Genomic DNA, 144179 nt, shown 5'->3' with positions numbered 1-144179 from the left:
ATTTACTACCAAGCTCTACCTGAGCTTAAGGCCGAGATTAAATAAGGGAGGTGAAAGCTACCAAACATAACCTGAGGCCCAGGACACCGGCCCTAGTATTAACTAGCTTTGTAAATGGACTTCCCATATTGCTAACATCTTCAAGAACAGTAACTCTGAGTTGCAAATAAAAGGCCTAGTTCTGGTCTGGGCATTCCAGAGAGTTTGAGTGGAGGCAATTGTAAAACTGTTATTAAGACGGGGGCAAAAGCAAACAAGTTAAAAATAAAAACTCCCACTCAGCGTAAGCATATAAATAATGCCTAGACAACTATAATAAAAATATATATATAGCTGATAAGTTTACTCCAGATAAAATGAAAATGATATGGCAATCTGAAAATATCTTTAAAATAAATATGTTTAGCATCCTCACAGAGCAAAAATAAGAGATCAAATCCATCAAAATAAAACAAGGAATTATGAAACAAAGAAATAATTCATGAATGAGTCAGTATAAAAGGGCAAATGATAAAATAGCTTCAGAAATGATAAAATTAATTTACTGAAATTGAAAACTTAAAAATGAGGCAAATTCCAATTTGAAGTACTGGGGAAAAAAATTAGTGAATATAAAGATGATGTAGAAAAATTCACCCAGAATGTAAACTAAAGTGATAACAAAATAGGAAACTTAAAAAGCTGGTCAAGGACAATAGCTTGACAGGCCCCAGCACACATCTAACAGGTCCAGAAAAGAAAGAATATAGGAAAAATATAAAATGGTGGATATAAATAAATCAGTAAATACGGCACACAAAATCTAGCTAGAAACTAATTTCTAATAAATAACACCTTAAAAATTATATTGAAAGTTTAACAATGAAAAGAGTGACAAAAGTATCCCAGGAATATAGTAACCAATAACTAATAGAATAAAAATAAAATAGAAGGTAAAGATTATTAGTAGAGATAAATAGAAGCTTCATATTTAAAAAAAAAAATCAAAGAACACCGGGAAGAGATAATAATCATGTACATGTTAGCACCTAAAAACATTGCAACAAAATATATCAAGTAAAAATTCCAGAATTATGAGAAATTGATAGAATTCACAAATATAATAAGAGGTTTAAATATACTTCTCCTAGAAAGTGATAGATTAAGAAGTCCAAAAAATTTACTAACAATAAAGATTTAAAGAGTGCAACTAAAACACTCAATTACATAGACATATAATTGAGAATCCTACACTCAACAAACCATCTTTTTTAGCTTGCAGAAAACATTTTCCATATTTAGCTGCACTATCAAAAGATTTTTTTTATCAAAAGATACTTTATATGCACTTATAAATTCTCAAAGGAAAGGCCCTTGCTTGATCTTTTCTTTCCTCAGCCCACACATAAAACAAAAACTGTGCAGGCATGTAACGCTGCTCTTTTCCATAGATGCCTGGAATTTTAAGTTTTCTCCATTAAAAAATGCTGACTGACTTTTGAACATTAACAAGAATCAGCTTCTATTTTCAAGGTCCAAAAAAACCCAAAACCCATTTCAAGATAGAGGAAAAAAATAAAAGAATATCCTGCAGGATGAAGAGTCTCCTTACAGACTAAATACTATTACAGTAAAATCCCTAGATGAAATATCAGTGTCTTAGTCATCTAGTGCTGCTATAACAGAAATACCACAAGTGGATGGCTTTAACAAAGAGAAATTTATTCTCCCACTCTTTAGTAGGCTACAAGTCCAAATTCAGGGCATCGGGTCCAGGGGAAGGCTTTCTCTCTCTGTCGGCTCTGGAGCAAAGTCCTTGTCATCAGTCTTTCCTTCGCCTGGGAGCACCTCAGCGCAAGAACCTCAGGTCCAAAGGACGCACTCTGCTCCTGGCGCTGCTTTCTTGATGGTATGAGGTCCTCTGTCTCTCCGTTCTCTTCTCTCTTTTATATTTTAAAAGAGATTGACTTAAGACACTGTCTAATCTTTTGGACGTCATCAGTATAACTGCCACTAATCCATCATATTACATCAGAGTGATAGGATTTACAGCCTACAGGGAAATCACATCAGAAACTAAAATGGTAGACAATCATACAAGGGAATCATGACCTAGCCAAGCTGACAGATATTTGGGGGGACACAATTCAATCCTTGACAATCAGTAACATTTCGTTTCCAATCTAAAAATAAAGTAACTTCTGATGATAGAAAATATCCAACCCTCCCTAGCCATCCATCCGCTTACCCCAATTCTCCAAAGTATACTTCTATTCTTCCCCATAGTCAACATATACTAACTGAATAAAAGAAAAGACATTGCCGAAATAACTGAGACTTCAGTATCAACTAAATATGTGTTAGCAGGTACCAATACCCGTCTTCTTTAGGAAACAACTCATTGTGATGAGCTACGATACCATTGACACTGGTTAGTTGGTTTTCCATAAAGACAGCTTAGACTGGGAACATAATTTGTCTGTAATTACACATTAGACTGGTACTAAAATAAATTTGCAGTACATCATTCAAGTACTGTGCCTTTCACAACCCATTCTTGGATAACCAAAAGATGCATAAATAGATGTAGTCTAATCACCCGCTGATGTTTATTTCCCCTTGCAGATATAATCACATTCTGAAATTAATTGACAATGTAGTAATATAAAAGAATCTTTCTGAAGTGACTTAATTTACTTTTTTCTTATTACTCTGGTACAGAGGGCCACACCTATTACCAAAACTAATTGTACTTATGCATTACAGTTTTATTAAAATATTTCACCAATTCAGTGTCTGCATATTTATTTCTAAATACTTTTTTATTTTTAATCATATTGAGGTCCCAATAAGTGATATAATAGATATTTAAAATCTGCTGAAAATTCTAAGCAGGCAATGGAACACTAGGCAATTATAGTACAATTAGCACAACAATATTGAGCAATTAATATATCCATAAGTATATTTTCATCTAAAGATATTTTTCTAGACTTTGACTTGCCTTGCTCCTTACACTACTTTTCTGTGTGCAAGAGTCTTGTGGCCAGCCCTCAGTTCCTGTGGCTTGGCTTCCTCTAAAGCAAAAATCGAAACTAAATCCATTGCCATCAAGTACTTTCTGATTCATACCAACCCTATAGGACAGTGTAGAACTGTCCCATAGAGCTTCCAAGGCTGTAATCTTTACAGATGGATACTGTCATATATTTCTCCCATGGAGCGGCTGGTGGGTTCGAACCATCCACCTTTCAGTTAGCAGCCCAGAGCTTACTTACTATGCCTCCAGGACTCTGTAACCAAAAAAACCAAACCTGTTACCACCCAGTCTATTCTGACTCATAGTTGTATAAATAGAGCAAAACTGCTCCATAGGGTATCCTAGGCTGTAATCTTTATGGAAGCAGACTGCCACATCTTTCTCCCATGGAGCAGCTGGTGGGTTGGAACCACCAATCTTTCATCTAGCATCCCAGCTCTTAACCATTGTGCCGACAGGGTTCCTTCTGGACTCTCTACCTACCTTTAAATTCCATTACTCCATACCTTGTTATAAGTCCTGGTGGTGCAGTGGTTAAGAGCCTGACTGCTAAACAAAAGGCTGGCAGTTTGAATCCACCCGCTGCTCCTTGGAAATTCTGTGAGGCAGTTCTGCTCTGTCCTATAGGGTCACTATGAGTCAGAACTGACTCAACAGCAATGGGTTTGTTTGTTTGTTTGTTTTATACCTTGTTAATATGTGCCTTACTCTGTACTTTGTTAACCTGTGGCCTATCATGTAGTGAACTTGGACCATGGCAAGCACCATTGACTGAATCACCTTTGGAAGCTGCTGAACAGGCCGATATTCCTCAGCAACCTGCAGTGCCCATTCCACCTCTTGTTGGCTACTACTAAAACCTGTCCTGGCCCTCTCACGTGCCATGGTAATCTGTCCACTGGCCCTGCCAAGCAACCAGCTGAGTCCCAGGGCAGACAGAAGTCTACTGCCCAAAAGGATGTGCCTTAGATGTGTCTAATCTGCGCTGGCAAGGAAAACAGTACAGGAGGGATTTTTTTTTTTTTTTTAAGAGCTGGTTTTTATTTTTAAGAACCTCTCATTGTGTTTTCCCAAAGAAAGGTGTATTCAATAAAGAAGAAGAAGAGGAAATGAGGCCGAAAAGGAGGTGGAGGAGGAGGAGGTGTAGAAAGAGGAGAAGGAGAAATTAAAAGGAGGAGTGATGTTAAAGGCTATTTGTCATCAGGGATCAGGGGTGAAACTATAGAGACAGAATCTTCTCTGAATAAAAAAATGTTAGATGCCAACTGTGAATTGGAACTTTCCTTTTGCACATTTAGAGAATGGTCTGGTTCTACTGGAGAAGCAGGAAATGAGATATCATAATTTGCCCCAGCAGTTCAAGAAGCTTGTATTGTCCTCACATGATTTATTAATGGAAGGATCAGTAGCACCTTCTCTGTTTCCAGCTAGTATTTCAGAAAGTAAAAGGATAAACTTGCTTGGACTCAGTACCTCAGACACAAAAGGAAACGCAATTCATCAGTCTACTTTTCATCAACATTGTGCCCCAAACAGGTCTTTTGCAGACAGATTGCCAAATCTGAGGTGCAGGATTGGTTCCCCACTATTCTTTTTGCTGGAATTTATTTCTATTGAATGTGACAATATTCAACTTCAGGCATTTAGCAAAAACTATAATCACTTTTTTTTTCAATTATGAAATCTATTGTTTTCATATAATTTATGCCATTTAGTTAAGGTTACATTGAGATATATGTATGTATGTATATAAGCTATATGAGCCCTGGTGGTGCAGTGGTAAAGCGCTCAACTACTAATCACAAGATCAGCAGTTCAAACCCACCAGTGGCTCTGTGGAAGAAAAGAACTGGTGATCTGCTCCTATAAAGATTACACTCTAGGAAACCCTATGGGGTGGTTCTACTCTGTCCTGTAGGGTTGCTATGAGTCAGAATCAACTTGAGGGTACACAACAACAGATATAGATATAATTTTTCAGATGATTTTGAGATTAATTGTTGATAAACAGTGATTTTTTAATTAATAAATAAATTGCATCTAATATTATCTTTACTCTATATAAGAACTTTGTCAATTTTCCCTTACTAAAAAAAAATTTTTTTTTTTAATCTCTAAATAGCTCCACTTGGCTACATTTAAAAAAAAAATTGTTTTCAATTTTATTGATACGCTCTATTTTCCTAAGTGGAAACCCTTGTGGCGTAGTGGTTAAAAGCTGCAGCTGCTAACCAAAAGGTCGGAGTTCGAATTCACCAGGCACTCCTTGGAAACTCTACAGGGCAGTTCTAATCCTACAGGGTCGTTATGAGTCAGAATGGACTCGAAGGCAACAGGTATTTTTCTAAATAACTGAACTGTTATGAATAATATATAGAGAATCATAAAGAAATGCAACAAGTCAATGAAAAAAATTGCAAAGCCGTTAAAAAATAATGAAAGATTTTTTTTTTACTATTCTTTTGCTATCCAACTATAGAGGAATGATGAAATGAATTATGGGACACCAACACAATGAAATACTTTTGCTAATATTTAAAACTTTATCTGTGAGAATTTATAATAATATAGGAAAAATATGTTGTGAACTTGAAAAAAAAAACAATTTGATATTGCATATATAAAACTATGAAAATCCTTAAAGTCAGGCATAGATAAAACACTGGAAGGAAATAAAATGACAGATAAAAGGCATTTCCTTTGGATAGTAAAATTTAGTTTTTTTGTTTGGTTTTATCTCTCTTTTCTCCTTTTTGTATTTTCCCAGTTGTCTATGATTAAAAGGCAAAATTTGTTTTAAAAATGAGAAATTGTACGGCTTTTCTCATTTTTTTTCAGTCAAATCTTCACAACATGGCTTTATTATTTCATATCAATGGTACTTCCTAATCTGAAAAATACAGGTAGTTCCCTATTTACAATGTGTTCGAGTTACAGTGAACGGCACTTAGGACTTTTTTTTTTTTGCTCCATCTTATTGTTTTATTGTTAGTCATATGTACTACACACAATGTTGCAGTGCATAATTCGCTGGTGTCATCGTTCTTAGATGCTCACTGGCTGATGTTCATAGGCAAATAAAGGTCGGAATTATAAAGATAGGATAATAAAAGGCAATAATGAAAACTTTAAGAAAGAGAAGAAGTATTCTACTTACATCAGAACAAACTTATGACAGAGTTGTTGGAACGAACCCCCTTAAAGGAAAAAACAAAAGAAAACTGACATTTACAAAAAATATATAAAATTCTTTCCTAAGAAAAGTCAGCATTGTCAGGATAATTCGGTCGGCTGGAGAAATGGAAAAGAAGAGGATATGAGTTTTAATTCAGCCTGCTAATGTGTATCTGACCCTGCTTCTGCCAAGAGTCACTGTACTCTGTGACCACCAAGACTTGAGCTATGTTTACCGCATATGTTGAAATGTAAAAGTCTCATGATCAAAGCATTCTAGCTTTTAATATTCAGTACGTGTCTCGCGCCCCCCCTCCCCCGCCCGGACCCCTGCTCTATTTCCAAATCGTCACGTAAGAGATATAGGTACTCATAGTTAATGGTTTAAAATGACATCTGGAATTATTTCTAAAGCGGGGAATTACGAATGAGAGCAAAAATTAGATGTGGTTCAAGGTTGCCTTTTCATTTTTAGAGCAGGGGCTATTGCTGTCATTGTGCTTGGTATTGTGGTTCCTGGCAAGATAAGATTTTCATAGCAGCCCTTTTATTTTTTTCCTCTTATTTGAACACTAAACTAGAATTTTTTCAAAGTAACCAAGCTGAATCATGTCAGTAGGACTTAAGAAATCCGGCATCCTTGATACTGCTTGCAAATATTCACACCCAGCTACGTTGTCAGTGTTTGGGCAATATCTTTTCTGGACTTACAAATTTTTCTGAATCACAACTCAATAGAACACATACTTCAGAAAAGACACTTTTTGTAAAAAAAAAAAAAAAAAAAAAGCTTTTATCTTTAATTTTTTTAAATAAGCATTAGAGAGTCCTCCATGAAGTTTCTGTATTAACAATGTCTCATTAAAACAAAAGTTTGTCCTGAACCAGATCGCCACGATGGAGTTTCTGTTTGTAGTCTATTTGTAGTTTCTAGTTCTGGTAGCTTGAGAAGCCAGGTGTTCTCTAATATCTGTCAGGTTGTGAAAATAAACTAGAAACAATGCTTTCATTCGTTTGTTTTTTTTACAGGCTAAGACAAATCAGTGGTTCCAGGTTTAAGTAGTAATCCCTCCACTTTCTCATTTTTTTTTCTTGCTTAAACTATAAACCTCTGTGCTGTTTCCATCTTAATCAGAAAGTTCAGAAGCTGTAAGGCCAGGTTTTAGTTCATTAATTTGTTTTTAATCTTTAGTAGCACAGAACATAGATACCCTTCAGAAGCTTATCCTTCCTAATTTACAAATTAGATGGCTACTCAATTTCCGATTACTGTTAAGCAGAACTTTATCTTTGGCATAAAGAAAGCACTTGTTTTTAAAAGAATGACAAATGTATCATAATGAAAAATTAGAAGCAACCTAGTATGTAGGAATGTGCCACACTGGTCGTGTAATTTATCTTGTATATACTTAATGGAACAATTTGCTGTTGTTGGATGCTGTTTAGTCGACTCTGACTCATAACGACCCCATGTGACAGAGTAGAACTTCCCCATAGGATTTCCTTGACTGTAATCTTTCCATTTAAAATGATGATGTTCATATCTATTAATGGATATTAATGAAGTGGAAAAAAAGAAAATTAGATCAGAGAGAGACAACAGGAAGAATATTTTCCAAATTAATAAGAGCGATTACCCTGAAGCTGTAGGATAATTATCTTTGAGCAATAGGATGAGCAGTAAACAATAGGATGATTCTTGATATCCATTTTAATTTTTTTATGGTACTTATTATTTTAACAAAAACAGCACAGATATTATCAAAAAGTAAGAAGAAACTGAGAAATCAAGTAAACGCCCATTGCTGTCCAAGTATACCCACTGCCGTTGAGTCGATTCCAACTCATAGTGACCCTAGAGGACAGAGTAGAACTGCCCCATAGAGTTTCCAAGGAGTGCCTGGAGGATTTGAACTGCCGACCCCTTGGTTAGCAGCCATAGCATTTAACTACTACCCCACCAGGGTTTCCAAGTCCAAGGACAGACTCCTGCAAATATAGAATAGATATTGTTGTTGCTGGGTGCCATTGAGTCAGCTCCAACTAGATAAAATAGATAGGCACAACAAATTTGAAAAAGAATAGGTATCTTGTCAGTACAGCTTATTTTCCACAGTATCGTCTTCTCATACCTTGCCTTATTTTAACTTGTCTTTACTGCAATTTCAATAAGCTATTTTATATTTATTAAGTCAGCTCCCCATGTTTACATCCATATAATTATGATGTTCTTTATTCTGAGGCTCTACATAAATTCTGTCTCTTGTTTCACTGTTCTTACATACTTGGCTCTCTTCAGGTAAAAATCAAGACAGGTAAAAGAAAACACAAACACAAGTCAGAGAATAAAACAGAGACTCCAGAAACCTGTTTTAGTTTACAGGTTGTCCCCAACTTAACGATGGGATTCCATTCTGACTACTCTATCCTAAGTCTCTTCTGACATAAGTTGAATAAATTTTTTTTTTTTTAATTTTCATTACTATTGCCTTCCATTATCAATATTTTTATAAATCTGGTCTTTATTTGTCCTTGGAGGTTGGAAACATTACATATAAACTTTCAGATACATTTTAACATATACATATATACATTAAAAAAATTCACAAATCATAAAAATTAACTCCAATGATGAAGAGTTGGACAAAGTTGGCATTTTGTCAGTTGTGGTAATAACGCCACTTGTGGAAGGTTCTGGATCATCTGAATTATCCCTGGGAATGAGGATGGCGCTTCTAGTCAGAAAATTAGTGAGAGTTGTCTGTGTGGTCCTTTTCTTATTTTGCAGTGACATCTCACTGCTTCCCAAAACTGCCCGTCAGCTTTATTTAGCAAAGTGATCAGCATTTGCGTCCGAGTTTTCGAGCAACTGCAGTCCCTGGCCATGTTTTGAACAGTAAATCATAAAATTGAACATCTGTGAGTGAAAATCTGAGAATGATAATATCAGCAAATTATGTGCTGCAACTAATGATGAGATATACAAAAAAAAAAAAAAGACCGTCATAAGTGTGTCATGGATTGAATTGTGTCCTCCAAAAATATCTGTCAACTCGGCTAGGTCAGGAGTCCCAGTATTGTACAATTGTCTACCATTTTGTCATCAGATGTGATTTCCTATGTGTTGTAAATCCTAGCACTATGATGTTAATGAGATGGATTAATGGCAAATATATTGATGAGATCTAAAAGATAGATAGTGTCTAAAGCCAAAGTCCTTTGAGATATAAGAGAGAAGGAGCAGAGAGACAGAGGGACCTCATACCACCAAGAAAGCAGAAGCAGGAGCAGAGTGCATCCTTTGGACCCTGGGTGCCTTCCCCTGGAGCTGACACCCTGAATTTGGACTTCTAACCCGCTAGACTGTAAAAGAATAAATTTCTGTTTGTTAAAGCCATCCACTTCTGGTATTTTTGTTACAGCAGCACTAGATGACTAAGACAGTAACTTGAATATGTGCAAAGTTGGAAATGACCTGTATATAGAACCACACCTTTAATGACGTTTTCTTTCAGCGAACATCATTTAACACAGAATTTTGAGCTTCCATACAACTTAGTCTCACATATTCTCCCCTCATTCTTCCATCTGCCCTAGATGGTAGGATTATACAATGAAATAGACAGTGTGTTTGTCTGTACAGGGTGTACAGTCAGGCATAGCTCCAGCTGGATTTCTGTGCTCCTTTATTCTATCATGACTTATTTGGGCAGACCTTTAGTACTAAGACTCTCCCCTATTCTGCCTCTTTTAGACTGACCACATGCCCCATCCCACCCAAAAACAGATGGCACAACCCACAAATCTAATTCTGGTTCTACAACTAGTTCTACGTAGCATTAAACCCTTCTTTAATATTTGAATTGTTATTAATTAATTCTGACTCCAGAGAGGAAATAAATATTTTGAGAGGAAGTAGCATTTGAGCTGGGACCTGAAAAAAAAATTGGGGGATTCATTTCCAATTGAGAAATGAGCATGAGAAAAGGCATAGAGTTCTGCTGTGATGAGACAAAGTAGAATTACATGGAGAATTTCTAGACACTACCATATTTTACCATATTTACCATGCCTGAGGCCCCAAAAGTTACAATAAAATATGATAAATAGTGACAACATTGATTTTAGTGGACCTTGTTACAATCGTATGTAAAATGGCTCCTTTTTATTGAGTCATACCGGCTTGGCATCACACACTGTACTACATAATACATTATTTCATTTAATCCTCACAGATTCGATGAATTTGGTACTATGATTGCTGTTGTTCTATTGAGTCAGTTCTGACTCATAGTGACCCTATGTACCTGTTGATCTATGTGCACATTCCTATGCGCACAATTAAGTGTTCTGAAATTCCCATTCTTCTCAATTTGCTATGATCCACACACTCAAATGTCTTTGCTTAGTCAATAAAACACAGGTAAACTTCTTTCCGGTATTCTCTGTTTTCAGCCAGGATCCATCTGACATCAGCAATGATATGCCTCGTTCCACATCCTCTTCTGAATCCTGCTTGAATTTCTGGGAGTTCCCTGTTGATGTACTGCTGCAACCGCTTTCGACAGATTTTCAGCAAAATTTTACTTGCATGTGATATCAATGATATTATTTGATAATTTCTGCATTTGATTGTATTACCTTTCTTTGGAATAGACACAAATATGGACCTCTTCTAACTGGTTGGCCAGGTAGCTGACTTTCAAATTTCTTGGTATAGGCAAGTGAGCACTTCCAGCACTGCATCTGTTTGTTGAAACATTTTAATTGGTATTCCATCAATTCCTGGAGCCTGTTTTTCACCAATGCCCTCGGTGCAGCTTGGACCTCTTCTTTCAGTACTATTATTCTTGATCATATTCTACCTCCTGAAATGGTTGAACATCGACGAATTCGTTTTGGTACAGTGACTCTGTATTCTTTCCATCCTCTTTTTATGCTTACTGTGTCGTTTAATATTTTCCCCATAGAATCCTTCAATATTGCAGCTCAAGGCTTGAATTTTTTCTTCAGTTCATTTAGCTTGTTCTTCCTTTTTAGTTTTCTACCTCCAGGCCTTTGCACATTTCATTATATTAGTCTTCTCTAGCTGCCCTTTGAAATCTTCTGTTCAGCTCTTTTATTTCATCATTTCTTCCTTCCTTTAGCTACTCTATGTTCAAGAGCAAATTTCAGAGTCTCTTCTGATATCCGTTTTGGTCTTTTCTTCCTTTCCTGTGTTTTTAATGACCTATTGCTTTCTTCATATACGATGTTCTTAATGTCATTCTACAACTTGTCCGGTCTTCCTTCATTAGAGTTCAGGGAGTCAAATCTATTCTTGAGATGGTCTCTAAATTCAGGTGGGATATACTCAAGGTCTTACATTGGCTCTCCTGGCCTTGTTCCAATTTTCTTCAACTCCAACTTCGACTTGCATATGAGCAATTGATGGTCTGTTCCACAATCAGCCCTTGGCCTTGTTCTGACTGATGATATTGAGCTTTTCCATCATCTCTTTCCACCGTTGTAGTCGATTTGATTACTGTGTAACCCATCTGGCAAGGTCCACGTGTATAGTCACCATTTATGTTGTAGAAAAAAAGGTGTTTGCAATGAAAAAGTACTATGATTAGCACCACTGTATAGAGAAGAAATTTAACCCTTAAAAAAAAAAAAACCATTAGAGAGCGAAAATTTGAACCCAGATCTTTCTTACTATAGAACACTAAATTTTACGTTAAATTTCTTGGACAAGCATGATACCTTCTGGCCACCTGAGAACCTAAGTTCCATTTCTTACACTGATTCCACAGGAAAATATGTTATCACTTCCAAAAAATTTACAAATGAATTTCTAGAACACAACCTATTTATAACTACAGGAAATTGCCTGTGTAGTTTAAAATGCCTTTTCTCCTCATGCAAGATGAAGTTTTCTAAAGAAATAGGAAAATTGTGAGATATGAGAAGTAGAAAAGGAAAACCATGCATCCTTGTAAAACTTGTTTTTTAATTCTAACCTGTTTGAAGAATGTACTTGAGCATGTTTATTTATCATTGTGTTTCTTTTCTGATTCAAAATGACCAATATGGGTCCATTTAAGCTCACTAAGGCCTAGGATATCGATCTTTATGAGTTCTATTTCATTTTTCACATTTTCCAATTTTCCTGGATTTATACTTTGTACATTCCAGGTTCCAGTTAGTAATGGATGTTTGCAGCTGTTTCTTCTCATTTTGAGTTGTGCCACATCAGCAAATGAAGGTCCTGAAAGCTTTACTCCATCTGTGTCATTAAGGTCAACTCTGCTTTGAGGAGGCAACTCTTCCCCAGTCGTATTTCGAATGCCTCCCAACCTGAGGGGCTCATTTTTTGGCACTGTATCAGACAATGTTCCACTGCTATTCCTAAGGTTTTCACTAGTTAATTCTTTTCAGAAGTAGACCTTTGGGTCCTTCTTCCTAGTCTGTTAGTCTGGAAGCTCAGCTGAAACCTGTCCACCATGGGTGACCCTGGCGATATTTGAATACCAGTGGCATAGCTTTCAGCATCATAGCAACACACAAGCCCTCACAGTAGAACAAACTGAAAGACCAATGGGGGTGTATGTGTTAATCTCTCTCATTTAATTAAAGCACACACGCATATATACAATCATATTTATAATATTTCCATTAAGTATCCAGACTTTATCCATTTGACAGATATTTAGTGAGACCCTTCTATGTGCTAGGAAATATGCTAAGTGCTAGGATTCAATGCTAGGTGCAGAACAGTGTGTATACAGTTCATATATGCCTGCAACTGAATTATATACTCTAAATGGAGCTAGTTCTAACCAAGTGGAACATCTTGTCTTCTCAGACACAGAACTTTACTTAGACACAGTCACATTACTTAAAATATGATAGCTGTCATGTTTCTCCTGTTTTACTATAGGTGTTTTACTTTGCTGATTTACATATATTCCCCCCCCTCCCCAATCTTCTTAACAGAAATGGTTTAGGATCCTAAGGTTTTGATACAATTAGAAATCTTGTCAAACATCATAGCAGGGCTATGCTGCAAATGAAGTGAAATAAGAGCAGTTACAGATATCCCCACAGAGATGCAAAATGGTGTGGTGGATAAGAATTGGGAAACTAGAACAAGACTGCTGTCATGGATTGAATTGTGTCCCCAAAAAAATATCTGTCAACTTAGCTGGACCATGATTCTCAGTATTGTGTGACTATCCACCATTTTATGTGATTTTCCTGTATGTTGTAAATCCTATCAGTATTATGTAATAAGATGGATTAGGGGTAGTTATATCGATGAGATATACAAGATTAGATAGTGTCTTAAGCCAATCTCTTTGAGATATAAAAGAGAGAAGCAAGTAGAGAGACAGGGGGACCTCATATTACCAAGAAAGCAGTGCCAGGAGCAGAGCGCGTCCTTTGGACCTGAGGTTACTATGCTGAGATGCTCTCAGACCAAGGGAAGACTGATGACAAAGACCTTCCTCCAAAGCTGACAGAGAAAAAAGTCTTCCCCTGGAGCTGATGCCCTGAATTTGGACTTGTAGCCTACTAGACGGTAAGAGAATAAATTTGTCTTTGTCAAAGTCATCCACTCCTGGTATTTTTGTTATAGCTGCGCTAGATGACTAAAACAACTGCCTAGGGTGAAATATTTTCATTACCGCTTACTAGCTATGTAGCCATGGACCCCACCCTCTTCAAAATGAGGGTAATAAAGTTTTCGAAATAATAAAAAGAGGTAATTCACATAAGGCACTTAGGCCAATGCCTGACAAAAATCAGTGTTCGATACGACCAACCGACCAACCACAAAATCAGTTGACATTGCTGGCAGTGTACTAAGTACTTTACATGGATAATCTCATTTAGTCTTCACAACAACAACTCCCCAAAGTTGGCCCTATTATTACTTCACTTTATGTAGCTGTTATTGTGTTGCAAACACTGGTGGTACAGTGGTTAAGGCTACCTCTGCTAACCAAAAGGTCTGCTGTTCAAATCCACGCAGTCTCCTTGGAAATTCTATGGAGAAGTTCTTTCTACTCCGTTCCATAGGGTCTCTATGAGTCAGAATCGACTGGATGGCAATGGTTTGTTTTGTTATTATGTTCATGTAAGAGAAAAAGAAGTTAATCCTTAAATGAAAAGATAATTCTGAGCATTTGTTTCAGCCTGATTAACAATTCTCAATGTTACAAAAAATACACAACAAATTAGCTGAATATTTATAACCAACTATATTTCATTTAAAACATTTCTCAATTATTCAGTGCCTAATTATGAAGTCTATCAATTATCTAAGCTCTGGTGGCACAGTAGTTAAAGCGCTCAGCTGCTAACGGAAGAGGCTGGTAGTTCAAACCTACCAGCTGCTCCGCAGGACAAAGATGTGGCAGTCTGCTTCCATAAAGATTTACAGCCTTGGAAACCAGCCCTATGGGGGAGTTCTACTCTGTCCTACAGGGTCACTATGAGTTGCAGTCGACTCAGTGGCAATGAGTTTTTGGTGATTAATTACCTGGGAATTTTATTGCTTCTTTTTTTATTTCATGGCACATGAACATACAGTTGCTGTCAGGCAAATAAAGCTGTCAGACTTTAGATCAAATGTGATGTATATACTGTATTTAGTGAATGCCTTCTACATGCGTGGTGCTATGAATGTCCCTGTTAAGAGTTGGGGAAGGGTTAAATCAAGGGTAATATTAAGGATGTGAGACAGACTAAACCAACAGAGCCTGATGGGGAAAACTAAACCAAGATATATGCCCCATTATTACAAATAATCAAGACAGATTTTTAAAAGGCATAATAAAACACTCAGGAATAGTTAAGGCTTCAAAGTAAAACTTCCATTTAAATAACCGTTGACAGATTAAGTAAATTTTTTTTATTATTATTAACATTTCCTTGGGCATTTTTCTTCCTTAGCACTGCTTTGACCTCCTTAAATTTCATCTTGCAACTTTGTTTCATAAAACTGCTCCTCAGGCAAATTTCATCTGCTACATCTCCAAAGACAAGTAGAGGTGAAGACTGTTCCCTAGCAAAATAATAATTTTCTAGCATTATTAATCTCAGCTCACAATGGCTGTATTTAACACTATAGATTGCTTTGGCTCATATACATGTATTTGACTTAATTATCAATGTAGTTCTAGAGAAGAATTTTGCGTTTGTGTAGTATACGCATTATTCTTTTGCTGTGTGGGTGGGCCTCATTTTGTTTCTTGCTCTTACAGCTGATTCCTATATATTTCTATCAAAACAACTCTGAAGCTCTGTAAGACTTTAGAAAAAGCAGCAGACTTATAACTAGAAATATCTGGGTTTGCACCCCAGGGTTCACTTTCACTAACTTTGTGATCTTAAGCAAACAATTTAATCACTCAGTTTCAGTTTCCTCTTCTCTGCAATGGCAGCAATAACCCCTGCCGTAATTATCCCATAAGACACCTGGTAGGACCAGAAATAGAATATGGGAAATGTTTCTTAAAGTCTGTAGTATATTACACTACCTATGGTTCTAGTGTAGTTTATTTCATCTTCGAATTTAGTCATAGAAATTAAAGATCTTTTCAAGTAGTTGAGTGAAATATGAGCTGAAGGACCATGCCATTAATGGAAGTCTCAGCTAGTTGAACATTTATTCCCGCTAAGTGCTTAGGTAATGATTGTGGTAACTGGAAGAGAGGTGTCCAATAGAGTAAGCACCATAATGCTCTTGCCTTATATATCCCTCTTCTCTTATATAATGAGTTGGACAACAATCTTAAAGGCATGCTTACATACTTGGGAAAAACTAAAAAGCTTGCAGAGATACAGTGCCTTGGTTATCTAGTGCTGCTGTAACAGAAATACCACAATGGATGGCTTTAACAAAGAGAAATTTATTTCCTCACAGTAAAATAGGCTAAAAGTCCAAATTCAAGGCGTCAGCTCCAGGGGAAGGCTTTCTCCCACTGTTGGCTCTGAAGGAAGGTCCTTTTCCTCATCTTCTCCTGGTCGAGGAGATTCTCAGGTACAGGGGCCTCAGGTCAAAAGGATGCGCTCTGCTTCTGGTGCTACTTTCTTGGTGCTACTTTCTTGGTATGAGGTCCTCAGCTTTCTGCTTGCTTCCCTTTCTTTTTATCTCTTGTAAGATAAAAGGTGGTGTAGGCCACATCCCAGGGAAACTCCCTTTACATTGGATCAAGAAAATGACCTTAGTAAAGGTGTTACAATCCCATCCTAATTCTATTTAACACAAAATTACAATCACAAAATGGAGGACAACCACACAATACTGCGAATCATGGCCCAGCCAAATTGATACACACATTTTCGGGGGGACATAATTCAATCTGTGACATACAATGAGCCAGCCCCTAGTCCCATGGACCCGTTATTTCAACAGTGTTTAGAAGCAGCAGGCCTGAGGATTCCTCTCTTTCAACCTGTGACCACCCTCCGGCCTCCTCTGCAGTCACAACCTCCAGGATTATTTTCTTGGCCATTGGCTGCTTCTGTTCTGCTAACATCATTTTTTATGATTAGATCCTTGTTACCAACCAACCATGAGCTCCCAGATCTTCCAGAATTATTCTACTGAGGTGGATACCAAAGTCCTCCTGCATCTATGGGCCCCCTATACCTATCTTTCTCTGGCCTTCTATTGCAACCACACAATGTGGTATTGGAGGGTGTGGGCCACTTCCATGAGTTGGTGGAGAAGTTTCAGGGCACAGAGCATCTCTAGAAAGCCTCTTCCAGGGCATGCAGAAGCCACCCCAAGACTAGCAAGCTAGAACCTTGGATTCTATGGAAGCCACAACGGCCCTGGAGAAGAACCTGAACCAAGCCCTTTTGGAGGTGTAGGCCCTGGGTTCTGGAGCTTGCACAGGATCCCATCTCTCTGATTCCCTGGAGAACCATGTCATATAACATCAGGTGAAACTCATCAAGAAGATTGGCAAACACTGACCAAACTCCAAAGGCTGGCCAACCCCCAGGCCAGGCTGGGCAAGTATCTCTTGGAAAGGCTCATTCTCAAAACATTCTCAAAACTGACTAGGAACCTCGAGCCTCTTGACCCTTCTTTCAAACCTTTCAACCTTCTGCCTTTGGGGCTTCTGCCTGAACCTCTCTCTCTAGCACCGAGGCAGCTTTTTAACCACCCTGACAGCTTGTTAACTATCCTGGATGGAGCCCTCTCCGAGACCATGGGCCAACGGGAAACAATAAAGCTTTTTTCTTTAAAAAAAAAAAGGAAATGATTAATTATTCATTCATTCATTCCAACTTGAAAAATTGCAGACTTCCCATAATCAGCAGCATTGAACTCTTCATTGCTTCCATGATAAATTTCAAACTTCTTGCCATGCCATTTAGAGAATTCACCACTTTTCCCAAATATATATCTTGAGTTATTTCCCATTACATCCTTTAATAAACCCTGTGCCCCAAAGTTATAAAGTTACTCAATTTTCTGCAAGCACAGTATATATTTTGATCTCTCTCTCTTTGCCTCTCTTATTTTATCATTCTATTCCTCTAGGCAAGAAATGTCTTTATTTTCCTTCTCCATTTACAGACATCCTACCCCACTTCTAAAACTCAGTTAAATATTTTTTCATGAAGAACCTTCCCCAGAACTGCTGATACCACCCCACCCCACCCTCTAGATTGAATTACGTCAATGGCTGTTGTCAAGACATATATTCATTAGGCTAAAAACTGCACAACAACTTTCGTGACAGTCTCAATAAAAATTTTCTACGCTTAGAGGATTAAATTGTCAGCATAAGACTCTCACACTGACCCAAAGGCACATCACAGCTAGAGTTCAGCCTATTCTGAAGTCAATATATTTTTCAAAGTTGGCAGTCTCTTTTCAGATCAGAACTAAAAGATTTCATTTCAGAATTTCCCAAAACAAAAAGTTCTTAAATTTTATTTAGAATTCTCTCTCTCTCTTTTTTTTTTTTTTTTGTTTGTTCTTTATTACTGTTCCATTTTAGTGGCCAAATGTGTTTTTCATAATTGTAACTTTCTATGTCCAGGGAGCTTAATAATCATAGTTCCATTTTCTTTTGTGTAAGCTGGAAAAATGTTTAATTTACTTGATGATTCCGAACTCTGTAAGGAGACATAATGGGCTGTCATCATTTCTTACTCTGATAGGGCAAGAAATGTTAATGAATGAATATCAAAGCTTCCTTGACTCCCCTCACCATTGTTTGGTTTCTGAATTCTTCACTGTATTGGTCAATAAAATGGTCAGGATTATGGTATATGTATCAGGTGGCTGAGAAAAAAAAAAAAAACTAGATTGCTTACATTAAGACAGACAAAGTCTATTCTTGGTAGAAAATAATAGATTTAGAAAAGGAGGAAAAGAAGAAAGAGACAGAGGAAACCAAATATGGTCTAAATTTTCAGAGTTTTTGGAGAAGTAGTGAAATTGAAAAAGGGACATATAAACCAAGAATAAGGTGTGAAGTGAAGAGAAGATGGGGGACAGTGGCCTTAGAGTGATGATCAATTTTAGGAGATGGTTGGATTTAGCATATTTTTCAGATATTTTTCCGTGCTTAATGCAATAATCGTTTTTCGGCAATTTTCAAGAAAACTAAAACCAAACCCTTTGCTGTCAAGTTGATTCCAACTCATAGTGATCCTTTAGGACTCTCCCAGGACAGAGTATTACTGCCCCATAGGATTTCTAAGGAGCGGCTGGTGGATTCAAATTGCTAAACTTTTGGTTAGAAGCTAAAGGCTTAACCACTTCAAAAAACACACACACTCCAATTTAATAAGTTGATTTTCAGCTTTTGTATTGAATTCCACATGCATGCTATGCCCTGTGGAATATCATTCTGTTGAGATGGTCCATATGGGGTAGTTCAAGCTTTATTCAAGTCACCTACTATGATACTTTTCGTTTCTGTAATTGTCTTTTTAGTGACCTTTCTTACTAGACTATAATCCCTATGAAGATAGGGATTTTGTATTATTTATTTTGAAATCCCAGCCTCTGGGACAATAATATCTGGCAATTATTAGGTGTTCAATAAACATTCATTAAATGGATTAATGAATGAACATAATGCTAGAAGCCTTCTAACAACTTCAGTTGCAATAGTGTGTGTGTGGAGGGGGGAGTCTTAAGATAGAAAACTTTTTCGAAGTGTTTGAGAGCAGTTATGTAATAATATTTTTCCCCTAAAGATAAGAAGAGACATTCCGTACATTTTTCTCTAGCTGTAATTTTATTTCTTTATGGGCAAATTACACATCAGAGCACCCACACACAGTGCCTTTCAAAAGAGAACAAATATGATATACAAAGCGTTCAGCTGATTGTAAGGGGGAAAGACACAAAATAGACAGCAGAGATAATAAACTTGTTGATGTCTATAATTTACTGCACCTATGTGATAATTCGCTACTGCAAACTGCATTTTCCCCAAAAGCTCGATATAGTCAACATGAATAGAGTTGCAATCTGAAAACATTCTGACCAATTATGAGTAGAATCCTCAATACGTTTCTAACTCCAAAGTTTGTAAGTCACATTTTTTTGCATAGTAAATTATATTTTAAATGCTCATGTTGAGTGTTCTAGTTAAGGCTATGCATTGTTTTACTAGCCAGATATTTACTGAGCATTACTATGCACCAGGCATTCTGTACCGTCCTAAGGGCTGAAAGAAGAACAAACACAATCCATACTTACAAGGAGCCCAGGAACAGTGAAATATAATACAGATATAATGGATTATGGGGTATATGGGAGAAGAGTTTCAATCAGTTTAGAGAGACAGGGTTCACAGATAAAAGATAAAGCTGGAGTTATCTTGAAGCAATTTTCAAGGCAGATGAAAACAAACATAAAGGCAAGGAGCTGAGAGCTAACTTGGTGCATTAAGTGGAAGGCAATTCCTGCAGTGTTGCTAAATCTTAGGATATAAATATGAAAGAACCTGAGACTAGAACGGAAACCAGGGGTCTTACATGCCTTGCTCAGAAGTATATATTTTATTTTGGGGAAAATATTTGTATGCCAGGAAGATCCTTCTGAATGTATTGTGAAGATTGATTACAGGGCAGTGATATTGGAGGCAAAGAACCTTGGAAAACACTTGGAGTTGTCCAGGAAAAAAGTGATGATGATATGAACTAAGGCAGTATTGATAATGGAAGAAATGAATAGTGAATAGGAAATATCTTTAGGAATTTTCAAAACTTGGTGACTCACTGGATAGAGGACGGAAGGAATGAAAGTCAGAAATGACTTCCGTGTTTCCAAATGGGAGTCTAGGTAAGGAGCAGTGCTGATCCTTGGGTTTGTAAATACTGAAAAGGAAAGGAGACTGTTAAGTCCAGTTTGGAGCATGGTGAATTTGGGCATACTGGGGACATCTAAGTGGCAATGTTTGGAGATGAGAGTCTGGCACTCAAGAGCAAACTCCTGGCTGAAGAAAGAGGCTTGAGAGTTCTTCAGGTACAAGAGGCCATTGAAGAATGAGGAGAACAAGTGAAATGTTTGGAATATCTTAGCACAGCTATTACCTCCAATTTGTCTATTGTCTAAATCTAGATTTTCACATAGATTTTCACTGTTTGTTGAAAACAGTGATTCACAAACCTTTTTTTCTGCTCCAAAATATCTGGGAAATATGAAATACTCTTATCTGGTACTAAAAGCAGTTAACAGTACACTAGAATTTCCAACTTTGGAAACAAGACGAGTGTAATTTCAAAAAGTTGGGGAGGCAGGAAGTATGAAAGGGGCCCCAGATAACTCTGACTTCTTTATCAGTGGATTATTACTGATTAGAAGCTAGTCATATCCCCAGGTGCATATCTACTTAAATAAGTATTTTGTTGTTATTGTTGTTGTTGGGTGCCATCGAGTTGGTTCCAACTCATAGCAACCCTATGTACAACAGAAGGAAACACTGCCCAGTCCTGTGCCATCCTCACAACTGTTGTGCTTGAGCCCATTGTTGCAGCCACTGTGTCAATCCATCTCTTTGAGGGTCTCCCTCTTTTTTGCTGACCCTCTGTTTTACCAAGCAAGATGTCCTTCTCCACGACCTGGAATATATTTGTAAGTATTTTAGCAAGAGCAAAATGCATACTCCCCTGCTGACGTGTTATTTTGTAATTTATTTCTTTAAAAAGCAAGAAATTGATAAGCTGTGGATTTTAACAGAACTTAAATAGTAATTAGATGATATGACAAAATTTTCATCAAAATTGCTAATTTACATTTCAGCAAAAGTAGGCACATGTAGAGAGGTTTATGGCACAGATCACAGAAAAAATAATCTCTCACCATAAAATATAGCCCTCCTTGACAACAAGATTTTGTGGTTTACTAAAAATATTTTAAGAATATTAGCTCTAAGACTGGAAAAATTTTGTGGCCTTTTTTCTATCATAGTAATTCTCACTTTATACATACACAAACATGCATATTTAGTTTGCATTAATTAAACATCTTCTTTTTTATATTTTAGTTCATATTTTATATCAAAAGCTAAAGTTATCAATTATAGCTCCCTGACTATAATTTGTTTTAAATTACTTTGCTGGAAGAAAGGTGTTTTTGATTTTTTTTAATGTGTGGTAGTAAAAATTTAGGTGTTAATGCGTGCCTTCTGCGTTTGCGAACTTTCCCTGCATGAGGTATTTTCATAGGTGCCATTATGTCAGTTTTTTTTTTCTTACATGTTGCTGTGAAGAAAAATGAGCAGGGGCAGGGAGGGAGTGGCAAACGAACACAGAAGGTGTGCTTTATTTGTGTAAAAATATGTAATACGATTGTATTTTTTATGTTTTAATTTGAAATGAATATGCTTCATATAAATAAGAAAATTTCAGAGATAAATGAGGAGTTGAACTCAAATTCTCAAAATTCATGTACATCTAAAACTATTTGACTTTTTCACTGTTATTTACTCTCCTATGAAAGAGCATTATGTCTGGGATTTTTTCCAAACACTCTCCACTGTCTTCACCAAATTTAATCGTCAGAATTTAAGACTGATCAAAGCAGCTCTTTATACTCCCTTACTACCATCCCTTTCCTCCCCTTTTCTTCCCTTCTCTTGCCCCCCCCACCCCCACCTTTCAAGCATAGAGACATAAAGAAACAAGGAACAGAGAGTACCACACAGAGTTTGAAGAAGCAGAATGGTGACTAGTATGAGGTGCTGGAGGGAGCAATTAGCATAGACATGCCACCTGGCCAAGGAAGAATCAAGGGATGGTGGTGGTGGCCAGCATGGAGGTGAAAAGGTAGAAGAGCAATAGGAATTGTTGAGGAAATTTTTTGGTTACATTGAGCAAATAAGATAATTTATTAAACAAATAAGTAAATATATTGAAAAGTATATTTCACCATCTGAGAAACAGAAAAGCCAGAATACTAGAGTAGGAAAAAATTTTGAAAGCCTTTGAAATGGACCGAAAAGATTACTGGATGTTTTCAGTGAAAAGTGAGGCACTGTCTAAGTAAGCTCTTCTGGGATATCTGATTCTAAGGAGCCCTGGTGGCACAATGGTTAAAGCATTTGGCTGCTAACTGAAAGATCATTGGCTTGAACCCACCAGCTGCTCTGAGGGAGAAATATTTGGCGTCTGTAAAGATCAACTCCATTGCCTTTGAATTGATTCCAATCCAAAGTGATCCTATAGGACAGAGTAGAACTGCCCCACAGGGTTTCTAAGGAGCCACTGGTAGATTCAAACTGCCAACCATTTGGTTAGTAGCCATACCTCTTCACCACTACACCACCAGGGTTTCTTTATGGGTTTTAGATATAGTCATAGACATACAGCTCCCATATATAGCTTATGGATAGTACTCTCTCGCCACACACAAACACATACACACACATACACATATTTCTTATGTATGTCTTAGCTCTGCCCATGAAGACAACTTAAAGCAAAAAAAGGAAAAGAAAACCAAACCCAATGCCATCCAGTGGATTCCAACACGTAGCTTTCTCCCACAGAGCAGGTGGTTTCAAACTACCGACCTTTCAGTTAGCAGGTGATCGCTTAACCATGGCACCACCAGGGCGCCTCATGGAGAAAGCTTAGAAACAATGAAATCATAGTAGCAATGAAGCCTCTGAGAACTCACGTCTTGGTTTCTAAATACCATTCTTCACTGAAAGAAAGAACCAGGGCTTCGTGGAGACATGGGTGATTCCAGGGAGAAAGAGGAAAAGCACAAAATAAGTCTGGGCATTATTTTGAGCAATAAAGTACAGGAATGCTCAAAGGAGGCAGATTGAAGAATCTCTCACAGGCAAAAACTTGAAAAATTTGAGCATCAGAATGAGTAGTGAGAGTATGCTGAATAAAACAGGATCCTATTATTCCTTATTTGTGTTAATTAATTAATGATACTAATAAACAGATGTATAAATGGGACATCTCTTCCTTACTTCTAACAAATAAAGAAGGAATGATGCAAATGAATAATCAGCATTTGGCAATCACTTTTTTTTTTTTTTTTAGTGGTAGTTGATAAGGATAGAAGCCACCAATAGATGCTAAGGCTATTGAATGAAGGTTTGATGAGGTGGTGTATTGGTGTAGTATCAGAATAACACACTGACATAATAAAAATCAAATTCAGAGGGAAAAGGTGACTTTAAATTGCAGAAACTTTCAAACCAACTTGACCAGGTGATCAGTGATGAGAACCAGCTGAAATTGTGGGGGCCCTGATGTGGTACACCAAGAACACAGCGTTGTTTTTTGGTATTCCTGCCATGAACGCAGGAAGACATTCTTGAATTAACTGTCTGACATGAGGAAACATTAATCAGACTCAGGTTGAGGGTCATTCTATGGAATGAAAAGCCCATACTCTTTAAAATTGTGAAGGATATGGGACAGAAAAAGACAGAGGGACTGTTTCAGATTGAAGGAGACTAATAAGACCTGACGGCTAAATGCAACATGAGTTTCTGGATAAGGTCCTGACTCTGGAAGGAAAAAGAGACATTGTCGTGATATCTGGTAAAATTTGAATGGGATTTGTGGATTAAATGATAGTGTTATATTAATGTTGATTTGTTAATTTTTATGGTTGTATGGTGATAATGTAGGAGAGTTTCCATGTTTTTGAGCAATGCACCCTGGAGTGTAAATATACACTATATGCTAAAGAAGAGCCTAACAATGCATAAAAATAATAATAAGGGCTTGCACTAAGTATGGTGTACATTCTAAGCACGAAATATGCATTGATCAGGGTCTAGCAGGAAACAGAATGCACACTTGAGTTGGGGAACTTGAGAATTGTTGAATAAAGGGACTATTTTTAAAGATGTGGGGAGTGTATGGATAGAATTATATGATGGTGCGATGTCCTGAGACTAGGAACGGCAGGATCCCTCACCATTCCTGGGCCTGATGGGGCAAGTTGACTAAACTCACAAGAGAGTGCTGTATGAAGAGGTTCCCTAACAGGATCTGTGAGTTTTGGTTAAGAGCTACTGCCAACTCACAGTGGCTACAAGGAGGGAACTGAGAGAATGAAGTCAACAATTTCACTCCCTTCTCATGCTATAATCTTCTAATAATTCCAAGCAGAAAACCAGAGGGTAAGATGTTCTGTTGATGTAGTTCCTGCAGGTCAACCTTGTGGGATACAAGACAATGGAAAAAGGGTGAAGAATGGATCTGGAGGTGTGAACAGAAGCAACCTAATATTTGTACATCCTTTATCATTTAATTCTCTTTCATATGGCTCTCAAGGTAGACTCTAAATTAGGCAGAGGGAGGGCTGATTTTAATTTACAAAGCATTTAGTGAGGCTAAGAACTTGTCTTTCACTGTTGCTTTGGCTTTTCATTCTCTCTCTTCTTTCATATTTAAATGTTGATGATTTTAAGAATTTTGTTTTTACATGTTGATACAATAAAGCATAAATTTTAATATTTACCAGATCCCAGGTATTGGTCTGGTGGCAAAATCCACAACAATATCTATAATTCACTCAACCACACACATTACAACTCTAAAAACCAACAATGGTATGGTAGTCCTTTACTTCTACTATATAACTACTATGATTTAAAAAAAAAAAAAACCTCACAAATAGTCCTACTGCCCAAACAGTATAACCTTCTTCTAAGTCCTGGTTACAGTGAAATTAGATGAACATATATAAAATTGAAATTGGCAAAACAAGTCATGCATGTACTAATTATTTTCAGGTTTTTATACATTCCTGATGGGCGCTCCATTTCTTATTTCCACAGAAATAGCAATAATCAGAGTCAAATAACATAAGAACAGTTTAATTTCCTTTATGTCTTCTGAATCACTAATAAATCATTCTAACCCTGACCTCATGAGAAATATTCTTTAGAACCAATTGAGTAGTTGGAGGTTCAGTTGAACCTTGGACACAGTACAGATCCCCCATTTCCCTAATGCTGGACAACACCAAAATCTTCTGTCCAACGTTCACTCCGGAGCCAACGTGACAGTGGTAGAATGCTCTCTTTAAAACCTGAATCCTTGCTTAATTTTGATTGACCTGGTGGCCAGATATTAAGATATTTTACTTCTCCCTCTTCCCTTGAGGCTGAGTGTGTATGCGACCCTTGATTAAGCTTAGCCTGCCAAAAATCAAACTGGTCAGTAGTATAATTTCGAGCACAAAACAACTCAGTTGGCGAAAGAATATTTGAATGACCATACAGGATCTTTAGAGATTTCAACTGTTGGCGTCATTAAGTTGTAATGCAGAAGGCCACATCTGTTCTGACAATCTGGATAAAATTGCTGCTGAACTTTTCTGGAAGTGGTTAGTGATTGTGTAACTAACTTTCCAAAGCGATTGTTACAACTATCAACAGAAAAACTATGATTTTTAACTTTGGATTTATGGATAATAATTTAAGTGATGTCTCTTTAGAAACATAACTGATTTTGAATAGCATGGCCATTAGTATCAACACAATTGTTTCATATGACTTTTCACCAAACACCCCGCCAAGCAAGGATTGCTTCCAACACATCAATCTTCCTTTATTCTCATAACTCATCACTCCTTGTTACATTTTAGGATTTGTACCAAATTTTAAGCAATGCCACAATTCAAGAGTAGAGGACATGGCAAAGATACTGTAAATATAATCTAATTATTAATTTGCTATAGCTTGCAACACCTTGTTCTCCAACCCCAAGCACTTGCATATGCACTTGCTTCAAAGGAGGACTCTGGAGCTCATTTTAATATAAATAATTACTTATTTTGATTTAGAAGGCATTTATCCACTTGACAGCAATGGGTTTTGTTTTACTGTACCAATACTGCCTCGTTTTTATTTGTGTGTGTATGTATGTGAGTGAGTGAGAAAGAGAGGGATGGGTTGGAGAAGATGGATGGGGAGGGGAAGAAGAGAGAGGGAAACGGATGTGAAGAGAGGGGAGAGGAAACAATACAGCAAAAATAGATACGCCTAAATACAATTGAGAAGAATACGGTTATCATCAAAAAATTGAGACCATCAGGATTATATTCACACCTTTATAGGCCAGCCTTCACTGTATTAGTTTCGTATGACTGCTGTAACAAGTTACTACAAACTTAGTGGCTTAAAAGAACAAAAATTTACTCTTTCACTGTTCTGGAGGTCAGAAGTCTGAAATTAGTTTACCTAGGCACAAATCAAGGTGTTGGCAAAGACCCTTTTTCCAAATAAAGTAGCATTCGTAGGTTCCAGGGATTAGGATGAAAATTTCTTTTGGGGGTCATTTTTCAGTCTACCATACCCACTAACACACTATTACAACCATTCTTCTTCTACCATCACCAACCCTTAAAACTTGTGAAACTGTTTCCGCTTCCACCCCCAACAACTAGATCAGTCTTGGAAAGAAAGAGATCGGGTCTGAAATGAGAGATCTTCCTTAATTATTTGAGGTAAACAAGCCGTACAATGGAAGTACAACAGTTCTTTCAACTCCACTCTGAGGGCTCCTTGAAGGCAGAGTCAATCTTATCATCTCTGGATCCTCGACACTAAACTCAGTGCCTACTACATTGTAACATTCAGTAAGTCTCTGTGGGATAAAAATATATATACATATATATATTTTCCCACATTGTTGCCACGAATCACCTTGCAGTACCGGTGCTTCCTTCTACACTGACCAAAGCTGACTTAATCAGTTGTTTAGTCCTGGAGTTTTCCACCTCTAATCCTTAGAGTCTGTTGCATTCATTTTCCCTATCCAGCATTACTTGACCCTTTCCTCCTTATGTCCCTTCTTCACCCTAACAAGTCACAGCAACCATCAACTGGTTAGTTTCCCAGTGCAATGATAGTGAAAACATCTTTGAACCTCGTGTTTTATCTTTTAAAAAATATGTGGCCAGTTACTTTCCATTCCATGTGTTTTAACGTAAAAAATAAATTTCCTCAAAATATTCAAGCAAAGTTAATTGACAATTGCAGAGGAAGATGAGTCATGCTTATTCAGCAGTTATCTCCCACAGCATCTCACGTGTCCCCAGGAATAAACACATCCAGTACAACTTTGGCTATCTCCCATTAGCCAAGGCTTCCATTTTAGTCTAGTCAGTTTTACTTCTACATTAACAAAATGCTTTCTTGGTCAAAGAAATTATTTTGTCAGGTACAGAAAACGTACAAATGTCCAGGTCATCGAAAAATACCTCTGACTAAAAAGGAAAAGACAGAATAAGATAACCTAGCTTTAATTTTTAGATTCTAATATAGCTCTGGGGGTGTTCCATTATATATCTCATATTCTGTTCAGGCATATTAATAACAATACAAATTATTTTCATTTTCAAATGACTAGGTGTTTCCGGTTTAAAATTGTATTAGCAATTTCTGGATATACTGTGGTGTGGACAGCGTTTGTGGTCTACATAATCCTGCTTTCAAGAATTTCCTGACACTTTCTGTAGCCTAATATTTTGCATAAATGTTCTCTCACACTTTGAAAGATCTGCCTATAAGGCACCAAATTTCGCTTAAGCCAGCTTTACTAATTTTTCAAGTTTTCTATTTCCTTACTTTTAGTTGCTTCAACTCCTTAAGACGAAGATGTGTATTAACATTTCATATGCCAATTCCAATTTCCTTTCTTTGCTTCTTTTTTTTTGACCTTAAATTGTTTGGAATTATCATTGCTAAACCTACGTTAGCAGTCCCTGGCTGGTGCAAATGGTTAAACGCTAGCCCAAAGATTTGCAGTTCAAATCTACCCAGAGGCACCTCAAAAGTAAGGCCTGGTGATCTGCTTTGAAAGGTCACAGCCTTGAAAGCTATGGAGCAGTTCTACGCTGTACACACTCGGTCACCATGAGTCGAAACTGACTTGATGACAACAACTAACCAAAACACTGCTTTATGCTTACATTTCCGGATAAGACTTTGGCTACTGTCTTAGATCAGGTTCTCTAGAAAAGCAAAACCATATATAAAAAGCATATACATAGAGAGAGAGATTTATGCCAAGGAAACAGCTCATGCGATTGTAGGGGCTGGAACATCCTAAGTACGCAGATCAAGATAGAGGCTTCTCCTGATTCACAAAGCCACAGGGGCTGGTGAACCCAAAATCGGTAGGTTGTAGAGCAGGGCTCAGGCTGTGAAGGTTGACTAATCCCAAGATTGGCAGGCAAGACTGCAAGACTTCTTCTAATTCATGTAACGGCAGGGGCTGGAGAACCCAAGATCAGCAAGTCAGGGAGCAGACTCTTGCTCGAAGGCTGTGAAAATCAATAGATCCCAAGATTGGCAGGTAAGCTGCTGGCTCAAGTCCCAAGAATCGGAGGTCAGATCAACAAGAGGCACTGCAGGATCCGGAACAAGCCAAAAGCTTTGGCAAGGCAAGCAGGAAGAAAGTAGGTGGCAGAGGTTGGAGAGATGAGGTTGAGGGGGCCGTGAGCTGCCACAGGCCCTGCCCTCACCAGCACCACTCAGCAGATTTCACTATGGCGGTGATCACATATCAAATTTCAACAAGGAAGTGATCCCAACATTATACAACTGCCAAAACACTGAGAATACTGGCCCAGCCAAGTTGACACACAATCTTAACCATCACACCTACTTATTATAGTTATCCATTTTGATTCCCTATTCATTGGATCATCCCATTAAATTATTTGCAAACCAACAGCAGTGCATTTTCCATAAGTTTACTTTATAAGGCACTTGGGTGTTCTTATGTTATTTTCAATTGTCCTACACTGGCCAATTTTTTTTAGAAGTAGATTGCCAGGTCCTTCTTCCTAGTCCATCTTAGTGAGGAAGCTCAGCTGAAACCTGTCCACCATGAGTGACTCTGCTGGTATTTGAAATACCAGTGGCATAGCTTCCAGCATCACAGTGACATGCAAGCCACCACATTACAACAAACTGACAGAACTCTTTAAAGTGTTAAGAAGCAAAGATATCGCTTTGAGGACTAAGGTGTGCCTGATCCAAGCCATGGTATTTCAATGACCTCACATGCATGTAAAAACTAGAAAATGAATAAGGAAGAACGAAGAAGTGGTGCCTTTGAATTATGGTGTTAGCAAAGAATATTCAATACACCATGAACTGCCAGAACTCACAAATCTGTCTTGGAAGAAGTACAGTGAAAATGGCAAGACTTCATCTCACTTACTTTGGACATGTTATCAGGAGGATCAGTCGCTGGAGAAGGACATCATGCTTGGTAGAGGGTCAGTGAAAAAGAGGAAGACCCTCAGTGGGATGGAGTGATACAGTGGCTGCAACAATGGGCCTAAGCATAACAACAATTGTGAGGATGGTAGAGGACCAGGCATTGTTTCATGTTGCTACGAGTTGGAACCGACTCGACAGCCCCTAACAACAATATACCTGCATCTTGACTAGTCTAGATTTCTTCTGATACAAATCCCCCCCCCCACAACTCTGCAAGCATTGCTACATTGTTTTCTAATATTCAGTGTTACGCAGAAGTCTGAGAACAACTAGATTTTTGGTAAATAATTTGTTTTCTCCAACTGCTTTTAGATCATATCCACCTTCATCAATGAAATTACTGGCCATAGTTCTAGCCAATTACTTCCCTTCCTGTTTTCTAAAAACGCCATCTATCTATCAAGAACCAGTTCATAGATGGTGTCCAGCTATCTGATCTGGTCAGGGGTACAATCAGTAATCCTGGCTAGAATGGGAGAAAAATGTAGAACAAAACTAAAATTCTTAAATAAGGCCAAACTAACTGGACCACCCAAGACCAGAGGACTCCCTGAGACTATCACCAGGAGAGGCTCCTTAAACTTTGAGCCAAAAGTATCCTGAGATTGCCTTTTTAGCAGAAAAGCAGAGTGACACACAAAGTAAAGGATATTACCCACTAGGTTGGTGATCTACTAAAAAAAAATCTGTATGAGTCCAAACGGTTGCCATTTAATCTAAAGCAGAGATGAGAAGGGGGCAGGGAAACTAGAGCGCTGGAAGCAGAACAACCAGAACACAATTAAAAAGAATGTTGACACAGGCTGGCATTAATCCAAAAAACACAAAATAATAAATGTTGGAGAGGCTGCGGAGAGATTGGAACTCTTATACACTGCTGGTGGGAATGTAAAATGGTACAACCACTTTGGAAATCTATCTGGCGTTATCCTAAACAATTAGAAATAGAACTACCATACAACCCAGAAATCCCACTCCTCAGAATATACCCTAGAGAAATAAGAGTCTTCACACGAACAGATATATGCACACCCATGTTTACTGCAGCACTGTTTACAATAGCAAAAAGATGGAAGCAACCAAGGTGTCCATCAACGGATGAATGGTTAAATAAATTGTGGTATATTCACACAATGGAATACTACGCATCGATAAAGAACAGTGATGAATATGTGAAACATTTCATAACATGGAGGAACCTGGAAGGCATTATGCTGAGCGAAATTAGTCAGAGGCAAAAGGACAAATATTGTATAAGACCACTATTATAAGATCTTGAGAAATAGTATAAACTGAAAAGAAAACATACTTTTGTGGTTAAGAGGGGGGGAGGGAGGGAGGGGGGAGAGGGTTTTTTACTGATTAATTAGTAGATAAGAACTGCTTTAGGTGAAGGGAAGGACAATACTCAATACATGGAAGGTCAGCTCAACTGGACTGGACCAAAAGCAAAGAAGTTTCCAGGATAAACTGAATGCTTCAAAGGTCAGCGGAGCAAGGGTGGGGGTTTGGGGACCACGGTTTAAGGGGACTTCTAAGTCAATTGGCAAAATAATTCTATTATGAAAACATTCTGCATCCCACTTTGAAATGTGGCGTCTGGGGTCTTAAATGCTGACAAGCAGCCACCTAAGATGCATCAATTGGCCTCAACCCACCTGGATCAAAGGAGAATGAAGAACACCAAGGTCACATGATAACTATGAGCCCAAGAGACAGAAAGGGCCACATGAACCAGACACCTACATCATCCTGAGACCAGAACTAGTTGGTGCCTGGCCACAACCGATGACTGCCCTGACAGGGAGCACAACAGAGAACCCCTGAGGGAGCAGGAGATCAGTGGGATGCAGACCCCAAATTCTCATAAAAAGACCATACTTAATGGTCTGACTGAGACTAGAGGAATCCTGGCGGTCATGGTCCCCAAACCTTCTGTTGGCCCAGGACAGGAACCATTCCCGAAGAGAACTCATCAGACATGAAAGGGACTGGACAGTGGGTAGGAGAGAGATGCTGATGAAGAGTGAGCTATTTATATCAGGTGGACATTTGAGACTGTGTTGGCATCTGCTGTCTGGAGGGGGGATGGGAGGATAGAGAGAGTTGGAAGCTGGCAAAATTGTCACGAAAGGAGAGACTGGAAGGGCTGACTCATTAGGGGGAGAGCAAGTGGGAGTACAGAGTAAGGTGTATATAAACTTATATGTGACAGTCTGACTTGATTTGTAAACATTCACATGAAGGTCAATAAAAGTTAATAAAATAAAAGAATGCTGACACAATATGGAAAATATAACTGTCATTGATGAATTTGTGTAGAAATTGTCAAATGGGAGCCTAATTTGCTGGGTAAACTTTCACCAAAAACACAATAAAGTATTATTTAAAAAAATAACCATTTGAAATGGCACTTGCTCCAAGACACAGGTTTTATATTGGTCAGAATTAAGCTACCTTTTATCTAAATTCATACCACTGTTGTAATACTGTGGCACTGACCACAACCTGTACTGCATTACTGGAAAAGTGGTAGACTCTGGAGTCAGACCTGGATTCAAATTCCAAACCTGCTGTTTTCTACCTGTTTGATCTTTAGTATGTGTTAAGACAGATTCCCCAGGCTGTGGAAAATTCTACTACCTCAAGCCGCTTTGCATCAGAAGCCTGCTTTCTTTGCTTAGCTTGCTGGGCAGCTTTGGCATAAGAATCCTATTTCCTCTCCTTGGCTTCCTCCCTACACCTTTGCATTAGAGTCCTGATTTCTTTGGGTGGACATTATATGTAAACCCTGTTATACCTGCACAGTATGATTAAGAATGTTGCTGACCTAACTTTTATGAACTCCCTGCTTGTAAACCCCTTAAGAGTAACTTTTCCCCTTGCCCTCGGGGGTGTAGTCTTGGCAGCAGCAGCTCCCACTGACTCCTTGCAAAATGAAATAAAAGTGCTTTTCTGCGGTCCCACCTCAGCTTCTCGTTTATTGGCCAATATAAGTCATGCCGAGCAAGAGCCTGGGGTTTCCACCCCGTATCAATGTTAATGGGCTCTCTCTACCATTTCCTCACTGGCAAAATGGAAATAATAGTGCCTGACTCATGGAATGGTCATAATGGTTAATTAGCTAATACGTGTAAAATACTTAGACCAGGTCCTGGTATGTAAGTGCTACATGATGTCCCAACATATATGGGTATATGTGTGAGGTGTGTTTTCCTCACCTTTGGTAAATGAGAAAAATTGTTACAAGGGAATGAAACAAGTAATACAATAAGGTATAATTAAAAAAAAAAAAATGTTGACATTAAGTCGATTCCGACTCATAGCGACCCTATAGGACAGAGCAGAACTGCCCCATAGAGCTTCCAGGGAGCAGCCGGTGCATTCGAACTGCAGACCTTTTCGCAATTACATATGAAATAAATATAATCAGGGAAAGAAATGACATTTCAATTGAATCCTAAACGTTATTTTAATTAGCATTTTAAGAGTGCTTTCACATGCTCATTTAATCATTACAATTTGGTGAGATTATCATTTTACAAAAGCAGGAATTCAGGATGATAACTCAAACTCACCAGGTTAGAAAGCCATAGCCAAGATTAAGAGATCTCATTTTACTTGGGGCTTTGCATAGTTGCTCTCTATACACCTGCATTTTCCCATGAAGGATGAATGGAACAGTAGTACCCAGGTTGGGACAGGACTAAGGGTTAAAAAAAAAAAACTCCAAGTTTAGGTAGCCATTTAAATAAAAGAATGGTGGCGTGAAATTACACGGCATTCTGGGTAAATTAAGGGTGCTGGTGCTGAAACACACAATGCCTTGCAAAGTATGTGTTACTTCTTCGGTGTTGGTTTTTTTTTTTTTTGGTGTTCAGTTTAGCAATCACGTGTGGTAAATAATCCCTAGGCTTCTAGCCTGAAGCAACTATCAATATAACTATGGCCTTTGCCTTACCAAGGACAAAAAATAAAAAAGTAAAAAGAGCAATTATTTGTCATATGACTAAATAGTGGGATATTTTATCTATTCATGATAAAAAAAAATCATGAATAGATAAAATATAAGATGTACAAGTATGATCTTAGAAAAGTAATTCTCTTTCCCCACTAAAAATGGTTGGAATGAACCTTAATTTGCAACAAGATTAACAATTTTACTGACAATTGACTTTGACACATATTAAAGCTAGTTTTCTAATCTTTGGGACACAGCAAATGGCACTAATTGAAATGTGTTCACATTACTTCTAAAAGATGCTAAGAAGCTAAGCTGGACGTAATTCACCAATTCTATTGTTAATCAAGGAGCCCTGGTGTGACACAGTGGTTAACTGCTCAGCTGCTAAGGTGGGTGGTTCAAACCCACCAGCTCAGCAGGAGAAAGATGTGGCAGTTTGCTTCCCTTAAGATTACAGCCTTGGAAACCTTATGGAGCAGTTCTACTCTGTCCTATAGGGTTGCTATGACAACAAGGGGTTTTTTTTGGTTTTATTATTAATCATCTGTGGGATCCTGGAAACGGTGCTTAATGCCTCTGGGCCTCGGTTTGCTTTATGTGCAAATTATCGTTCATGTTTTGAGGGGGTTTGAGTAGGACTCTGAAACTCTATGCTGTATTCCTAACAACAAAAAACATGAGTAACATTTAAAGTATTGTCCTTATATTACTTTTAAAATCCAACTCTATTAATACCAAGATACTGAAAATACCTCAATTAGTCTCATCAATTCGCCATGTATAGATAAAATTATTTTTAAATCAACATACTATGTGTAAAATTAAATCTCTTACTGACACATTTTGAGCAGAACGAGAAGTTCGGCCACATATTAACGTAAGAAGTAGCTGTCCCACTTATACGAAATAGGCAAATGTATACAGACTTAAGGTTATTAGTGTTTATTGAGGCACGTGGGAGGGAAAGGGAAAAAGGGAATCACTGCTCAGGAGACACCGAGCTTACGTTAAAAGTGACGGAAAAAATTGGAAAAGGAAAACGGTGGTGGTTGCACAAGATGATGAATACAGTTAATACCACATGTGAGGAATGCTGAAATGTCAAATGCTTTATTACATATGTAACAAATTTACCACAATAAAAAAAAATAACGCAGTTAATACCTGACAAGTCTCATATTAAAATTCCTTTTATTGTTACTTCAATGAAATTTGAGTAATCTCAAAGTCCTAAACCAAAAGTTCTGTTAGTTTTCCAACAACTGCGATTTGTCTTCTTCTTTTGGTCTATTCAGTAGAAAACGAACTAAGTGAAGTAGAACATCATCATTAAAACCTTTCACCTCATTACCTTCGATTGTTTCATAAAGAGGCTTACTGTGCGTCCCCCAGCATATATTTTTACGAGGGTTATTCTGATCAGCTTGTGCGGTCAGTGCCAAAGTATTTAACTGGTAACAGAAAAAGGAGAAGTATTTTCCATCTGTGATCACGCCCTGGGAGACAAAAGGCCGGGTAACATCTGCTTCACTCCAGAATCCTGTAGAAGAAAGTCATGCTGAAATTTACAAACATATTTTACCTAAACAAAACCTAACACATTAGAACATATCAAACATCTCCTAAAACCTGGGTACTTTACCTACCAAATTCCTCAAGATCTCAAAGTTTTCTATTCTCCATTCTAACCCTATATTTCATATTTGCATTAAAAATTACTTCATACCTTTTAGTATCCCCAAAGATCCATGGGTGGTGCAAGCAGTTTGCACTCAAACTACTAACCACAAGTTGGTGGTTCGAATCCACCCACTGGCGGTGCAGAAGGCCTAGCGATCTACTGCTTTAAGATTGTTGTTAGTTGTCATCGAGTCGATTCTGACTCATGGCAGAGTAGAACTGCTCTGTAGGGTTTTCAAGGCTGTAACCTTTCAGAAGCAGATTGCCAGGCCTTACTTTCAAGGTACCTCTGGGTGGGTTTGAAATGGCAACTTTTCGGTTAGTACTCCTCTGTTTAACCATTGTACTACCCAGGGATTCCTTCTGTAAATTACAGCCATTTAAAACTCTATGGAATGCAGTTCTACTCTGAAACATGTGGAGTCACCATGCATCAGAAAATCGACTACATGGCAACAGGTTTGGTTTTGGTTTTAGTATCCCCAAACTCATGATTCATCCTTTCACCAACTTCAGTCTTCCACAACTTTCAACCTTAACTCACTTCATCTAAGAACCGCTGCAAGCTGCAGGCTCTTTTTATGCAGATTCCTCCTACACCTGGTATTAACTACATCATTACTCACTGGTGTCAAATATGCTCATATTTCCCCCATACAAATAGCACCTCCCACCCAATAGTTATCATGCCTATTTACTTCATCAAATCAACACACAAAATACCTTCAGAAAAACTGTTGTACTAAAGGTCTCACCAGTGTCCTCAAGACAAATTCAGTGTCTTGCTTTCCACACTTCAAAATCAGTTTTATGAACTGCTGTCATTGCCTGGCATGTCCACCTGATAAGCTCCAGGAAACCTTAATAAGTTCACTATATAGATCTTCTAAGTACTTCCTGTTAGAGGATGATTGGCTTGAATATACTTAACTCCAACTGCCAGGGTCAAGTAGTAACTTTAGCCAATGAATAAAATTGGTAAAATACGGAATTAATTCTATCATAAAAGAGGTACTTTTTCAAGAAAAAACACTGCCATTCTAATATCTTCAAAATAGTTTCCTCTATTTCTGATACTGTCTATTCCTATTTCACTCTCTCCTTTCATTTCTATTACAGAAGTGTAAGCCAACAATTGTGAGTTAAAGGTTAATAAAATATATAAAGAAAAAAGTGAACCCAGCAATAATTAAATCTCTACTAAAATTCCTCCTGGGTATTTATATAGGATTAATCTAGCTGCATATTATATTACTTCAAGTTTTGAAATAAAATTCAAATGTCTCACTATGGGCTCTAAAGTCCTATGTGATCTGGCCTCTGGCTTCCTTCATATCACCCTCAATTAGTCTCCCCCTCACTTACTTCATTTAAAAAAAAAATCCAAACTTGTTGCCATCCAGTTGATACCAACTCATTGCGACACTACAGGACAGAGTAGAGCTGCCCCTTAAGGTTTCCTAGGAGTGGCTGGTCGATTTGAATTGCTGACCTTTTGGTTAGCAGCTGAGGTCTTAACCACTGCGCCACCAGGGCTCCAATACTGTTTGTTAAATACTTTAAGCCTGTTCCCACCTTAGAGACTTACTTGCTTTTCCTTTTACCTAGAAGTGTCTTCCCCCAGATTTGTGCATAGCCACATCTTGACCATACAGATGTCTGTACAAATGCCATTTTTTAGAGACTGCCCCTGAATTACTCTAAATAGATTATGCCCCATACCTCATTCACAAACACATATCCCATAAATCACTCTATGCTGCTCTTAATGTATTCTCTTCATAGTACTACCACTAGCTGAAAATATTACGTGTTTATTATCGTCCACTGTCTCCACTACGATATCACCTCCAGCAGAGCAGGATCTGGACCCATCTGACTCACTCGACACTGTATCTCCAGGGCTGGCAGTGCCTAGCAATCAATATTTACTGAATGAATGAACGCTCTCCTAATTTACACCTTGAACACGGCCTTTCGCGAAAATACATAGGATGGCCTTGATGAATCCTAACAATTTCATCTATCATACCATTTCCTTTTCTAGCTTCAGAAATGTCTTCACGAAGCTGTTGTCATCTACAAAGAGGTGACTTATTTGGCCACAGAGACATTGAGATACTTCAGGAAATGACCAGGAAAAAATACATTCACACAGAGGTGGTCAAAGTAACTACCTAAGTGCACCTGCCAAGTTCAAATGTAAAATATTTCACTATGGTTTTTAGAACACTGTATTTTGTGCCAATGCAAAAGCTCTCAAAATGATTCAACCTATATTTTAACCCAAAGAAAATGATTTGAACTATTAAATTCTTAAAATGCCAGGGATGCCTTCCAAGAACACCACCACCATACCACTAGTTTTACCTTGATACATGGCTTGTGCTCCAGTCCAAGCAAAAAGGCTTGCAATAGCATTAGCTCGAAAAACAACTTCGATCTGATCAGCACAGTTCTGTTTCAAGAGCCTTTCCCTTTTTAACTTGTCAGGTAACAAATGAAACTGGGTGTGACCATAACAGTATGGATCTGCTGTTTTCGAACCTAAAGAACAAAATAAAAACATTTCACATGAAACGCACACGTAGAACACGTCTTTACTATTAGCTTCAAACCCATCTTCTCTACACGTCACGTATTGAGTGTTCAAAACACACAAATTGGAATGGTTGGTTTTCTTACTGATTATAATAAAGGTAAAATTTCACATGGAAGTATAATTTGTCAATCTGCTAACTATCACCAAATCCATTATGACGGAAGGTAAGTCATAAGACTATATATAAAAACTATTTAAAATTCTATATCATTTTCATTTTCTCCAATTCTTTAGTCATCACTGCGGGCTTTGTTATCCACCTCATATTCACCAGAGGATACAAATATCTGATGACTCTTAAAACCCGTTTACTGTTTTAATTGTTATGATTAAATACCCTGCTCCTAATAGCCTTTTAAAAAAGGACCTTCACACTACGTTTAGATGTAAAGAAAATAAAGGCCAATATTTCGTGAAATGCTGACCTTCTCAACTTTTAGTGGTGAAGTCTTTTCAAGAGAAAGTTTCTCATACTTTACTCCCTAAAACTTCAGTGACTGAAAAGAAGCTGATAAAATTGGTCTGGAGGACTAAGACTTTCTTAAAATCTTCCTCAAGTCAGCCAGAAATTATAAAGGAAGAAAAAACAACTAAAGAATGAGTTGCATGGAGCAGACCTCAGGCCTTATTAATTTTTGTGTTCCTGACAGCTATCACAGTACACAGCACAAGTGAGATGCATCTGCAAAACAAAAAAAATCGAACTAATCACTGCCTCAACTACACTCCAAACTTGTTTTTCTAGATAACAAATGAACTAAGCCCAATAAGAACAATTACAGTTAAATTAGTGGGTACGAGGGAGGGGGAAGAAGGAGTTTTTGCTTAGGGGCAATGAGTTTATGTTAATGGTGGTAGGGTAACTCAGAATAGGATAGTGATAATGGCTGCACAATACGAAGAATATAATCAACGTCTCTAAATTTTACATGCAGAAATTGTTAAACTGGCAAATGTTTTGGTGTATTTTCATAACAAAAAAATACTGCTTATTCAGTAGAAGCAAGTAAATTTAAGATGGTGAGCTGAAAAAGTATTTCTTCCCAATTTTCATGCACAAGATTTTGAGATTATGGATTATATTGCTTGTGAACCACCTGAACCTCTTGATCATCGTGACTTACTTTTTCACTATAGCTAGTGATCTACACACACACACAGGACACTTTGAACACATTTATGGCATAAAACGGCGAGAAACTTACCAATAAATATGGTGTTTTCATATTGTCGTTTGAATAACGGAAGTTTGTCTGGCTTACAACTCTGAACAGGGATTTCTATAGGAACAGAATAATCCAGCGGTACAAACTTAAAAGAAGAAGAAAAAACACACTATGTTCACAGCAGCATCAATACGCATTTTCTTCACATTCTTATTAAAGTTTTTAAAATCTTAAATGTTTTTACAAAATGATATGGTAACGCACCATCTAAAAATGGACCAAATGGACTAAATCTGGCCTGTCACCTGTTTTTACAAATCAAGTTTTACTGAAACACATTTTTTTACATATTGTATATGGCTTCCTTTACATTGTAACGGCAGAGCTGAGTAGCTGCAACAGAGAACTTAATGGCCTGCCAAACCTAAAATATTTACTAACTGGATCTTTTAAAAGGGTCCCTGGTGGCACAGTGGTTAAGTGCGCAGCTGCAAACCGAAAGGTCAGCCGGTGGAACCTACCAGCCGCTCAGCGGGAGAAAGATGGGGCAGTCTGCTTCCATCAAGATTTTAGCCTTGGAAACTCTATGGGGTAGTCCTATTCTGTCCTACACGGCTGCTAAGAGTTGGGATCGACTCAACAGCAATGGGGTTTGGATTGGTATTTTGGGATCTTTTAAAGAAAAAGTTTGTTGCCTCCAACATTAAAGACAACACTCAAAATATACTAGCTGTTCTCCAGAATTCCAAATACTTACAAGGACATAGGTCATAACTGTAAAATGCTCCGATTTCTTACCGGCTAGTGTGTTGCTGTTATTAGTTGCCATTGAGTTGATTCCGACTCATGGCAACAATTATGGATTGAACTGTGTTCTCCCCACCCCTCCCCTAAAGAAAACATTGATTCTGAATTACAGAGGCCCTACAGGACAACGGTGAACTGCCTTACAGACTGAAATCTTTACGGAAGCAGACTGGTTATAAACCCATTTGAGAGTGGGATTGTTATATTAATTAATAAGGCAAGTATCAGTGCAAGCAAGTCTTAAATCAATCTCTTTTGAGATATTAAAGAGTAGATTAAGCAAGCAAGTAAGCAAGCACAAAAACCAAAACCCACTGCCATCGGGTTAATTCCGACTCATAGCGACCCTACAGGACAGAGTAGAAGTGCCCCATAGAGTTTCCAAGGAGCGCCTGGTGGAAAGAAGGAGAAATTGCTCATCACATGATCACTAAGGAACCTAAGAATAGAGGATGAAAAGAGACAAGGACCTTCCCCCAGAGCGGACAGAGAGAGAGCCTTTCCCTAGAGCCAGCGCCCTGAATTTGAACTTCTAGCCTTTTGAACTGTGAGAAAACAAATTTTTCTTCATTAAAGCCACCCATCTGTGGTATTTCTGTTAAGTATAATGGAACGAAACATGGCCTGGGCCTGTGCCATCCTCACAATCTTTGCTATGTTTGAGTCCATTGTTACAGCTATTATGCCAATCCATCACATGGAGGGTCTCCCTCATTTTCACTAAATGAGATACTAGTTTGCTCTCCTGGCAATCCACAGTATATTCAATATTCTCCTCCAACACCAAATTCTAATGTGTTGATTCTTCTTTGGTCTTCCTTTTTCATTGTCCAGCTTTCACATGCATAGGAGACAACTGAAAAGACCATGGTGTGGGTCAGGTGCACCTTCGTCATTAAACTGGCATTTTTGCTTTAAGATTTTAAAGGTCTTTTACAGCAGATTTGTCCAATGCATTAGGTCCCCTGATCTCTTGACTGCTGCTTCCATGTAGTCTATTTTAAATTACAACCATAAACTATTACTAAAAGTTTTTCACTAAGATAAAGATCTGTATTGTCCTGAAAACTGATGTCTTAACCCCAGGTACTATGAATATTTGACCTCTCCAGAATATATCATAGCAGAATAAAAAGCTAAAAAGAAATTTCAAGATGTCTTTGAAACAAACATGAAAGTGAGGATTCATCCAAAATTTTTTTATCCTACCAAGCTCAATATCGAGTCCTCCAATGACATTTCCCACGACATATGTCAGTAGATATATTAGATATACCCAAAACCCACTGCCGTTGAGTCGATTCCAACTCATTGCAACCCTAGAGGACAGAGAACTTCCCCATAGAGTTTCCAAGGAGCACCTGGTGGATTCGAACTGCCGACCGTTTCATTAGCAGCCGTAGCACTTAACCACTACACCACCAGGGTTTCCATCTTAGACATACAAACATACAAATCCTTACCTCTGTAAGTTGCTTGGATATCCGAATCTGGTTGTGTGGTTTATCATCTATCTGGTATCGCAAAGCGTCAACTCGACCCTTCCGATGACCACTTGGAATAATTTCTTCACCACGCATCCAGAAAAGGTGAACTGGGCGCTTATAATCTACCAGAACATATTAAAACATTTTTCATTTGGTCATTTAGATAAAAATGGCTATCATTAGAATACTAAAGAACACTAACTTAATAATACAGAACTTTAGAATGATTGGGTCTAGTTGAAAGAATTTCAAAAAATTACTCTTTGATATATGATAACTAGTCTGACTCATGTGGTAATTTAACTTAAACCATTATGACTTAAATATACATGCCTATGCTATGCTGAACAATAACCTAAGTTTTCTTAGTCAAGAATAAACATAAAGAAAGTAAAACTAACAGGAATACCACTCAACAGAAACAAAAGTACTAACAGGAGTCTGAACTGTTCTATGAATTATTAATTCAATTTCCACAATAATTCTCAAAAGTAAGTATTGTTGTCATCATCACCATCTTATACAAGTGGAACCAAGATCAGACAAGATACAGGAATTTTTTTCTTAGGCCACCAATCTAGTAACTCATGACTAGTCAAGAGCCCAAGACCACTTCCTTCCCAACTGAGGGAGAGAAGTAACATGAACACAACAAGCCTTAGTTGAGCACTTATCTACAGTAATAACACCATGAATTCCATAAATATTTATTAAGTTACCTACTGGGTGGCAGACATAAAATGATGAACGAATTAGAAACACTGATTTTTAAAATTGTCCATCCATTAATTACTTCCCATGTCTGTGCTGAACAGTTAATGGAAGTTGTTGATTGTTTACTGGGAACTCAGAATGGCTGGGTGTGATTCCTGGCCCCCAAATTACCAGGTATCAGGCCTTACCAAAAAACTCATTGCCGTGGAGTCGATTCCGACTCACAGCGACCAAGGAGTCGATTCCGACTCACAGCGTCCCCATTGAGGCCTTAAGTGCATCTAAAATTTCTGCACTTCAGATTTTTTATTTTATAAAGCAATGCTACCTACTGTAAACAGTTAAATTATTTGGCATGCAAGAACCTGGCACATAATAATTAATAAACGTTAGGTATTGCAGCCAATATAGCATTTAACCTTCACAATTCTGTGGTGAAATACTAGTATCCTAATCCCTGTCTTTAAAATGGAAAAAAATAGGTTATAAGACAACCCCAAGTGGGCCCCATCCTCTCAGAGCCCCTTCTCTTAACCATCACAGCTCTTCCACTTGGCTGGACTGTCACAGAGTCAAGAACTGTCGTCCTGGCGCGCTTCAGCTACTAGTCCAGGAATGCACAACTAGTAAGTGGCAGCAGGCACCAGAACCCAATCCCCAGAATCCTAACGCAGTGACCGCTACTGAACCACGCTGCTCCCAGCTGGGACCGAAGGAACTGACAAAATTTGACGAAGCAGAGAGGAAAACTTGACCAAGGGGCCTACAGGAGGCGGAGCCGCTCCCTTTTATCCCCATCTCCCCCGCCCGGTACGGCTGACCCGGGGACTCACCGATGGCGGCGCCTGCCAAGGTCGGGTTGTGCAGGCTAAGCAGGCCCACGAGAGCGGCCACCAGCTGGTCCAGGAAGGGCGAAGCGATAGCCTCGCGGTCCTGGTAGAGGGGCGCGCGCCGCTTGCGCCGCAGGTAGAAGTGCTCCTGCAGAAGGCAGTCACAGGCGGCTGCGCGCAGGGAGGCCAGCTCCAACGCAGGCGCAGGCGCCACCAGCTGCGGCGGCAGGCCCGACATGAACACGGTCTTGGTGAAGCCCTGGTACCAGCGGTCAGCGTTCCGGGCGAAGGTCTGCGGGTAAACCACGTACTTCATGAACTGCATCTTGGTGAGGATTCGCAGCTTCTCATCTACCGACTCGGCCGCGTGCACCGCCGCCTGCCACCGCTCTATCCGCCGCTGCCGCGCCGCCTTGCTTTTGGCAGTCAAGGAGGCCACAATCGGTGGGTAGCGGGCAACGGGGGCCGACGCGACATCTGAGCCAGACGTCTCCGGAGCCACGATGGCCGAGGTGGCTGAGGCGGCCGCGGTGTGCAGTGACAGTCCCCGACTGCGAGGCACGAGCCTCCAGCACCTGGCCGCCGCCATCTTTGCCGGGAATTGCGGTCCCGGAAGGCAATTTCAGCAATTGTCCCTGCCCTCTTGTCTTAGGGACCAATCGGGAAGCGGAATCCGAGCCAGGCTTGCGGAGACAGATTTTCAGTAGGCTTGAGGTACGTTGCGTCATCACGTCTTAGCCAATCAGATCGCTCCTTTAAGTTTGTTTTTAGTCGTCCTTGGAATCTACTCGATTGCAACGGGCTTGGTTTTGTCAGTTTGGTGTTTGTAGAGGAGCCCTGCTAGCGCAGTGGGTAAAGCGCTCGGCTGGGAATCCAAAGATGGGAGGTTAGAACCCACCTGCTGTTGTAGGGGAGAACGATGTAGCAGTCTGCTTTGTATAGCTGTACAGCCTCGGAAGCCGTATGCAGCAGTTCTACTCTGCCCCGTAGGGTCGCTATGAGTAGAAATCAAGTTTGGTTTTGGTTCGGGTGCTTCTAGAGGAGCCCTGATAAAATAAAAAAATAAAAAAAACGCAGTGGTTAAGTGCTGGGCTGCAAACTAAAAGGTCAGCGGTTCAGGACTCAGCAGCCGCTCTCGCAGGAGAACGATGTGCCTGGCAGTCAGCTTCAGTAAAGATTTACAGCTCCACGGGACACTTCTGTACCGTGCTACAACCTCGCGGTGAGGAATGATTCCAGGGCAGTGGGTTGGGTGCTTGTAGGTGAAAGGAAGTACTCGTGGGCCAATGAGTTTCACGGGTAGGCCAGCTAGGAACGAAACCTTTAAATAAGAGATGCTGCTTGCCACCTAGGTAGCTTGTAGGATCCTGGCGACATTCTTGCCAGAAACATTGTACAAGAAGCCTGACGCTCTTGGTTAAACTTACTGGTTTGTTCTGTGTATCGCACACCACTTGTTTTGGGGGCTCCATAGATATTGAGGTAGAAACTTATTTTTGAAAATACTGTACTAGTATGTCTTTTGATGATACCTGCTGATTTTAAAAGTAATGCAAGCGTCATTCATGTATGCTCATACCATTCTCAACTATTCCTATTCTTTGAGGAGGTATTTCATATATTTCTTTATATTAATTAATAAAGAATTTGTTTAATGCTATCATTTACAAAAGGAGGAAATATACTTTGACTTGAATTTAACTGGAAAAAAGGAAATAAGGGAAACAAAAAAATTATGTTTTAATTTGCTTTGTGTTATAACCAGTTATTTCAAAATGAGCTGATTCTTACTAATCTGTGAGCTTGTTGGAGCAGAGGCTGCTTTATTTTTGAATCTGTAGCAACCAGTCTACATCTGTGCATAGTGGTTGCCACTGGGGAAAAAAAATCACTAACAATCTAAGCTGATTTCAGCTAATGTAATTTATTGATTCACTGCCCTGTTATAGTGAGGAACTGAAATAATACTAATTTGGATTTACTGCAATAATTCTTGAGGGTATGAAAACCAAGCATTTTGTTGCTAAAAGGAAGTTATAATTGTATATCTTTAAGCAAGAACTGTCTGGTACAAATTAACCATGAAGTCAAGTCTACAAATTAGCTTTTAGAAAAAAAAAAATCTGTTTCATTAATAATCTTCTAGAAGTTGCAAGCAGAATCTGACATATCCCTTTGAAATTAACAACAAAAGGAGCACATGGAAGACTTGAGATCTTTAAACTCATACTATTTAAAGGGTACCAATGAAGTGAAGTAACCTAACTTGAGCTACAATTTCTTCTGTAAAGAAATAATATGCATTTACAGCATGCATCATAAAACAAAAAAAACCAAACCCAGTACCATCGAGTCGATTCCAACTCATAGCCACCTATAGGACAGAGTAGAACTGCCCCATAGAGTTTCCAAGGAGCGCCTGGCAGATTTGAACTGCCGACCCTTTGGTTAGCAGCTGTAGCACTTAAGCTTTATGCCACCAGGGTTTCCGCATGCATCATAGAAATGTTAAATTAATATTCTTAGAAATTCTCATGCCATTCCAACATAGATTTTAGGATTAGAAATTAGAGCTAGACACCATAAGGCATACAATTCTTTTAGAAAGTGCCTTCTCTTTTTTCACGAGTAAATCCAAATGATTTCAACTTAATCAACATTTACCGAATATCAACGTTGTGAACCAGAGAGACTGAGAAGGGAAAGAGCATGCTCAGTGAAGTCAAGGCCAGAAGGAGGTAGGTCAAGGTCTGCAGCGAGCAAAAGGCATACTGATGAGTAAGGGCCAAACAGGACCATGGAAAGAAGAAGGCTATCTTTCTAGTATGAGCCCGAACTTTTGTGTTATACACAAGGGAACAGACAAAAGGCCAGTGTCATACAGCATGGCAGGGGCAGTATTGGCCCTGGAACCCAGGTTGCCTGCCCCTCAGTCAGGTTTATTTAATGGATATTTATTGAGTGCATATTATGTGTTAGGCGTTGAACTAAGAGCTCACAGTACTCAGTGAACCAAGCTGACAAAAGATTATACTCTAGCGGAGGGAGACAGACAATAAAATAACCATTTGTCCTCCAGTTGACTCCAAATCATGGTGACACTATGTGTATCAGAGTAGATTGTGGTCTGTAGGGTTTTCAATGGCTGATTTTTTTGGAATTAGATGGCCAGGCTTTTCTTCCCTGGTACCTCTGGATGAACTTGAATTTCCAAACTTTTAGTTAGCAGCTGAGCACATTAACCATTTGCACTGCCTCAGGACTCCATAATCATAATAAATAAGTAAATTATAGGAGTTGCTAGAAGGGATAAGTGCTATGAAATTTCAAGTGGGTGGCCAGAGCAGGCCTCATTGAAAAGATGACATTTGAGCAAAGGGTAGAAGGAAGTGAGAGAGAGCCATGCCAATATCTGGGGAAAGAGAATTCTGGCAGATGGAGCAGCTAGTGCGAAGGCCCTGAGGTGGGGAACCTTCCTGATGGATTCATGAATGAAGGAGGAGGCCAGCGTGATTGGGAGGAAGTGGTAGAAGGGAGAGTAGTAACAAATGAGTTTCAAAAGTAATGGAGCCAGAACATAAGTATACAATTGCCAGGATTGTTAGGACTTTGACTCTTAGTCCGAGGCATGGGGAGCCAAGGAAGGGTTCTGCTCGGAAGCATGCCTTGATGTGACTTAGGTTTTTGGAAGAATTATTTTGGCAGCTTCAGATTGAGCAGAGCCAAACTGAAGCAGAGAAACCATGTAGACAAACAGTTTGCACCAACTCAGGGAAGAACTGATTGTGGCTTGAAGGGATAGCAGTGGAGATGGGGAAAAATGGTCAACGGTTCTGCACTGGATGTAGGTATAAAAAGAAGAGGACTCGAGAAAGTCTACGAAGTTTGGGCCATCAGCAGTCTCTGTGAAGCCCTGTGGACAAGAATGCCTTTTTTTCCCTTAACTGCTCATCTTTTTTTTTTTTTCTTTCCCCTCTTGGGTTTAAAAGAAAAAAGCTCAGTAAAAGAATAGAAAAAATTATGAGACATCTGTTTGTGTATCTTATATGTTTATTTGGGTGATTTTTTTTTCCCCCTGGAAGTAAATTGACATTAAGATCCTTCCTATTAAGCTTGCCACTGGACTTCATTTCATTCAGCAAATACTTACTGAGTGACTGCTCTGTTCCAGGCACTGTTCTATCTGCCAAAGATACAGCAGTGGAACAAACAGCCTTCATGGAGGTTACATGCTAGTGGTACAGTCATCTCACCAAATAAATAATATATACAACATTAGGTGGTGACAGGAGCCAAGAAGAAAAGTAAAGCAGGGAAGAAGAATGAACAGCATTGAGTGCAGGGGTTGAGTGGAGCAATTTAGGTAGACTGGTCATAGAAGGGAAACCCTGGTGGCATAGTGTCTGAGTGCTACAGGTGCTAACCAAAGGGTCAACAGTTCAAATCCTCCAGCTGCTCCTTGGAAACTCTATGGGGCAGCTCTACTCTGTCCTATAGGGTTGCTATGAGTCAGAATCAACTCGATGGCAATGGGTTTTGGTCATAGAAGAAGGAGCCCTGGTGGAGAAGTGGTTAGGTGATCAGCTGCTAACCAAAAGGTTTGCAGTTTGAACCCACCAGCTGTTCCACAGGAGAAAGATGTGGCAGTCTGCTTCCATAAAGATTGCAGCCTTGGAACCCTCTGGAGCAAGTCTGTTCTATCCCACAGGATTGCTATGAGTTGGAATCGACGGCAGCGGGCTCTGTTTTTTGATTTTTAGTCAGAGAATGCTTCCCAATGAAAATGGCACTTAAATAACTCCTGAAGGAGATAAAGATTAGAACCATGCTGATATCTGGGGTTGGGCGGACATTCCATTGAGAGCTGGAAGATTTCTAGTAGGCCTGGAAATTGAGAGGAACAGCTAGGAGGCCAGTGTGGCTAAAGTGGAATGAGACATTGTCACTTTGCCAGTGATGGTCAATATCTATTCAGAAACAAGTTCTGATGAGTTAAATAATATTTATAATTGCTATTGTTGTTTGGTACCGTTGAGTGGATTCCAACTCATAGCAACCGTGTGCACAACAGAACAAAACACTACTCAGTCTTGTGCCATCCTCACAATCGTTATGTTTGAGCCCATTATTGCAGCCACTATGTCAGTCCATCTCATCCAGCCACTGTGTCAATCCGTCTTGTCCGCGGTCTTCCTCTTTTTTGCTGACCCTCTATTTTACCAAGCATGATGTATTTCTCCAGGGACTGGCCCCTCCTGATAACATGTCCAAAGTACATGAGATGAACTCTCCAATTCTTGCTTACAAAGAGCACTCTGGCTATTTTTCTTCCAAGACAGACTTGTTCATTCTTCTGGCAGTCCATGGTATATTCAGTATTCTTCACCAAAGGCATCAATTCTTCAATTTTCTTTATTCATTGTCCAGCTTTCACATGTATATGAGGCAATTGAAAATACCATGGCTTGGGTTAGGCACACCTTAGTCATAAAAGTGACATCTTTGCTTTCCAACACTTTAAAGAGGGCTTATTCAGCAGATTTACCCAATGCAGCACTTCTTTTGATTTCCTGACTGCTGCTTCCAAGGGCATTGATTGTGGATCCAAGTAAAATGAAATCCTTGACAATGTCAATTTATAATTACAGTATTTATTTTTCCTACTGGATGCCTATCTTCATCATCCTTGGATGGGTATCCAAACAGTTCTATTGAATGTTTGTGTGAGAACAAAACTGTCCAATCAATTGCAGCCTTTACCAAGAGCGTCTTACATCAAATTGAGGCTCTGAGAAGGAAATAGAGACTGGACTTTTCCTACCTATGGATATGGATGGGAGTGACAAAGTACACATGTTGGCCACGTGCATAATTGGAAATTTCAACTACAGGAAACTCTGAAAGCTGCGTTAGGATTTTCACTTCCCTAGTTAATTTTGATTAAAAAGTAGATAACGTTACAGGTTTCAAAGAAACTAATTCCAGATTCTCAGACTCCTTGGTGAGCTCCTTTTCTGGCATTCTGTTTGCCAGACCTTGCTACTTTTCAGCACATTCACAATATTTATAAAGATATCAGAGCCACTGCAGAATTCTGGAGTGACCCTTTTTAACATAATTTTTCTTAAATAATTGGAACCCAAGGTAAACAATTCAGAGTCCACAGGATGGACAGTGAAAATCTCTCTCCTATCCTAACTCCTGGAGCCCTGGTGGCGCAGTGGTTAAGAGCTTGACTGCTAACCAAAAGGTAGGCAGTTTGAATCCACCAGCTGCTACTTGGAAATTCTATGGGGCAGTTCTGCTCTGTCCTGTAGGGTAACTGTGAGTCAGAATCAACTGGCAACAGGTTATCCTAACTCCTAATCCCTCCTTTTCCTTCAGCAGAGGCAATTACTGTTATGAGTCTCTTGTATGTCTGTCTAGAGAATTATAGTCCTACATGAGAATATTTACATGTATCTGTGCACACAAAAGGACGTGGGAGATGTTATTTAAAAATTAAATATCTTTATTCTTTATACTTACTACCTATTCAAACCTGTTCTGAAGAGCTGGGTTTTTTTCCTGTATCTTACAGAAAATTTACAGCAAATTCTTATTGTCTAGTTGATCTTAGATAATAAAAAAATTCCCCCAGTCACTTCTTGTCACAAAACCACCTCAGTGCAGTAATTATATGTTCAGTTCAGTGCAATAAAAAATGAGGACAAAAAAATGCTGTCAACTTTACTTAATGTTCTCTTTTCCCATCTCCGTTACCTCAGGCTGCCTTAGGCAGGCTGTCTGCTGTCAGAAAGGTCTAGGGTCAGCTTTCTCTGCTTTTCCCTCCTTAAAGCTTCTCCCCCACGCACCAAGCTGCCCCCAGCAATTCCATGTTTCAAGTTGTGAGTCAGACACCAGTCCACTGTATCCCTCATTGCTCCAGGGGACCCATACCAAGCTCCTGCAGGGGCCCCATTCAAAGTTTCTTTTCCTAGCTAGGCTTGAGGTGAGGGGAATACACTCCCACCCCGCCCTCTCTATGAGGTTAGGCAAGGGAGGATTCTCCATACTCTCTCTCTGTCTCAGTTTCTTCTGAAAGTTTTATAAACTCCTTTGCAATTCCTATGTGGGTAGTAGTCTGGCATCTTGGAAACATGGAAATAGTTGGCATCTAGTGTTTTGGGGCTTTAAAATAAGACAAAAATAGTTCTAATTATATATATGTATATATACACACATACTTATTTTAATCAGTATCTCTGTATGTGTGTGTATATATATGTATGTATATATGTATGATTGTTGCTGTTAGTTGCCATCTAGTTGATTTAGACTCATGATGACCGCATGTGTTACAGAGTAGAAGTGCTCTACAGAGTTTTCTTGGCTGTAATCTTAATGGAAACAGGTTGCCAGGCTTTTTCTTCTGCCGTATCACTGGGTGGGATCCAACCAAACCACCAACCTTTAGGTTAGTAGTCTAGTGAACTGTTTGCACCACCTAGGGACCTTCTCTCGCATGCTCTCTATGTATACACACACACACACACACAAGCACACATAATTGGAGGTACAGAGTGGATGCATTTAATTGTGCTCATGAGGAACCTGTACATAGATCAAGAGGCAGTTGTTCGAACAGAACAAGGGGGTACTGTGTGGTTGAAAGTCTCAGGAAAGCTGTGCATCAGGGTTGTATCTTTTCACCATACCTATTCAGTCTGTATGTTGAGCAAATAATCCAAGAAGCGGACCTATATGAAGAAGAACAGGGCATCAGGAGTGGAGGAAGACTCAATACAACCTACCTTATGCAGATGACATAACCTTGCTTGCTGAAAGTGAAGAGGACTTGAAGCACTTACCAATGAAGATCAAAGACTACAGCCTTCAGTATGGATTATACCTCAACATAAAGAAAACAAAAATCCTTAGAACTGGATCAATAAGCAACATCATGATAAACGGAGAAAAGATTGAAGATGTCAAGAATTTCATTTTACTTGGATCCACAGTCAATGCCCACGGAAGCAGCTGTCAAGAAATCAAAAGATGCATTGTATTGGGCAAATCTGCTGTAAAAGACCTCTTTAAAGTATTGAAAAGCAAAAATGTCACCTTGAAGACTAAAGTGCACCTGACCCAAGCCATGGTGTTTTCAATACCTCACACGCATGCGAAAGCTGGACGATGAATGAGGAGACCTAAGACAAACTGATGCCTTTGAATAGTGATGTTGGTGAAGAATATTGAATATACTATGGACTGCCAAAAGAATGAACAAATCTGTCTTAGAAGAAGTATAGCCAGAATGCTCCTTAGAAGCTAGGATGGGCAGACTATGTCTCACATAATTTGGATGTGTTATTAGGAGGGACCAGTCCCTGGAGAAGGACATCATGCTTGGTAAAATAAAGAAAGGGTCAGTGAAAAAGAGACAGACCCTCAACGAGATGGATTGACGCAGTGGCTGTAACAACGGCCTCAAGCATAACAATGATTGTGAGGATGGTGCAGGACTGGGCAGTGTTTCATTCTGTTGTACACAGGGTCGTTACGAGTTGGAACTGACTCGACGGCACCTAACGACAACAACAGTGGATGCATAAGAATCCCTGGGTGCTGCAAAGAGTTAATGTGCTCAGCTGCTAACCAAAATGTTGGAGGGCACCCAGAGGCACCTTGGAAGAAAAGCCTGGCAATCTACTTCCAAAAATTCAGCCATTAAAAACCCAGTGAAGCACAGTTCTAGTCTGACATACATGGGTTCACCATGAGTCAGAGTCTACTGGACAGCACTGGTTAGTCGATCCAAAAAAGCCCAATGCTGTCAATTCCCTCAATTAAAAATCAAATATAAATTAATTTAGGATACCCATCCATTTTATGGTTAGTGGATGGGTATCCTAAATTATTTTATATTTGGTTTTTAATTGAGGGAATGAGGTCATTTAGATGTGAATATGGGTGTATGTGATGTCACAGGAATTATTAATACTCTAAAGGCGGAGACACAGCATGACTACAGTGTGACAAAGTATCATGAGATTTTGTATGGTCCAACATCAGTTACAGAGCCCTGGTGGTGCAGTGGTTAAGACTTGGCTGCTAACCAAAAGGTTGGCAATTCAAACCCACCAGCTGCTGCTCGGAAATCCTATGAGGCAGTTCTGCTCTGTCCAGTAAATACTGGTCTTGGATTTTGGTTTGGTATATATTTTGGTGATACAGAGGAAAGGCTCCTTCCAACTGTTCTTTTATTTCTGGCTACCATGGGTACTGCACCCCATAAGGTTTTCCATGGCTGTGAACTTTTGGAAAATAGAGCACCAAGCCTTTCTTCCGAGGCACCTCTGGGTGGAAAAGTGCCAACATTTTGATTAGTAGCTGAGCGAATCTGAAACACATGGGGTCATCATGAGTCAGAGTCGACTCAATGGCAACTTTTTTTTTTTTTTTCCACCATGAGTACATTGCCTCTGACCAGCAACATAATGATGCTAGAACTTGTGTGGGAGAATCATTCATTTTTCTAACTACATCCTACCCTTTTTTTCTTTTATATCCTAGGCCATGTCCTCCTTGGTCAATGTACACCCAGGGTGGTTATACTAATGAGTCTACATTTATCTTCTATGGGAGAACATACAGGTTCACAACCCTCCTCTATTTTAATGACAATCTGCATTAATGACACTTGGATATCTACTTTTTCTTCTAGGTTGTATTAAATTTCTACTTTATGCTAAAGGAAACTTTGTAATTCTAGCTGCCATTAAAATACAAGCACTAGTAAGGACTCCTCTTTCTCAGTGTGAATTGATTCCTTTTTCTGAAGTGTAATTTCTCAATTGTCAAGTAATTTCATAGCTTAACAGATATGCCACCCACGTGCCCTTCCTCCCACATAAGTTCTTTTCTAATAGAATTTCATCAAGTGTTAAATCAGCTGAACATTTTAAACAGCCATAAATGCCCTGTAGGCCATGTTCTCTTTCACTGCATATTAATCCACATATTACTATTAACAGGAAGCATAGATTGTCAGATATTCTGCTACGGAGTCAGATAATGATTGGAAATGTAGAAAATTAAGCCTTCGAGAGATAAAGAGGATTAGACTAAGTTCTGTCCTTTCTTTTTCTGTCATTTCTGCTAGCACACATCATAAGAAGGAAAAAGACATGTATTAGAAAGAGGTAGAAGAATTTAGGATAGGAAATATTCAGCTAATATGACATTAATTAAGGAGCGTATTTCTTTATCAGTGCTTTATTTGAACACGTTTTAGACACATTGCTAGCTAATGTTATTTTCAGTTAAGTGGGTTTAACCCAGGAGAAAAAGAAGAGAAAGGATATCATTTTGATAAAGTAAGCTGTCTGTTCAAAACTCTGGCCCTGGCTTCTGGTTGTTGGGACCACTATACAGATGACAGCCCTGGACTCTGTAAGGCATAAATTAGATATTTTCTGGGATAATTAGGTCAAGCCTCCTACAAGGCTGGTCCATGACCACATTCCTGTTGGTGTTTCAGTGTGACAAAAAGCCTCCAGACCCCCCAAATTATCTCAATTTCCCAAGGATTGAAATTTTCTTATGAGAAACCCCTTGCTTTTCTGTCTCTGGGAATTTCTATTCATATACAGGTGTCTCTGGAATAACCAATCCATTGCCTTCAAGTAATGCTGATGCATGGTGACCCCATGTGTTATAGAGTAGAGCTGAGCTCCAGAGGGTTTTCTTGGCTGTAATATTTTGGAAATAGATCACTAGGACTTTCTTCCATGGTACCTCTGGGTTGGTCTGAACTGCCAATCTTTTAGTATAGTACTCGAGTGCTAACCATTGCACCTCCCAGGGACCTTTGTCTCAAAGGCCTTTTACCTCCAATGATAGGAATTTTTAATGAGAATATTTCTAAAAGGTCATTACATAAATAGCTTAAAATAATCTTAAATCATAAATAAAAATTATAGGGACTTCTTGATACATGCTATCATATGGATGGAGATTGATGACATTATGCCGAGTGAAATAAATCAGTCACAAAAGGACAAATATTGTATGACCTCACTTATATAAAAATACAAGAACAGGCAAATATATACAGGCCCAAGTTTATTAGTGGTTACCAGGAAAAAAAAATTTTTTTTTTTTAGGGTTAGGAGGGAGGGGGAAAGAGGGAGATTATTGCTTTCAGAGTACTGAGTTTCAGTTTTTGGTGATGGAAAAATTACAATCATGAAGAATTGATAAAGGGTTGCACAGCTGATTAATGTAATTGCTGTCACTAAGTTGTACACCTATAAAAAGTTGAATTGTCAAAAGTTGTGTGATATGCTAACAAGCTGCCATCTAAGATGCATCAATTGGTCTCAACCCACCTGGATCAAAGGAGAATGAAGAACACCAAGGTCACACGATAACTATGAGCCCAAGAGACAGAAAGGGCCACATGAACCAGAGACTTACACCATCCTGAGACCAGAAGAACTAGATGGTGCCCGGCCACAACCAATGACTGCCCTGACAGGGAGCACAACAGAGAACCCCTGAGGGATCAGGAGAACAGTGGGATGCAGACCCCAAATTCTTATAAAAAGACCAGACTTAATGGTCTGACTGAGGCTAGAAGAATCTCGGCAGTCATGGCCCCCAAACCTTCTTTTGGCCCAGGACAGGAACCATTCCTGAAGACAACTCATCAGACATGGAAGGGACTGGACAATGGGTTGGAGAGAGATGCTGATGAAGAGTGAGCTACTTGTATCAGGTGGACACTTGAGACTGTGATGGCATCTCCTGTCTGGAGGGGAGATAGGAGGGTTAGAAACTGGCAAAACCGTCGTGAAAGGAGAGACTGGAAGGAGGGAGCGGGCTGACTTGGGGAGAGTAAGTGGGAGTATGGAGTAAGGTGTATATAAGCTTATATGTGACAGACTGACTTGATTTGTAAACTTTCACTTAAAACACAATAAAAATTATTTTTAAAAAAAAAAGTGTGATAGATGTATTTATAACAATGACAAAAGAAAAAAAAAAGTATCTCCTAAAGCTGCTTATGTACAACCAAACAACTCAGGAGAATTGGTTCCTTGGTTTGGAGGTTGAGGGTCATGGTTTCGTGGGACATCACAGTTAATTGGCCTGTTTAGTGTTTATGTTCTCCCTTCTAGTTTGTTGTTTAATGCCTGGGGTCTTCAAACTTGCAAGCAGCCATCCAGGGTATGACAATTGGCCTCTATTTGTCTAGAGCAACTGAGGAAGGAAAGTCAGAAATAGAAGGAAGAAATGGAATGTGTGGCTAATTGCCTTCGTGAACAACTGCCTCCTTTGCCATTAGCCTAAAAGAACTGGATGGTGCCAAGCTATGATTGCTAAACATTTGATCAAAGATTCTATATAAGAATCCTGATCAAAAGGGGGGAAATGAAGAAGAGCATTTCATATTATCATGGAATCCAGTCTTTCTGGAGCCATGGAAGCTGAATGATCCCACTGAAACTATTGCCTTGAGATAACCTTTAAACCTTAAACCAGAAATATCCCTGAAGTCTTCTTAAAACCAAACAGTAGTTTAGCTGAGCTAGTAAAGAATGTATGCCTTGAGCATTGTGTTATTTTAAGATCTATCTGTATGGTCTTGTAACTCCCAACCAAGTGGTTGGGTGGGACTATACAAATAAGGTCTATGAAACACTAAGGAAGGAATTAGTTTGCCATCCTGCTAGGCTTAAAATGAGCCATCCCAGAGGCAGGAAGGAGAGGATCTTACCACCACCAAGGAAGAAGAGCCAAGAATGGAGTGCATCCTTTGGACATAGGATCCCTGTGCTGAGAAGCTCCTAGAACCAGGAGACTGCGAGAGAGTTGTAACACTGAAGATGGTGAGAAGCGGTGGCAGAGAAACAGCAATGGGAGAGACCAGCAGAAGACAGTACAATGGACATCCTGGCCCATGAACTGAGAAGGCTGAGTGCCTTTGAACATGAGGCTTCCTGGAGGAGTAGGGTACCTCTGGACACTTGGCAGAGCTAGATTTGCTGACCCGTGTAGCTAGAGCTGAGCCTCTTCAGGCTGAGGCTTATCACTGGAGTGGGGAGCCTCTGGGTACTTCTCAGCAGAGGTAAAATAGCTTTGTAACACTTGCCTGAGCAGGGCAGAGGCCCAGGGGCCAGAGAGAGGTATACCTGCAGGTAAGGCTGAGAGGAGGCTGCCCTGATGGAAAAACTGTATCCTGAGTGTCCCCAAACCTGAGTTGTAACCTGTTACTTCCCTAATAAACCCCATAATCATAAGTATGGTCTGTGAGTTCTGTGTGGCTATTGCAATTACTGCCATGAATTATCATACCCAGCAGAGAAGTAGAGAGTGGCATGGGAGGGACGGTTGGTGTCAGAATTGGTAAAGATGGTGGAGAGATGAGGCATGCCTGACCTCTGCCTCATAATAATCAGCCTTGGGCTGTTGATCTTCATTCTCCTTCCTCCTTATGAAGCTGGAGGATATCAGATGCTCCTGCCACGGCATTCGTACATCTATGAAGACAAACTCATTAAAAAAGAGATCAGAATGCAATGTGCCATAATTTTATGCAGATAACGCATGTATTCTAAGTTTGTTCACCAACTGCACCCACCCCCTTGTGAAGTATAATTGACATAGTGCCACTTATGAAAATACCTCAAGGGAGTAGGGAGCAGTTGGCAAAGAAACGTAGAAGGCATGCATTATTTGCATAAAAATATGGTAGCAGGTGCTGTTTTGAAATATGTAGGAAAATCTATCTAACTACCTAATCTAGACATTCATCACCCTGGTGGTACAGTGGCTAAGAGCTACAACGAGCTATGGCTGCAAACTAAAAGGTCAGCAGTTCAAATCCACGAGCCGCTCCTTGGAAACGCTACGGAGCAGTTCTACTCTGTCGTATAGGGTTGCTATGAGTTGGAATTGACTTGACAGCAATGGGTAACTCTGTCTGTATGTCTGTCTGTCTGCCTGTCTGTCTGTCTAGCGATACCTTTCTGTCTCTTGAGAGAGAAATGTAAAAAAAATAATGTGTAAATAGTGTTTTTCATTATATGAATTGAGATTGTTATTCTTATAACTTACGTTTATCTACTTAATTTTGATTTCTTGGAAGAACATGGGTTGTTTGTGGGTGATACCTTTGGAGCCCAACAAACCATCCTACTCTTCCTCTTCCTTACTGGAAGAACCTTAAGAGTGTCAGGCATTTACCTCCCATGTCCTCTGGGAAGGTGACAGTCCCCTCAGTTTGTGAGGGTGGATCATGATTTAAAAAAAAAAAAATGAGGGTGGATCATGATTAGCCTGAGCCAATTATGGTAATTCTAGCCACTTCTCAGCGTTAGCTTGGAATGGGCATGTGATCTAATCCTGGTCAAGGAAGACTGGGGAGGTTTTTCTTTGGGGTGTCTGAAAAAATAATAATTTTTTTTTTCCTTTAGTAAAGTGAAACATTCCAACTTCTTCACCAGCAATTGTTGTATCTACACTTGATGCTTGCAATTTCTTCAGCCATTCTACAACGAGTGGAGACATCATGGAAATGGGTGACAGAATGGAAAAGTGTACCTGGTTTCTTGATGACATTTTCATGCTGTTAAATTAACCCTGGAAACACCCATCTCCACATTTCTTATTACCTGAGCTAGGAGTGGGACCAAGGGAGACTTGACAGCCATTTCAAACTGTCAACTCATTATTTCACTCTGTCAGGCTAACTGTGACCAAACCATAGCCCTTATTCTGTAGTTACAGTCACTGAAGCTCAAGTTCAACACTTTACATTTTTTCCACTCAATGCCATCTTATTCAAGTCAGACGGACTATCTTTTTCAAGATCTTTTTAGGCCTTGATACTGTTACCAGCATTTTGTTGTCTCTTCCAAAACTCCCTTTGCCGAAGTATATGAAATGCCACCATTCATGATCATGTCTTTATACATCTGCTATATGTAAATCCCATGAGTTAGCTGTTCACAGCTAACTCCAGCACTAGAAAAGTGTCTGGAATATAGTAGGTCCTCAGTAGATATTTTGTCATAAATAAATGAGAAGAAATTTTTTCTCTAGATGGATTCTTCTTAAAACACATACATATGCTCTTGTTGATTTTCATTGAATTGATTCTGACTCATGGTGACCCCGTGTGTGCAGAGTAGAACTGCTCCAGAGGGTTTTCAAGGCTATGGCCTTTCAAAAACAGATTGCCATACCTGTCTTCCAGGGTGCCTCTGGGTGGGTTCGAACCACCAACCTTTCAGCTAGTAGTTGAGCACTTAACCATCTGCACCAGCCAGAGACACCACGTATACCCTATGAATAATCCCATCAACACTCATGTACAATGTAAAACTAAAAAAACCAAGGCTGTTGCCATCAATTCCAACTTATAGTGACCCTATAGGACAGGGGAGAACTGCCCCCTAGAGTTTCCAAGGAGCAGCTGGTAGATTTGGTCAGCAGCCAAGCTCTTAACCGCTATACCACTAGGACTGCATGTACAATATGTACAATACAGACTATTTATCTTGTCTACATAATGTTATTCATAAGGTCACCATGAGTCAGAGCCAACTCAATGGCAACTAACAGCAACAACATTATCTTGTCTAAAGAATGAACAAATCAGCCTTAGAGGGAACACAAATAGAAGGCTCCAATCACTAGAGAAGGACATGTTTGGTATAGTAGAGGGTCAGCGAAAACAAGGGAAACCCTCGATGAGATGGATTGATACATAGCTTCAACAGTGGGCTTAAACATACCAAAGATGGTGAAGGACTGGGCAATATTTTGTTCCGTTATACATAAGGTCACCACGAGTTGGAGCTGTCTTGATGGCAACTAACCGCAAACAACAACATTGTCTTGCCTACAAGTAACTGGTAGAAAAAACTGGTAGAAGAGCACCTAATAATAGAAAGTGTTTCAGACTTTATTTTTCGTGGTGTGAGGCAAGAAAGAGGGAAACTTGTAAGTGCAAGAAGCAGCCCATGGAAGAAAGGCCTAATTGGAGGCTATAGTAGTAACTTCTGATTTGTTTGGTGGCCCCGTGAGTATTCTGAGTGTCTAAGCAGAGAAGGGGAGAAAGAGTAAATCCACTTTGCCAGTGATGGAGCCAAGCACTCTGAGCCAGGAATAAAGTGAGTGTCTCACTTGCCTCTGGTGCATAATTTATGAGGATTCAAAACTCAATAATCAACGTAAATAATATTTTTATGCAGTATTTAAAAAGCCAAAATTATTGCCCCAAATCCATGATGAACGAAACATCAAAGTATTAAATAAGTACTGAATCAGTAGAAGTACTGATCTCCTCACAATCTACTCATAACCCATACCCTGGGTGAGCTTTCGTCATCTCTGTCTACGTGCAGTTTCTACTCCGTCCTTCCCAGAGAGGACTCGTTGGGAGAATACTGAATTTGAATATACCCTTTTGGATGCAGGACCAAATTTCAATATGGTTTAGGTGTCTATTAAACTGATGATATCTCAAACATAGATCCATATATTTTCCTATTTCCCTGTCATTGAAATATGAAAATGTCTGCAATATGAATTACCTGAAATTCAAACATACATTTCAAATGTTCTTTTAACTTACACAACGCAGTGTTCCTTACCCTCATGCACATGGCAGTAATCTGTTATATTTAGAACATATGGCTGTATTTCAATATCAAATGCCTTTCGCAAGTGAAGTCATCCAGTTTTATGGAAACTTGTCTGCAGTCTGACATAGGGAAAAACAATGATTTTCCTCTCATTATTCATTATATTTCCTTCAAGCTTACAGCAATATAAGTTAGCTAGAATTAATTTTCCCTAAAATAACTCAAGTAGTTTAAATAATGTCAAATCACTTAAAACAGGCAGCAAAGTAAGTCACTCAACAGTGGGGAAGTGTATTATTACCAACTTTATGGTACTTTGGTGATAAGTTTCTAGGGCCATTTTAAATTTCTATTACTTCTGACCCTGAGGGAATTACTCACAATTCAGTCAAAGGGAGTAATTCCAATGTAATTTTTAAAAGTAAAAAATATATATATATGTACAACTTTTAACAGTGACAGCAGGTCAGCAGCTGCCCCACTCCCCGTAAAAGTTTATTTTCCCTCAGTAAAGTAGAGGGGCTCAAGTTTCCTGTCCCCCATCTCCCAGGAAGGTTCTAAGTCACCAGTCTCTTCTTGGGGGAGTTCAAAGTGCCCAGGACTGTGAGCTGCAGATTGAGGGTAGGGGCCCACTGTATAAGACTGCTTAGTCTGTGAATCCCTTTCACTCAGCTTCCTGGACTCCCACCAAGAACAGTTTTTCCTTTCTCTTCCCAATGAGTGGACCCCTCTGTTTCTTTAGACTCTCTTCTTTCTCCCTTGCATTTGAATCACCACTCTGCCCCTTCTTCTTCTAGTGTCATGGATTGAGTCATGTCCCCCAAAAAATGTGTGTATCAATTTGGCTGGGCCATGATTTCCAGTATTGTGTGGTTGTTCTCCATTTTGTGATTGCAATTTTATGTTAAAGAGGATTAGGGTGGGATCGTAACACCCTTATCCAGGTCACATTCCTGATCCAATGTAAAGGGAGTTTCCCTGGGGTGTGGCCTCCACTATATTTTATCTCCCAAGAGATAAAAAAGAAAGGGAAGCAAGCAGAGACTTGGGGGCCTCATACCACCAAGAAGGAAGCACCAGGAGCAGAGCGCATCCTTTAGACCTGGGGTTCCTGCTCAGAGAAGCCCTAGTCCAGGGGAAGACTGATGAGAAAGACCTTCCTCCAGAGCCGACAGAGAAAGCCTTCCCCTGGAGCTGAGGCCCTGAATTTGGACTTCTAGCCTGCTAGACTGTGAGAAAATAAATTTCTCTTTGTTAAAGCCATCTACTTGTGGTATTTCTGTTATAGCAGCACTAAATGGCTGAGACATCTAGGCTTTATTTTATATCATCATTGTGAGGGGGATAAATATCCCTGGAAACACGTACTTTAGTTGAGGGTATAGTCAACGGTCAACCCATTTCAGGAGGTAGCATATGATCAAGAACCAATGGTATTGAAAAGGAAGATATCCAAGCTGCACTGAAGGCATTGGTGAAAAACAAGGCTCCAGAAATTGATGGAATATTGAAATGTTTCAACCAATGGATGCAGCACTGGAAGCGCTCACTCATCTATGCCAAGAAATTGGAAGACACCTTCCTGGCCAACTGACTGGAAGAGATCCACATACATGTCCATTCCAAAGAAAGGTAATCCAACAGAATATGGAAGTTATCTAACAATATCATTAGTGTTACACACAAGTAAAATTTTACTGAAGATAATTCAAGAACGCTTACAGCAGTACATGACAGGGAGCTGCCAGAAATTCAAGCTGAATTCAGAAGAGGACGTTGAACAAGGGATATCATTGCTGATGTCAGATGGATCCTGACTGAAAGCAGAGAATACCAGAAAGATGTTTACCTGTATTTTATTGACTATGCAAAGGCACTTGACAGTGCAGATCATAACAATTACAAAGAATGGGAATTCCATAACACTTAATTGTGCTATGCAGAACCTGTATGTAGAACAAAAGACAGTGGTTCAAACAGAACAAGGGGATACTGCATGGTTTAAAAACAGGAAATGTGTGTGTCAGGGTTGTATCCTTTCACCATACCTATTCAGTCTGTATGCTGAGCAAATAATCCAAGAAACTAGAGTATGTAGAGAATGCTGCATCAGGATTAGAGGAAGACTCATTAACAGCCTTTGATATGCAGATAACACAAACTTGCTTGCTGAAAGCGAAGGACTTGAAGCACTTACTGATGAAGATCAATGACTACAGCCTTCAGTATGGATTACACCTCAACATAAAAAAACAAAAATTTTCACAGCTGGACCAATAAGCAATATCATGATAAAAGGAGAAAAGATTGACATTGTCAAGGATTTCATTTTGCTTGGATTTACAATCAATGCCCATGGAAGCAGCAGTCAAGAAATCAAAGGTCGTACTGCAATGGGCAAATCTTCTGCAAAAGACCTCTTTAAAGTGTTAAAAAGCAAAAATGTCACTTTGAGGCCTAAGATATTTGCAATGGACTCATATGCACTCGAAAGCTGGACAATGAATAAGGAAGACCAAAAAAGAATTGATGCCTTCAAATTATGGTATTGGCAAAGAATATTGAATATACCATGGACTGCCAGAAGAACGAACAAATCTGTCTTGGAAGTACAGTGAGAATTGCCCTTAGACACAAGGATGGCAAGACTTTGTCTCACATACTTTGGACATGTTATCAGGAGGGACCAGGCCCTGGAGAAGGACATGATGGTTGGTAGCGAAAAAGAAGAAGCCCCTCAAGGAGATGGATTGACACAGTGGCTGCAACAATGGGCTCAAACATAGCAATGATTGTTAGGATAGCACAGGACCAGGCAGTGTTTCCTTCTGTTGTACATAGGATGACTATGAGTAGAAACCAAGATGGTACCTAACAACAACAACAGGGATTTTTTTTGCTTAGCTCCTTATTTCCAAGCTGAGTTTTGTTCTGATTTTTACAAGAAAGACACAATCTGTATGCAGCAAAGATACACTAGAAATTACAGGAGGAAAAACACCAATAATCCTATCACCTAGTGTCAGTTTGTATTAACATTTTATTGCATTTCTTTCCTAGGGTTTCCTGTTTTTCTGTGTGTCTTCGTGTGCATATATTTCTTAACAGATTATGTAGTCCATGCAATTTTCTTTCTTGCTTTTTAAACTTTATTTCAAAAGCATTTTACTATATAGTGGGAAACTCTATAAATTCTGTTGTAATGGTTTTATAGTACCTTTAACTCAAATGTGAGTGTTCAATAAATTTTAGCTGTTATCATTATCTAGCATTCTGGTAAGATCAGAGAGATGAAGTAGTCTGCATGACCCCATGAGGTAACAGACACGATTTTCCCTGAGCCTGCTCTCACCCCCAGCTCCTCAACACTCACACAATTTCTGGTTCATATTTTGGGGAAGTTTTCATTTATAATATCCAGCACATGCACTTAGACTCATGAAAGAATATCCTGTAGGACAGTAATAACCCAGACTAGCAGTATCAGCATCATCTCAGGACATATTAGAAATGCAAATTTGAGGGCCCAATCCCAGATCTGAAAACCAAAAACCAAACCCGTTGCTGTTGAGTTGATTCCAACTCATAGTGACCCTATAGAACAAGGTAGAGGTCCCATAGGGTTTCGAAGTAGCGGCTAGTGGATTTGAACTGCCTACCTTTTGGTTAGCAGCCGAATCAGAAACCGTGGGGTTGGCATTCAGTTATCAGTGTTTTAACAAGCCCCCTAGGTCATTCAGAGAGCCCTGGTGGTGCAGTGGTTAAGCGATTGGCTGATAACCGAAAGGTTGGCAGTTGGAACTCATCAGCCACTCCATAGGAGAAAGATGTAGCAGTCTGATTCCATAAAGATATAGGGCCTTAAAAACACTATGGAGCAGTTCTCCTCTGTCTTATGGAGTCAATATGAGTTGTTTTTCTAGGTCATTCTGATACAGGCTAAAGTTTGAGAACCATTGATAGAAAGTATAATTCTGGGCCCTTCCTAGAAAAAGAATTCACACCATGTGGTATGAATGAAGAGATTTTAGTTAAGGTTTGGGCAAGGTTAAGAGAGCAAATAAGACATAGTGAAGTACCCCGAAACTCCCTACAGCAAGCAGGCATCTCCATGCCAAGTTCTGAAGGGACAATGGAAGAAAAAGCATTACAGATTCTAGAGAGCTAGAACTGTGAAGGAAGGGGGACACGATGGGAACACAAGACAGGGAGAGCCCAGGGAACGTATACCCCAACTTCTCTCTTAAACCCAGCTAGCAGCAAGTCAGAAAGGAAGCCCAGGAGAGGGAGTTTGCAAGGATCTGCCTCCCAAAGCACAGAGCGTAGCAGAGAAGGGCAGAGAATTTGGGAGCAGGGTGCAAATAGAGAATAAGAAGCTCATGTAATATAGCAAGGAGTCCCTGGGTGTTGCAAACTGTTATCGTGCTGAGTTGCTAATGCAGTGGTTGGTGGTTGAATCCACCTAAAGACACCTCAAAGGAAAGGCCTGGTAATCTGCCTCTGAAAAATCAACTGTTGAAAACCCTATGGAGCACAGTTCTACCCTGACACACATAGTGTTACCATGAGTCAGAATCCACTTGACAGCAACTCTTTTTTAAGAGTATTGTTGTTTTTGTTGTTGGGTGCCCTCAAGTTGGTTCTGACTCATAGCCACCCCGTGTGACAGAGTAGAACAGCCCCTTGGGTTTTCTAGCTGTAATCTTTACAGAAACAAATCACCGGGTCTTTCTCCAGCGGAGCCACTGGGTGGGTTCGAACCACCAACCTTTTAGTTATCAGCCAAGTGCTTAACCATTGTGCCACCAGGATGCCTTCTTTTTAGAGCATAGCAAAGAGGGATTCAGAAATGGAACCTGAGGACCGTCGTTAATGTAGGCTGTAATGTGGAAGATAGATGGAACTTCTTCCTCCTCATCCCTCCAGTCAGAAGGACTGGAATAGTACATTTAGGATTTAGATGAGAAGAGTCCAACTTCACTGAACAAATATCACTGAGTGCCTACCCTCAGCCAGGCATTGAGGATTCAGCTGAGAACAAAGCAAACACCCTCTCTCATGCTGGTCCAGGGAAATAGACAGTAAACAAACAAATATATAATATTTCATGTCACCACATGGATAAGTTATCTGGAGGGTAATAAAGTGGGACAAGGGGACAGAAAGTGATGGGAACAGTTGCTTTTTTATACAAATTGATCAGGAAAGATTTCTCTGATTAGGGACATTTGAACAGAGAATGGAGCGAAATGAAAGAGTAGGCCATGAAGATACCTGAAGTAAGAGGGCTCCAGGTGGAAGGAGCAGCAAGTACAAAAGTTCTTAGGTGAGGAAGAAGAGGAGGAGGAGGACTGGTAGGGTGAGGAGAGGAAGGAGGGGATAATATTGAATGTAGAAGCTACTTACTTTGTTATTCCAGAGTGAGATTTTTTTCCTTTATGATTGGAGGGAGCCAAGGAAGTATTTCAGAGATGTAGTAACTAGAGAGAAGCCTTAGAAAAATAAGTTGTTTTTGACATTCAAAGGTATTTCTCAATGCCACAGTACTGTCATTTTGTTTCGTATAGTAAATAAAGTTTTTATTAATTGCATTTTTACAGCAATGTAGTTCACTACGTGTGATCTGGGACATTTAGAAATTACAAAATATTTTTCTTTTGTTTTCTTTTTTTGAAAGGGTACTATATCACACCCAATGAAGCTAAGGGTTTGGGTATATATATAACAAAGGTATACCCAAACTTGATGCTGTTGAGTGAATTCCAACTCAAAGTGACTCTATAGGACAGAGTAAAACTGCTCCGTAGGGTTTCCAAGGCTGTAAATCTTTATGGAAGCAAACTGCTACATCTTTCTCCTGCCAAGTGGCTGGTGGGTGTGAACTGCAGACCTTTCAGGTAGCGGCCAAGTGCATAACCACTGCGCCACCTGTTGTAGTTCAGTGGATTCCAACTCAGCGACCCTAGAGACCCTAGAGGACGGAGCAGAACTGCCCCATAGAATTTCCAAGGAGTGGCTGGTGGATTTGAACTTCCAGCCTTTTGGTTAGCAGCCATAGCTTCTAACCACTGTGCCACCAGAGCTCCACACTGTGCCACCAGAGATACTTACATAAATACATATATACGTATATGTATATATATAAACCCCAGTGCCGTTGAGTCAATTCCAACTCATAGCGACCCTATAGGACAGAGTAGAACTGCCCCATAGAGTTTCCAAGGAGCACCTGGGGGATTCGAACTGCTGACCCTTTGGTTGGCAGCTGTAGCACATAACCACTACGCCACCACGGCTTCCATATATATGTATATACATTAAAAAACATATATATATACACACACACATATACATGTGTATGGAAACCCTGGTAGAACTCTATGGGTAGAATTCTATGGGGCAGTTCTACCCTGTCCTATAGGGTCTCTACAAGTTGGAATGAACTTAATGGCAATGGGTTTGGTATAGATAGGTAGACTTTTTTTTTAATTAAAGATTAACCACAAGATGGCACTGTTAACTTACATATGGGCAGGAAGGCTACCCTTTAGAACAGGTTTGTGGTTGAAACCACTATTTTAAAAAATGCTTGGGAATAATTAACCCTCAAAATGTTTCAGTTTTGCAAAACCATTGGAATGTGTTTAGCGTTCTGGATGTCAATTTTTTTTTTTTTTTTTTTAGTTTTGCGAAGTATTTTCCCTTGGATTCACACCCATGTGTATTTATTTGGAAATTTAATTTAAAACAATATGGTTTGCTAATGAAGCTGAAGCCTCCAGTTTTGCTGGTGAAATTGAAGCCTGTAGTCTCAGAGAACAAAGCCACAAAAATCACTCTGTATTTATAATATTCTTTTAACCAGGAACAATATAGCATTGTTTGAGCTAGTAAGCACTTTCTCCAGAAAAGATTTAATAGAAGATGAAAAAAGAACTTCATACAGGATGCTTTAAATGACTAGAATTAATTGCATCCCCAAAGAATTAGAGCATTTCTAATACGCGCTTAGAAATAAATGGAAGTGTTAAATTTGTGTCTGTTACTTTTGTACTCCATAAGTTTTAAAAATCGCTGGGATGTCAAGTAGAAAGAAATCTATTTTTCACCCTTGCTTTCCAGTATATATATACTTAAACCTTCCTGGATATAACAGTTTTGATTTCCAAAGCAGATCTCTTAACTCTAATTCTGATGGTTTGGATGTTTTCCTCATTATGTTTTCGCTAGAGCACTTCTCGTTCCCCCACATTTCTTCTCCTGCCCTACCACGACTGGAGTCTCCCTCTTAAATCTCTATTTCTGAACCCGTGCTGATTCCTAGTTCATACGATATTAGACTGAGAGTTGGAGGGATCATGGAATTCTGTAGAGCCCCATTTCATTCACTTCTGGTTAACTTAGCAAGCATGTGTTCAATAATTCTTATGTGATGTGCCAATCTCTAGGCTCCTGTTCCATTGCTATTGAGTCAATTCTGACTCACAGCAACCCTATAGGACAGAGTAGAACTATCCCATAGGGTTTCCAAGGAGCTCCTGGTGGATTTGAACTGCCGACCTTTGGTTACCAGTGGAGCTCTTAACCACTATACTACCAAGCCTCTAGTCTCTAGGCTAAGCATGTATAATCCAAAATTAAATGGGCATCCCTCAAATAGTTTTATTCAGTGTTGTGATGTTTTTTACAAAACTCCCAGTGGCCTGTGCTTGATTAGCTATTAAACATTTTTCTGAATGAGTGAAAAAGGGATAAGTTCAGTGCTTTGGTGATGACCCAGTGTGGTGAAAAGAACATTAAGATGTATAACAAGAAAAAGAGTTATAAGGGAAGATCCACTGTTAATTTTCATGAGCTTCATCAAATCACTTAACCTTGCCAGAACTGAATTTCATCATCTGTAAAGTTCAGGGTCAAGACTAAATGGCATTTAAGGTATCTTTCTTTTTTCCATTCTCTGTGGATATAGGGCAGCCTCATCCAATTGTTGACTGTGCTAATGACTAGAAAGTTTTTCCTGAATTAAACCAGGTATCTCCTTCTCTGTATCTTTTGCCCATTGCTCCCGGCTTTGTCCTTAGGAGCTGTGCAGAGTTAAGTCCCTCCCCATTTCTACATAGCAGTCTTTCAAATATTAGGTGACAATTGTTATTTAATTCCCTAAGCTTCTCTTTCATTTTCCTAAACTCGCCCAGACTTTTTAGCCGTTCTAATATTAGTACTATTTTTAGATCCCCATCATCCTGCTACTTTCCTCTGATATTAGAGGTTTTCAATAGTCCTCTTAAAATTTTAAGACATACTCTGAGTAGCCAAGGATACATTGGGACCGTTAGTTTCCAAAATAATTTTGGTAGCCTAATGACCTTGCTGGAAACCCTGGTGGCATAGTGGTTAAGTGCTATGGCTGCTAACCAAAAGGTCAGCAGTTCGAATCCACCAGGTGCTCCTTGGAAACTCTATGGGGCAGCTCTACTCTGACCTATACGGTCGCTATAAGTCGGAAGCAACTTGATGGCAACAGGTTTGGTTTTTTGGTTTAATGACCTTGCTGGGAGTTCCCTGGGTGGCACCAACGGCTAAGCACTCAACTACTAGCTGAAAGCTTGGTGGTTGGAACCCACCCAGAGGTGCCTCAGAAGGTAGGCCTGGTGATCTGCTTCCGAAAGGTCACAGCCTTGAAGACAGTACAGAGCAGTTCTGCGCACCTGGGGTTTGGTTTTATATACATACGTGTATATATATATATATATAAAACCAAACCAGTTGTCGTGAAGTCAGTCCCAACTCGTGGTAATATTTACACTATTTACCGTATGAGTTCTTACGTCATTATGTAGACACTGTCCGTAAGATTATCAACAGCACAGAAAAAAAATATTTGCTGGGTTTCTTGCAGGGCAGCTGAAGCAGATCAGCTGTAACTAGACTTAAAACCTCAAAATGCTTGAATTATCACCTAGATTTAAAACCTACCGCCTAAATTAACCTGTGAGTCAACATATCTGTTGGAATATATCACCCAGTCTTGAACGGCTGTATAGAAACAGTGGAGTCGTAGTATAATAAAGTGGTTTAGAATGGAGGAATCAGAAACAGACTCTGATTTCAAATTTTACATCTCCCACTTCCTAGCTATGGTACGCCAGACATCTCACACGTTTGATACCTACTTTTCAGGATTCATGTAAGGGTTCACTGAGATGAAGTATATAAGGCTCTTAGCATAGCACCTGTTCCATGGGAATCACTCAGTAAAATATAGCTATTATGATTAATAACAAACAGTTCTCAAATATTTTTGTACTTTCTGTGTATGTAGAATTGACATATATTTAAAGAAACACATTGATAGATTTAGGGTAATACCAGAGTACCTGGTCCTTTACAGTAAAAAAGAAAAAAACCAAACCCATTGTCTTCAAGTCGATTCCGGCTCGTAGCGACCCCGTAAAAGCTTTGGAAAAACCTGTCAAGAATTAGAGAATTGGCTTCAGGTGATGGAATAAAACTAATCTCTACAAGACTCTTCCTGACAGTAACTTTATTAGCGTTCTAACCAGCTGATCTTCCTCTTTTCTTTGGAGTGACAGTGATAGTGTTAAGCTCTAGTTTGTTTAGTCATTCACTTGCAGTCTGCATAGATTTATGAGGCAAAGAGGTAACTCATTCCCCTTTTGTTTCCCTCCTCACTATCTCTTTTAACAACAACAACAAAAGGACTCTGGCTTTCATTTGATACTTGCAAAAGGAAAAATGAAAACCTTCATGTAACCAATCACACCTTACTTACTCAGTGTTTTAGAAAATGATTATATTGAAACCAGAGTGCGTTTGTTCCTCTAAATGAGGACAGTTTGGGGAATCTCAAGAGGCTTTCGCCATTATCTCATTTCCATCCCTGGGGTCCATTTGTGTAGCCAGCTCAGCAAGATGTCAGGTGATGAACTCCCCATGACTGAGCTATTAAATTAAAGATTCACTGACTCTCCTCCCATGTCCCGTATCCACACAAGTTATCAGTCTTCCTGCAAAAAGTCATCCTCTGGGCCTTGGTCTCACAACTTTTGCCCTGACACAATGTTGCCGTGACTCAGTGACCATTTCATCTACGTCGATACTCTACCGATCTCTCTCAAAATGTCGATACTAGAGTATGTCAGAATTACTACTTAGATATGTTACTCTGAATTATGTCTATTACTGAGCCATCAGATAAAGAGATTGAGCCCTATCCACTCACAAGCTCTCTGCCACTGTCAATTTCAAGTGAGCCAGTTTTAGAAAATGCCTGGATTCTTTGAGCAAGCCACTATTTTCTAAATTCACAAGTAGGTTGCCAGGTTACTTATACAGACATTCAGACTAGAATTCTGGTTTAGAGATCTACTACATTTATATGTTTTTCCCCCCTGCCTTTCCTTTGATCTTAATTCTTAAAAAAAAAAAAAAAATTTTTTTTTTTTTAACCATATATAAAGCCAAAACATTTTTTCATTGATTAGTTACACCTGAAAGGTAATTTCTTAAGTCGGGGAATTTCAAACTTGAATTCAGAGACTCCTTGTTCTCTGGTCTGTGAGTACATTTTTTCCCTTTAAAATTAAGCAACATTATTCAAGCTTAAGCAGTCATATTTAGAGTCTGTTTGTAACTAATACAATTGTATTACATTTTGTTACTTAATTTCAGTGATATTGATTGTATCTGAAGGACACATTATTCTTTGTTTTTCTAACTCACAGGAGTGGACACAAACTACTGTAAACCCCCACTCTGCTGGCCTTCTCCCCAGAGGATAGCCGAGGTCAGCGATGATGCAGGCTCTAGGACATTTTCAGGAAATAGAGTAAAATGTCCTCTAAAAGCTGTCCACTTCGGTTGTCTTTTCAGTTCTGGAGATGTGGTGGGGAGCATCAGCCAGTGCAGTTGCTGGCTCCGGTTCTACATATCTTCCCTCTGGAGCTCAGCACAATCTGGGCGTTGGGACAGATTTGCTGAGGGGGCTGTTGGAAGCTCCACTCTACCATGTGCTCAGAGACCTTAAATGTGCCAGAAAAAACATCACTGAGCGCTGGGCCCATTGACTAACTAGCCCTAAACCATCAATCAGTCCTTGTTGACATAAATGAAATAATATGAATTGTAAAAGATGATGCCTTTGCAATTCAGTGAAGCACTAAACAATTTATATTATGACATTAACTTAAGTTTCTAGACTTGGTCAGCAGATCTCAAGAGTGGCATGCTGACTTGGAATTGAGAGACTGATCTAATGTTACTTGGTGTTGCTGCTAAGACAGTTGAACAAAACTATGACATATGGATATGAAATGGGCATATATGTCACAATTTAATTATAAATGACAAACTTGGGGGCAAATGAAAAGTTATGATTAATTTTATTATGTGCACAGACTTCTATAATGTTGCAAAAATGACATGATTTTCTGAAGAAATGCATATTCTTTCTCCTGTTAGGATCACTCTGTGATCATTCAGACTCTGTTCATGTATGTACCGTGGACCTCAGTGGGGAATACAGTGAGAAAATGCCCTCCAGCCTTCACCTTACTCTGGCATTAATGATCTTGGGCCAGGATATTACCTTGAAATTAATATTGGAGCTGGGAATGTGGTTTTTCACTGATTTCTTGAGTTTAGATGACCCATTAGGTTGGTAATGACTGACAGCTCTAATTTGTAGTTCTAGTTGATTTCCATGGATTATCAAGAACTGTGTATTAAAACTCTGTTACCTAAAGCTATGTTTTAGCTAACATGAATTAAAAACCCCTTCAGGGAAGCATAACAAATTGGCTGTAGACCTGCTTTTTCCACATCAGAACTTAAGCACAGGACTAATAATACCATTAGCTAGGCACTGACCTTGTCTCTGTTGACCTCCCTCAGAGATTGCATAGACAAATGTAGTTTTAGTCTTCTCCCTCCTTCTAGTCCATCTGCCACATATTCACCTTTCACCAGCACTTAATTCTCTATCAAAATATTTTTCCAGGATGAGAAAAGAATCAACTTCCAGGCAAGAGTGAAGAGAGAATGAGTGATTCTAGTTAATGACTTCCAGATAAGAATTTGCTTATTTTCCTAATGGCCTACTGGTTCCTGCTAGGCTATCATGTCACAAACAGAATAGATAACTTTAATGGGGGAACTATCTATGGATCTCAGAACATGGCCAAAGCACCTTTGTCTACATTTAAAAAAAAAAAAGAGCTAACAGGAGCTGCAAACAAGTGAAATCTAAGGAGAATACAGTCAAGCCTTGAGGCAAAACATTTTCACAACCTGCAAAATCAATAAAAATAAAATCTCTAAGGACTGAATGCATATATATATATATATATTTGTCTACCTTGAAAATAAACTTTTTACACTTAAGTGGTAGTGAGGAGAAGGATGTGAATGTAGTGAAAACGTATTTACTCGTGGGAAGCCAAGACTGAGAATTCCTGAGTCTAGGTTTGCACAATTCAGACTTCTGTCAACGTTTTCTGCCGTAATTATCTGAGAGATATCTCCCCGAGTAGCCACTAATATGAAAACACTGCTAAACAAAATGTAAACACTAAACAAACGGTAATGATGGCCATTAGTTTACCACAGTGGTCTGACCACATCAAACTTGAATGAGTAGGTGGTTTCCAGAATCCTGTTAAATAACAGAAAATAATCTGTTGCTGAAAATAACACTGAGCGGTTGAAAAAGAGATGCCCACATTGTTTCATTCTCCCAATAATAGATGAAATAAAAATATTAATAAAGCATAATAGCAGACCATGAGTATCATTAAAGGAAAACATTTCAGTATGTTTTACTATAATTAACTGTTTTAGAAAGAAAAAGCAAGAGGTTGGGAGAAATCGTGGTTACCAATTTCAGGACCACTCTGGTATGGAAGGCACCTTAGCTGCCTCCGGAAAACATTTACTAACACTCTTACTTTTTATTGATCTGAAAATGATGCCCAGGGGAAAAAAAAAAAAACCTACTTCAAAGAGATATTGAGCTTAATATTTGCAAATTTGTTTTATTGCTTAGAAACCAAAAAAAAAAAAAAGTCAAGTAAAACATATCATTACAGTGTTTGTGATATTTAAACCTATAATTAAAGTGGCAGAATATTTTCCATTACTGCCCTTTGTATTCAGTCATTTACATCCTTTTTGCAAGTTTATCATTTGAAGCTAAAACTTTCCAAGTTTTATGTGTCAGTAAATGCGTATTGTCTGCAATCACTTAAAAACAATTCAAATAAGTTTGATTTTGGTAATTTGTCTTTTCCTGGCTGATTTAAGAGAAAGTCACTGACATTACTGCATAAAGCTAGGAGAATGCTGTATTTCATTTCAGATTAAACCTGAGAATCAAATGTAGCATGTAGGGAATCTTCAAAGGGAGCTTACATTAAGTTGGAAAACAATCATTGAGATATAATAATATTACTCATTAAAACATTAAAGCAACAATCTAAATATGTTCTGTTGCAAATTTTACTTTGGAAATGTATTTCTGCTACTTGGATCAGTTCCTCCTTTCTAGCATGACAATGACCTCACCGACTGGTTGTTTGTATGATGTACGGACAACTTAGAACATAATATTTTTCTATTTTGAAAAAGGCTGTATTTCTAAAAGAACCGTAGATCCCAAAATTTCCATTATATTATGTACTTCTCTTGCTCTTTTAAGAGAAGCATTAAGTATGTGAACTTTTGAGATGAGTTGCAATATCTCACAAATATATGCTAAAACAAAATTTCAATCTTTGATTATAATATTTTGGCCTTAGCTCTTCAACACTTAGCCAATGGATATTATGGGGTAAGGGGTACAGAATGGGAATGGAAAGAGAAAAGAAGGAATGGTAGACCTTGATGACTTTTTTTTGAGTCCAGATATTATGCATAAGTTTTCATTTTTCAAAATCCAGTAACTAGAAAGTAAAATTGACCAAGCCGTTCACTCTACATTATGAATGAAAGAAAACAAACTGGCAAAGATTTGATTTTTTTTACTTATAAATCTCAGAGGTTTGGAAAACAGTGTCAAATTTGCTACACCTTTTCTACCGTGAGAGCACAGATAATAATCATACATTGGCTGAAAACCTATTGTGTTCCATTAGGACAGGTAAAAACAGCACCAAAAGAACTAGACAGAGATATTGAGTTGTTTCAAGGAATTGAGGGGCGAAAAAAGTAATTACAATACAGGGTGATGTATGTTACTTTGAAAGTAAATATGGAGTGCTTCGGGACCCCTGGGAAAGAGAGTTACAACAGTCCTAGAAAGTTGCCAGGCCAGTTTAAAGGAAGGAGCCCCGGTGGCACGATGGTTAAGTGATCGACAGCTAACTGAAGGGTTGACAGTTCGAACTCACCCACGCACTCTACAGGAGAAAGACCTGGTGATCTGCTTTGGTAAGATTACAGCAAGAAAAACTTATGGGGTAGTTCTCTTTTCTTCACATGGGACTTCTATAAATCAGAATCGACTCAACAGCACCCAACAGCAAGTTATCCAAACCTCTTTCCTTTACATTAACTCTGCCTTCCAGTTGGTCTCCAGATTCTCTAGAATTTAATGAGATCCTTGCTTCTTGTAGCGTGGTTCATGGATTGGCAGTAGTGGCATTACCTCGGAGCTTGCTCGAAATAAAGAGTTTTGGGCCCCAACTAAATAGGAATCTGTATTTTAATAAGATCTCTATATGACTCATATGAACATCAAAATATGAGAAGCAATACCTTAAGTTCTGTCTTCTTAATAACTTTGAAACTCAGCTGCACCATTGCCTTTATGTATCACTTCACTCTCAGCACCCTGTGTATGATGTTTCCACTGAGGCTGTTTCTTACTTGAAAACCTTTTGCCAGATGTAGAGCCTGGAATGAAAAAGTTTTATTTTCCAGCCCAGTAAGCCCTGGTTTGTAAATAATTCCTCTAAATTTCTACTTGAAAGTTGAACATTCCTTCCTTAGTTCATCTTTCTTTTGAGATACTTTTTATGGAAGATAACTTTGAAAAAGATAGATTATACTTTCACCAGTCTGCCTGGCATCTCTTTATCTGGAGCACAAATTTATTAAATAGTTTTTCTGTCTTCCAAGTTACTTCAGGTGACAGTCTCATCAATTTTTTTTTTTTAACCAATATATGACACAAATGTTCTCCAACCTCCAGTAGCAATCTCCTCCCTGCACCGCAAGCCTCCATTAAGAGCCTCCTTATTGCCCAGTCCCAAAGCCAATACCCATGTTTTACAGCAACATCCCACTTTCAAGATACCAACTCCTATTTCAGCTATCTATTGATACGTAATAAATAACCCAAAAACTTAGTGGGTTAAAACAACAACCATGTTACTTGCTCATAATTCTACAGCATAGCAAGGGTAAGCTGCATCATTCTTCTACTGATCTTGCCTTCAGTCAGATGATGGCTGGAGCTGGAAAATTCAAGATGGCTTTCTTCACATCTGGCTCTTCAACAGGAATAGCCAGGGTCTGGGAATTATTTCTCTTTTCATTTGGCTTTCTGTACATGGCTAACTTAGGCTTTTTCACATGGTGTCTAGATGTTAAAAGCAAGAGTTCCTAAAAGACAAGCCCCATTGAGCAAGTGATCATTAAACCTCCGTTTGAATTAAGCGTATTTATATCCCACAGGTCAAGCTCACAATCAGTTTTGGAGATTACATTCAATTTTGAATGATGTAAATACCTTCAGGACTGGTTCGCTGGGAGCCACTGTGTAAGATTCTACCACACATCCCAACAGAGCTTTCTTTATATATTGCTATTATTTCACTGATAACTTTCTAGTTATTTATATATGTAATCAATCATCATGTCCACAGGAACTAGAAAAGGCCTACAATGCAGTGGGTTAGCAATAAATGTAGAAGAAATTATTAAAAATGTGGAACTATCAAGACCAAACCAATTTAAAACAATAAGGACATTTCATGAATATGGACCGACCATATTAAAACAGCAATTCCACAACATCCTGCTCATGTTTAAATGCATCTTTAATATATATGGAGATTTTCTCAAAGAAAAACATGATTTGTTGGAACAAAAGTATATGATGTTTGGAAAAATAAAATAATGTATCACATGGAAGCGAAACATGTTTAAGAATTCCCCAATTTTTCAGTTAAAGGAAAACATCATTATCAGGAAAAGCTTTGAATTTTGATAACTTTTACCTCTTAATAGTAGGAATTCTGACTGTATTGGTTTTGTGTTGCTGCTGTAACAAATTACTACAAATTTAGTGGCTTAAAAGAATACAGATTTATTCTGTTACAATTCTGGAGGCCAGAAGTCCAAAATCAGTTTTACTGGGCTAAATTCAAAGTATCGGCAGGGCTGGTCCTATCTTGAAGCTCTCAGAGAGAGTTTCCTTGCTTTATTCATCTTCTAGTATTTCTTGATTTGTGGCCTCATCCTGTACATTTAAACCACATCACTCCAATGTATGCTTCCATCAATACTTCATCGCTTCTTCTGAGTCTCACTTCTCTTGTCCCTGTTAAAGGGACTGATGTGATTTCACTGGGCCCACTCTGATAATCCAAGATAATCTCTTCATAATCCTTAACTTAGTCACATCTGCAAAGTCTCTTTTGCCACATAAGGTAATATTCACAGGTTCTGGGTGTTAGAATGTAGACATATTTGGAGGCCTTTATTCAGCCTGAAGCCGTGGTGGCACAGGGATCAAGAGCTTACCTGATAACCAAAAAGCTGGCAATTTGAATCCACCAGCTGCTCTTTGGAAATTCTATGGGACAGTTCTACCCTGTCCTATAGGGCCACTATGAGTCAGAATCAACTGGATGGCATGGGGTTGAGTTTGGTTTTATTCAGCCGATCATACTGGGGTACTTAATTATACATTTCTTCTGTTTCCTCTGTTCATATTAAGGAGATATCCCTGGTGGCTCATTGGTTAAAGACTTGGCTGCTAACTGAAATGTCAGGTGTTTTAATCCACCAGCCACTCTGCAGGAGAAAGAGGTTGCAGTCTACTTCCATTAAGTTTTACAGTCTTGGAAACCCGATGGGGGAAGTTCTACTCTGTCCTAGGGTTGTTGTGAGCTGGAATCTACTCTATGGCAACAGGTTTGGTTTTGGTTTGGGGTTAGTTTTGAACATCGTTGTCTTAGGGAAAGTAGCAAGGTAGGAAACAAAAATAAACTGAAGATATCTCTAGTTTTTGTTTTCCAAAAATCTAAGTCTGAACAGAGTTTGCTGTTGTTGCTAGTTGCTGTTGAGTCGGTTCTGACTCATAGCAACCCTATGTACAAGAGAACGAAACACTTCCTGGTCTAGTGCCATCCTCATAATCGTTAGTATGATCTGACTCATAGCAACCCTATGTACAAGAGAACGAAACACTTCCTGGTCCAGTGCCATCCTCATAATCGTTAGTATGCTTGAGCCTATTGTTGCAGCCACTGGGTCAATTCATCTAGTGGAAGGTCTTGCTCTTTTTCGCTGATCCTCTACTTTACCAACCATGACATCCTTCATCCTTCTCCAGGGACCAGCCCTTCCTGATAACACGTCTAAAGTATGTGAGACATAGTCTCTCCATCCTTGCTTCTAAGGAGCATCCTGGCTGTACTTCTTCCAAGAATAAAGTTTGAAGCATATAAAAGAAGATTCACAGATTAAGAACTATGTTTTGGAAAAGTATGTAACCAAGGCCGTCCATAGAGGGTGGGAACTCCTCCATCGAGAATAGAGATCCCCTGAGTTTATGGATGAAAGAGAGCTGTGTATCCGGGCTTTACCACCAGGGAAGAAGTGATATTCCAGACGTATATGGGAGAAGGTAGCATTACGTCTTCCAAACTTGGCATGGAAAGGACTAGAAGACCTGTAGGAGTTTTGCAAACAGAGAAATGTCTCGTTGAATGGTAACATCAATGACCAAATTAAATATCCCCCTATGACTCGGCCCTAGAAAAATAACCTAGGGGTCAAAGTAGGCAGTACACTCAAGAATTATGGGAATTAAATTTAAACCATGATTAAAATGGGGTTTCAGAGCCAGAAATTAAGTTGTAGAAGATTAATATACATATATATTATATACATATATATTAATCTTCTACAGCTTTATATATATATATATATTTCTTGCATACCTAATTTTAAGAACTAAAATTCATCTCGTCTTTGTCTCACAATCTCAGTCTCTTTTACTCTCTCTGTCTCTGAGCATCACATATGTGTGTGATTTTATGTATATATATACATATATATAAAATACTTAATGTTTCAAAAAATGAAAAGTTACTATTACTTTCATGGTATATATAAAAAGGAATACTATAATTTTGGGACAAAACCTTTTCTTGAAAAAAAGTGGAAGAACATACCTTTAGAAAAGCATTTTATGTATTACCCACTATCGGAGAAAAATTAATAACAGACGTCTTATTTAGATTTTAAGGATTTTTCTTACTCATAGAACCAAATTTTTTTGCTGCCCGGTCAGAGACCACCTAGTTTTCTGATATCAGTTGATCTCAGTAAAAGGGGGAGGGCAGGGTTCAATCAGTCGTGGTTAAGATTAGCCCATGGTTTATCTTCTATCCTCTCCCTTCTCTTCTCTTTATAAGCCTCATTGCAACTAGCCTACTTTGAGCCACTTGCTTTTTTTAGAATCAGAATCATTTGCCTATATGCATATAACATAACTGCACACAACAAATATTATGCTTCAGTTTCTTTGAGTTTTGATTATTTTTCATCCCATTCATTAAGTCTTTTTATTATTTGTGTTAGATTAGTTTTGTTTTATTTTGATAGTGTTATGTTTATTGAGTTCCAGAGCAAAATGTAAAATTTTTTCTCACTAGACTCTAAGTATCTAAATTATATCATTTCCTATTAATAATGTCATAATTAGCTATAAACATATTTACATTTTCCAAGTTATTACTCAGAGGAAAAAATGTGTGCCTAAATGTTCTTATTTTAATTTACTGATGATTACGTTAGGATTTTTAATCTGTACACAGCTTCTTTTTCTTCTGAGAGCAACTAAATTGTGAAAAAAATAGAGATGAAATTGATTTCCAGAAAAGTAGCCAAAAGTCCTTCTAACTTGGAATAGTAACCAGTTTTCAAATGGTTTTTACATGTGTCACCTCATTTGATTTTCACAAAAACGTTACATAGCGTGGCAGGCATTAGTGTGTAAAATTGACTAAATTTTTTTTAAGTCAATAAAATGAATTTCATAAATCACATGTTGGGATATTGTGAGGGTCAGAGATAATAGTGGGAAAGATCTAACATTCTAGTTCTTCGATAAACGGTAGCCATTGATATTATATACATTGAAAAGTGAGGCTCAAGTGATTATGGTTTATCCCAGGTCTTCTAAATCATAGTTCACAGTTTCATCCTTAGCACCTCACAGAGATCCCAGTTAATTTTTCCTTCAGAGAATGGGACTTGATTCAACAATAGAGAAACAACAGGAATAATCCCACAGATTGCATCCCACCTGCATGACCTCAGGCTTTTAGGCTCGACAGTTACTTTTGGACAAAACATCCCTGCCAAGTCCTTGATCCTCTCAGCCTACCACACTACCAGTGTTTATCTTCAGAGGAGAGAAAGGAATCCCCTCAGCAAAGGTCTTAGTCCTTTTCTTTTAAAGATGGAGGGAAAAACACTTTTTGAGACTACTCTGCTGTCAAAGTTCAAACATTGATTTGTGAAGCCTACTCTTGAAAAAGTACTAAATCAAAGTAAAATGGCTTTACATTTGTAAACTTGGTTTTTACTTTGTGGGATTAGAAAGACCACTCACATTAAACAAACGAAAATATCAATTCAGGATCAAGGCTGGTAGAACAGTAAATTAACCCTAAAAAACTCTGAAACTCAATATGAGTTTAGCATAGGTCTAGAAATTTTATTTCAAAATGTTTAGAAGAATTATGAAACTTCCAGAATCTACTTGTCATTTTTCACACCTACTCTTCACCTGAGCTGTGTGCATTGTTGTGAAAAGCCAGAGAAAAGGCACAGATAGTGTTGATAAACAATGTGCAATGAGTATGGTTGGAAAGCAGTTAAAAGACAAGTCTTCTAAAGCTAAGCTTCTCCAGATGTGAAGATTTAAGTCTAAGAAGTTATGCTCAGTCATGGGCAGCAACACCTCAGTTGAAAATTTTCTCAGTATGCTGGGGAAAAATATACAACACTTTCCCAGAATATATAGCAACAAAGATTTCTAATTTGTTTAAAGTATTCACAAATAAACTAGCTTTGAATATTTCAGGCAATGGAAGAACCTGATAATAATTATTCTTATGATCCATTGCCTGCTTATTATTCTACAAGGATTTTTGTAATCTGTTAATTACAACTGTTTACATTTTTTATCTCCCCCAAAAGAGGGCTTAGTGCTGTCTTCACTTTCCAGCCTTAGTTCTTACTGACATCAGATTTCTCCACGTGCAAATCAAACAAAGCAGATTTTGTAAAAACTGCAAACTGCGTAAATTTTATAAACTTTTGTCTTTGTGGCTTGGCCTTCGTAGAATCCCAATAACAGACTAAATTTTTCAATTCAAACAACAGTCTCATTTGAAGTGAGAGAGATAGAGATCATGTCAGGACTTGGGCTGCCACAGAGCAGGTTAGTGGGATAGAGTTGCTAAAATAGGAAGAGCAGCTAATAGATGGGCCCAAAGTCTCATCCTAAAAATGCCAGTGATATTGAAAACGTCAGGCAGATGTTGTAGGGTAAGTGTCTTAGGGTGAGTTCTCTAGAGAAGCAAAATAAATATCTGTATAAAGAGATTTATATGAAGGAAATGGTTCATGTGATTGTAGAGGCTGAAATGACCCACATTAGTGGTCAGGCTGGAGACCTCCTGATTCAGGTAGCCACAGGGACTGGTGAACCCAAGACTGAAAAGTCAGACACCAGGGATCTTGTTCATAGGCTGCGAAGACTGACAAATCCTAGATCTGTAGGCAAGATGGCAGGTAAATGCTAGCTCAAGTCCCAAGAACTAGAGGTCAAAAGAATAGGAACCAGTTGCAGGATCCAGAGGAAGCAAAAGTCCACTAGCCTTGCCAGAAAGTCCACTTATATTTGATATAGGCCATAACCCCAAAGAAACTCCCTTTCAACTGATTAGCTATTCACAGCAGATCCCATCATGGTGGTGATCACATTATATCAAATCTCATCATGAAAGTGATCACATCATCACACGACTGCCAAATTACATCATGACTACCAAACAACTGAGAATCAAGGTCTAGCCAAGTTGACACGGTCTTAACAATCACAGCAAGGTTAACAAGGAGTTGGACAATTGAAATTGAAGACCAAGCTAGATAAGTGGTCAAAAGGGACAAGGGATCTGAACAACAAAAAGGTATCTGGGCTATGGATACACAATTTTATAACCCACCAACAGCCAAAAAATATATGTGGGGGTATGTATGTGTGCTGCTTTGTGTGTCGGTATATATATATGTGGGTATATAGGTGTTACGGATTAAATTGTGTTCCTCCAAAAATGTGTGTCGACTTGGCTAGCCCATGATTCCCAGTATTGTGTGATTGTCCTCAATTTTGCCATGTGATGTGATTTTCCTATGCATTGTAAATCCTACCTCTGTGATGTTAATGAGGCAGGATTAGAGGCAGTTGTGTTAATGAGGCAGGACTCAATTCACAAGATTAGGTTGTATCTTGAGTCAATCTCTTTTGAAATATAAAAGAAGTGAGAAGAAAGATAGAGCGACATCAAACCACAAAGAAAGTAGTGCCAGGAGGGGAGTGCGTTCTTTGGACCCAGGGTCCCTGCACTGAGAAGCTCCTAGACCAGGAAGATTGATGACAAGGACCTTCCCCCAGAGCTGACAGAAAGTCTTTCCCTGGAGCTGTCACTCTGAATTTGGACTTCTAGCCTCCTAGTTTGTGACAGAATAAGCTTCTTTTTGTTGAAGTCATCCAATTGTGCTATTTCTGTTATAGCAGCACTAGATAACTAAGACAATAAGAGTATGTATATGCATTTGCATGTATGTATGTGTAAGATGGTTAAGGTATGTGCCAACTTGGCTAGGCTATGATTCTCAGTTGTAGTCATCCTCCTTTTTGTGATCTGATGTGAGCAGCCAATCAGTTGAAAAGGGAGTTTCCTGGGAGTGTGTTCTGGCTAAGTTCACTCTTTTTCCATCCGGCATGTGATCCAGCAGCCTGCCACCTGACCTGCAGATTTTGGGATTCACCAGCTCCTAAAGCCCTGTGAGCCAGCAGTGTGTCATCTGACCTGCTGATTTTGGGTTCATCAGCCCCTGCAACCACATAAGTCAGGAAAAGCCTCCAGCCTGACGCCTGACCCACGGATTTGGGACTTGCCAGCCTCCACAACTGCATGAACCATTTCCTTGAAATAAATCTGTCTCTCTCTCTATATGTATATACATATACACTTCACTGGTTTTGCTCCTCTAGAGAACCCAGCCTAAGACAATGTGCATGCATATATACTCATGTGTATTATAAAGCACATAGGGGGCACAGTTACAGATATGTCTTAGATAAAACCAAACAACTTTTGGGATTGGTTTTCTGGGTTTGAAGGCTTAGAATCATAGTCTTGTGGGTCAACTTTGTCAGTTGACATAATACAGTTCATAAAGTTTATGTTCTACATCCTAGCCTAGTGAGTAGTGCCTGGGGTCTTAAAAGTTTTTGAAGGGCCATCTAAGGTTACAACTATTGGTTTCTACTTGTGCATAACAAAATAAATAGAAGAAGGAAACCCAAGACACAGAGAATAAACTAGTCTGTAGGACTGTCTACATGAATCATTGACCCTGAGATCAGACGAACTATATGGTGCCCTGCTACCACTACCAATTATGCTGATCAGGACTGCAATAGATGGATTCATATAGAATTGGATGAAAATGTGGAACAGTGACTCAAATTCTTTAAAAAATCCAGAATTACTGGATCGGTTGAGACTAAAGACCTCCCTGAGACTATTGCCCCGATATATTCTTTAGACCTTGAATTGAAATTATCCCAAGGTCACCTTTTAGCCAAATAATAGATTGGCTTACAAAATAAACAAAATCACCTGTGATTCCTGTACTCTTTTAAAAAATCATCTATATGAAACCTAACAGTCAACAATTACTTAAAAAAAAAAAAAAAAAAAGCTGAGAAGATAAGGGACAGGGAAGCTGGATTACTGGAAACAGAACAACCAGAACAGGAAAAATGAAAATGTTCAGGCACTGTGAAAAATTTTACCAATGTCACAGAACAATTTGTGTAAAATTGTTGAATGGGAACCCAATCTGCTGTGCACACCTTCACTGGAAGCACAATAAAATATTCTTAAAAAAAAGAGTATCTGGGCATAAAGTCCTGAGCAAACAAGAAAAAATGAAGCTTGATTTCAAGTAAAGTCTCTCTTGAGCCTCACAAAACTTCTTTTTGAAGTATGAAGTGGAAATTTAGGTTTTTCTTAAAGCATATACATGCAGAGGAATATTGTCCTTCATGTTAATCACCTAACAAGTTTAATCCTTAATTCATGGAGGTGGCTGTTAGCCAGCATAGTTTTGAAATCTATGTTAGAATTGCTTTTGGAACCCATTTATGAACCACAGAGGGAGATAAATGGAGAAAGCAAGCAGAACTTATATTTATTTTATGCTTCTGCTCTTCCACTCTGCTTCCGAAATCTTACCTCTGCACTCACCTTAGTTTCAAATATAGGTTAAAAAAAAAGAAGAATTGACTATTATTTTATGTGACAATCAGACACTTTAAATTAAAAATGAAGTACTGTCTCCTCATTTGCATCTTCAGAACACTAACAATGGCTTTGTGAAAGTGATGCAGAAGGATCCTAGGCATTGACTATCTCATTCTCAGTGGACATTAGAAAGCTGCCAACAGTTTCAAAAGCTTATGTGGGACTGCGTCTCTTTGAAATGACTCGAGTAAACACAGTCAATGTCCTACCGCAAAAATATGCTTCTCACTGTCTTATCTTAACTAACCCAAACTCCATTGATTGGAATGCCATGAACCATAACTGCTATTTTCTTGCTCTCTGACAGAATCCTTTCTCAGGTCTACAACCAAAAAGCAAGTCGGTGCACATAGTAATTACCCTGTCTTCATTGGCCAGTGAGATGCTGCTGATCTGAGATAGAGTCTCCTGTACCTCAAAACCTAATTGTGCTGCACTAAGAATAATTAAAACTTACCTGTCAGTTTGTTGTACTATGGGGCTTATATGTTGCTGTGATTCTGGAAGCTATTCCACCAGTATTCAAATACCAACAGGGTCACCCATGGAGGACAGGTTTCAGCTGAGCTTCCAGACTAAGACAGACTAGGAAGAAGAACCAGGAGGTCTTCTTCTGAAAAGAATTAGCCAGTGAAAACCTTATGAATAGCAGAGGAAGATTGTCTGAAATAATGCCAGAAGATGAGCCCCTCACGTTGAAAGGTACTCAAAATATGACTGCAGAAGAGCTGCTTCCACGAAGTAGAGTCGACCTTAATGATGTGGATGGAGTCAAGCTTTCAGGACCTTCATATGCTGATGTGGCACGACTCAAAATGAGAAGAAACAGCTGCAAACATCCATTAATAATCAGAACCTGGAATGTACGAAGTATGAATCCCGGAAAATTGAAAATCATCAAAAATGAAATGAAAGCATAAAGATTGGTTTCCTAGGCATTAGTGAGTTGAAATGGACTGGTATTGGCCACTTTGAATCAGGCAATCATATGGTCTACTATGCTAGGAATGACAACTTGAAGAGGAATGGCATTGCATTCATCATGAAGAAGAACATTTCAAGATCTGTCCTGAGGTACAATGTTGTCAGTGATAGGATAATATCCATACGCCTACAAGGAAGACCAGATAATATGACTATTATTCAAATTTACTTACCAACCACTAAGGCCAAAGATGAAGAAATTGAAGATTTTTACCAATTTCTGCAGTCTGAAACTGATTGAACATGCAATCAGGATGCATTGATAATTACTGGTGATTGGAATGCGAAAGTTGGAAACAAAGAAGGATTGGTAGTTGGAAAACATGCCCTTGGTGATAGAAACGATGCTGGAGATTGCATGATAGAATTTTGCAAGACCGACAACTTCATCATTGCAAATACCTTTTTTACCAACATAAACAGCAACTATATAGGTTTTTTTTATATATATAGGTGGACCTCACCAGATGGAATACACAGGAATCAAATTGATTACATCTGTGGAAAAAGATGATGGAAAAGCTCAATGTCAGAATGAGGCCAGGGGCCAACTGCGGAACAGATCATCAATTGCTCATATGCAAGTTCAAGTTGAAACTGAAGAAAATTAGAACAAGTCCATGAGAGCTAAAGTACAACCTTGAGTATATCCCACCTGAATTTAGAGACCATCTCAAGAATATATTTGATCCTTTAAACACTAATGGCCAAAGACCAGACGAGTTGTGGACTGACATCAAGGACATTATCCATGAAGAAAGCAAGAGATCATTAAAAAGACAAGAAAGAAAGAAAAGACCAAAATTGTTCTTGAACGTTGAGTAGCTAAAGTAAACAGATGAAATGATGAAGTAAAAGAGCTGAACAGAAGATTTCAAAGGGCGGTTCAAGAAGACGAAGTAAAGTATTATAATAACATGTGCAAGGATCTGGAGGTAGAAAACCAAAAGGGAAGAATGCGCGCTGTATTTCTCAAGTTGAAAGACCTGGAAAAAAAAAATTCAAGCCTCAAGTTGCAATAGTGAAGGATTTTACAGGGAAATATTAAATGATGCAAGAAGCATCAACAGCCTACAATATGCAGGTGACACAACCTCACTTCCTGAAAGTGAAGAGGACTTGAAGCACTTACTGATGAAGATCAAAGACCACAGCCTTCAGTAAGGGTTACACCTCAATATAAAGAAAACAAAAATCCTCACAACTGTACCAATAAGCAACATCATCATAAACAGAGAAAAGATCGAAGCTGTCAAGGATTTCATTTTACTTGGATCCACAATCAACACCCAGGGAAGCAGCAGTCAAGAAATCTAAAGAAGTATTGTATTAGGTAAATCTGCAGCAAAAGATCTCTGTAAAGTGCTGAAAAGCAAAAATGTCACCTTGAAGACTAAGGTGAGCCTGACCCAAACCATGGTGTTTTCAGTTGCCTCATACATATGCGAAAGCTAGGCGGTAAATAAGGAAGAACGAAGAAGAATTGATGCCTTTGAATTACGGTGTTGGCCAAGAATACTGAATATACTGTGGACTTCCAAAAGAAGGAATAAGTCTGTCTTGAAAGACGTACAACTAGAATGCTCCTTGGAAGCAAGAATGGCGAGACTGTGTCTCACATACTTTGGACAAGTTATCAGGAGGGATCAGTCCATGGAGGAGGACATCATAATTGGTAAAGGAGAGGGTCAGAGAAAAAGAAAAAGACCCTCAAGGAGGTGGATTGGCACAGTGGCTGCATGAATGGGCTCAAGCACACCAACAATTGTGAGAATGGTGCAGGACTGGGCAGTGTTTCATACTGTTGTACATAGGGTCGCTATGAGTCAAAACCAACTTGATGACACCTAACAAGAATAACTAAAGTGCTTTGAAAACTGCAGTATGTACTATTCTAAGTTTTTTCTCATTACTAGGGATTGAACCTTCTAGGATTTTGTGCAGTATCAGTAGACAACCTCCTCAGTAAACACGCATACACACTCATTCATAACCAGTTGTTATATATATTTCTATGGTCTGCAAATAGATGTACAAACAGACGTAGTGATGGTGATAGCAGTTTGTGGAGATAGAAGAGGAATCTCAAAATACAGCACCTATGTAGAGGAAAGACTGTTACCTAGTTTCCCGATTGATACAGATTTATTTCTGAATCAGGTAAGTAACAGGAGAGTGAAACTATTTTTTGATTGTGCAAAGTAGAGTTGGAATACCCATTGCAATTTCAATCCAATTTTCTTATCTTTGTACTGGGGGAGGGCTGGGTACTTTATGAAAATTCTTGATAGATTCTGTTAATGGATTTATTCTCAGTTTTGGTTTATAATGTTCTGACTTCAGTGAATTTCCCATTTTCACAGATACTTTTGTGGAGGGTTGAGAACAGCAGGATCAGGAACTGCAAACCATATGCCATTTTACACCAGAAACCTCTGTTTTTCCTCTGGCCCTGCTTGCAATTACTCCCATCTTCTGATTTCCTGAATTTTTGGCACTTCATCCCAATTTCTACATCTGCTTCTTACTCATTGGTTTGATGAACATCTCTTCCAAGCTTCTTGGAATTAAGTTCCCCACACACTTCTGGAAGCTACGCATTCCTCTGGTTATCATGACATCTGTCCCCCAACCCACCATCGTTGCAGCTTGTGCGTTGAAACAACCACCAGATGGGATGGGGTTGTCCCCAGAATTATTGTCAAACGCAGGATAGAACTGACTGTATTTTGTAAAAGCAAATATATGGTCCTTGAACCAGGTGAGCTTGTCTTTCTGAGGTAGAAATATTGTATTTTTATTATGTCGAATTAAAAAAAATTGTATGTAGCCTATGGTCTTTTCGCCATTAAAGACAATTTTCTCACAGTGTGTCCTAGACAGAAAATAGATTTATTTAGGCAAAAGCCTTAGTGAAGTCTGGGTTGCCAGAGAATACATTATGTTTAGAAAACAAACACAGCAAAATCACACATGAGATAGTTCTATGAAGAGCTAAGCCAAAACTTTGAAGTGTGATATAACTAAAAATTATTGGGTTAAGATCTGAAACTCTTGCGCTTGCTGCATTATTGTGTGCTTCATCCAATGAAGCTGATTCGGAATGTAAATATCACTCTAGTCATGCTAAATTGTATTAATTCACATATTTCTTAATCTTTTGGAGCCAGAAATGGGAAGACATAAAAGCTTTGACGTGCTTGGTGTTCTTGCCCAGGCACTGAAGCATTTTACAAGAAAACAAGTGTTTATGCTTTTGAAATGACTGGAAATGAGTTCACAATGGATTTTAAAATGTACCAGTTAAATATGATTCCAAAAGGCAATTTATCTAGTTATGAAAACAAAGCATAGTAATCTAGCTGCTATTGTTAGCAGCTGCAAGAATAAAATAAGTGATTTGGAGACCTAAGAGAAGTCCTCAGGTATTTCACAAAAATCAGAAGGCCCCCTCCATGAACAGTAATGTTACTATCGTTAAGATAAATATTCTTTTATGGTGTTATTAGTTTACGTCTGTTATGTCTTAACTCTTCAAATGTATAATGTCATATACTTAAAACATCTGGATTATTTATATGTTTTTTTTTTTTTATGGACTAGTATAAATTTCTTTATTCATCTGATTCCAAAGCCCTTTCCGGATTTAAAAAAAAAAAAGTACGAGATCAAAAGTACCATAGATTTTATTTTTTAGAGTAGTTTTTGGTTTACAGAAAAATATCATATTTTAAAGTAGTCATTCAGTTCGTTCTTTTGGTACATTCTCATGTTTTCCTTTGTGAATGGGTTCAATTTTTTTTTTTCTTAAATGTCTTCTTCATGTTCTTTGTAATATTTGAGGCCAGCATGCTTGGTTTATGCTTAAACATATTATGTCTTTGAATCTAGAGTCCTAATCTGATGTGACCTACTTTGTCTTTATATTCCTGATAAAAGATACCTAATTTTTTATTGATTTTTGTGTAGCTCTTTTAATTCAGATTATACTACAAACGAACAAAGATGAACTTTCTTTTTTTTGTTGTTCTTTTTTAATAGTCAATATATTTTTCAGAACAATCTTTATATTTTGGAATATGTAGTTTATCAACTTCAACCCATTTTATTGCTACATTGAGACTTCATTGTGACACTGAACTTCAGGAATTCATCTATATTGAAGAGGGCCTGCCTAGAGCATGCAAGATGAGCAGACACAATAGCAGAAAACCTAGAGTGAATTAGAGGGAGAAGAGCAAAAGCAGAATTGATGGAACTATAAATAAGATTAAAATGTTAAGCCATATATATGAAATCAGTTTTAGTCCAGCAAGATTAGAGTTTGATTTTCATGAAGTGGATGCTGGGAACTGGGAACTTTGAGTCCTTACTGGCAACAAACATTTCTTAAGGGATGTCTTAGTCAACTAGTGCTGCTGTAACAGAAATATCACAAGTGGATGGCTTTAACAAACATATGTTTATTCATTCCCTCACAGTCCAGTAGTCTAGAAGTCCAAATTCAGGGCACCAGCTCCAGGGGAAGGCTTTATTTCTGTGTCAACTCTAGAAGAATGTCCTTGTCATCAATCTTCCCATGGTCCAGGAGCTTCTCTGTGCAGGAACCTTGGGTCCAAAGGACACACTCCAGTCCCGGTGCTATTTTCTTGGTAGTATGAGGTCCCCATATATGCCTCTCTGCTTGCCTCTCTTTTATATCTCAAAAGAGACTGGCTTAAGACACTTCTAATCTTGTAGATCTCATCAATATAACTGCCGATAATCCATCTTATTAACATCATAGTGATAGGATTTACAACACATATGAGAATCTCATCAAATAACAGAATGGTGGACAGTCACACAATACGGGGAATCATGGCCTAACCAAGTGGACACGTATTTTTGGTGGACACAATTCAATCAATCCATGACAAAGAGATTGTATTATATGTGTTGGAAAAGCATCTTCACTGCTCATGATTAATCAATTACTTATTAACAGATTTATAATTTCTTGATGGCACAATCTAAGTCTAATTATATTTTGAATGACCTAAAATATCGAGTCATTTATTTAAAAAATTTCATGAATTCTTGAAATGGAGTAGATACTGTTCTGCAGGCTGTGAAGTCCCTGGCATTAGCGAGCTTACTGTCCCAGGAGGTAAGGCAGACAGTAAATCAAAAGTCGCCATTCATTATGACCTAGCCTCCTAACATTTTTATTTCCGCAGCCCATCAATAAAAAAATTTAGGGCATACACCCCTGGTATATATCTTTGTAAATTTGTATATCTTTGTAAATTTTCTATATACAACTTCTATCAATAGTTAATATCTCAAAGTACAGTTTATACATAAGGAAAAATTCATTGTCAGTGACATTTATTATAAATCCACATTCAAATACATTTCTTAATTATCTCTCCTTAGATGATTTCATTATCCTTAGCTTGTAGTAATGTCAGCTGTGCAACTGTTTTTGCTCACTTGTGATTGCATTGTTAGTATTATGTCTAATCCATGGTTTCTTTGCAGAGATGTTTAAAAGCCACATTTTAAAGGATGATTTCATCTTCTTAACTCAAAAATATAATATATAAATCTAACTTGGGCTCAGTCGGGTATACAAAGACTTATGCGACACACGCCCTGGTGAGCAAACTCTCATAGCAAGCATTCCCATGACCCCGCAGGCCCAGATCTACCCTTCAGAAACACCAGGAGAACCCAACAAAACTTCTGAGCCTTCTTAAGCCCATATACAATGACATTCCATGGACCACCACTCTTCATTAATGAACCAAATAAAATAACACTGAACAGCATTTTTAAATTGAAGAAGCTGGGAAGAAAAATGTTAGTGAGCAATTCGAAGCAAGTAAAATTCGAGGTAAAAACCATTAGCAAAAGATAGAGTTTGAATATGAACAGAGCTAAAATTTGTCTAGGTAGAGTAAGATAACCAGCCCGCAAAATAGAGAATACCATATAGAATACTAGTAGAAAGACATAAGAATTGAGAATGAGGTCGATGGAAGATATGTGGATTTTTTTCTTTTTGGAAACCTCAGTACCATCCATCATGGTTACTTTTATTTAAATTGGAAGATAAAGGCAGTCACGTGATTCCTCAGAGTAGCACTGTATTCATGCAACAAAAGGAAATAATCATCGAAATGAAGCAAGTGAGTGATTTCACACTTTTAGAACTTCCTGGTTGAGCCAGGAAGAGTTGAGAAAAATGAATAAAGGGCTTCAAAGATGCGTATTAAAAAGTAGTTTTAAAAATGTGAACTATACATAGTACTGAGCATGCCAAACAGAGTAAAACTGTCACCAAAAAGGATTCAACAATTATTAAAAAGCCCTTTGAAATATGTCTTTTTTTTCCGTAGATGATAACAAATCTATCATTTCCAAATGTCCACATTAGTCATGCATAAGGGCACCAATGCTTCACAGATTTAAAAACACAACCTATCCTGAGAAATCCTTGTTTTTTGTCAGATCCTACATAGAGATCAAAAATCATCTAAGGGTTTCTTGAAGGTTTAATTCTGAATGAAGTTTTAGATTTCAGTGAAGTTTGAATCATAAGATGTTTTGTCAGGACATGAACATCATGGCCATTTTTTCAGTTTAGCTTATTTTTGAATCACATTAGTTTTTATTGTTCTATTTTTTAATTTTATTTATTTCTCATTGAATTATTTTTAAAGTTACAGAAAGTGCTGTATACTCACTCTAATTTGGGAAACAATACAAGACATATAAAGAAAAGGTTAATTTCCTCCCCCAAATTCTCTGCGTTCACTATTCCGGAAAATACGCTAAGAGACTGACGTGCTTTCTTCCATATCTTTTTCCTTGTTCATATATACTAACAAATACATACACATACATGCACTTTGATTTTTTGTTTTTGTGTTTGACTTTTTTTTCAAATTAGAACAGAGGTCATACTTAGTATAATGCTGTAATTTGCTTTTTTAAAAAGAACTATGTGTTCCTGACAACAATTTAGGCCAATATAGTTAAGGATTAGTATATTCATTTAATAGCTACATAGTATTCCATAGCTTTTAAAGTCTGGTTTATTCATTCGTGTGTGTGTCTCTGTGTGTGTGAGAGTCTTCCTCCCCCCTCCAACATTTTGGCACTGTAAATAATGTTGAAATAAATATTCTTGAGTACACATCCTTATGATTTTATCTCTGTGGCATGAGTTGTCAGAAATGGGTTAGTGAGGTCAAAGGATGAATATATTGTTACTTTAAATAAACATTAAGAGATTAATATCCAAAATTATATTGTAATTTACACTTGGACCAGGTAATTTGGATTTTCCTCACTTTCACTGAGGTTAAGAAATATGCTTATTGACTGATGGTTAAAGTGTCAACTTGGTGGGCTATGATTCTCAGTAGTTTGGTAGTTATATAATGGTGTAGTTTGGAAGTTATGTAATGATGCAATTTGGCAGTTATGTAATGATGTAGCCATCCTCCATTTTGTGATCTGATATAATCATCCTACATTTTGTGATCTGATGTGACCAACCAATCAGTTGAAAAGAGAGTTTCCTTGGTGGTGTGGCCTACCTCCATATATAAATGAATGTTCCAACAAGGCTCACTCTCGCTTTGGATCCTGAATCAGGCTCGTTGTCATCTGACCTCCGGTTCTTGGGACTTGTGCTGGCAGCCTGCTGCCTGACCTGATTAGTCAGCTTCTGCAGCCCCGTTAGCCAGCAACTTGTCAGTCTTGAGATTTGCCACTTCCACGGCTGTGTGAGCCAGCAGCCTGTCATCTGACCTGCAGGTCCTGGGATATGTCAGCTTCTGCAACCCCATGGGCCAGCACCCTGTCAGTTGACCTGATTTGGGATTCATCAGCCCCTGTGACCACATGGGTCAGGAAAAGCTTCTAGCCTGACGCCTGACACACAGATTTGAGACTTTCCAGGCTCCACAACCACATGAGCCATTTCCCTGAGATAAACCTTTATATACATACACACACACTCACACACAGACACACACATATGTTTCATTGGTTTTGCTTCTCTAGAGAACCCAGCCTAAGACATTGACCATTTGGAATATCTCCTTCTTGGATCACCGTCATTATCCATTGCCCATATTTCTTTTAGGCTGTCTACATCCTTATTAAAATAATTTGTGATTTATATGTACCAGAAAAATTGAATCTTAATTTAGGTATTGCAAATACTTTTGCTGGTCTAGTATATTTCTTTTGAATTTGTTCATAGATATGTTTGCCATACAGAAATTTATTTTTTATTAGTAAACTATGTCTAATTTCTTTTATGACTTCTAAGTACCCTTTCTTGCATATTACACACACGTATATATTTAAATATATAAAATTATATATTCCAAAAATTTTAATTTTATACATTTTAATTTTTTCTTTTATTGAAGAATAAGAGAAAAGTTCACAAATCATAAATATAAATTGCACTAATTGATGTAACAACCACACTACTCAAGAAATTGAACATTACCACCACCCCTTCATGCGCTGTCCAAATCACCATTCCATTCCTTTTAATCAAATGTTAATCACTGTATTGACTTTTATACTATAGAACAGTTTTGCATGTTTTCCAACTATATATTAATAGTACAGTATTTATTGTTTCATATATGGATTCTTTCACTCAAATTTATGACGTTTATTAATGTTATTCATCCAGAAGACTCATAATAAAACTTCAGAATTAGGCAACTCAATAGAAAGTCATAGGAGCAGAATAGAGGTGTAGGAAGTCAGGAAGAGTGCGATTGAAGATAAAGCACTTGACACCAACTTATTTGAGGAAAAATCAGATAAAGGAATTTTAAAAAATGAAAAAAAACTAAGAATTATGTGAGACTCTATCAAAAGGAATAACCTACGAGTGATTGGAGGACCAAAACAGGAGGTGATAACAGAAAATACAGAGAGAATTGTTGAAGATTTGTTGGCAGAAAACTTCTCTGATATAGTGAAAGATGGGAAGATATCTATCCAGGCTACTCAATGAACCCCATACGGGGTAGATCCCAAAAGAAAGTCACCAAGACATATTATAATCAAACATACCAAAACCAAAGATAAAGAGAGAATTTTAAGAGCAGCTAGGGATAAACAAAAAATCATCTAGAAAGGAGAGTCAGTAAGACTAAGCTCTGACTACTCTGCAGAAACCATGCAGGCAAGAAGGCAATGGGGTGACATATACAAAGCCTTGAAGGAAAAATAATTGCCAGCCAAGGATTATATATCCAGAAAAACTGTCACTCAAATACAATGGCCAAATTAGGGCATTTCCAGAAAGACAGAAGTTTAGGAAATTTGCAAAAACCAAACCAAAATTACAAGAAATACTAAAGGGAGTCATCTGATTAGAAAATCAATAACATCAGATAACAACCCAAGGCCAGAACACAGGATAGAGCAACCAGATATAAACCCAGATAGGGAAGTTGTAAAAATAAATCAATGCTGAAAATAGGGAAACAGAGACACCAATATGTAAAAGATGACAACATTAAAACAAAAAAGAGGGACTAAAAAATGTAGTCATAGATCTTTCATATGGAAGGAAGTCAAGGAGATACATAGAAATAAAAGATTCGTTTAAACTTAGAAAAATAAGGGTAAATATTAAGGTAATCACAAAAGAAACTAACAATCCTACACATCAAAAGAAAAAAATAAAGACTCAGCAAATACAAAAGCAACAACAATGAAAAAGATGAAAAAAATGCATAAAGAAAAACAACTCAGCACAGAAAATTAAGTGAACCAAAGAAAGACATCGAAATGACAGCACTAGTAATTATGCTGAATGTAAATAGACTAAATGCACCAATAAAGAGACAGAGAGTGGCCAAATAGATAAAAAAACACAATTCCACTATATGCTGCCTTAGACTTATAGACACAAGCAAACTAAAACTCAAAGGATGAAAATATGTATATATATATAAAGCAAACAACAATCAAAAAAGAGCAAGACTGGCAATATGAATCTCTGACAAAATAGACTTTAAAGTAAAATTCACCACAAAGGATGAGGAAGGACACTGTATAATGATTTAAAGGGTCAATCTGCCAGGAGGACATAACCATAATAAATATTTATGCACCCAACAACAGGGCTTCAAATACATTAAACATTGAAAAGAGAGATAGACATCTCCGTAATGATAGTAGAAAACTTCAACACACCACTTTTGGTGAAAGACAGAACATCCAGAAAGAAGCTCAGTAAAGACAAGGAAGATCTAAATGTCATAATCAACCAACTTGACCTCAGACATATACAGAACACTCCACCCAACAGCAGCCAAGTATAGTTTCTTTTCCAATGCACATGGAACATTCTCCAGAATAGACCACATATTAGGCCATAAAGCAAGTCTTAACAGAATCCAAAGCATCAAAATATTACAAAGCATCTTTTTTGACCGTAAAGTCATGAAAGTAGAAATTAATAACAGAAAAAGCAAGGAAAAAAAAATCAAGCACATGGAAACTGAACAACGCCTTGCTCAAAAACTACTGGGTTATAAAAGAAATTAAGGATGAAATAAAGAAATTCAAAGAATCAAATGAGAATGAAAACACATCCTACCAGAACCTTTGGGACACAGCAAAAGCAGTGCTCAGAGGTCAATTTATAGCAATAAATGCACACACCCAAAATGAAGGAACGTCTAAAATAAAAAAATTATCCCTACAACTTGAACAAATAGAAAGAAAGCAACAAAAGAAACCCTCAGGCATCAGAAGAAAGCAAATAATAAAAATTAGAGCAGAATTACATGAAATAAAAAGAGAATAGAAAAACAATTGAAAGAGTTAACAAGACCAAAAGCTGGTTTCTTGAAAAGATCAACAATATCAATAAACCATTGGCCAAACTGACAAAAGAAAAACAGGAGAGGAAGCAAATAACCCGAATAAGAAATGAGATGGGCAATATCATAACTGACCTAACTGAAATTAAAAGTCATAACAGAATACTATGAAAAATTGTACTTTAACAAATTTGAAAACCTAGAGGAAATGAACAAATTTCTAGAAAGGCACTACCTACCTAAACTAACACAAACGGAGGTAGAACAACTAAATAAATCTATAACAAGAGATTGAAAAGGTAATTTTAAAACTTCCAACACAAAAAAGCCCGGGCCCTGATGGTTTCACTGAAGAATTCCACCAAACTATCAAGGAAGAGTTAACACCATTACTACTAAAGGTATTTTAGAGCATAGAGAATGGTGGAATACTCCCAAACTCGTTCTATGAAGCCAGTATAACCCTGATACCAGAACCAGGTAAAGACACCACAAAAAAAGAAAATTACAGACCAATATCCCTCATGAACTTAGATGCAAAAATCCTCAACAAAATTCTAGGCAATAGAATTCAACAACATATCACAAAAATAATTCACCATGATCAAAAAGGATTCATACCAGTTATGCAAGGATGGTTCAACATTAGAAAAATAAGGTAATCTCTTCTGAATCTGCTTGAATTTCTGGCAGTTTCCTGTTGATGTAGTGTGGCAACCATTTTTGAAATGATCTTCAGCAAATTTTACTTGGATGTGATGTTAATAACATTGCTCAATAATTTCCACATTTGGTTTGGTCACCTTTTGTCATGAATTGAGTTATGTCCCCCCAAAAATGTGTGTATCAACTTGGTTAGGCCGTGATTCCCAGTATTGTGTGGTTGTCCTTCATTTTGTGATTGTAATTTTATGTTAAGAGGATTAGGGCGGGATTGTAACATCACCCTTACTCAGGTCACCTCCCTGATCCAGTGTAAAGGGAGTTTCCTGGGATGTGGACTGCACCACCTTTTATCTCTCAAGAGATAAAAGAAAGGGAAGCAAGCAGAGAGTTGGGGATCTCATACCACCAAGAAAGAAGCACTGGGAGCAGAGCGCATCCTTTAGACCCGGGGTTCCTGTGCAGAGAAGCTCCTAGTCTAGGGGAGATTGACAAAAAGAACTTCCTCCAGAGCTGACAGAGAGAGAAAGGCTTCCCCTGAAGCTGATGGCCTGAATTTGGACTTTTAGCCTACTTTACTGTGAGAAAATAAACTTCTTTTTGGTAAAGCCATCCACTTGTGGTATTTCTGTTATAGCAGCACTAGACGACTAAGACATCTCTCTTTGGAATAGGCGCAAATATGGACCTTTTCCAGTCAGTTAGCCAGGTAGCTGTCTTCCAAATTTCTTGGCATAGACTAGTAAGCACTTCCAGGGCTGCATCCATTTGTTGAAATATCTCAATTGGTATTCCATCAATTCCTATAGCCTTGTTTTTTGCCAATGTGTTTAGTGCAGCTTGGACTTCTTCCTTTAGTACCAACAGTTCTTGATTATATTGATAGTTGACCAATTCATTCTGGTGTAGTAACTCTGTGTATTCCTTCCATCTTCTTTTGATACTTCCTGCGCCGTTCAGTATTTTGCCCATAGAATCCTTCAAGGATTGAATTTTTTCTTCAGTTCTTTCAGCTTGAGAAATGCCAAATATGTTCTTTTATTTTGGTTTTCTAACTCCAGGTCTTTCTTTGCACATGTCGTTATAATACTTTAGTCTTCTCGAGACTCCCTTTGAAATTTTCTGTTCAGCTCTTTTACTTCATCATTTCTTCCTTTCGCTTTAGCAAAGAGAATGAAACACTGCCCAGTCCTGTGCCATTCTCATAATCGTTCCTATGTTTGAACCCATTGTTGCAGCCACTGTGCCAGCCAATCTCATTGAGGGTCTTCCTCTTTTTCTCTGACCCTCTACTTTACTAAGCATGATGTCATTCTCCAGGGACTCAAAAAAAAACCCCACTGCCATCGAGTCAATTCCCACTCATAGCAACCCTATGAGGTCTAGTCCCTATTAATAACATGTCCAAAGTATGTGAGACAAAGTCTCACCACCCTTGTTTCTAAGGAGCATTCTGGTTGTACTTCTTCCAGGACAGATTTATTTGTTCTTCTGGAGTTGTGATGATTTCAATATTATTCTCCAATGGTGTAATTTAAAGGCATCAATTCTTCTTCAGTCTTCCTTATCACTGCCCAGCTTTCGCATGTATATGAGGCAATTGAAAATACCATGGCTTAGGTCAGGTTTACCTTAGTCCTCAAAGTGACATCTTTTTTTTTTTTTTTTTTTTGACTGCTGCTTCCATGGGCATCGATTGTGGATTCAAGTAAAATGAAATCCTTGGCAACTTCAGAGTTTTCTCCATTTATCATAATGTTGCTTATTGGTCCAGTTGTGAGGATTTTTGTTTTCTTTATGTTGAGGAGTAATCCAGACTGCAGGCTGTAGTCTTTGATCTTTATCAGTAAGTGCTTCAAGTCTTCTTCACTTTCAGGAAGCATGTTGCAGGTTGTTAATGAGTCTTCCTCCAGTTCTGAAGCCTTTTGTTCTTCATATAGTCCAGCTTCTTGGACTATTTGCTTAGCATACAGATTGAATAAGTAAGGTGAAAGGGCACAATCCTGACACACATCTTTCCTGATTTTAAACCATGCAGTCTCCTCTCGTTCTGTTCGAATGACTGCCTCTTGGTCTATGTAGAGGTTCCTCATGAGCACAAGTAAGTGTTCTGGAATTCCCATTCTTCATAATGTTATCCATAATTTGTTATGATCCACACAACCTTATGCCTTTGCATAGTCAATATAACACAGGTAAACATCTTTCTGGTATTCTCTGCTTTCAGCCAAGATCCATCTGCCATCAGCAAAAGCATCCTTGTCCACCTCTGAATTCGGCTTGTATTTCTGGCAGTTCTCTGTGGATGTACTGTTGCAAGCATTTTTGGATTATCTTCAGCAAAATTTTACTTGCATATGATATTAATATTTTTAGATAATTTCTGAATTCTCTTGGATCACCTTTCTTTGGGATGGGTGCAAATATGGATCTCTTCCAGTCAGTTGGCCAAGTAGCTGTTATCTGGAAGAACCAGTTGCTGGAGAAGGACATCGTACTTAGTAAAGCAGAGGATCAGTGAAAATGAGGAAGACCCTTAACGACATGGCTTGACACTGTGGCTACAACAATGAGTTCAAGCATAACAACAATTGTGAGGATGGCACAGGACCATGTTTCATAATGATGCACATAGGGTTGCTATGAGTCGGAACTGACTCAATGGCACCTGACAACCACAACAACTTCTCTGATTTTAATGGAATAGCTGAAATTTATAATAGTAAAATATTTGTTGATGTTTTCAAGTGTAGTCTGTATTATATACAAGTGGCTTCCTTCTGTTGCAGTTAACTATTACTACATTAACAAACCACTAGTGGCATACAAATAATAATTACTTGTTATTATTTACTTTCACAATTCTCAGGATTGTCTGGGGTCAACCAGACAGTTCTTAATCAGGGTATCTCCTGAAATTGCTGTTAGATGGTGACTGGGACTAGAGTCATCTCAAAAGCTTCACTCACGTTTCTGACATTTGGGCTGGGAAGACATGAACAGTTGAGCCAGGAGCAACTGGGCTCTGTGGGCATTGCTGTCTATTTATATGTGGTCTTTCTATACAGCCTCTTCTCCATGATGACTTCCAGATGACTGAACTTCTTACATGGTAGCTCAGATCTCCAAAGGCACATGATCTGTGGATGCCATGCAGTATCACCTCTGCTATATTCTAGCTCTAGAAGCAAGTTATTAAGACCAGCCTGTATTCACTGGGAGAGGGGTTAGCCTCCACCTTTCCATGCGAAGGGTATCAAGGATTAGTGCACATATTTTTAAAATACCATGGATGATGCTTTGGCCAAAAAATTTTTATGCAAAATACTCCAAATGACTTCCCAGGATTCTTATCCTCAGTCCCCACCAAATCTCATCTATCATGCCTTCAGGTTCAGGTTTGGGATATCATCTAAATCAGGTCCAGGTGAAGATGAGGCTATTCTTGTGCAGTCCCTTGGGTACCCACCCCCACCACCAAGTAGCCTTTGAGTCGATTCTGACTCATGGTGATCCCGTGTGTGTCCAAGTAGAACTATGCTTCATAGAGCTTTCAGTGGCTGATTTTTCAGAAGTAAATCACCAGGCCTTTCTTCTGAGGTGTCTATGGGTGGACTTGAACCACCAATCTTTTGTTTAGCAGCCCAATGCATTGAAAGTTTGTACCACCAGGAGAGTCCCCCTTAGGTATGGTATTGTTAGTTGCCATTGAGTCAATTCTGACTTATGTCAACCCCATGTGTGCAGAGTAGAGCTGATCCTTAGGGTTTTCAAGGCTGTGACTTTGCAGAAGCAGATGCTAGGCCTGTTTTCTGAGGTGCCTCTGAGTGAGCTAGAACTGCCAAGCTTTACCGCCAGTAATCAAGTGTTCAACTGTGATTTAGAAAATAAAATTGGGGCCATTATTCCTTGTCCTTCAGCATAAACATTGTGACCTAGCTGGAGCTGGACTCACAAGGACTTACAAGGACACATCAACTGGGCCCTGAGGTATAAAGATGGTAACTAGGGCAATCTTAAAAAACATCTTTTAGGGAAACTTTCACATAAACAGAGCACAGAAGACCCACATATTTTCCACTCTTATTTTTTTCTATTAGCATTTAGTAAATAGTAAGATTTATTGGGCCATTGAAAACCCTCCTGACTGTCGTTACTGAAACTTGTATCAATGATTCTTAAGAAAAACAATTCAAAATGTAGAATCACGGTGATTTGGCAGTTTTTAGCCAATCTGTGAAAAGGGGAAACTTTCAATGATTTTACCCATTTGTAATGTTAACATATGCTGACGATTTTGTAATGTTCCTTGGACTCAGACAGACATGGATCTGGCAGCACGCTTGTCCGTTTCCCATTTTTGCCTCTTGGAATATATGCCAAATAAAACCTTTCTTTTTGCTCTGCTATAACTTTGTGGTGATTTCACCTTAGGACAACTCTTTCTGCCACCCAAGGATTTGTCCCTTGGGTGTATCCTGACTCATAGCAACCCTATAGGACAGCATAGAACTGCCCCCATAGGGTTTCCAAGGAGCGGATGGTGCATTCAAACTGCCAAGCTTTTGGTTAGCAGCCAAGCTCTTAACCACTGCACCAATGGAAAAAGAAGAGTAATTCAGTGGGTATGCCTGGCATGTTCCACCATTGTGTGGGGAGGGGGGGCGGGGGGGTAGATAACATGTCCTTTTTGTTGTTGTTGTTCACAGGTCTTCAGATTGAGAGGAAATTGTATCCCTGAGGTATATAACTTCCTCTTAATCTGAAGACCTGTGAACAAAAAAGATGTGTTACCTCTACCACCCCTCCCCTGCACACACACCCACACACAATGGTGGAACAGGCCAGGCATATATTACTTGATTGCTTTAGACATTTCTATTCAAAAAAAAAAAAAGCTAAAACAGCAGGAAGTATTCTACAGCAATTCTCAAATTCAGGCAGGCACATATTGCTTAGTTTCTTGATTTTGGCTCAGTTTTACTATGAATATTTTCTTCTCTCTTTAGATTGTGTTCTCTGAGACCTTCCTTCTACCCACTGAATTACCCTTCTTCTTCCATTAAATGTAACTTGCGTTTGCAGTTGAGGAGTTTTCTCAGCCTGCTTTCTGCCCATAGAAGTTTGGTGTCCAAAGACACCTTAATTTTGTACATTTTCTGTTCCTTTTATCCCAAACTGGCTCTATTTTCACTATCACGTTTGTCTTAAAAGTCCTGTGTATTTTCTATGAATTGTGTTGGAGTTCAGTCAACTAGATAAAGGTCACACCCACAAATCTAATTGATATAAGTGCTTCTTTGCCTTTGCTCCCAGTAGGGCTGCTGTGGCGCAATGCCTTTAAGATGCTTAGAAATCCTATTGTTTAGCAAGGAGGATCTTTTGGGATATGTCCTTAATAGTCTTAAAGGGTCTTTTGTTTATTTGAAAGGGTCTATGAGGAACTACTTAAAATCTTCATGAGATCTTAACAAAGGGTTTTACAGTCATACCCTGGCTTCATCTTTAGTCTGTGTTTTCTTGGTATCATATTAGTTTTGCTTTCAATAGAGAAGCCATTTCTTAATTTTTGCATTGGTTGCCATCTGGAGAGCCTGGGAAGGAGAAACAGTTTTATTTTCTAACCCAGAAAATGTTGAGCCTTTTACATTTAACAGGTTTGTTTTTTTTTTTTTTCCTTTATCTTTCACTTGTAATTTATTATAGATAGCAAGCGAAGGCCAAACTGTACCCTCAACACTCCACTTGGAAATCACCTTAGCTAGGTCATCCAGTGCATTAGATGAAATTTCTTCCTAATTTATTACAGCATACAGTATTGCTCAATTTTCTGCCACTGCATAATTAAAACCAAAATACCAATTGCTGTTGAGCTGTTTCTGATTCATGGTGACTCCGTGTGCTTCAGAGTAGAACTGCCTTCCATAGAATTCTCACAGCTGTTACCTTTCGGAAGCAGTTTGCTAGGCATTTCTTCTGAGGTGCCTCTGGGTGAGTTTGAACCACCAACCTTTTGGTTAGTAGCCCAATGCTTAAACCTTTTGCACCATCCAGGGATTCTTCCACTGCATAATACATGTTCCTTTCATTCATGTTCCAGTAACATTTTTCTCATTTAAATCTCTCAGTTACAGCCTTTCTGAGGGCCATCAAGCTTTTGCTAATGGTCTTTTTGAAGTCTTTACATTCAGTCCATGGCCTGGTCCGTCCCAAAGCCATTGTCACACATTTTCCTTTTTATTGCAGTAGCACCTCACTCCCAGGTACTAAAATCTGTTCTTGATCTTTATTGCTGTGAAATTAACCACCCAACCTTAGTAGCATAAAACAACAACAGTCATTTATTATTATTATCTCTCAAAGTTCTATTGTTTCTTCCCTACACTAAGTAAAAACCAATTGCTCATTTTCTGATCATAATCTGTTGAGACTAGAATCCATTTATAGAAATGCATCTGACACCCAGACCAATTGCAATTGATGACAGTCTCTGTCTCATTTCTTTTTCTTTCTTTTTTATTTCTATCCATAGCCTTTTCTCTTACTTTATTGGTATACCAGTGGTTGGGCTTGGGGGAGTAGCCATACAAGTTCTAGGTTACCATCTTGTCAGGGACAAGAAAAAGGAATTTATTTATTCAATTTTCCTCTCTAAACTTTTTGAACCGTTTCATTCAATTTCTTTATATACATCTTTGACATTATTGTAACTTTTTTTCTACTAGTTCCACTTTGTGAGTCACTGAATACTTTTTCCTAATGCACATAATCTTCAAATCTAAGTCGTTTAAGACGCAGCGCTTTTTGAATCCACAACTGATGGTTCATTGGAATTTCCTCACACAATTAAACCTTATTTGCATAATTTTAAGAAAGCCCCCCCCATTGGTGCCCAAAATGAATTTTGATGGTGTCTATAGTATAACCACTGTATTTTCATTGTGAATAATTTTTCAAATCCATGTTTCTCATAAGATCAAACACTTTAATTATGGAATTATTTACTCAGAGATAGTTACTGAATCTTCATTCTATTTCTTTGCTACTTTCCTAGCCAATTCTGTCAGGTGAACTTTGAAATCATTTCAAATTAGCAATGAAGATTGTCATTTGAGCCTAACATGACTTCCTCAACTAGACCATTGCTGTTTAATAACAAACTGAGAGCATGATATATAATTTGAGAGACTTTGCACAAGCTCCTATAATGTGTCATTTATGAGGAATAATTTTGTAGAATAACAGCAAAAGAAAATACACCTGCCTTATGTTCAAGCATTTATGTCTTTACCATTTGATTTATTCTTCATAATTCTGCAATCATTTAAATACTTAGGTTATAAATTATCCCATTATTACAGTTTTAATGTATTTTATAAAATCCAAACTAAACCAAACCCATTGCCATTGAGTAGATTCCAACTCACAGGGACCCTATAGGTAAGTTTTATTTTCAGCTTTGATTTCCTCTTCTATTCAGGGGTTTTTTATGAGTGCTGATAATTTCCAAGTAGATCACCTTTTATTATTGACTTATTTCATTAGGTTATGACTAGAAAATATGCAGGTGTTTTTTCCTTAAAAAATGAACTGCAAATGGATTTATCTTTCTACTAGCTATTTGGAAGAAGTTTCTGTCCTCTGAGTTTTCCCTGCATGCAAAGTACATTTCTGTCCAATCGCTAGGGCCAGGAGCAATTCAGGCCAGTGGCACAGTGACCCTCCACTTCTAACAGCACTTGCATGAGCAAAAAACACAACAAAGAGCAAATCCATGAGGCAACTCCTCTCCAAAGGAATCAACAGAAATCTGCCACTTGGAGCATTCAAATATGATTTTTGGCCAGGTTTTCAAAAAACACAATGGTTCTTCTCTGCCAGTGGTATCTTAACTTTTGTTCAGTACCAAAGATAGCAAAGTCCTGTAGCTGATCTCTCACCCAAAAATTTCTGAAGAGTCCCAACCTTCTATGCATCCTCCAGGTTAAGGTAGCATCTCTCTCATTGTTATGTAACCTTAGAGAGAGGACATGGAGGGCGAGGGCACCTAGAAGTGTTGCCAAGATGTCATCCCTCCAGAATTTTTCCATTCAACAGCCAGTCTAAATCACCTACTTCAGTACTGTTCTTAAACTTAGCTAAATTGACTACATTACCTCTGGTGTAGTACTAAATGGATGCTACAGCTATTTTTGCAGAATATTCATAGGTGATAAATCAAACAAAGAAAAATTATCTGAATAAATATGTTTAGAAAACTCTTGGTTAAACAAGAACATTTCTTTACTGCAGAGTTAGTAAGAGGCTTGAATATGTGACTATACATTATTGTTGTCTAAGGTGGAATTTGAGGTGTTTCTGATTATTTTGATAAAAGAACATTTTTTGTTGTTGTCATTGTTATGGCTATTTCTGTCGTTGTTTTAATACAAGCTCCAAGACTAGGTTTGTACAAAATGTATTTTGGAGAAAGACGGATGGTCTTTACTTTTGTTCTCTAAATGACTGAATATATCTTATTTTCTTAATTTTCAAGAAAATCATTATATGACTTTAATTACAATACAAGCCAAAAAAAAAAAAAAAAAGCTCAGAAATGACTGTGTTACAGAAGACATCAAGGATGGAATAAAGAAATTCATAGAATCCAATAAGAATGAAAACACTTCCTATCAGAACCGCTGGGACACAGCGAAAGCAATGCTCAGAGGTCAATTTATATCAATAAATAAATATACAAAAAGAAGAAAGGGCCAAAATCAAAGAATTATCCCTACAACTTGAACAGAAAGAGAGCAACAAAAGAAACCCTCAGGCACCGGAACAAAGCAAATAATAAAAATTAGAGCAGAATTAAATGAAATAGAAAACAGAAAAACAATTGAAAGTGTAGACCAAAAACTGGCTCTTTGAAAAAATTAACAAAATTGATAAACCATTGGCCAAACTGACAAAAGAAAAACAAGAAAGAAGCAAATAACCCAAATAAGAAATGAGATGGGCAATATTACAATAGACCCAACTGAAATTAAAAGAATCATATCAGATTACTGTGAAAAATTGTACTCTACCAAATTTGAAAACCTAGAAGAAATGGAGGAATTTCTATAAACACACTACCTACCTAAACTAACACAAACAGAGGCAGAACAACTAAATAAACCCATAACAAAAGAAGAGATTGAAAAGGTAATTTTAAAACTCCCAACAACAACAAAAAAAAAAAAGCCCTGGCCTGGATGGCTTCACTGCAGAATTCTACCAAACTTTCTGGGAAAAGTTAACACCACTACTTCTAAAGGTATTTCAGAGCATAGAAAAGGACAGAATACTCCCAAAGTCATTCTATGAAGACAGCGTATCCCTGATATACCAAAACCAGGTAAAGACACCACAAAAAAAGAAAATTATAGACCTATATCTTTCATGAACACAAATGCAAAAATCCTCAACAAAATTCTAGCCAATAGAATTCAACAACATATCAAAAAAATAATTCACTATGACCAAGTGGGATTTATACCAGGTATGCAGGGATGGTTCAACATTAGAAAAACAGTGTAATGCATCATATAAATAAAACAAAAGACAAGAATCACATGATCTTATCAATTCATGCAGAAAAGGCATTTGACAAAGTTCAACACCCCTTCCTGATAAAAACTCTCAGCAAAATAGGAATACAAGGAAAATTCATCAACATAATAAAGGGCATTTATACAAAGCCAACAACCAACATCATCCTAAATGGAGAGAGCCTGAAAGCTTTCCCCTTGAGAACGGGAATCAGACAAGGATGCCCTTTATCACCACTCTTATTCAGCATTGTGCTGGAGGTCCTAGCCAGAGCAATTAGGCTAGATAAAGAAATAAAGGGCATCCAGATTGGCAAGAACCCACCACTAAAAGTGTCTCTCTTTGCAGATGACATGATCTTATACACAGAAAACCCTAAAGAATCCTCAAGAAAACCACTGAAACTAATAGAAGGGTTCAGCAGAGTATCACGATACAAGATAAACATACAAAAATCAGCTGGATTCCTCTACACCAACAAAAAGAGCATTGAAGAGGAAATCACCAAATCAATACCATTTATAGTAGACCCCAAGAAGATAAAATATTCAGGAATAAATCTTACCAGAGATGTAAAAGACTTATACAAGACACTGCTGCAAGAAACTAAAAGAGACCAACAGAAGTGGAAAAACAAACCTTGCTCATGGATAGGAAGACTTAACATTGTAAAAATGTCTATCCTACCAAAAAACCAAAAGCCATCTATAAATACAATGCAATTCCGATCCAAATTCCAACGACATTTTTTAATGAGATGGAGAAACAAATCACGAACTTCATATGGAAAGGAAAGAGGCCCTGGATAAGTAAAGCATTACTGAAAAAGAAGAACAAAGTGGGAGGCCCCACTCTACCTGATATTAGAACCTATTATACCACCACAGCAGTCAAAATAACCTGGTATTGGTACAACAAAAGATACATAAACCAATGGAACAGAATTGAGAATCCAGACACAAATCCATCTGCGTCTGAGCAGCTGATATTTGACAAAGGCCCAAAGTCAGTTAAATGGGGGAAAAGACAGTCTGTTTAACAAATGGTGCTGGCATAACTGGAATCCATCTGCAAAAAAATGAAACAAGACCTATACCTCACACCATGCACAAAAACTAACTCAAAATGGATCAAAGACCTAAACATAAAATCTAAAACAATAAAGATCATGGAAGAAAAAATAAGGACAATGCTAGGAGCCCTAATACATGGCATAAACAGTATACAAAACATTACTAACAATGCAGAAGAGAAACTAGGTAACTGGGAGCTCCTAAAAATCAAACACCTACACTCATTCAAAGACTTCACCAAAAGAATAAAAAGATTACCTACACACTGGGAAAAAGTTTTTAGCTATGACATTTCTGATCTGCGTCTGATCTCTAAAATCTACATGATACTGCAAAAACTCAACTACAAAAAGACAAATAACCCAATTTAAAAATGGGCAAAGGATCTGAACAGACACTTCACTAAAGAAGACATTCAGGTAGCTAACAGATACATGAGGAAATGCTCACGCTCATTAGCCATTAGAGAAATGCAAATCAAAACTACAATGAGATTCCATCTCACTCCAACAAGGCTGGCATTAATCCAAAAAACACAAAATAATAAATGTTGGAGAGGTTGTGGAGAGACTGGAACACATATACACTGCTGTTGGGAATGTAAAATGGTACAACCACTTTGGAAATCGATTTGGTGCTTCCTTAAAAATCTAGAAATAGAACTACCATAAAACAAAAAAACCCAGTGCCGTGAAGTCGATTCCAACTCATAGCGACCCTGTAGCACAGAGTAGAACTGCCCCATAGAGTTTCCAAGGAGCGCCTGGCAGATTTGAACTGCTGACCTCTTGGTTAGCAACTGTAGCACTTAACCATGACGCCACCAGCGTTTAACATAGGGTACCATACTATCCAGCAATTGCACTCCTTGGAATATATCCTAGAGAAATAAGAGCCTTTGCACGAACAGATATATGCACACCCACGTTCATTGCAGCATTGTTTACAGTAGCAAAAACAGAAGCAACCAAGATGCCCATCAACGGAAGAATGGATAAATAAATTATGGTGTATTCACACAATGGAATACTATGTATCGATAAAGAACAATGATGAATCTGTGAAACATTTCATAACAGGGAAACATGCTGAGTGAAACTAGTCAGTTGCAAAAGCATAAATATTGTATAAGACCACTATTATAAGAACTCGAGAAATCGTTTAAACAAAGAAGAAAATATTCTTTGATGGTTACGAGAAGGGGAGGGAGGGAGGGTGGAAGAGAAGTATTCACTAATTAGATAGTAGATAAGACCTATTTTATGTGAAGGGAAAGATAACACACAATACAGGAGACATCAGCACAACTGGACTAAACCAAAAGCAAAGAAGTCTCTTGAATAAACTGAACTCTTCAAAGGCCAGCGTAGTAGGGGTGGGGTTTGGGGACCATGGTTTCAGGGGACATCTAAGTCAACTGGCATAATAAGTCTATTAAAATAACATTCTGCATCCCACTTCGGAGAATGGTGTCTGGAGTCTTAAATGCTAGCAAGCTGCTATCAAAAATGCATCAATTGATGAACCAGAGACCTACATCATCCTGAGACCAGAAGAATTAGTTGGTGCCTGGCCACAATCGATGACTGCCCTGACAGGGAGCACAACAGAGAACCCCTGAGGGAGCAGGAGATCAGTGGGGTGCAGGCCCCAAATTCTCATAAAAAGACCATACTTAATGGTCTGACTGAGACTAGAGAAATCCCGGCGGTCATGGTCCCCAAACCTTCTGTTGGCACAGGGCAGGAACCATCCCCGAAGACAACTCATCAGACTTGAAAGGGACTGGACAGTGGGTAGGAGAGAGATGCTGATGAAGAGTGAGCTAATTATATCAGGTGGACATTTGAGACTGTGTTGGCATCTCCTGTCTGGAGGGGGGATGGGAGGATAGAGAGAGTTGGAAGCTGGCAAAATTGTCACGAGAGCCTGGAAGGGCTGACTCATTAAGGGGAGAGCAAGTGGGAGTACGGAGTAAGATGTATATAAACTTCTATGTGACAGTCTGACTTGATTTGTAAACGTTCACTTGAAGCTCAATAAAAGTTAATAAAAAAAAAAAGATGCATCAATTGGTCTCAACCCATCTGGAGCAAAGGAGAATGAAGAACACCAAATGTGCAAGGTAATTATGAGCCCAAGAGACAGAAAGGGCCACATAAACCAGAGACTACATCAGCCTGAGATCAGAAGAACCAGATGGTGCCCAGCTACAGCCGATGAGTGCTCTGACAGGGAAAACAACAGAGAATTCTGAGGGAGCAGGAGAGCAGTGGGATGCAGACCGCAAATTGTCATAAAAAGACCAGACTTAATGGTCTGACTGAGACTGGAGGGACCTCGGAGGTCATGGTCCCCAGACCTTCTGTTAGCCCAAGACAGGAGCCATTCCCAAAGCCAACTCTTTGGACAGGGATTGGACTGGACAATGGGATAGAAAATGATACTGTTGAGGAGTGAGCTCCTTGGATCAAGCAGATAGACACATGAGACTATGTGGGCAGCTCCTGTCTGAAGAAGAGATGAGAGGGCAGAGGGGGGCAGAAGTTGGCTGAATGGACATGAAAATAGAGAATGGAGGGAAGGAGTGTGCTGTCTCATTAGAGGGAGAGCAACTAGGAGTATAAGGTGTATATAAGTTTTTGTATGAGAGATTGACTTGGTTTGTAAACTTTTCACTTAAAGCACAATAAAAATTTAAAAAAAAAAACAAAGCCATTGCAGTCAAGTTGATTCTGACTCATAGTGACCCTATAGGACAGAAACCCATAGAGTTTCCAAGGAGTGCCTGGCTGATTTGAACCTCAGACCCTTTGGTTAGCAGCCTTAGCACTTAGCCACCATGCCACCAGGGTTTCCTTAATTACAATACAATAATAATTGTTATTCAATTTTAATTATTATAAAATAATTCATGTATTTAGTAAAGGTAGTAAAACCATCAAAAGTTATTTTACAAGTTTAATAGTCAACGATAAAAGAGGATACAATGAGAAATTTGTCATTCTGCAGCCCTGATATCCTGCCGTAGTCCCCAGAAGTTTATATACACGCATACACATATGTATACATTGTTGTTGTTAGTTACCCCCCAGTCAATTTCTACTCAGCGAGACCTCAAGTGTGCAAAGTAGAGCAGCTCTATAGGGTTTTCAAGGCTGTGACGTTTCGGAAACAAATTGCCAGACCTTACTTTCAATGTGCCTCTGGTTGGGTTTGAACCACCAACCTTTCAGTTAATAGTCCAGTGTTTAACCATTTGCGCCACCCAGGGATGTACGTATATACATATATATGCATACACGCAGACACGCATACATACACACGTATTTTCTAATCTAAATTGTTTTAATTACGTAATTAGGCACATATTCTAATCACTCTTTCACACCACTTAAAAATAATATTAATTGTACCTTTGAATGTCTGTGTTATCCACACACAAAGATTTGGCTAACTTTTAAGCACTGCATAATAGTCCATTGTATGGATATATTATAATTTATTTAACTAGTCCTTTACTGAAAGACAGATTGTCCTAGCTTTTTGCAGTGATAGACAAAGCAGAAATAAACATCCTTGTACATACTAAATTAGGAAATTGATAGGTGAAATATCAAGCATATATTTTAATTTAAAAATTATCTTTAAAAACAATTATAGCAAATTAAACTTCCACTAACAGTGTAGGAGATTGCATGGGTTCTCATGGTCTTGCCATGGAGTTCTCATATATTTAATATTATTGGCAATCTGATCCATGGAAAGATGGAAATTTCGAGATTGTATAAACAATAAGTAAGATCGGTGTAAGTAATAAAGTACAAATCCTCCAGAGTCAATTCCCTGAGATAACTGTATACCCAGCTGACACCTTAATTAATGCCTTGGGAGAAAGCCTGAGCCAGAGGACTCAGCTAAGCCACTCCAAATTCCTGACCCACAGGAATTGTGAGATAATAAATATTTATTTTTTGAAACTGCTAAGTTTTGGGGTAATTTGTTATGAAGCAATAGGTAACTAATAAAGCATGTTAATAGGTATAATGAAGCACTCTGTTCTTAACTATTATGAATGCTTCTACAGTTTCATTATTAATCGTGCACCCATTTATTAAAATTTTACTTAAGTATTTTTTAATCGGAAATTGATGGTGAGTTTTACCTAATGACTTTGTTATCTACAAAAACATTATTGTTGTTTGACTTATTAATATAGTGAATTATTCTAACAAGTTTTCTAATGTTAAATCATTCTAATATCCTAGAATAAGCTCTTTTTAGTCATGGCATATTAATCTTTAAATATACGGTAAGGTTATATTTTCTGGGATGTATTTAGGATTTTACACTAACATTCATAAATGATGTGTCTATATGCGTTTTGATTGTGAAAAGTCGTGGCAGTGTATACCCTGGAAAAGTTTAAAAAGCACTGGAACTTTCCATCCTTTAAAGGCTTAATTGACTACACCTGTGACTCCATCCAGATCTGGTGTTTTTTAGAAGCTAATATTTGAAAATTCTGGTTCCTTCCTGTAATTGGTCTGCTCTGCTTAGATTTTCCACGTCATCTGCTACAAGCTTTGTATTTCATATTTTTATAGAATAAACTGCATTATGCCCATGTTTTAATAATTTTATATCGTTGTACAAAATATGTTTATAGTTCCTTAAAATTTCTGAATATCTCTGGTGATTTACCCATTTTCATTTCTAATAGTTAAGCATGTTTTTATTTTTTCTTTATTATGGTAGTTACTCATTAATTTAATTGTACTTTTTTGTATACATTTTATCAATTCATCTTATTATGCTTTTATTTTTTCTTTTCATTTGTTTTCCGTATTATTTTTCTAATTTCTTTTGTTTATATTAAATTATTTATTTTCACTCTTTTTGGTATAGATATATTTATGTTAGGCCAAAGCTTAACAAACTTTTCTATAAATAGCCAGATAGTAAATATTTTAGGCTTTGTGGCCCATATGGTCTCTGTGGTGACTATTCAATTCTGCCAGTGGGGTGCAAAAAAAGCAGCCATAAATAATATGTGATATCTTCCCAGAGTAAAGAAATATTTCTTAAATAAGGCATCAAAACCAAAAACCAAACCCACTGCCATGGAGTCGATTCCAACTCATAGCGACTCCATAGGGTTTCCAAGGCTGTGAATCGCTAAGGAAGCAGACTGCCACATCTTTCTCCAGCAGAGTGGCTGGTGGTGGTTTTGAACTGATGATATTTCGATTATCAGTTAATCACTTTGGCCACTGCACCACCAGGGCGCCTTTAAATAAGGCACAGAAGTCACTAAATATGAAGCAAAAGATTGATGATTTGGACTACATTAAAATTAAATTAAAAACGATCATTAAAAAATTAGGATGACGCACGCAAAGCTGGGGAAGATATTTGTAACATGTATAATTGATACTGGGTTCCCATCCAGTTCACATCCAGCAACATCAACAAACAACCCAGTGGAAAAATATGCAAGATGCATTAATAGTTACATTTGGATAAATGGATATTCGGATGGCCAATAAACACATGAACAAACTCAGGGGTATTATTTTTATGAGAAATGACAAAAACCTAAAGAAAATGAGATGCTACTTTATTAAGCTATCGATAAAACAATAATTGTACATTGAAAAGAATTCCCCATGCGGTGAAAAGAGTAAAAGAATTCCCCATCTAGTCAAACAGGTTTCAAAAATAATTTTATATTTAAAAATATGTAGAATAAGGTAGGCTATACCCAGTTAAAATATCCTTCAAAATTTAAAGCAAAATATATATTTTTAAATATCAAAACAAAGAATTTGTGGTCAGAAGATATGCACTGAAAGTAATATTGAAGAGAATTGTCTGGCAGAAAGACGTTATACCAGCTAGGACAAAAATACAACAAGGAACGAAAAAAAAAAAAGCAGGAAGGATAAATACATAACCAAACCTATTGTCTGCAACAATACATAACAATGTCTTGGAGGTTTCAAAATCTTGTGTGTGTGCGTGAGTATGTGTACGCATATCATCCAGCGTTCCAGTTTTTTTATCATCCAGCGTTCCAGTTTTTGTAGTTTAATCTGCAGGTATACACTTGTGTACTTGCATATGTAAAATGATTTATTCATTGAAATGGTTATAAAGTATTTATCGCATTTCTGTTCAATGTCATTGTTGTTAGGTGCCGTCGAGTCGGTTCCGACTCATAGCGACCCTATGCACAACAGAACAACGGTCCTGAGCCATCCTTACAATCGTTGCTGTGCTTGATCTCATTATTGCAGCCACTGTGTCAATCCACCTCATTGAGGGTCTTCCTCTTTTCCGCTGACCCTGTACTCTGCCAAGCATGATGTCCTTCTCCAGGGATTGATCCCTCCTGACAATATGTCCAAAGTATGTAAGACACAGTCTTGCCATCCTTGCTTCTAAGGAGCATTGTGGTTGTACTTCTTCTAAGACAGATTTGTTGGTTCTTCTGGCAGTCCATGGTATATTCAAAAATATTCTTTGCCAACACCACAATTCAAAGGCGTCCACTCTTCTTCAGTCTTCCTTATTCATTGTCCAGCTTTCACATGCATATGATGCGATTGAAAATACCATGGCTTGGGTCAGGTGCACCTTAGTCTTCAGGGTGATGTCTTTGCTCTTCAACACTTTAAAGAGGTCCTTTGCAGCAGATTTAGCCAATGCAATGTGTCTTTTGATTTCTTGACTGCTGCTTCCGTGGCTGTTGATTGTGGATCCAAGTAAATGAAATCCTTGACAATTTCAATCTTTTCTCCGTTTATCATGATGTTGCTCATTGGTCCAGTTGTGAGGATTTCTGTTTTCCTTATGTTGAGGCGCAATCCAAACTGAAGGCTGTGGTCTTTGATCTTCATTAGTAAGTGCTTCAAGTCCTCTTCACTTTCAGCAAGCAAGGTTGTGTCATCTGCATAACGCAGGTTGTTAATGAGTCTTCCTCCAATCTTGACACCAGTTCTTCTTCATATAGTCCAGCTTCTCGGACTATTTGTTCAGCATACAGATTAAATAGGTATGGTGAAAGAATACAGCCCTGACGCACACCTTTCCTGACTTTAAACCAATCAGTATCCCCTGTTCTGTCCAAACAACTGTCTCCTGATCTATGTAAAGATTCCTCATGAGCACAAATTCAAGCCTCAAGTTGCAATAGTGAAGGATTCCATGGGGAAAATATTAAACAATGCAGGAAGCATCAGAAGAAGACGGAAGGAATACACAGAGTCATTACACCAAAAAGAATTAGTCGATATTCAGCCATTTCAAGAGGTGGCATGTGATCAGGAACCGATGGTACTGAAGAAAGAAGTCCAAGCTGCTCTGAAGGCATTGGTGAAAAACAAGGCTCCAGGAATTGATGGAATATCAATTAAGATGTTTCAACAAACAGATGCAGTGCTGGAGGTGCTCACTCGTCTATGCCAAGAAATATGGAAGACAGCTTCCTGGCCAACTGACTGGAAGAGATCCATTTTTATGCCTATTCCCAAGAAAGGTGATCCAACCGAATGTGGAAATTATAGAACAATATCATTAATACCACACACAAGCAAAATTCTGCTGAAGATCATTCAAAAACAGCCGCAGCAGTATATCGACAGAGAACTGCCAGAAATTCAGGTCGGTTTCAGACGAGGACGTGGAACCAGGGATATCATTGCTGATGTCAGATGGATCCTGGCTGAAAGCAGAGAATACCAGAAGGATGTTTACCTGTGTTTTATTGATTATGCAAAGGCATTCGACTGTGTGGATCATAACAAACTATGGATAACACTGCGAAGAATGGGAATTCCGAAACACTTAATTGTGCTCATGAGGAAGCTTTCTGTTCAATAGTAATTATAAAAATCATATAGTAATATTATCTTTATTTCTTGGACATAGCAATTTCTTCCATTCTTTTCAACAACGTAGGACACTTGAAAGGGCTTACTAAACAAGTGTATCATTGCACTGTTAAATCATTGTTTCGGTGTAGCATGTTCCTGTACCCCTTGCACTCACTGTTCCAGCAGATGTCAATGGTGTTCTCCTTGCAAACCCCTGCAACTTTCTACCTGAGGGGTTTCAAGTAGTCTGTGAGCAGGGCCAGCCCCGTGCTCAACCTATGACTCATATGATTTCAAGGTAAATACTCCAGCTTCTTCCTCCAACAAGTGGGATTACTCTGAGGCAGTATCTACTGTTTCCCATAATTCACTAGTTGGATGGAGCCCAGTTTTCCACAGCAGGAACCTACCCTTTTGCTCTTTATTGACTTCCTTTGTTTCCCTGTCTTTTTTCTCCACTGCCCAACCAGTGCTTTCTGGGATCTCTTCCCAAATACACTATTTGCACTGAACTCCTTGTCTCAGGGTGTAAACCAGGGATAAAGCCACCTAGACACCCACACAAGTAGGAAGGCTCTTTTCCAGCAGATTCAGAATAAAATTGACTAAATCTTTACTACTGTTAATTCTGTCTTTTTCCTTTTTTCCCAGAGTGAGAACAGAGAGTAATTAAGCATTGTGAGAAGAAAGTACTTTGCAAGAATACTCTCTTCAAATTCAATGAACTGGAAAACTAACTTACAAATTTGGCTGTTGATCATTCCTTGATTCATTATGACCTTCACGTTAATTAACAAAGATTTTCTGTTTTGGTGTATCATATTATATTATATAAAGTTAAAAAGAAAAAAAGGTTATACAACCTATGGCCATAATAATTCTAGCTTGCCCTTGTTAATTACCCTTATAGCAAATCTGCATTTGCCTACACTTTACATTGAGAACCTAGTGTAATGTTCTAAAATTTGAAGGGCTTTTGAATCACAAATTAAAACTAGAACTGATTATTAATGGTGGAACATATTGGGAAGAAATACTATTTATTTGTTCATTCGTTTATTCATTTATTGATATAACAGAACCAGTCTTCCCTCAGAAGATATGCTTCTCTAGTGATTGATCACAACCTTCGTGATGCTGAAGAACTGCACTTTTTAATATTGATTATGACACACAAGCGCATTTATGACACAGCCTATTTCTCCCAGTTGTAGTATTGGCTATGAATAGTGCTGGAAGTTGTACTTCAGCTTTCAAGTCAGCACAACCTTATACTTTCAGAACATGATAATCTCACTTAAAGTACAATAAAAAAATGTTCTTGTAAATGTATCTTTTTATTAATCAGGACTCAAGTAATATTTATTCCCTTCAGATTTATAATTTCACCCTCATAAGATAACCAAAGATAATTATATAGGAAAAAGAACATAATTCTTTTTCTCCTAAAAAGAAAAAAAAAAAAGCTACATATATGAGAAAAAAATATTTTTGAATTTATTTTTATTAGCATAGATTTTGTTTTCCTTTGGAAATTCCACTCATTATTCACAAAGTGTAATTCAGAAAAAAAAAAATACTTTTAGAAAAATTTAGATACAATCTATTGTTAAAAAGTTTTTTTTTTTTTTTACCTCTTTTGAAATTTTAAAAATATGGTCAACATCCTCGAAGCCAGCCCATCAGACATGGATTGGACTGGACAATGGGTTGGAAAGGGATGCTGATGAAAAGTGAGCTATTTGGATCAGGTGGACACTTGAGACAATGTTGGCATCTGCTGTCTGGAGGGGAGATGAGAGGGTAGAGGGGCTTAGAAGCTGGCAAAATGGTCACAAAAAGAGAGAGTGGAAGGAGGGAGCGGGCTGTCTCATGGGGAGGAAAGTAATTGGGAGTATGTAGCAAGTTGTGTATGGGTTCTTGTGTGAGAGACTGACTTGATTTGTAAACTTCCACTTAAAGCACAACAAAAATTATTTTTAAAAAATTGGTCAAATTAACAAGCATCTGTTGAAAGAAAACGGTAAATCTTGGTACTTGTTTTCAGGTGCCGCCTCGTTAGTTCTGACTCATAGCAACCTTATGTATAACAGAATGAAGCGCTGCCCAGTCCTGCACCATCCTCACAATCATTGGTATGCTTGAGCCCATTCTTGTAGCCACTGTGTCAATCCATCTCGTTGAGGGCCTTCCTCTTTTTTGCTGGCCTTTTTCTTCTTTACCAAGCATGATGTTCTTCTCCAGGGGTTGAAATTGATCCCCCCTGATAACACGTCCAAACTACGCTGGACTTAGTCTCACCATCCTTGCTTCTAAGGAGCATTTTGCCTGTAGTTCTTCCAAAACAGATTTGTTCTGAAAGAAAATTTTAAACCTTCGTACTTACATTCTCTGTTTCAAGTTCTTTACTAAATTTTGTTATGTTACCAAAAAAATTAACTGTAGTATTTAATGTTTTCCCTTTGTATAATTTTACAAGAAAAAATAAGTTTCTGGAGAAAATGTTTCAAGATGATGGTAAATATAATAAGCTTTTATCTAATAACAGAGCTTTGGTTGTTATAAAATGGTGAAGTAAGTAAAATTCGTCACGAACACCTATATACCATTTACTTTTTTGAAGATAGGAAGAAAGGGACCCTTGCTATTGCCCCAGGAACCTTGGACAAAGTACCAGCCAGAGACCCAACTTGGGCAGAGAAGATACCCTAAATGGAGTAGACCTGGAGATGCCAACCACACATTTCACAAATGAGGAACCTAAGACTCCAAGAGGACAGGTATTTGCTCAAATTTCTACAAATAGAGGCTGAGTTAGAAAAATAGTATATTTCGGCTGATTGTTAGTTCATAGGTTATGTTGCCATCATCATATCCAGTGAGCCACTTTTCTATATAGCCTCAAGATTGATTATAATATTAATTACAATTAATTGTAAAAAAAAAAAAAAAAATGGAAATCTGTAAGACCATGTTCCAGGATGACTCCTTTAAGATTTTGCTCATATTTGATCTCCTCCAGCAAGCTTCCCTGCTGCCCTTTCAGTCCAGTTCCAGATAGGCGCCCCTACCCCTGATGTTTCCGTAATACATGGAACTTGGCATTTTTCTAACATTGTACTTTTCCCACTTTAATTGCCTTTTTTCTTGCCTGTCTCCTCTAGTAAGCTCTAAACTCTTTGAATGCAGAAATCACACTCATGCATCTTTGTGCCCTGAAGTGTTATTATTTAATGTCTAGAATAAAATGGGTGCTTAGTGCTTATTTTTAAATGAATGAGCGGAAGACCATTCCCTATGCTAAGCCCTATTACTATTGTGTACACAGACGACCTGCTCACAGCTTGCTTTCAGCAAATCAAGATTTTAGCTGATATGAATTGCCATGTATTTTGCTCTGTTCTGTTTTATTTTGTTTTCCTTTTAAGAATATTTGAATTTGTATTGGGGATACATCAGAGTCTAAAGAAGAAATTTCTATTGATGGACTCTAAGGAGTTGGAATAGGCAATGGGGGGGGGTTTTATATAGAAATACTCTAATATCATGTAGGGATCCCACTCTACTACTTCATATAGCTAGCCTAGCCCTGACATTATGCTGTTGTTGTTTCTGTTAGGTGCTGTTGAGTTGGTTCCAACTCATAGCGACCCTATGTACAACAGAATGAAACACTGTCCAGTCCTGCACCATTCTCACAATCGTTGTTATGTTTGAGTCCATTGTTGCAGCCACTGTGTCAATCCATCTCATTGAGGGTCTTCCTCTTTTTTGCTGATCCTCTACTTTACCAAGCATGGTGTCCTTCTCCAGGGACTTACCCTCCTGAAAACATGTGCAAAGTATGTGAGATGAAGTCTTGCCATCCTTGCTTCTAATGACCATTCTGACTGTACTTCTAAGACAGATTTGTTCATTCTTCTGGCAGGCCATGGCACATTCAATATTCTTCGACAACACCATAATTCAAAGGCATCAGTTCTTCTTCAGTCTTCCTTATTCATTGTCCTGCTTTCACATGTGTATGAGACTACTGAAAACACCATGGCTTGGGTAAGGTGTGCCTTAGTCCTTGAAGTGACATCTTTGATTTTTAACACTTTAAAGAGATCTTTTTAAGCAGATTTGCCCAATGCAATGTGTCTTTTGATTTCTTGACTGCTGCTTCCATAGGCATTAATTGTGAATCCAAGTAATATGAAATTGTTTATAACGTCAATCTTTTCTCTGTATATCATGATGTTGTTTATTGGTCCAGTTGTGAGGATTTTTGTTTTCTTTACGTTGAGGTGTAATTCATACTGAAGTCTGTGGTCTTTGATCTTCATCAGTAAGTTCAAGTCCTCTTCACTTTCAGCAAGCAAGGTTGGTCATCTGCATATTGCAGGTTGTTAAGGAGTCTTCCTCCCATGCTGATGTCCCATTCTTCTTCATATAGTCCAGCTTCTCAGATTATTTTGCTCGGTACACAGATTGAATAAGTACGGTAAAAGTAGACAACCCCGATGCACACCTTTCCTGGCTTTAAACCATGCAGAATCCCTTTGTTCTTTTCAAACAGTGGCCTCTTGGTCTAAGTGCCAGGTTCCTCATGAATACAATTAAGTGTGCTGGGATTCCTATTTGTTGCAATGTTATTCATAAGTTTTTATAACCCAAACGGTTGAATGTCTTTGCATAGTCAATAAAACATTACGTTAAGATGCACAAATATTTATATTTAAAGGGAAATCCAACAGGACTGATGGATGCTGAAGGTATACGGAATCATACTACTTCAATCAAGACTGACTGGATTAAATGGCCCTTTGGAGCCCTGGTGCTGCAACGGTTAAGAGCTCAGGCTGCTAACCAAAAGTTTGGCAGTTTGAATCCACCAGCCACTCCTTTGAAATCCTGTGGGACAGCTCTACTCTGTCCTATAGGGTTGCTATGAGTCGAAATCAACTCCACAGCAAGGGTTTTTTGTTTTGTTTTGTTTTGTTTTGGCTTGCTTAGCAGTGCCTCTGGTGTTAGGTGCAGTAAAAGAGAAGGAAAAATGTCCTATCTTGTCAGCAATAGTGTAGTGGTTAGCTGCAAATTAATAAGCTTATGTCTAATGGTTGCTGAGACATCTACTCTTTGCTATTTTGTTTCTCACTTGGTAATGATTCCTAATAGATGAGATTTGAAAAAGACATAAATCATTATTTCCCAGTTAGAACAGCAATTCCAAATCAAACAATATGTTTGGCGTTTTCAGAAATGCTTTATTGGAATGATCAAGGGGTTGAAAGGTTGGAGTGAGGCATAATGATCATTTCCCTTAAATGGGAGACGGTCATGATGAAAGTTGCTTTTTATCAGTAATTAGAGTTCTATTGCAGCAACATATCCTAATTATGATATTTAGACCATTAGCAAATGAACAATGTTATTTAGATTTTGCTATGGAAAATTACCTTAGGCCATGTGGCATCTTATGGAGTGATTGAGTGTAATGCTGTTTGTGGTCTACGTCTCACTAACTCACCGACCCCTGTCTCACATACACACTCCATCTGGACTCACTTATTAAAGGCAGTTTAGTGTTCAACACAGAACTTGAAAAGTGCCACTTCAATGGGTTTGGATGTGAATTATGAATATTTCTGCATCTTATTAAGTTTCATACAACATGGCAAACATTATGAATGGTGAAATACAGTGAAACAGGTATCTAATGAGAAGTAAACATTTATGAATGACCACAGTCCTCTTTGAATCATTCTTTCATAATCACAGACAATGAATCGTAAAACAACTTAGATATTAGAAAATGACTAGAGGTTATTTTAAAAATTATTTGCCCTAGCATATTGTGTAAGCTAACTCATCAGATGGATTCATTCACCATGCACCAGTCACATTCACATTATCAGACACTATGCCAGAAATTAGGGGTAGAGGGAACTCTGCTCTAGAGGTGCTTTGTTCTGAGTGAGTCTAGTACAAATAACATTTCTACCCGTTGGGCAATGAAGAGTTGTGGTTGGTACAGTTACCAGGACCTTCTTGCACTTTTTTAGGGTGAGAAAGAAATGATGCTGATTTAATATTCTCGGAAAAACAGCTGAGTGTTAAGCATCAAGATCGATTTCCTGGCCTGATTTGTGTAATTAGTCCAGCTTGCCTTGCCTTGGCAATCTAGTGTTACCTGACCCAAGTGGCTGTTCAGTCGCTTTCCTCACAGGACAGCAGTACTTTAGAATTTAAGAGCTCTTTTGTTTCAGGAAATTTTGCCAATTATTCAATCTAAGGTTTCATTTATTTAATGACTTCCTCATTTTACCAGCTAATGTGCTTCCTCATTCCATCATCTTTTTGCCTTTTTATTGTGCTTAGTTGTTCTTTGGTCTAGCTACGGTCAATTTGATCTTTCTTCCTAAGTCAGTGACTCTAACCCCTGAAGGCAGAAGGCCAAAGGCCAAGTGACTTTAACGAACAATGTATGAAAACTCTGAAAGAATCATGAACTGGGTGACATTACTGGGGACATGTAAGTTGAGGGGAGGGTCTGATGTTACTGTCAATCTTAGTAAAGTATCAACTCTGAGCTGCAATAATTCAAAATGAAGTATTTTTATTGGTATTGGAGAGCTTTTAAAGATCTTTCCTTTTTTGTTTATTTAGGCATTTTGTGCCATTAATTGGGTGGGAGGCATTGTGGAGTTTATAGGAGCAAGAACAATAAGGACAAAGGGGAGTTTCCAGCCCTGGGTAATGTGTGGCCACTTGAAACTGTCAGAGGGGGTGTGCTTTATGGAAAATACTTAAACACATTTCTGTAAAATGCTTAAGAGAATTTGTGTATAATATAATAATACTTTAGAAGTTTTAATAAGCAGATTACTTCCTAATTTGTAGTGACAAACATATAAAGCAATGGAAGAAATCTTAGAGGCTTTAAACATATCAATATGTGCCCATTGTTTGTCAGAGCTATGATTTTCTTTGGGTTAAAATCGATACCAGATGCATAAGAGTACTTAATAAATGTTAGTTAAGTGGGATAATTTTTACTTATATTCATTACAATTTTCTTTTTCGATTATTTGTGGTTTCGAGTTCCATGAATTCTAATCTTATTTTGCTAATTTGACTTTTAAGTGTTAATTTTAAGCTTTCTCTTCATTTCTTTCCAGTATCTTCAGACTTCTGTGTGGGGATTTACACTTCATATTCTTTTGTCACTTATTCAATGTTGTCTTTGTTCTGTTTCGGAAATTTTTCTTTACCGTTATTTGCCAATGTTTGATGCCTTTGCAAGTGGATTTATGCTAATTTTCATTTTAAACAGCTTAAAATTTTCACCCAAAATTATTTGCATCCTGTTTTAAAATTTATGTTTTTGATTTTTACAGAAAATTAAGATGGAAAATTATGCAGTATGAGGGCATTGTACCGTTTTCCATACAATGAATATACAATTATTTTAAAAATTGTAGTTCTTACCTCTAAGACAATTTTCTAGTTAAATTTTCATTAGTTAGGGAGTAATTCTCATTACTTTATTCCAGATGCTATATTAGGTCTAGCATAGAGTAAGCATTCAGTAAATGAAAGTTACTTTTTGTTATCTGATATGCTTTGTATTTTAGGAAATCATTTTACATAAGGAATTAATCCTGTCATACTTGAATAGTGTTACATTTGGATCAAGTTGTCGGGAAAATAAGGCAGACTCCCCTTCCTTTCGTGGGTCATTTCATCGATCTCTTAGGCTAATAATCAGTTTCAGAGTACTCAGACAAATATGTCAGTCCCTTTAACATAGCCAAATAAACATCTACTACAAATGAAAGAAAATTCTCTCAATAACTCTGTTAGATAAATTAAGCCATTTTAGATAGTTGAGGATTATTATTCATGGAAAACCCCACGTGTGATTCTTCTAAACACAGACCGAGAAAAAATTGTTGTTAATGTATATTTCCAAGTGTCACAGATAGGGTGGAAAAAAAATACGTGAAATATTTGGACTAGAGTATCACCCATCTCATCCTTTCAGATGTCTTAACAATTGATCTGGAACTTCACATATTCTCTCTGATGATAGCAGTCATCTAAATAGTCAAAATTACTCTGTTGGCATGCCAAGGTTCAGTCTGACTGTAAGATATAAACATGATCATCATTATCAAATACGGGCCAGATGTTCATCTCCTGATTCTATGGAAACGATTACTTGTGTTATGGCGTGTATTCAGTCTTGTCATGAAAAAAACAAACTTCATTTAGCATAGAAGAAAGTGCACAATTTTGAATGATCCTACTGAATGAAAAAAAGAGAGAGAGAGAGAGAGATTTTCTTGGATAGAATTGATATTTGGGCACTGAGGCCTATGATTTTGCTCAATGAGAGTAATCTTCCCATCTATCCCTAAATGTTACTCCTTCAGTGCATCATCTCATTTATTCTTATGAGCATGTTCTAATTTAAGAGGGTGAGAATTTTCTTCACCCAGATATCCTCTTTTCTTCCGGTTATTCTAATTTAATAATATTTACTGAAGGAGAAAACCCAAAGAAGACTCATTTCTTAATTAGCCCTGCATTTTTTAAATATATTTTTGTTCATATAACTACACTGATTGGTTTAAAGTCAGGAAAGGCGTGCATCAGGGGTGTATTCTTTCACCCTACCTATTCAATCTGTATGCTGAGCAAATAATACGAGAAGCTGGACTATATGAAGAACAGGGCATCAGGATTGGAGGAAGACTCATTAACAAGCTGCGTTATGCAGATGACACAACCTTGCTTGCTGAAAGTGAAGAGGACTTGAAGCACTTACTAATGAAGATTACAGACCACAGCCTTCAGTATGGTTTGCAGCTCAACATAACGAAAACAAAAATCCTCACAACTGGACCAATGAGCAACATCATGATAAATGGAGAAAAGATTGAAGTTATCAAGGATTTCATTTTACTTGGATCCACAATCAACACCCATGGAAGCAGCAGTCAAGAAATCAAAAGACACATTGTACTGGGTAAATCTGCTGCAAAGGACCTCTTTAAAGTGTTGAAGAATGAAAATGTTACCTTGAAGACTAAGGTGCACCTGACCCAAGCCATGGTATTTTCAATCGCATCATATGCATGTGAAAGCTGAACAATGAATAAGGAAGACCGAAGAAGATTTGACGCCTTTGAATTGTGGTGTTGGCGAAGAATATTGAATATACCATGGACTGCCAAAAGCACCAACAAATCTGTCTTAGAAGAAGTACAGCCAGAATGCTCCTTAAAAGCAAGGATGGCAAGACTGCGTCTTACATACTTTGGACGTGTTGTCAGGAGGGATCAGTCCCTGGAGAAGGACATCATGCTTGGCAGAGTACAGGGTCAGTGGAAAAGAGGAAGACCCTCAACGAGGCGGATTGACACAGTGGCTGCAACAATGAGCTCAAGCATAACAACGATTATAAGGATGGCGCAGGACTGGGCAGTGTTTCGTTCTGTTGTGCACAGGGTCGCTATGAGTGGGAACTGACTCAACAGCACCTAACAACAACAACTACATTTTATCACATACATAAACTTAAAACAAAACTTCATTGATAACCTTATAACCAGATATCACCCAATCGATTCTGACTTATGGTGACCCCATGTGTGTCAGAGTAGAACTGTGTTCCACAGGGCATTCGATGGATGATTTTTCAAATGTAGATCACCACACCTTTCTTCCAAGGCACTTCTGGGTGGATTCAAACTTCCAACCTTTAGGTTAGCAGCTGAGCACATTAACAAACCTTATAAAACATGCTATTTACTGTATTTTGGTCTATCTTGTTTTGTTCATAAACATGAAGCCCAGAGAAAATTTTCACTTCTTTTATTCTGTTTCTGAACACAACTGGCCATTTTATCTTACATCTAGATAGAAAAAGAAACACAGTAATATAGATTAAAATATGCCTGCAAAGACAAAAAAATATAGTCACTTCTGCAGAGGGAAAGATTTTCAAAGATGATGCTTCTGTTTCAGGCTATATTGGATTAAAAAAAATATATTGGATTAGGATGTATTAAAGTCACGTATTTCATTGAATTACAATTGTTACAACCATAGAATGTTATTTTGGAAGCATTCACGTAGTTAAAAATGTACTGTAAAGACATGCATTGAACAATGTTTCATGCTTTCCAGTTTCATGTGTGACTCTTAGCATATTTGAAGTAAAGGTTTGCAATGAAGGTGGATGTGAATTGCCTACATAAGCCACACTGAAAAGAATTTTGGAACTCAGTTTAAGAGTTTAAAGTCATTCATTCCATTGATGTGTTCACTGCAACCTATACAGTTATGCCATCTGTCACAGTCTTAAAAATTTATTTACTCTTTAGAACCCTTGTATGTAAAGGCGTATCCGAAGATCGCTAAATAGGTAGGGTTGAGTAGGCATTATAATTTCATGTCTTCACTGGAAAGCAATTTGAAATCAGCTGAACATTATCATATGAACTATTTAAATCACAGGGTCATGTTCATTAGTAGATATCAAAATTGCTATGAAAACAATCCCCTAATACAATATCTAACTCCAATATCCTATAGATAAAGAACCAAAATATTTTATTTTTCTTCTAGTATTTTAATTTGGAATTAAATTTAAAAGTTCTCCAGTGACAGCCTAGTAATTGCCTTTAACATTCTACAACAGTTTGAAGTATTTAAAAAATAAGTGTTTTACTTCAGATATGCTTCATAGCTATTAGTCATCTTTAATGAATCAAATATTTATCTATTTGGCTGAGCATGTTTTCAAATTATTCCTGGGCTCTTTCAGCTTATGCACATTAGAGAAGCAATTGCAGCTGAAAAATTGCTACAAATTCTAAGGCCACTTGGATTCATCAAGACTGCGTAGTTACGAGAAGATGAACAGACATACTAAATTTTGGCACTGATGAGTGAGTTCTCTTCATTTTTTTTTCTTTTAATCCTAATATACTTGGTAAGTCCTACATATACTTGTATGAATTCATTTTGTAAATACAAGATTCCAAACTGTTATCTCGGCATAATTAAAATCCTGATTCTCCTTCCTGTAAGTCTCATTTCAACTCCTGATGTCCCAAAGAAGTGCCATCTAACTTTTTGGGCTTATATTATCTCCTTCCAACTGTCTGTATTTTGCTTGTTAGCACTTTCTACATTTTAATAAAATTCTCAAATAGCTTCAGTTACTTAACTCCTGATGTCACACTCTGTCTTAGTCATTTAGTGCTACTACAACCGAAATACCACAAGTGAATGGCTTTAACAAAAAGAAGCTTATTTTCTCACAGTAAAGTAGGCTAAAAGTCCAAATTCAGGCCATCAGCTCCAGGGGAAGACTTTCTCTTTCTGTATGCCTTCTTATCAATCTTCCCCTGGACTAGGAGCTTCTCTACACAGGGACCCTGGGTCCAAAGGACACACTCTGATCCCAGCACTGCATGCTTCGTGGTATGAAGTCCCCTGTCTCTCTGCTTGCTTCTCTCTTTTGTATCTCAGGGGATTGCCTCAAGACACAATCCAATCTTGCAGATTAAGTCCTGCCTCACTAATACAGCCGCCGCCCATCCTCCCTCATTAACATCATAGAGGCAGGATTTACAACATACAGGAAAATCGCACAATACCAGGAATGATGGCCCAGACGAACTGATATACACATTTTGGGGGGGAACATAATTCAATCAATGACACCCTCTCATACACTACTCTGAGTGCCTTAAAGCACTTCCTTTCTTTTTATAATCCCTGCTAAACTATGACAGAACTATAGGACATATAATATTGTATACAAATAATATATGGATTAAGACAAAGTTTTCATTGAAATATGAATGGATTCTCATAAGTCAGTGAATTTTTGTGTGTGTATTTTTTTTTCTGAGTGTATTTTTTTTTTTTCTGAGTGAGGTTATGGACTGAAGAGAGTTTGAAAGTACATAAAAATATTAGTATATAGCAGTAGATAGCCAGAATATTCCTTAGAAGTGAGAATGGATTACTGTGGACTTGTTATCAGGAGGGATCAGTTTCTGGGGAAGGACATCATGCTTGGTAAAGTAGAGGGTCAGCGAAAAAGAGAAAGGCCCTCAATGAGATGGATTGACACAGTGTCTGCAACAATGGGCTCAAGCATAACAATGATTGTGAGGATGGCACAGGTCCAGGCAGTGTTTCGTTCTGCTGTACATAGGGTCACTATGAGTCGGAACCGACTCAATGGCACCTAACGACAATAACCCTGAGCAAAGAGGTGTTGATGATGTCATCAAAGGAGTTTTGTAATGGCTATTTAAACTTTGCTTCTGAATGCTTGGCATATAAGTCAGATTCTCCTGCTCTGTTGAAGATTCTATGAGCCTCCATGGTGGAGAATAGAGATGTTCACAAATATTTCTGCCCCTTCCTTCTGAGCATGTGGTAGGATTGCTCTTTCCCACTTCCTCTTAGAAATTTGACCAGAAGTAATTTGACCTCAAAGAAATTTCACCAAAAGTAATATGGCAGGAATTTTCAAGCTGGTGTTCAATTTTCCTTATTCTCTTCCCACTGCAGTGATTTTGAAAGCACAGGTCAAGATGGAAACTCTATCAGTCTAGCTCCCTATATAGCTGCAATGAACAGATGAGCCCCTTGGTCAGCCCACAATAAACATGTAGCATGGGCAAGGAACAAACCATTTTCTTCTGTATAAGCAAGTAAACTTCAGTGAGTTTTTGTTTTTTTTTTTTTTTAATGTAACGTAACCTGCCATGGCACATCCTGACTAATACAGTTAATATATATCATTTATTTAACTCATATACTGCTTAAATTATCTAGAGTTTGTATGTTTCTTACAATCATGACTACTATGAATAACTTAAGAACCCTGGCTTCTATGAATGACTTCAGACAAGGCAAACATTTTGGGGACAAAGTGAATGCTGCCACAGAAGTGTATGATGGCTATGCGGAAAGCAAGGCCTACAAGGGAGATTTTTAAAAAAGGAAAGCAAACTTGTTGCTTTCGAGTTGATTCCAACTCATGGTGAACCCATGTATTACACAGTAGAACTGAGCTCCATAGGGTTTTCTTGAATGTAATCATTACTGAAGCAGATCGCCAGGTTTTTCCTCCATGGTGCTGCTGAGTGGTTTTGAACTGCCAACCTTTAGGTTAGCAAACGAGCATAAACTGTTTGCACCACCCAGGGACCTTAATGAGGAAGAGCATTGCTTCTAATTGCATGTTTAACTTAAAGCAATGAAAATGACTGACAAGAGTCTTAAGATTTTGGTTTAAGTTCAAATACCAGGGTTTTTCTTCCATGCTTAAAGACGTCTTCTGTCTAGTATCCTCAGGACTGCAACTGCCAGAACCATACACAAAAGTTGATTATGTAGATTGCTACATTATCACATCAGTTGAATTCACCAAGTCTTTGACCTGGGAAAAAATATATAGGAAGATAACAGACTCCTACTGATAGTAAAACTGGTCGTCTCCATCCATTATAATAGGTCTTACTGAAAGACACTGACTGACTTCCCTTGCTAGAGGAATCATACAAGATCTTCATGTCACTTGACACTGCCTCCAGACCTCTAACCAGAATCAGAGTCAAGAATGTTTGGGGAAGGCAACCACAAAAGAAATCCTGGGGGACAAAAGCTTATAAGATTTTGATAAAATACATGGGTATAACTGTGGAGAATATGTGTAAGATTGGAATCTGAAATTGCTAGACCAATGAGAAAAAATATATTGAGGAAGGGAATAATTTCAGAATAGGTTGAAGTAATCAATATGGATTCAATTACCAAGTTGGTCCTCAATTTACTGTGCTAGCTTGAGCAGTTGAGTGTGGTTCTTTTTTTTTTTTTTTTTGTAGTTTGATTAACTCTACTCTGAACTCAATTTTTTTTTTGTATAACGTAGAAAGAAGGAAGAATCAAAAAGCTCATTGATTAATAAATGTTGGAGGGAACTGGACACATTTGACATACTCAAATACTCCCTAGCCGTGCTCTCTAGGAGACCCAGTATAAATTCATTTATCCAAGGATTTGAGAAGTATTTTTCAAACCAATGACCGAAGCCCCAAAATAACCCAAAAGTACAGCATTGAGCTACACTCTGGAGGGATTCAACGCTGGTGCAAGATACTGCAGATAAAGCTAGCTCTCTGATTTCAGTGTGATACTAGGATCACAGGGTAGCAGGACGTAAGGAATGGCACGTAACTGCCAGAATAATGGGATGATAGTTACTGTAGCAAGCAGCAAGGCCACCAAAGGAATCAGAATAGTATGATCCTTAAAAACATTTGGTGGTAGCATGTTTATCATGAAGTTCCTGATGCTAAAATAGAATGGAATAAACCCTAGTCCTAGAAAGTGGAGTCTCTTTATTTGAGTCCCCTAAGTTATAATGCCGCTTCATCCAATTGATAGACCTGTGTCAGTTCAAAGATCCAGAGATCCTTGAACCAAGGGAAAGATATATATCATGAGTTTGAACTCTGTACTAGTATCAAAAGTATATGCTCTCCTTTCTAATTCATAGCCGAAGGGATCTGTGTTTATTTTTCAGAATAACTGTGTTTGGAGGAGGAAACTATCTGTATAACTTCCAGAATTTTTTAACACTAGCTCCAAGCTAAAGAATGTCACTGTATCCACCTCTAAAGGGACTTAAGGGGGTCATGAGATAAATAGGAATTCCATCTATATTCCTCTCACATTAGGTTCAGTGGAACTCCAAAACTAACCAATGTTTTATTCACCAATTTTCAAATAGACTATTCTAAGAACTGGCAGAATTCCCACATTTACTCATAGGGTAAGGATTATTATGATAGGAAACCCTAAAACCTCCCCACCCTATACCAATAGAGTAAAACAAAAGTAATACTGCATCCAAGAGAAAATAATAAAGATTGATCCTGCTATCAAAGACTTAAAAGATTAAGGGTTGGTGATTCCATTAAGCTCACCTGTTTGGCTGGTACAGGAAATAACAGTGGATTATCTTGAAGTTGTAAGTAACTTCAACTGCACTGCTCTTCCACATGTGGTTTCTTTTCTGGATCAAATCAATGTATCTTGTTAGCTGTCCTTGAGCGGCCCCCTGAATCATGGCAAACTCATGCACAAAAAAAGGAAGCACTGCCCGGTCCTGTACCATCTTCATGACCAGAGGCAGATTGGACCATAGTGATACATAGGAATTTCAAGGCCTGATATTCAAAAATAGATCACCAGGACCTTCTTCCAGTCTATTTTAGCCTGGAAGCTCTGCTGAACTTGTTCAGCATCATGGCAACACTCAATTCACCACTGACGGATGGGCGGTGGCTGTGCAGGAAGTGTGTTGGCTGGAAATTGAATCCAGGTCTCCAATATAAATGGTGAAAATATAAGTCTCATTGTTGTCAGGCACCGTGGAGTCAGTTCCGACTCATAGCGACCCTATGTACAACAGAGGGAAACACTGTCTGATCCCGTGCCATCCTCACAATCCTTGCTATGTTTGAGCCCATTGTTGTGGCCACTGTGTCAATCCATCTCACTGAGGATCTTCCTCTTTTTAGCTGACCTGCTTTACCAAGCATGATGTCCTTCTCCAGGGACTGGTCCATCGTGCTAACATGTCCAAAGTAAGTGAGACAAGGTCTCACCATCCTTGTTCCTAAAGAGCATTTTGGCTGTACTTCTTCAAAGACAAATTTGTTTGTTCTCCTGGCAGTCCATGGTATAAAAATTTAATATTCTTTGCCAACACCATAATTCAAATGAATTAATTCTTCTTCTATCTTCCTTAATCGTTGTCTAGCTTTTGCATGCATATGAAGTGATTGAAAATACCATGGTTTGGGTCAGGTGTACCTTAGTTCTAAAAGCAACATCTTTGAATACTTCAAAGAGGCTTTTTGCAGCAGATTTGCCCAATGCAATACACCATTTGATTTCTTCACTGCTGCTTCTATGAGCATTGATTTTGGATTCAAGTAAAATGAAATCTGTGACAACTTCAATCTTTTCTCCATTTATCATGATGTTGCTTATTGATCCAGTTGTGAGGATATTTTTTTTCCATTATGTTGAGGTATAATGCTTACTGAAGGCTATAGTCTTTGATCTTCATCAGTAAGTGCTTCAAGTCCTCTTCACTTTCAGCAAGCAAGGTCGTGTCATCTACGTATTGCAGGTGGTTAATGAGTCTTCCTCCAAAACTGAAACCACATTCTTCTTTATATAGTCCAGCTTCCTGGATTATTTGCTTAGCACAGAGATAGAATAAGTATGGTGAAATGATACAACCCTGATGCACGCTTTCCTTGATTTTAAACCATGCATTATCCCCTTGCTCTGTTCGAACAACTGCCTCTTGGTCTATGTACAGTTTCCACATGAGCACAATTAAGTGTTCTGGAATTTGTTATCCATAATTTGTTATTATCCACACAGTCGAATGCCTTTGCATAGTCAATAAAACACAAGTAAACATCTTTCTGGTATTCTCTGCTTTCAGCCATTGTTATGGGTTGAATTGGGTTCCCCAAAAATGTGTATCAATTTGGCTAGGCCGTGATCCCAGGAATTATGTGATTGTCCACCATTTTGTCATCTGATGTGATTTTCCTGTGTGTTGTAAATCCTACCTCTGTGATGTCAATGAGGTGGGATTAGCAGCAGTCATATAAATGAGGCAGGACTCAATTTACAAGATTAAATTTTGTTTTAAGTCAATCTCTTTTGAGATATGAAAGAGAGAAACGAGCGGAGAGACAGGGGGACCTCATACCACCAAGAAAGCAACGTCAGGAGCAAAGCTTGTCCTTTGGACCTGAGATTTCTGCATGAAGAAGCTCCTAGACTAAGACTGATGACAAGGACCTTCCTCCAGAACCAACAGAGGAAGAAAGACTTCCCTTAGAGCTGACACTCTGAATTTGGACTTTTAGCCTCCTAGACTGTAAGATAATAAATTCCTGTTTGTTAAAGCTATCCATTTGTGGTATTTGTGTTACAGCAGCACTAGATGACTAAAACAACCTTGATCCATCTGACATCAGCAATGATATTCCTCATTCTACACCTTCCTCTGGATTTGGCTTCAATTAGTGGCAGTTTCCTCTTAAGTACTGCTGCAATCATTTTTGAATTGTCTTCAGTAAAATTCTATTTGCGTGTGATATTAATGATATTGTTTGATAATTACAGCATTCTGTTGGATCATGTTTCTTTGGAATGGGCGCAAATATATACCTCTTCGTGTTGGTTGGCCCTGTAGCTGTCCTCCAACTCTCTCAGTATAGATGAGCGAGTGCTTCCAGTGTTGTATCTATTTGCTGAAACATCTCAACTGGTAATCTATCAATTCTTGAAGCCTTGTTTTTTGCCCATGCCTTCAGCATAACTTTGACTTCTTCTTTCAGTCCCATTGGTTCTTGATTATATACTAATTCCTGAAATGGATGAATGTCAGCCAATTCTTTTTGATGCTCTGACTCTGTGTATTCCTTCTGTCTTCTTTTGATGCTTCCTGCATCATTCAATATTTTGCTCATAACCCATTGCCATAGAGTCAATTCGTATAGGACAGAGTAGAATTGTCCCATAGGATTTCCAAGGAGCACCTAATAGATTCAAACTGCCAACATTTTGGTTAGTAGCCATAGCACTTAACTACTACCCCACCGGGGTTTCCATCCTTCAAAATTGCAACTCTATGCTTGAACTTTTTCTTCAATTCTTTCAGCTTGAGAAATGCCACATGTGCTCTTCCCTTTGGGTTTTCTAAACCCAGTTCTTTGCACATTTCATTATAACACAGTTCCTCTTCAATTTGTCATTCTAGGCATATAGGTTATATGATTTTCCAATTAAAAACACAATACCAGACCGTTTCGGCTCACTAATGCTCCGGATATTGATCTTCAAGCATTCCATTTAAGTTTTTACAGCTTCCAATTTTCCTAGACACATACTTTGTTCATTACACATTCTAAATATTAATGGATATTTGTAGCTGTTTCTTCTCATTTTGAGTTGTGTAACCTCAGGAAATAAAGATTGCAAAAGCTTTATCCCATCCATATCATTAAGGTTGACCCTACTTTGAGGAGACAACTCATCAACAGTCATATTTTGAGTGCCTCCAACCTGAAAGGCTCATCTTCTGGCACTATATCACTCTTCTGCAAGTTTGTCATACTGTGGTGGCTTGCATGTTGCTGTGATGATGGAAGCTATGCCACTGGTATTTCAAATACCAGCAGGGTTGCCCATGGTGGACTGGTTTCAGCTGAGCTTTCAGACTAAGACTGGGAAGAAGTACCTTGCAATGAAATGAAGAAATACAAAGATGGAATTGAGAAACTTATGCTATGCTGACACACGATGTTTGCTGCTAAAATGTACAAATATCATGGAAGAGAGACTATTAATATGGGTTGATATGTATACTTTAAAGAAAAATTTTATGACTTTTGTTTTTATTATTTTTAAACAGATTTATTGAGATATTATTTCACATGCCATACAATTCATCCATTTAAAACATGCAATTCAGTAGTTTTTAGTATAGTCACAGAGTTGTACAACTATCACGACAATCTAAGTTTATAACGTTTTAATTGTCAGGCTTTCTTTTGATTAGTGTTTGAATGGTATAATGTTTTTCATTTTTTTACTTTTCCTTTAAAACAACTTTACTGAGATACTTTTAATCATTCCATATCTATATCTAAAGTGAGTTTCTTATATGGAGGATAAGTTGAGGGTTGCTTTCCTTTATCAAATGTGATTATCCTTGCCCTTTAAGTGGGGTCTTAGATCATTTACATTTAATGTGATTTTCTTTTTCATAGTAATCTTTTTTATTTTTGTTGTTTTTGTTGAGAATGTACGCAGAAGAACACATACCAATTCAACAGTTTCCACATTACAGTTCAGTGACATTGATTACATTCTTCAAGTTGTACAACCATTCTCACATTCCCTTTCCAAGTTGTTTCCATAGAGTTTTCCTTTTTATTTTATTTTTACTGTTGTTGAGAAATACACTTCAAAACATGCACCAATTCAACAGTTTCTACATGTACAATTCAATGATATTGATTACATTCCTCAAGTTGTGCAACCATTCTTTCCCTCCTTTTCTGAGTTGTTTCTCCCCCATTAACATAAACTCACTGCCCCCTAAAGTTCCTATTGAATCCGTTGAGTTGCTGTGGTAAATTTAGTCCCATATAAATAGTTCTTAAAAGACAATAATGCTCAAGGTAGTTGTTCTTCACTAATTAAGCTAAACTATGATTTTAAGAAGACTTCAGGGGATATCTTTGGTTTAAGTTTTAAAGATTATCTCAGGGCAATCTTTAGGGTTTCAAGAGTTCATCCAACCTAAATGGCTACAGAAAATATGGATTCTGTGATAATTTGAAACTTTGTTCTACCTTTTCTCCCTTATAATCAAGATTCATCTATTCAATCTTTGATCAAAATGTTCAGTAATGGTAGCTGGGCACCATTCATTTCTTCTGGTCCCATTACGAAGGAGGTAGGTGTTCATAAAGGCAGTTAGCCACGTATCCTCTTCCTATTTCTGACTCTCCTGTTTCCTCTGCTGCTCCAGGAAAATAGAGACCAATTATTGTGCCTTGGATGGCTGCTTGGAAGCTTTTAAGGCCCTAGGAACTACACAGTAGAACTAGAAGGTAGAACAGAAGCACTAAACACAGTATTAGGCTGCTTAATTGGAATGTCCTATGAAACCATGACCCCAAATCTCCAAACAAAGGTACCAAATCCTTTGCAGTATGTTTTTACTTTCATATGTCATTTTTTTACATTCTTAATAGGGTAAATAAAAACTTTTTTTATATATTGATCAGAAATTTTCACACTGTTGAACCTTTTGTCCACAGTCTATTGATGCTGAAGCCAGGATTTACATCAATTCATTTGAGTTGCTTCGTTGCTAAAAGTGATTCATTTTATCTCCAAAAATCAATAGCAAAACCAAAAAAAAAACTCATGTGCATGAGAGCAGAATTTTACTCCATAGAATTTTCAGTGGCTGTGAACTTTCAGAAATAGATTGCCAGGCCATTCTTCCCAGGCATTTCTGGGTGGACTTGAGCCATCAACCTTTCCTTTAGTAGCTGAGAGCTTAACTGTTTGTACCACCCAGGCAGCGTGCAGTAGTATCACTGGGTCTGGAAAAATTACCACACATTAAGGCAAGTAGGGATGATATCATAGAAATTTAACATCATAGAGGATTGTTTCTGATACACAATGGAATACTGCACATAAATAATAATCCTAAACAGTATTGGAAATGAGTCCTTTAAGCCCAAAAGTGGAGAAAAATACTCATTACTCTCTTAGTTACTGAAATTCCATTAGCATAGAAAACTCTGGACCCTGGAGAGTTGTTATTATTTTTTTAAAAAAGTTACTGCAAGTGCCTTCATGTGTCTGTCAGTTTATCCTACTGTGGGGGTTTGTCTGTTGCTGTGATGCTGGAAGCTATGCCACCAGTATTAAGATACCCATGGAGGACAGATTTCAGCTGAGCTGACAGACTAGGAAGAAGGACCTGGCAGTCTATTTCTGAAAAGCATTAGCCAGTGAAAACCTTATGAATACCAGTGGGACATTGTCTGATATAGTGCTGGAAGATGAGCCCCCTAGGTTGGAAGGCACTCAAAAGATGACTGGAGAAGAGATGCCTCCTCAAAGTAGAGTTGACCTTAATGACGTGGATGAAGTAAAGCTTTCAGGACCTACATTGCTGATGTGGCATGACTCAAAATGAGAAGAAACAGCTGCAAACATCAATTAATAATCAGAACCAAGAATGTACAAAGTATGAATCTAGGAAAATCGGAAATCATCAAAAATGAAATGGAATGCATACACACTGATATCCTAGGCATTAGTGAACTGAAATGGACTGGTATTGGCCATTTTGAATCAGACAATCATTTAGTCTACTATGTTGAGAATGACAACTTGAAGTGGAATAGTGTTGCATTCATTGTCAAAAAGAACATTTCAAGATCTATCCTGAAGTACAATGCTGTCAGTGATAGGATGATATCCATACGCCTAAAAGGAAGACCAGTTAATACTAATATTATGCAAATTTATGCACCAACCACTAAGGCCAAAGATGAAGAAGTACAAGTTTCTATCAGCTGCTGCAGTCTGAAATTGATCGAACATGCAATCAAGATGCATTGATAATTACTGGTGATTGCAATGCGAAAGTTGGAAACAAAGAAGAAGGATCAGTAGTTGGAAACTATGGCCTTGGTGATAGAAACAATGCTGGAGAACAAATGATAGAATTTTGCAAGACCAACGACTTCTTCATTGCAAATACCTTCTTTCACCACATAAATGGCGACGATACACATGGACCTCACCAGATGGAACACATCGGAATCAAACTGACTACATCTGTGGAAAGAGACAATGGAAAAGCTCAATATCATCAGTCAGATCAAGGCCAGGGGCTGAATGTGAAACAGAGCATCAATTGCTCATGTGCTAGTTCAAGCTGAAACTGAAGAAAATCATAGCAAGTCCACAAGAGCCAAAATATGACCTTGAGTATATCCCACCTGAATTTAGAGACCATCTCGAGAATAGATTTGATGCACTGAACACTAATGACCAAAGATCAGACAAGTTGTGGAATGACATCAAAGATATCATCCATGAAGAAAGCAAGAGGTCAATTAAAAGACAGGAAAGAAAGAAAAGACCAAGGTGGATGACAGAGGAGACTCTAAAACTTGCTCACGAACATCAAGCAGCTAAAGCAAAAGGAAGAAATGATGAAGTAAAAGAACTGAACTGAGGATTTCAAAGGGCTGCTTGAGAAGACAAAGTAAGGTATTATAATGACATGTGCAAAGAGCTGGAGGTAGAAAACTAAAAGGGAAGAACATGCTCGGCTTTTCTCAAGCTGAAAGACTTGGAGAAAAAATTCAAGCCTCGAGTTGCAATAATGAAGGATTCTGTGGTGAAAATATTAAAGGACACAGGAAGCATCAAAAGAAGATGGAAGGAATACACAGAGTCATTATACCAAAAAGAATTAGTCAATGTTCAACCATTTCAAGAGGTGGCATATGATCAGGAACTGATGGTACTGAAGGAAGAAGTCCAAGCTGCTCTGAAGGCATTGGTGAAAAACAAGGCTCCAGAAATTGACGGAATATCAAATGAGATGTTTCAACAAACGGATGCAGTGCTGGAAGTGCTTACTCGTCTATGCCAAGGAATATAGAAGACAGCTAACTGGCCAACTGACTGGAGAAGATCCATATTTATGCCTATTCCCAAGAAAGGTGATCCAACCGAATGTGGAAATTATAGAATAATATCATTAATATCATACACAAGCAAAATTTTGCTGAAGATCATTCAAAAACGGCTGCAACAGTGTATAGACAGGGAACGCCCAGAAATTCGGGCTGGTTTCAGAAGAGAACGTGGAACCAGGGATATCATTGCTGATGTCTGATGGATCCTGGCTGAAAGCAGAGAATACCAGAAGGATGTTTACCTGTGTTTCATTGACTATGCAAAGGCATTCGACTTGTGGATCATAACAAATTATAGATAACATTGCAAAGAATGGGAATTCAGAACACTTAACTGTGCTCATGAGGAATCTTTACATAGATCAAGAGGTGGTTGTTCAGACAGAACTAGGGGATACTGGGTGGTTTAAAGTCAGGAAAGGTGTGCGTCAGGGTTGTATTCTCTCACCATACCTATTCAATCTGTGTGCTGAGCAAATAATCCGAGAAACTGGACTATATGAAGAAGAACGGGGCATCAGGATTGGAGGAAGACTCATTAACAACTTGCGTTATGCAGATGACACAACCTTGCTTGCTGAAAGTGAAGAAGACTTGAAGCACTTACTAATGAAGATCAAAGACCACAGCCTTCAGTATGGATTACACCTGAACATAAAGAAAGCAAAAATCCTCACAACTGGACCAATGAGCAACATCATGATAAACGGAGAAAAGATTGAAGTTATCAAGGATTTCATTTTACTTGGATCCACAATCAACAGCCATGGAAGCAGCAGTCAAGAAATCAAACAATGCATTGCATTGGGTAAATCTGCTGCAAAGGACCTCTTTAAAGTGTTGAAGAACGAAGATGTCACCTTGAAGACTAAGGTGCACCTGACCGAAGCCATGGTATTTTCAATTGCATCATATGCATGTGAAACTGGACAATGAATAAGGAAGACCAAAGAATTATTGACATCTTTGAATTGTGGTGTTGGCAAAGAATATTGAATATACCATGGACTGCCAAAAGAACCAACAAATTTGTCTTGGAAGAAGTACAACCAGAATGTTCCTTAGAAGCAAGGATGGCGAGACTGCGTCTTACATACTTTGGACATGTCAGGAGGGATCAGTCCCTGGAGAAGGACATCATTGTTTACAAAGTACAGGGTCAGAGGAAAAGAGGAAGATCCTCAATGAGGTGCATTGACACAGTGGCTGCAACAATGGGCTCAAGCATAACAATGATTGTAAGGATGAAGCAGGACCGGTCAGTGTTTCCTTTTGTTGTGCATAGAGTTGCTATGAGTCAGAACCAACTCAACGGCACTTAACAACAACAACAGCTACAAGTCATAACAATTATTAAAAAAAAAAAAAATCTGCCCTACTATTTGCCCAATTGCCCACAGCACAGTGTTATGAAAAAAGTTGGGTTTAAAAAAAGAGAAGTTTAGGGAAGAAAGGCCTATCTAGTCTTTTTCCTTTTTTAAAGATCTTTGACAAAAGAGCTGACTCCCTAAATTCACAAAAATGTAAAAGAGGATGAAATGTATACATTCCTGGAACATCACAGGAATTGGGAGAGGATTGGACTTCAAGGACCCAAATAGTGCCAGCTGCTCACTAGGTGTGGGGCTAGGGACCTCCAGCTCCTATGCTGATATAAGCATGTGGGTTCACAAGTGGTACACCCATCTGAACCACTAATTTTTGCATAATGAAGGGATAGAAATGGAAAAGGCTAAATTCTACCTGCTGGAAGTGGACATATGTAAAGATGGGAGTAAATCCATTAGTTCCCAAAAGACTCTAAGACAATATGGTACAGTTGGCGGGCCTTCCAGGTATGTCCATTCCTGCAGTAATTGCCAAGGAAGTGGAAGATCTAAGCAAGTTTAGAGCATTTAAGCGCAAGATGGTGAGAATTTTCTCTTCTTCCACAATCATGATTCAGTTTTCAGTATGAAAATTAAGCTGTATTTTTTACACGTATTCACTGTATCTGCTTTATCATTTACTTTATTTCTATCAGAGATCCCAGAGAGCTGTCATATGTTTCCACTGGAGGAAGCAATGTAGCTTTTTCAAGAGCATTTTGCAAATTGAGAGCCTGGCAAGTTCTCCTTCTCTTTGTTCCTTCATACAGCCTGTGGAAATATGCTTTCTGCTTGTGTAATGGGTCATTGGTGAACAAACATGTGCGTTCATACTGAGGAAATGGGTAATTCTCCTTTGTCTTTCTCCAACTCACTATGTTCCCCAACTGGCTTGCTCTTTTTCATTCTCTAGCTCAGTTAGTCACCCTGGTAGCTACACATACACAGCCACCAACGCAAGACATTGAGTATCTTTGAATTTTTCTCCCCTTTATTTCTCTTTCTCAATCAATCACCAAGTTTTGAGTATTTTATCACCCAAATATTTCTCAAGTATGTACCTTTTTCTCCATCCTCACCACTATATCGTCTTTTGTGTGGCCTTCTGCTACAGTATCCTTACTTGGTTTTCATACTCTTTCAACCACAACCCATAGAGAAATATTTTTGTCTTGACCCATCTCACACACACACACACACACACACACACACACTCTTGTAACTATGGCTCAGGAACACCAAATCATTTGCAACATGTTATTTCTCATACTTTCTCTGCTCCCCAAAGAATTGGTTTGGAGACTCGAGTGCTCAAATTCAGAAGTCGGTGGTGGTATCAGAGTATCTGGTGGAAATAATCTGCTGGCAATGCTGCTGTTGATAGTGTGTTACTGGTGTGAATCATGAGAAGCAGAGCTGCCTGTATGGCTCCTACTTTCACAGATACCTCCTAGACGCCCTTCTATTTGGCCTTCTGTGTGAAAGGTAAATAGAACCATCCCTGGCCAAAACTGCAAGCTTGCAAAATTCGTAGTCTGTTTTCTTAAACTCTACTTTCTTCTTAACCACTTTGTGAGTGACACTGTACCTTATACTAGGCACCACAGAGCCTCCTTCTCCTTTCATGAGTTGTTTACTATGACTGGTCATTGAATACACTAAAAACTTTAAATCAAAATACTCTTTATTTTTGATTGTTAAAAGGCCATTTTATCCACCAAAGAGTTTGGGGAAAAAATCACACAATGATAGATTGGCGAAGAACTTTAGAAGTCCTCTAGTCCAACAATTTTATTTATAAATAAGGAAACTGGGACCCAGAGAAGTTAAACGATGTGGCAAAAGCCACGAATCAGGTAACACAACATATTGTACCCTCCGATTGCTGTCCCATTAGTGTTTCCATTGTAATATGTTGCTCTTCCAGTGGAAGAAGATATTAGAAGACCATTAAAGGAGACATGTTCTCCAAATCATGAGGAACAACTGCTTTTAAAATTAGCATTAACACAAACTTGATTTTTGATGGCTGTATGAGTGAAGCAGAAATCCCATGGCAGTTCCCATCCTTAAGATTCTTCTTGCCTCTCCTCTCTGTGTTCCTCTCAGACCCCTCTCTTCCATTCCTCTAACTTAAACCCAGATTTCTTCCCTCACCTTTTTTTTTCCCCAAAACTCAGGCCTATTTGATGTTACTTTAGTTATTTTTAAATGTTATTTTTCATTTTTATTATTTCATGGTCCAATCTCCTTTAAGTCTGAAATCACACTACTATATTTCTACTTAAGACATTTTCTGACCAAGAAATGACTTATTGGAATGTATCTTTGCCCTTGAAGAGGAACAAGACATGACACTAGAGTGCATCAAAGCATGTCTACTTCATTATTACTGTTTAGTTTTATTGTTGATGTTCCTTACTCCACCTTCCTCAGGCTGATTAACCACCCCTCTTCTCCATGCCCTTGGTTCACCACCACTTCCTTCCCTAGGACCTAGATGGAAGTATCCTTCATTTCCCTCCTCTGAATTCTTTCACTCTTCTATTTGGCTGTCCTTCAGACTTTATATATTCCATGCATATGGCATTAATTTGCCCCCATTAAAGAACCTTAGCACCTAGGTTCTGTCTTCTAACTTAGATTCAGTTTTGTGAGTTTGGTGAGTGCAGTACTTTGCAAACAGTAGTTCCCGGTAAATTGTTGACTGAAGACTGGCTCACCATAGAAGCCTGTAAAGTTTCAAATCACAGCAGTCACATCTCAACAGTCGCCAGGAAGTGCTGCCACTTAGGACTGTAGTATTTCACACCTGCTAATAAGTTACGTGGGAAAGTACAACTATTGACTATCAATGAGGATAACAAAAACATTCCAATAAGGGCAGGAGGCAGGAAAAAAAGTAAGTGCAACAACAACAAAAATATATAGATCTGTTTCTAATTTTAGAAGAATTTAAGGAAAATATAAGTGTATAGCACTGGAGTGGACGTGGATGTTTAAAAAGCAGCAACTGCAACTAAATTGAATTAGAAAGTATAAATTGGAATTTACTTATTTTAGTGTCTGGAAAGACTTCCTGTATATTTACTTTTAAAATCTAAGTTATAAAATTTCATAAAATGATTTAAATTAGAAGTGGAAAAAAGAATTTAAGAAGAACTGAGGTTATTAATCAAAGCTATAGAACCAGAGTATCACTTTGACATGTTTTCTAAAAATAAAAAAATCAAGTCATCATTGAAAAGTAACCCCCAACAGTATACAAAAATTGCAGTCTGAACTTTCTATTGAAAGGAAAATGAATGTCCTTTTGAAATTCATATCATGAGTATGATATTTATATTCTTAAAAGAGAAAATACACTAGCACCTACAGTGAACCAACTCATTTTAATTGAAAAGAAGTCAAGAATTAGTAGCTGTAAAACAATGGCAATTACTCTGTGATATTGTTATTACATTCAGTAAGAGCTCTAGGCACGTGCTTTCCAAGGAAAATAAAAAAGAAATTAGTCTGGGATAATAGGTGGGAAGACATCCAGGTGACCTGAATATTTTCATTTGCAGGACATTGTTCTGAAACAATGATTTTTAACATATTTATGGAAATAGATGAGAATGCAGTTGATGATATGCAAAGCTACTGGACATCCTCAGAGCTTTTTTATGCTGCTAAAAAGAGGAATTTGGAGGTATAAGCCACTTTTATAGTAACATATGTCATGGATCACAACGTTTTTATTAGATGTTAAATGGAGTCATGCTATTGGCTTTACCCAGATTTAGAAAGGATTTGCCCCATGTCAAACAGGTGGGGGAAAGAAGAATGGAATCCAGATCACCTTATTAGATGGCCTCTTTATGGGGAATATTCCATGGAGAAGGGGGAATGTTTTAATTTAGCCACAATTCACTCAAAATTCCAAAATGGCTACAATACTTTTCTCATTCTTTCCAACAAGAAATCGAACCAACCAAGTTAAATATCCTGAGTTGTTACTGAAGTGGAAGTCATCCATAGATAGCTCAAAGATTATGCTGCCTAGAAAGAGGGCTTTTGTGAAACAGGATGGAATCGTTCGCAGCCTAAACCTGGTGACACAGGAGATGGTCCTCAGAGGGTCTCACGCATAAGCACATCATAGAATTGTGGCAGGAGCCATAGGCTTGGTCTCAGAAGATACGGATTTGTTTTGGGCTCTCCCACTTTTCAATAGGGCTTCCTTCAACAAATCACTTAAACTTTCCTGCCATAGGTTTCTCACCTATAAAATTAAGATAATATTATTCACCCTGCTTTTTCAAAGCCAAAAAATGAGAACACTTTGCAATACCATAAGTTAATGCATAAATATATAATTTCTGTTTTCTAAATTTTCTAGTGTATTGTGGTGGAATGGTATAGGAACAATAATAGTTGCAACATTGGGCCCTTAGTGTGAGTTAGACAGGTTACTAACCACATGATCTCAACCACATGAAATGAGACTATTTTCCCCAATTACAGAGACAAAACAAGGGAATAAACGGATTAGGGAACTTACTAGTAAATGCTTCCTGTTATAACATTAGGACAATGTTTAACATTAAAGGTGCTGTGTAGTCTGGGATACTCTCTTTGGATGAAAGGGAAAATATAGCTCACCACTTGACTGAAACACACATGGACCATAGCACTGATCTGTTTTTGTTAAGGCAGGATGTTTCTGTGTCACGTAAGTGGCAAAAATAATAATAAAACTCCTTTCCTCCGCAGAGATTGACAAAGGTAGGCTGGGACAGACTTGATGTTCCAGCTCTACTCTGGTCTATTCACTAATTATTTGCAGGATCTATCCTTCTTTCCTTCTCCCAGGAATAGTATATGAACAACTGCACAATGGCTTCATGCTAGAACTGAGATTTCCATTCTGCGGCTAATGCTCCCTTCACGTTTCACTGTGGTTCTCCTCTTGCCATTGGATGTTTTGCGGGACAGCTCTTGACTGCTGGTGCATATTTTGTGAATGCCAATGTTTTAGTCATGGAAGAAACGGTTTGAAAAATATTATTTTTGGAAAGTTTATTTTAAGTTGCCAGCTCTACAAGTGAATCTAGAACTCCTGGACAATATGTAATTCCGCTGACACAGATGATCAAGAAAAATAGGGTTAGCCAGCATTATTTAGGCTGTAGAAGCCCTACTGTGTACCTAAAAATAGCCCTATAGAAGACAAGAAATTGAAACTGCTGGCTTGGCCCTTGTTTTGCAGCCTGTTTAACTGCTTATTACCTCCACTATGTTCCTGCTATAAGTCCACTCCTCCTTCCTCATTAACAGAGACCCCTTAGTGGAGACCACTTAATGGACTCTTTAGTATCTGCCAAACAATGCGAACTTCAATCTGAAATTAATGACACCAAATAGTAAGAACAACACAAAATTCATTCTGAAGATGAGAGTAGATATGATGGTGGCAATTCTGTCCCATTACCTAGGCTGTGATCAAGAAGCATTCTTCAGGGCCAAGTGCTGAGGTCACCATTTTGGGTAGGGCTGACTCCTACCCGTGCTGGCAGCAACAACAGAGGAGTTTTCCCCTGATTAGCTCTGCAGCATTGTTTTGGGAGTTGTTCCTGGCCCAGTGGCCTCTCTTCAGTCATCCTGGAGAGTCTGTGAACTCTCCAATTCTTTTCTCATAAATCATTTTCTGCTTCGTTGTATGTCCAGAGTGGGTTTCTTTTGTTTGCTATTA

General features: G+C 38.3%; 1 protein-coding gene and 1 long non-coding RNA gene across 2 annotated transcripts; one reads left to right on the top strand and one right to left on the bottom strand.

Annotated features, from left to right (window-relative positions):
- Nucleotides 1-34051: 34051 nt before the first annotated feature.
- MRPS30 (mitochondrial ribosomal protein S30) lies at nucleotides 34052-43788 on the bottom strand. The gene is made up of 5 exons (XM_049863490.1): nucleotides 43191-43788; nucleotides 41620-41765; nucleotides 39389-39494; nucleotides 37952-38128; nucleotides 34052-35441 (listed from the first exon to the last, which is right to left on the bottom strand). Exons 1-5 carry the CDS (start codon nucleotides 43774-43776, stop codon nucleotides 35149-35151), a joined length of 1308 nt encoding a protein of 435 aa, XP_049719447.1. The 5' UTR covers nucleotides 43777-43788; the 3' UTR covers nucleotides 34052-35148.
- On the top strand, nucleotides 43765-127344 carry LOC126064422 (uncharacterized). The gene is made up of 6 exons (XR_007514510.1): nucleotides 43765-43901; nucleotides 87030-87427; nucleotides 117338-117494; nucleotides 118643-118767; nucleotides 125534-125657; nucleotides 127300-127344. It is a non-coding gene; the product is annotated as an uncharacterized LOC126064422 (long non-coding RNA).
- The last annotated feature ends 16835 nt before the right edge of the window (nucleotides 127345-144179 follow it).

Source organism: Elephas maximus, chromosome 2, assembly GCF_024166365.1.
Source record: "Elephas maximus indicus isolate mEleMax1 chromosome 2, mEleMax1 primary haplotype, whole genome shotgun sequence".
In the NCBI taxonomy this organism is placed as follows: Eukaryota; Metazoa; Chordata; class Mammalia; order Proboscidea; family Elephantidae; genus Elephas; species Elephas maximus.
Note: the sequence above shows the minus strand (reverse complement) of the source record. Positions and strands in the feature narration are given on the sequence as shown.

Coding starts and splice junctions, on each gene's coding strand:
- MRPS30 (XM_049863490.1), bottom strand. CDS start 43,776: ATGGCGGCGGCCAGGTGCTGGAGGCTCGTGCCTCGCAGTCGGGGACTG. Junction 41,766..43,190: donor CTTGGCAGGCGCCGCCATCG/GTGAGTCCCCGG, acceptor ATGTTCTGGTAG/ATTATAAGCGCCCAGTTCAC. Junction 35,442..37,951: donor AGCACAAGCCATGTATCAAG/GTAAAACTAGTG, acceptor TTTCTTCTACAG/GATTCTGGAGTGAAGCAGAT.